General features: G+C 42.4%; 3 protein-coding genes, 1 long non-coding RNA gene, 1 other non-coding gene and 1 pseudogene across 11 annotated transcripts; 5 read left to right on the top strand and 1 right to left on the bottom strand.

The window, feature by feature from the left end:
• Positions 1 to 973: 973 nt before the first annotated feature.
• Positions 974 to 4,102, bottom strand: LOC118659686 (annotated as a pseudogene).
• A 3,299-nt stretch (positions 4,103 to 7,401) lies between these two features.
• On the top strand, positions 7,402 to 24,142 carry ZNF286A (zinc finger protein 286A). Of its 2 annotated transcripts, XM_036315942.1 has the most exons (6): positions 7,402 to 7,558; positions 7,852 to 8,138; positions 9,057 to 9,145; positions 13,374 to 13,488; positions 15,597 to 15,689; positions 22,033 to 24,142. In XM_036315942.1, exons 2-6 carry the CDS (start codon positions 8,102 to 8,104, stop codon positions 23,259 to 23,261), a joined length of 1,563 nt encoding a protein of 520 aa, XP_036171835.1. In that variant the 5' UTR covers positions 7,402 to 7,558; positions 7,852 to 8,101; the 3' UTR covers positions 23,262 to 24,142. The 2 variants fall into 2 exon arrangements, with proteins under 2 accessions (XP_036171835.1, XP_036171837.1); XM_036315944.1 differs by lacking the exons at positions 7,402 to 7,558; positions 7,852 to 8,138; positions 9,057 to 9,145; positions 13,374 to 13,488; positions 15,597 to 15,689 and adding an exon at positions 19,428 to 19,731.
• On the top strand, positions 8,097 to 65,502 carry ZNF624 (zinc finger protein 624). 4 transcript variants are annotated; one of them, XM_036315940.1, is made up of 9 exons: positions 8,097 to 8,138; positions 9,057 to 9,145; positions 41,824 to 41,967; positions 42,329 to 42,415; positions 44,290 to 44,352; positions 54,759 to 54,885; positions 55,767 to 55,862; positions 61,056 to 63,806; positions 64,671 to 65,502. In XM_036315940.1, exons 4-8 carry the CDS (start codon positions 42,383 to 42,385, stop codon positions 63,269 to 63,271), a joined length of 2,535 nt encoding a protein of 844 aa, XP_036171833.1. In that variant the 5' UTR covers positions 8,097 to 8,138; positions 9,057 to 9,145; positions 41,824 to 41,967; positions 42,329 to 42,382; the 3' UTR covers positions 63,272 to 63,806; positions 64,671 to 65,502. The 4 variants fall into 4 exon arrangements, with proteins under 4 accessions (XP_036171833.1, XP_036171834.1, XP_036171831.1 ...); XM_036315941.1 differs by lacking the exons at positions 8,097 to 8,138; positions 9,057 to 9,145 and adding exons at positions 13,457 to 13,488; positions 15,597 to 15,689; XM_036315938.1 differs by lacking the exons at positions 8,097 to 8,138; positions 9,057 to 9,145 and adding exons at positions 14,313 to 14,322; positions 15,597 to 15,689.
• LOC118659690 lies at positions 47,659 to 47,866 on the top strand. The gene has a single exon (XR_004968659.1). It is a non-coding gene; the product is annotated as a small nucleolar RNA U3 (small nucleolar RNA).
• A 10,506-nt stretch (positions 65,503 to 76,008) lies between the features above and the next one.
• LOC118659689 lies at positions 76,009 to 87,135 on the top strand. The gene is made up of 2 exons (XR_004968658.1): positions 76,009 to 76,070; positions 86,935 to 87,135. It is a non-coding gene; the product is annotated as an uncharacterized LOC118659689 (long non-coding RNA).
• Positions 87,136 to 109,347: 22,212 nt separating this feature from the next.
• Positions 109,348 to 129,162, top strand: ZNF287 (zinc finger protein 287). 3 transcript variants are annotated; one of them, XM_036315945.1, is made up of 6 exons: positions 109,348 to 109,563; positions 110,451 to 111,045; positions 111,734 to 111,834; positions 113,546 to 113,672; positions 114,142 to 114,228; positions 126,618 to 129,162. In XM_036315945.1, exons 2-6 carry the CDS (start codon positions 110,643 to 110,645, stop codon positions 128,186 to 128,188), a joined length of 2,289 nt encoding a protein of 762 aa, XP_036171838.1. In that variant the 5' UTR covers positions 109,348 to 109,563; positions 110,451 to 110,642; the 3' UTR covers positions 128,189 to 129,162. The 3 variants fall into 3 exon arrangements, with proteins under 3 accessions (XP_036171838.1, XP_036171840.1, XP_036171839.1); XM_036315947.1 differs by lacking the exon at positions 126,618 to 129,162 and adding an exon at positions 122,414 to 122,622; XM_036315946.1 differs by lacking the exon at positions 126,618 to 129,162 and adding an exon at positions 117,184 to 117,314.
• Positions 129,163 to 144,179: the final 15,017 nt, after the last annotated feature.

Below are 144,179 nucleotides of genomic sequence, written 5' to 3' on the forward strand. Positions count from 1 at the left end.
GGATCTGGGGCCACAGGCCTCCCGGAAGCTGAGGCTAGTGTCTCAGAAGCTGCAAGTGGGTCCACATCTGGAAGTTCGGTGACAGCTGTGCCTGGAGCCTGCTCTGGCTCAGTAGAGGGCACCAGAGTTGGCATTTTCTCTTTAAGTGTTTCTTCATCTTGCTCTGGAGCTGCTTCTGTAGATCCAGGAAGAGACTATGTTACCACCATGACCGCCTTTTGTGTGCCTTCCAAGGAAGGGAACCTCCCATCTCAGTCACTGAAGTCCCAGTTCAAGCCCCCACCCCAGGAAGCCCTCCAGACTGCAGGCCATGGGGCACTGACCTGAGCAGCTCTGTGCTCCTGCCTAAGCCCAGGCTCTCGGAGTTCTTCTCTGAGTGGCGCAGCCACGTGCCCTCCCCCTCACACACACCACCCACTCCTCCTCCTGCTGTGTCTCCGCCTCAGTGGGCTCAGGTGCTCCAGCTGTGAGTGGAGATACTGGGCCTGGTTTGGCAGGTCTGGGACTGGAACAGGAGCTCTATGGAGGCCAAAAGCATGACCAGGCTGGGAAATTCTGGCGGCCAATAAAAATCCTCAGTTTATTGGTCCAGCCATATGCCCAAGATGCAGGAGATGACCCTGGGGAGAGAGATAGACTGACAGCAGCGTCGGAGGCCTGGCTTTTCTTTCCACATGGCCCTCCCAGAGCACCACTCAGAGAGCCTAGGGTCCTGTGCCTGCTGCTCCTGCCCATCCAGGAGCCAGACCTATCCCTTGCCCACATTCAACCTGGCAGTCCTGGCAGAGATGTGCCTGGTCACCCAGGAGCGGCTGGCAGAAAGACCTCCTAACTGACAGCTCTGCATCAATGAGGGAACTGCCTGTCCTCTTCTTCAGGGGAACCAGACATGCTCTCTCAGTGTCCCTGTACCCTCCCACTGCCCTCCCACCCGAATGTCAACTCCATGAGGACAGGGCGGGCTGGTGTCTATTAAGTTCCTGTCACTCATTGGCACACAGTAGGTGCTCCAGTTATAACTGACCAATGAGTGAATGAAGAAAATCCGTCTGCACCTCTGGTGTCCAGAGACCTCCTAACACCTCAGACTTTGGCTCCTGCTCCTACGTGCTGCCTAATTCACTAGCTGCCCTGTGGGGTTCTTCTTCTCTAACTGACAGTTAACTCCCATGGGGAGAGAGCTACCACCAAGCTACCACTGAGAAGGTTCTACCAGATTAGTGAACAAGGTCCCTGGATAAGGGTGTAGAGTCAGCTAGGATTAGAAGCAGAGGGGTGTGAATTTTCTGAGGGGCTCACTCTGTCCACTGACCTCCCCAATCACCCACACCACCCATGTGCACATGAACAGCTCTCTGACTCCTGCCTTTTTTCCTAGGAGAAACCCTCAGACCTCTGCCCTCCAGCAGAAATCCCACCATGAGTGGGATCCAGGGTTCTGCCAGCACCTTGAATTCAGGTCCCATACTCCCCTCATGACTCTGATCCAAAGACAAATCACGTTTTCTACTGGAACAGAGGTTCAGTGTCCTCTTCACAATACAGGAAGGTGCAGCCATAGGTAGAGAAGGCCAGGAGGACGTCACATCGGCTGTCCTGTGGACACTCTGAGCCTGTGCGCCCTAGTGTGACTGAATCGCTCCCGACTAGAAGGAAGCTCTGTAGTGCAGGCTTGGGGTCTGCTCTGTGCACTGGATTATGGTCAGTGCCTAGAGACGTGTCTGTACCTGGCAGGGCTTCTCATATATTTGCTGATTGAATGAGCCCAAACCAGCCCCATCTTAGACAGCTGGGTGAGTTTGCACCCCACCGCTCAACCCTGGGATTTCTGATCTGGCTTCACCCAGGACTGGGACCCATAATGGAATCTCCAATCTCTTTATCTAATGACAAAAGTGCTTAGCCCTGTGCCCTGGAGAGACCGGAAGGTGCACTGGAGTGTGTTTTTGGTGGCAGGCAGGTCTTCCTTCTCCCCGTTTATCTTCCTGTTTGTGGGCTGGGCTGCCTTCCAGGAATCCACCTGCAACCCCATCAGCTGAGCACCAACACCCTGGCTGGGGGAGAACTCATCCCCACTCACTGACGGGGAGGAGAGAAGGATGTGTGATGCCTCCTTGTTGGCCGCAGACCCGTATGGAGGGTGGACGACAGCACTCTAGAGCCCAAGCGGGCCGCATAATCCGAGTGTCCTGAGGCGACCCAGAATGGTCTCACAATACCAAGCTCCACAACCCCCACGAAGGGAATGATGTTCAAGGACTCCTCATTGGGGCTCTTCTGTTTGTAGGTGAGTGTGGCCTCCACGATGGGCAGTTGGTGGACACAATTGGCTCCTGTGACGCACTGTGTGATTCTCAACACCATGGGCAGCGTGTCCTGCACAGCCCTCTGGGCCTCCTTGTAGAACAGGTCCCGCCTGGGCAGGTTCCGGATGAAGCTGTTGTAGCGGTAATGCACGGAGCCCAGGTACCTGGCCACGAGGTGGTAACCCAGCAGGATGACCAGGAAGTGCATGTAGCCCAGCCAGGGGGAGAGAGGAATAGGTTGTAGGACAGCAGCTTCAGGAAGACCCACAACACGGTGCTTAAGTAATGCTGTGCCCCTGACACCACGATCTTCACAGGCTGGGGGGCTGGGAATTGTAGTGACGGTATCTCTACATCCATGAAATGATGGTGCTGAAGGCTGCCTGGACCTCAGCCTTGGAGCAGGTGCACACCCCGGGCAGCATGTGTTGCTGCTGGACTCAGACGGGAACTGCCCCTGCCAGTCAGGGGCGTTGAGGAGGAGGATGTTCTAGGGCAGCTGGCTGTCAGAGATGAGGAAGTGGTTCAGCTGGTCATATACCGTCTCCCTGGGGATCTGCAGCTGGCTCAGGGCGTCTGGGCAGTGCTTGTTGTCCAGGCTGTTGGCCCGCTTGTTTCTGGCTCTGCCACCTGCCGCTCCTTCAGGGATGTGCTCCAGGCCAAGCGGCCCACCTGCTCCCCCTGGGATCTGGTGGAGGCGATGAGGAGAGACTTGGTCTTGGTGATGCGCCCACTGGTGGCTTTGGGCTCATCTTCTCTGTCACATGGGTTGGACCTGGAGGCTCCTCCTGGCGCTGACACTGTGAGTGCTCTAGCATTCCATCTGAGAGCTGGGCTGGGACAGGTCTTCCAAGTATGGCCTGAGCCAGGGCTTCGGGGTCCTGAGGACACTCTCATGGGCCACTGTCACGGTTCTCTAGTGAGTCACACAGCAAATCTAGGTCCTCCTCCACCTCAGGCACATGCTATGAAGACTCCTGCTCTGAATCCAGGACCTCCTCCCACTCTTGCACCCTGTACAGCCACGCCCCAACTTTCTTGTTGGCATCTTGTTGCCTGGTCATGAGTGGCGATCTTACTACACTTTGGTGCTGCTTTTTGGGATCCTCTAAGTCGAAGTCCTCCTCCTCTTGGTCCTGCCCATGCCCGGGATGATAGCTGCCCTGCTGATCCGAGAATATTTCATACTCTATCTCTGAGTAATGAACCAGGGACTTGGACTTGGGGCCAGCCTTTTGGGTGCTGTCCTTGGGGTCTATGGGCTGGCTGGACAGGGAGGAGATGCTGACCTCAGCCATGTGGGCAGATTCCTCCATGTTGGTGCTATGGAGTCTCAGCATCTGGCCACCCTCAAGGGGTCGCTGCATCACCTCAGCCATGTCGATGGTGCCCATGGCGAGTGTCCGGTAACCCAGGATGGTCTGTTTGTTAAAGCGCTGCTTCTGCTGAAGCAAGATCTGCAGCTGCTTGCCTTCTCTCTTGAGGTAGTGAGGATACAGCAGGATGGTCAGCACCAGGTCGGTCTTCACTTGACCACTAGGGGGCAGCAGAAGCTCATCAGACCTCAAGATGTTTGTGGAGGCCTGCATTTTAGTAGTGACCACCACAGCGCTGAGCTTCTTCTCCAGCTTCTTGTAGATGAGCAGCTTGGTTAAGGTGAGGCTACATAGCCTGGGCACGCAGGTGGGGCTGGAGCATTCCACCTCCCATGTGGAAAACAAATTCATGGGCATCTGTGTGTTGAATGCAGCGGGCATGCTGTCCAAGCCCGCAGCTGTGGAGGTGGTGGTCTGATTTCTATCCTGTGTTGGGAGAGAGACTCATGCCATCAGAAGCAGCTCATAAACTGCCAGGTAGGCTGGGGGCTCCAGCTCAGACTGAGTCCCAAGCACTCAGTGATTGGTGGCAAGAGATGGGACAGGATTGATCCCAGGGACCAGATGCTAAACTGGCGGTCTTGCCAACTCAGAGAACTAAAGTAACCACAAAGAATGGTCTGAAATTAAAGTGTGGTGTTTGTTTTGTTTTGTTTTTTAGCTAAAAGCAGCTTATGGTGGGTACTGGTGTCCTAGGCCAGTGGTCGGCAAACTGCGGCTCGCGAGCCACACGTAGCTCTTTGGCACCTTGAGTGTGGCTCTCCCTAAGTCTTAGGAGTACCCTAATTAAGTTAATAACAATTTACCTACCTATATAGTTTAAGTTTATAAAATTTGGCTCTCAAAAGAAATTTAAATCGTTGAACTGTTGATATTTGGCTCTGTTTACTAATGAGTTTGCCGACAACAGTCCTAGGCTGTCATCTTCCCTGAAATAAAGTCAATCTTTATCTTAACTGAGCCTGTCTATTGTCTTGTTGCATCTATGACAACATATTTTTGGAATGTCAAAGAAATTTTCCTTTTTATTTAGACACTCGGAGCACAGGCACTGCTCTGCTCTCTGCAGAGACCACACATCCCCTCATTGTTATTGAGTTCATTGTTGACTGTTTACTGACCTATACACACCTAAGTGAAAGAAGTGCATGTCTATCATTTTACCTTATTTCCAGGCCCAGAGATTTCCCTGCTGTGCTTTCTCCTGCTTCCCTCATCTATCAACAATGAATTTCATGAAACCACACAAGTCTCCACTTTTGATTGTAATGTATAGAATGAAGTGCAAAGCTGCCATTCTCCGGGGCATTGCTACCTCATTCGGTTGAGATTTTGCTTCACCGCAATTGTCTACACTTTGGCTCAAATAAATTCACAAAAATTCTGCACAGGTTTCCACGTTTTCTACATGGACAAGAGAAAAGGTTCTCGAAAGGCAACATAGACTTGGAGGTGAGTTATGATGAGAGACACTGGTATCTTAGTCATTTCTTAGCAGAGGATGGACAGCACCTCCCTGTGTTAACAAGGTCACCCTGGGATTTCTGACAGAACATCCCATTCTAAGATGGGAACACAGAGGGTTCCTGGGGTGGAAGGGTCTGAATATTAGGACAAGTGGGGTGTTCAGGCAGCACCGTTGACAAGACAACAGGAGGGGGTCACGTGCAGGTCCCATAGAAATGAACAGCTGCATAGCCAGCCATAATAACAGTTCCCCCCTTTGGTATGATGTACATCCCAGAGAAGCCCCAGCTCCTGACCTGGAGGGGCCACAGGGATGTGGTCCTCAGGGCAGCAAAGGGCAAAGCAACAGACTTGGTACCTTGAGCCCCATGTCCTTTCGGGAAAAGCATCCCCAGTAATCACAATGATGTGTAAGAGTGGGAGAAGGTGTGTAAGGCTTGTCAGGCCGACGTGGACACTTGGAGATGGGCATTAAAAAGGGAAAATCTGTAGAAAAATGCAAAAAACACTCTTGACTGAACATGATGGGAAATGGTACAAAGTCTCTCTTCGGATATTCCTAAATCTTTGTGGGCAGTGACTTTGCATCTCATCTGAAAGGGGCTGGACAGTAAGAGTGGGTTGTGGGGAGGATACGGGCCCCAGATTCCTTTGGAAATTGGACTCTAGGAGGTACCGAGGGGAGTAGAAGGGCAGCTTCTGGAACCTCGGGCTCCCGTTGACTACATGGGACCCTGGAGTCTGGGTCACCTCAGCACCTGCACTCACCCTGCGGCCATGCTGCACACTGGAAGATGTATGGGCACCTGTGCCTCCTCCAGGGGCATGGAGTAGAGGACCCCATCAGTCAGCTCCTCTCTGTTCTCCTGTGTGGAGCTCAGGACTGGGAACAATAAAGAGAGTTCCCAGTCACCAGGAGGAAGCCCTCAGAGCCCCGTTTTGCTGGTTCTCTACCCCTGTAATCCTCCACTCCAGACACACACACACACACAGTGTGATCTGCTGAGACCTCCACTGCAGAGGAAAAGGTATGACAGCCTGAGGGCTAGGATTCCCATTGGCATAGATAAGGGACCCCTCTGGAACCCCATTTCCACCTGCTGGCCCTGTCCTGGGGTCTGATCACAGCAAGACCTCTAGGGGATCCACTGCCCAGAAAGCTGTTCCTGCCCCAGGGTTCTCCCTACAGGTCCCTCTTTGCAACACATGAAGGGGAGGGGATGCGGGCTGCACAGGGAGCAGGGTGGGGGGGATGTGGGGAGGGGGGTAAATAAGGGTGTGAATACCAGGAGGCACAGACAATGGGAGCTGGACAAAGGGTGCCATCCTGTGGGAACTAAAAACCATCGTTCCCCAAGGTGTGCAAAAGCCACTGACAAGTTTTAAGCAGTAAAGTGCCGTTATGTTCTTGCTTTAGGATGGTCACTGGCCGCAAAGGGTGGAGAACAGATTGGTGTAAAGCAACGCTGAGTGAGTCAGAGAAATCAGTTGGGAGGCTGACCTTAACCCTAGTGAAAGGGCGGTGGCCAAAACGAAGGGAAAGCCAGTGGCAAGAGAGAGATGGACACGTGGGAGAGTTCTTTACGAAATAAGAAACAGGACTGGGCGGTAACCGCAGTGGGAGAAGAGCTGAGGATATTCTCACTCCTGCTTCTGCAAATGGGCGTGTGAAGAGGAGGCAGCTGAAACACTGAGTCGGGGTGGGTAGGTGAGGAGAGACTACCCATGCTTTGAGGGAACCGCCTCTTCTGACAAAGTTGATGTTACGCTTGCTTACAAGGACATGTTGCTCAGATTTACTGGGACTGTCTGAACACTTCCCACTTCTCTCCCTCACTGGTGCATTTTCAGTGTTACGAGTCGTCTATGGAGGCACGAACATCGGTGTCCCTGTACACCCCACTGTTCCTAAAAGTACACCTTTCGTGTTATTTGAAGGCCAAGGAGTGTGTTGAGGTAAAATATACGGAAAAGGCATAGGCTGCTCGCATACATCTTACGTTAGGTTAACGCAGATGGAACTCCTCGGCGGCCCTGAGCACCGGACCCTGGTCCCTCCAGCGCCGCGCCGCACAGCCTAGGCTCCGAGTCCCTGACGTCAGCGCTCGCCAGGCGATGCTCCTCACGTGGGTGATGCAGCCCGTCCTCTCGCGAGAAGGAGCGAGAAGGAGCGAGTCGGCTTCTTCACATCCCGACCCCAATTCCCACCCCCACCCCCCACCCGCCCCCGACAGCGCCACGAGTGCTCCCACCTGCTGAGAAACGGAGGTTGGCCGTGCCCGGGGCCTTCTGGGAATCGTAGTTCTGGGCTGGATGAGGCTCGCCAGCCTCGCCCCATCCCCTTCTTACGCATGCGCGGCTCCGGGCTGGCCCCAGAGGTTGGGAGCCTTTGTCAAGCCCGGATGGGAGGTGAGTGGGGTTCGGAGGCCGCTTTTCAGCGCTCGGCTCCGGTGGCGGCCCCCTGGGGAGCAGTCTGTGCCGAGCCGGGGCTGGAGCGCGCATTTGTGGAAGGGGCCTCGAGGGCGGACCATGAGCCCATCCCCTCCCGCTCCGGCCGGACTCCCTCCGGCGGCTGCCGCCTCCCGGGGACGCGGGTGCGAGCGCGGTGCTGGCGGGCGCGACGGGCGGGGCGCGGGCCGGCGCGGGCTTCAGAGAGAGCCCGAACCCGGCGCCATCTCCTCCAAGCTGCTCGGTCCCCGCAGGTACAGTGCCGAGCGGCCGGAACAGGCATCCGAGGATCGGTCTGGGGGACCTGGCCCCCCGCGGGATCCAGGTGCCGACATCCCGGGACCGAGGAAGAAGCGGGGCCTGACCTGACCCGGCCTTTCCGCAGCGCCCCGAGGGCCGGCCGGCGGGAGGACGGGGCTTCTCGCTGTGACGTGCTGAGAGGTCCAGATTGAGGAGCGGGGAGACGGGAGCTCCGAATCTTCGGAACCGTGAGGATTGGGGATCATGGAGGCAGATTGGGCCGAGATGCCCGAGAAGAGAGGTGAGAGTTGCGGGGATGTTGGACTGTGTGTGGAAGGGGCCCTTCCTCCCCGAAAGGAAATGGGCTGCCCCCGGGGAGGTGGCCCTTGGCGGGCGGCTCTGCCAGTCTCCTTTGTCTGGGGCATGGCTGGGCTCCTTGCATGAGAATGCAGGGCTTGGTGTGGGGGACCCCCTCTCCCCCTGAGCTGATGCACAGTGGGTCCTGGAAAGCCACCCCAAAATGTTAGCAGCTCAGGCCAGAGCACAGCCTCAGTCACTTTTTCTCCCACGTTCTTTTCACCCAACTGTCAGTGAGTCTGAGAACGTAGCTTATTTGGCTGGCAGAAAATATCTCCCCACATCTGTTACTCCCGTGGCACAACAATCCTATTATGTCAGTCGCGCAAATACTGCTGTTTTGCATCGTAGAGAACAGGCGCAGAGGTCGGTGATTGACTAGCCCGGTCTTTCTTGAAGTTTGCTCTGTGACCTCATGTCAGCCTTTTCTAATGGACTCAGTAGAAAATGTTTTCTCCTGACCCATGGCCTGCTCATTAGATTTCTGGAGTGCACCTCAGACCCAACTACTAGTAGCAATTATTAGGAAGTGGAATCTAGTGATCTACATTTAAATAAGCTTGCAGGGTGATTTTTGAGAACTGAGCCTATTTTTCTTATATTAATTTAAAGTACATTAAGCTTGGAAATAAACTGGCTTATCCTCATTTCTAGATTAGAGAGTGCCACCTGCCAGTAGGTGTTATGTCCAAGTGGCAACGTTCCTGGACTTTCTCCATGACCCCAGGGTCAAGGGTTGTCTGGGCTGCCTTCAGGTGCAGTATTTGCGGGAGCATCATTCCTAGAGGGAGGAATTTTTGTCTTGTAAATCTGAAGCACAACATAGATTTAGATCCCACAATTACCGCTTTCTTGCCCGTAGCTACGTCTTTCCAGGAGTCTTTCTATTCCCAAGAGAAGAGCACAGAAAAGGGAGAAGTGGCAGCTCTCCGCCTCACAGCCAGATCCCAGGTGAGTCTGTACTGATTATTGAAATTCCACCTTATTTCTCAGAGTACAGGCGCACCCTTCTTTTTGATGTCAAGTTCCTTTGTCTACTAGAGCCCACCTGGAGAGCTGAGTTCTAATCTAAGACTACTCGGGTGGCTAATGGACTCAGTAGAAAATGTTTTCTGCTAACCCGTGGCATCTTCTCCATCTAGTTATACTTATTGTCAGTCACCAGGCAGGTAAGGAGCATAATTACCCTTCTTTGCCTGTTGTGCTAGTTGCTGAGCTTGGTAACGTAGGAAACTATTTTAATAGAAAATATGGGGCATATCTTAATCTTTAGTTGATTATTCAGGATTCTTTTGTATTTTAGTTGTAATTCCAATTTGGTCCTGGGAGCGTGTCTGTGTAGCATCCACTTACTCTGCCGCCATTTTTAATCTTCGGGGTATATCTTAAAATTTATGTTTCTGCAAGGGAATCAACATACACATGACTGTTATGTAAGAAATTAAGAAAGCACCTTTCTTTAGAGCTGAAATGAGTTATGAAAATAGTAAGTGCTCAAAAGTTCAGAAGAGCACTTGAATAGGAAAGCCTATGGAAGGCTTAACTTAAAGAGTTAAAATCCAGCCCTCCAAGATGATGAATGCACAAGTTTAGAAAGTGAAACAATTTTCCAATCTGTCTTAACAAAGTCAAATATTAAGAATTAATTTAAGTGGTGGTTGACCTAGCTGGTTTGGCTTAATGGGTAGAGTGTTGGCCTGGGGACTGAAAGGTCCCGGGTTCAATTTCGGTCAAGGGCACATGCCAGGTTGTGGGCTCGATCCCAGTAAGGGGTGTGCAAGAGGCAGCTGATTAGTGATTCTCTCTCATCATTGATGTTTCTATCTCTATCTATCCCTCTCCCTTCCTCTCTGAAATAAAGAAAAAGAAAAGAAAAAATTTAAATGGTGGTCGTACTATATGGGTGATTCATGTATTGGTCTTTCAACGTTTTGGATGTTTGAAATTTTTATTAAAAGAAGTTAGGTAAGAGAAAAGAGCTCTTCATGATGTGTGTGGCATGCCACAACCCACGATTCCTGAATTAGCCTTTTTCTTTGCTACTGTGATTCCATGTGTAAAAAGTCCATATTGTGCATTGCTACTGTTTGTAAAAGTGACTTCTTGGGGTCCTTATATACTTGCCTGTCTTCATTGGTTTCTCAACTGCCTTACATTAGTATTGAAGACTATGAGTCAAGAAGCTTTAAGTTGCAGATGATAAAAGCTCAACTCAAACTGATGTAAGGGAAAGGTATTTATTGGCTATCATGAATGAAAAATCCAGGTCTAACTAGAAATAGAGCTCAAGTAATAACATTAGAACCCATTTCCTCCATTTCACTGACTTCTTCTTTTCTCTCTGTGGGTTTTCCTCTCAAGCAAGTTTTCTTCCTAGTGCTGGCCCCTACCACATCTAGGCTTACAGCTTCCCAGGCTGAGGATCCCAGACAAAGGGCAGCTTCCCTCCTGGTCATTCCAGCAGAAGTCCAGGGGTTAACTCTTTGACGGCTATTAGGCCCATTCTTGGACCAATTTGGACAGGCCTATGGAATATACCTGCTCACACACACGGAAGCACACATACCACCATGAGTCAGAGACACAGTGAATCCTACCTGAACTCCCTGGCCAGCATAGTAGCCAAGGAAAGTCCAAGTACAAGTGCCAGAGGAACACTTTGCTGTTAGATTCAAGACTGTTAGAGCCTCGGATAGATTAAACCTTTGATGGAAATTTTTAAAACTTTTGTCCTTTTTGCATTGCATTAGGTGTGGTGTGATGCTTTGCCTGGACTGTGTTTTGTATTTCGTGTATTCAATTTTTTAAAAGTATTAAAGTTTTAATTCTGGTCTGGTTGTAACCAGGTGAACAGCACAAACATATGTAAATGTAAAAGTAATATTACTTCCTCCTCAAATTCAGTCCCCTTCTTCTCCCTACTGAGGGTAACAGTTTGATTTCCCAGTATATCTCTCCATATGCTCTTGGTGAACTTGCGCTACTATATTCAGACATGTAATGTTTCCTTTGATTTCTCCCACTGCCAGTCCCCAACTTTTGGTGTTTTTAGGAGTGTTATTGTATAAACAGGTTTTGGCTTTTTTTAAGGGAAATTAATTCACCCGGCCAGTGTGGCTCAGTTAGCTGAGTGTTGTCCCATGCACCAGGAGGTCACTGGTTTGATTCCTGGTCAGGACACATGCCTGAGTTGGGGGCTCAATCCCCAGTAGAAAATGAACAGGAGGCAGCCAATCCATGTTTCTCTCTCTCTCTCCCTCTCCCTTCTCTCTGAAATCAATAAAAAAAAAAAAATTTACTTTTTTTTTAAAGGGAAATTAACTCATTCGCATTAATATGATTGTATGTTTCAAATTTTTTTTGCCATGTGATTTTTATAGTTCTATTTACTATGCTTTTCTTGTTTCTTTTGTGTGTGTTTCTGTCTTTCGTGCATTGGTTTGCAGTTGTGTCCCGATTTTTTTCTTCTAATCGTCTGGAAGTTAATTTTCATTGAGTGTCAATTTAGCTGTGGATATGCAGGCTGTAAGATCTCAGTCATTTTTCCTCAAAATGCCTTGTCTACTTAGAGATTTACATTTTATTTTATTTTCCAAGGATGATTGTTGTATGTTTTTAAGTCTCAGATTATTTCCGTTTTTGAAAACTATTTTGAAATAATTTAAGGCTTAAAGAAAATGTAAATGGTAGAAAGATTTCTTACATACTAAGGTTAGGGTTAGGATTTACCCTCCATTCATATTCTCCAAAAGTTAACACTTTACCTCACTTTATTCTTATTTTCCAAAATCAGGACACTAGCATTGATACAGTACTACAACCTACTGACCTTATTTAGACCTCCCAGCTAACCTATTGTTCTTGTCTCCCCCCCCTTTAATTTCTGCTTTTATCCTGTAATTCTTTGTTTCTCTTAGTTTGTTGTTCTTTCTCTAACTTGACCTGTATGCTTTGCTAATTTATTTGCATTATTTTTTAATGAAACGGAAGTGTTTAAAGCTATGAAATCACCTCTGAGTACAGTTTTAGTGATTTGGCATTGGTTTTGCATTTATTATTTTGACATTCGGATGTTTTTTTCAATTATCAGTTTTTGCTCTGTTCTATTTATGCTTGGAATCTATTTAAATTTACTTTGTTACTTTTGCAAATGCTTCATGAATGTTTAAATAGGTGTTTTCTATCCAGTTAAGGCATTTGAAATATATTTATTTCAATAACCTTGGAATATTATTCACATTCTGTATGGTTTTATTTTAAAAGGCATGTAATGCCTTGGCTGGTATGGCTCAGTTGGTTGGAGTGTCGTCCCATGCACCGGAGGTCACGGGTTCATTTCATGGTCAGGGCACGTATAGGAGGCAAGGGATCGATGTGTCAGTAGCACATCAATGCCTCTCTCTCTCTCTCTCTCTCTCTCTCTCTCTCTCTCTCTCTCATGCTCTCGCTCTCTCGCTCTTGCTCTTTCTCTCCCTTCCTCTCTAAAAAGTAAAAATAAACTTCATATTCTTTAAATAAATAAACAAAAAGGCATATAATAATACTTATATGTGTTCACCTCCTTACAGTTTTGTATTTTTTTTGTCTTATAGAAACTTAATTCTATGGTATTTACACATAAACCTCAGTTCTTTCTGTTCCCTTACTCAATCTGTTGCCATCATTTTTCAGTTACTGCTTTTGCTTTAAATTATTTCCGTGCTTAATTGGATTTGGTGCTCACTGCCTGTCATTTCATTCCATGAGTTATCCACTCACAGGGTCTGTATTTCAACTCATCTTCTGATTGGCTAGATTGATTCTTCAAGTTTTTATTGAGGACGCGCAAGGAGAGTTATGCAGACAGGCTTTTTTCCCTCCTCTATTTTGTTTACTTTGCCAAACTGCAGCGTCAACTCATTAGTTCATGTTTTATTTTTAACTCTTTATTCCCCAGAAAAGTGACGTCTCTCAATGGAGAAACTCTCATATTGAACCTAGCAGAGCGCGCCTGGCACATAACTGATGCCAGTGGCTTTACATAGAATATTCAGACTCTGACCACTAGTAGAACACTTGTCATTTATCGCTGTCACTTTAGATGTACTCGGTCGCTCTGCTCCAGGGCCACCAGAACTGCGGGGGGGAAGGGATGCTGTCAAGTGAAAGATGGTGAACAGAAGTATGTTTTGTGTCTTAGGCGTCTGTGACATTCAAGGATGTGGCCATGGACCTTACCCCCGAGGAGTGGGGGAAGCTGGATCCTGCACAGAGGGACGTGATGCTGGAGAACTATAGGAACCTGGTCTCGCTCTGTAAGGACGGCTTCTCATTGTGACTCTGCAGTCTGCTCAGGGACAGCATTCTTTATTGACAGTGAAATGGCTTCACAAAGCCTTCGCTTTTCCATTCAGGAGTCATAAAGTCTGAATCCTGTTGGACCCAGAGACAATCTATTCCTGTTCTAGGTTCTTGGTGAACTGCCTATGCTTGTTTTGTATTAGGATTTTTTGGATTCAAGTGACAGAAACCTAATTCACACTAGCTTAGGGGGCAGGGAGTCTTCTTTTTTTTCCATGGATTAAAAAAAACACCATATTTATTGTAAGTTAAGTAAATTAATCTGTTTTTTTAAAGAGATAACATTTTCCTGGGTATCTTCTGGAATTGAGTAACCGTTGATCCTGCCTAATTTTTTTTTTTCAGATGGTTCTGTTTTCGTTTTCCCCTTACCCCTAAGTGCAGTGCTTACCCCTAGAGAGGGCAAATTACTTTTTAAGGTATTTCTCTTCTTTGAAGTTTGTGGCCTTACGAATTTTCAACTAAAAGCCCACATTAACAGCTTGTCGATACTGATATGGGATAAGTACAACCTCACTTCCTAGAAATCTGTCATTTCTAAAGTCTGTCCTCAGCATGTTACCCCCCAGCGGTTGTGGTCTACTTAAAGTTGTGCTTTTCATATGCGCAGCTCAGGACTCGAAAAGATTGGATGGTATTTGTATATAGATTTTGGTGCTCCTCCATAGTTACTTTCTGTATTGGTAGTCCTTTGATAGAACTAAATTGCACTTTCTCAGCAGCAGTAAGACTTTTGCTTTTTACTTGTACTTGATTGCCCCACACCGTGATCTGGAAGTATCCTCAAGGTGAATATGAATACTACAACGTATGTTTGCTTCTGTACTGTAGCCCAAATGTTATTGCTCATCTCTGCCTTCAAAATGTGGCTTTTGAAGTTAAATTGGGTTATTTACCTGTCTTTCTACAAAACAGTTAAATCCATTGGCATATTGATGGGAGGTGGGAAAGATGAGGTGTTTTTTATCTGATTAAGCTTGCTCTTACCTAGGCATTGTGAACCTGGATTAAGTGTGGACTTATAAATATTTCTGTCTTCCTTCAGTCATAATGCTGGGCCTCATCTGTATCCCTACCTTTCCTCCAGGGGTAGATACTTCTCCCAGCTGCACTGGGTTTCCACCACTTTCCTCAGGTAACAGTGCTGGAGCCCATCCCCTGGCGATGAGGCTTCTGTTAATGAGGAGAGGTGGGTTTAGGTAGAGTTTAGGTATTGGATTCCATTCCCCACGTGGGAAAAATCTTGATTCAGGGAATCAAATATATAACCAGGAATTTCTTTCTTTTTTCTTTTTTAAATCCTGTGGCTTGGCTTTGCCCTACTGGCTTTATTCCTAGGGTCTCCCCATGTGGCAAAGATGGCCTTTAGTAGCTCTAGGGTTATATTCTTCTTCCAATTAGAGAACTAAGGGAAAAAGGTAGTGCTTCTATCCTAGGAGTTTCAGCAAAGAGGGTCACATGTTGATTAATGAAACAACGACTAGAGCCAGAGAAATAGGTTACTCTGGGCAGTTTGGAGCCTGTGTGTACCTGTGTGCATGTGTGTGCACACACGTGCACAAGTGCATATATGTGTTTGTATGGATGTGGTAAGAACTATGTTAGCCCCTCCCTACCTCATGTAATAAATTCCCTACGAAAGTGGGTTCTAGTAGCTAAAGAAGGAAGAAAGGAAAAGCAGAAGGCAAAAATTCTAGTTACCACAGTCACAACGTGTGGTGCTGCCACTGGGGTCCTGTTTTCTCCAGTTCCTTCCCTAAGCTGAGGATTGGTCTGCAGCGTCTCTCTGGAACTTCCTCAGTGAAGAAAGATAAGTTCTCCTCTTTTGACAGGCACGAACACTTGTGTTTTCAAGTGCATAGAAACTCCTTACCAGGCCCAGATTCCTGCAGATATTTTAAGCTTCATGCGGAAGTCCATCTTCCCTCACTCCAGATCTTCCTGTAATTCCCGTCCTCTTTGTAGATCAGGGATTTGGCACTATGCTCTAGGGTAGATGTTTGCCATCACAAATAGCTATTAGTAAGTCCCATTTCTTCCTTCCTTTCTTTCCTTTGAGCAGGGCTTCCAGTTTCCAAGCCTGAGAACTACAATTTGGAGAATGGAAAGGAAACATTGATGCTTGAGAGAAAAGTCCCCAGAAGCAGCTATTCAGGTGAGTCAAATAGATGGGAGTCCTCAGAAATAATAGCCCCTCAGGACAGTGAAGAATAGGCACTTTTCGGTGCTTAGGAAAGACTATATTAGCAGTGTCTACATGCTTTATCGTATAATATAGGACCTATATAATAAAAGCATAATATGCAAATCGACCGAACAAGGGAACCACCAGTTGGCAGGGGGGCGGGGCCGGCGAGCAGGTGGCACCAGGCCAGCCACGGTGCATGCCAGTGGGCAGAGGGAGGGAATGGCGATGGGGCAGGGGGGGGGGGGAGCCCATCAGTGACCGGCGGCGGTGTGATGGGGTGCCCGTGCCTGCCAGCGCTGATCAGCGGCCCTGTCGCCTCCTGCAGAGTGGTCTGGCAGCAGCAGCAGTGGTGGGGTGATGGGGGTGGCGCCTTCCCCTGTTGTCCCAGTTGCCTCCCACAGAGGGAGGCCTGTGGCGGGGTGAGGGTGGGGCGGGGGGAGCACCATCCCCTGATCTGCCCGCCCCGTCACCTCCCACAGAGGGGTGCACAGGAGCGGGGGGACAGTCTCACAATCCAGGACCCCTCGGGGGATGTCAGGCCTAAACCAGCAGTCAGACATCCCTCTCGCAATCCAGGCTGCTGCATGCACCAATGACCATACTTTTCCTACAGGTGAAAGGCATCTTACTGTGGTATGGGCAGCTACATTTTTTTGCCCTAATTATAAAAAATAGTACATAACATGATCCCTTTGAGGCAGTAGTACCATTTTCCCCATCTTATGGGTGGAAAACTTAAGCAGAGAGAAGTTAAGTAATTAATTGGCTCTGTCACACAGTTATTAAAAGTGTCAGAATCAGGGTTGACCACAAAATGTGCAAGCTAGAGTCCATGCATGTCATCACTGCATCATCCTGTTTTTCAGTGTTAGAGTAGCCTTGCCAGGTTTTAATTTTTAAATCTAAGAACCTGTTCCCAGTATATAGGGTAGGGTCCCTAGGCCTGACCGGCGATCAGGTCCATCTGCAGGGCGACCGGCAGGCAGGGCGATGGGGTTGGGGGGCAGGGGGGCCCCCAGCTGGTGGTCTGGCACCATCCGCTGGCCCACCCCCCCCCAATCACCTCCCTCTCGGGGGGCAGTGTGTGTTATAGCCACCAGCCGTTCTGCCTTTCAGTCGATTTGCATATTAGGGTTTTATTATATAGGATATGTATATTTTTTTAATTAATTTCAGAGAGGAAGGGAGAGAGATAGAAACAGCGATGATGAGAGTTATTGATCAGCTGCCTCCTGCACGCCCTTTACTGGGGATCGAGCCCGCAACCTGGGCATGTGCCCTGACCAGGAATCAAACCTTGACCTCCTGGTTCATAGGTTGAAGCTCAACCAGTGAGACACACCAGCCGGGCTATTTTTAAAATATTTTAAATGAATATAGCAATTTAAATATATATAAAAGTTGAGAAAAAATCAAACACGCTAATATTTTGCTTCATTTTGCCTCTTTTTCTTCTTTTTTTCAATATAAATAAAAATATAACTACAGGTCTATGAATTTTCACAAGTTGAACACAGCTCCCAAGTCAAGAAACAACCTTTCCAGCACCCCTAGAAACACCCGTGTGCCCTCGTTAAGTCACTGCCCTCCTTCCTAGAGTAACCTTATCCTAACTTCTAATACCCAGATCAGTTTTGATTTAGTTTTATATAAACAGAATCATATTGTATATACTCTTGTGCCTGACTTCCTTCACTAAAGATTACTGTGAGATACATTCATTTTGTAACATTTAGTTATAGTTCATTCTCGTTGTTGTACAGTCTTTCATTATGTCAGTATACTAGGTTTTTGAGTAGTTCCAGTTTTTAGCTATATGAGTCATGCTGCTTATGTATATTCTCTCTTTTGATGAGCACATGTGTGCATTTCTGTCGGATATATACATTAAGTAGAATTGTTGGGTTGGAGGGTAGACCATGTTCACTTGTGGTAGATATTGTCACAGATCCCCAAAGCACACTGCCAGTGTGGCTCGGGCAGTTAGAGCGTTGTCCCGAGCACCAAACGGTCGCAGGTTCAATTCCAGTCAGGGCACATACCCAGGTTGCAGGTTCAATCAATGCTTCTCTCTCACATCAATGTTTCTCTCTCTCTCTCTCCCTCTCTCTGTCCCTCTCCCTCTCCTCCTCCTTCTCTCTCTCCCTCCCACTCCCTCCCTCCCTCCCTCACTCACTCCCTTCCTCTCTCTCCAAATCAATAAAAACATATGCTCGGTGAGGATTTAAAAAATAATAAAGAATTTTTTAAAAAGGAAAGAAAGAAAATCCAGCCTCACCCCCAGTATATAGTAGGAAAAGGGAGGAGGATTTTATGGTCTCTCCCGATACTTGTGGCTGTTCTGATACTACACCAAAACTGAGCAAGTGGCAGTTTCTTAAAGATTAGTTAACAGTGTGGCATCTGAAACTATATCCATGGCTTTCACACTCTTACATTAAAACCTATTGATATTTTCACCCTCGCTGGGTTGGCTCAGTGGCTAGAGCGTCAGCCTGCAGACTGAAGGGTCCCAGGTTCAATTCTAGTCAAGGGCACTTACCCAGGTTGCAGGCTCGATCCCCAGTAGAGGTATACAGGATGCAGCTAATCAATGATTCTCCCTCATCATTAATGTTTCTATCTCTCCCTTCCTCTCATATCAATAAAAATTAAAAAAACCTATTGATATTTTGGAAAATACTGGTCCGCTGAGTTATGGAGATCTTCCAAATATTGGCACATTACATTATACAATATTTAAAAAATAACAGTCCTGGCCAGGTAGCTCAGTCGGTTATAGCATCATTGGATACACCAAGATTGTGGGCTTGATCCCCAGTCAGGGCACATACAAGGACTAGCCTATAAGTAAGTGGAACAACAAACTGATGTTTCTCTCTTGCTCTCCCTCTCTCAAATTAATAAAGGTATTTTAGACAGTTTTCGATGTCACCACTGACATTGTCAGAAAAGTCTTCGGAAGACCAGCTGTCGGCCCCTGACTAGCTATCAGGCTATCAATGGTAGTTAAATGTTTTTCAAAATTGTAATTTATTCCTGGAAGCTCAAATTTTATCAAACACTGTCAGTTGTTTTTCTTGACGTGACAGGCTCACTTAGTTCATCTTTAGAAAATATATGCCAAATATCCAACATGGTAACATAACTTGTCTGTCAGTTGTTCTTTCCAGAAATAAGTGGTCCATGAAAAAAATGGCTAGTTCAGCTCACAACTCAAACTGTTTCATGAGTGGTTATCTTCAAGACAACCATGATACTGTGACATGACCAGAATTGCTTTATGAATATGTCCTATTTCATCAATCCAGAACATTAAAAAGGCATGTTCTCAAGGTTTGAAGTTTTTAAAAGTTAATAATGTTTACTGTTGTCCAGCTGGAGTGACTCAGTTGGTTGAGAATCATCCTGTACACCAAAAGGTTGCAGGTTTGATTCCTGCTGCAGGTACCTACCTTGGGGATTGTGGGTTTGATCCCCAGTAAGTTAACTGATTGATGTTTCTCTCTCTCTGTCTCTGTCTCGCTCTCTCTCTCTCTCTCTCTCTCTCTCACAGCATGTCCTCAGATGAGGATTAAAAAATAATAACAATAATACTGTTTACTCAGGCTTTTTTTAATATATTTTTTTTTATTTCAGAAAGGAAGGGGGAGAGAGAGAGAAACATCAGTGATGAGAGAGAATCATTCAGCCAGCTTCCCCCTGCATGCCCCCTACTGGGGATCAAGCCCACAACCCGGGCATGTGTCCTGACCGGAATCAAACCCGGGACCCTTAAGTCCACAGGTCGATGCTCTATCCACTGAGCCAAACCAGCTAGGGCTACTCAGACATTTTTAAGTGAAACTGGTTTGTCTGTTTTTTAACCAAGAGTACATAATAGGAAGAATACAATAACTACTAGTAAGTTTGGAGTCATTGTCCTGATTCATGCTAAGTCATGAGCAGTTTTACCACCATTTCTTTTGCAACATCAATGCAAATGTCATGGCACTGGAAAAGGTAGCATGTAAGTATTATTTTGAAAATAGTTTTGAACTTACATACTTTCAGGGGTCCATGGACCGCACTTTGAGACCTCTACCTATACTAACCTTATATCAATTTATATTTTATATGTAGTACTTATGCTGTGTCAGAGTTTTAAGTGCTTTATAAATATTTTCATTTAATGCTTATTAAGAAAGATGTTTTTATTTCTCATGAAGTAGGTATTATTATTGCCCCATATTACAGATAACTGAGTAAAGAGGTTAAATAACTTGCCCCAGGTCACACTGCTAATAAGGGCAGAGCTGGGGTTAAATTCGTGCATTCTGACTCCAGAGTCCATGCTCTCATCCACTGTGCTTTTCTTGAATGTCCCTCTCACCTCAGGGCTTTTGTACATAGTGCTTCCCTCTACCTGAAGCACTCAACTCAGTGCTTTTATATCTATTACCTGAAATACTCACCTGAATCCCAACCCCACTTTCATTTCAGTTGTGTTTTACTTCCTCGGGGAATTCTCCCCTTATCTCCCTAGGTTCCCTTTCTTATATTTCATAACATCACTTGCCTGTTATTACTTAGTACTTACCACAGGTACAATTTTATATGTATTTGTGAAATGTTAGACTAAATTTTCTCTCTCTCTCTCTCTCTCTCTCTCTCTCTCTCTCATATGGGGACTTTGTGTGTGTTTTTGCCCAGTGCCTAGAACAGAGCCTAGTGTATGTGGGTAAGAGAATAGAGAAATGAATGAATAGAATTCATTTGGCTGTATGGAATGAGGGACAGATCTAACTTAATTTTTTTCTAAATGTTTAATCGGTCACAGCACCATTTTTTGGAAAAACAAATTATCTTTAGTTCACTGACTACAATATCACCTTTATACTGTTATATTCTCTATATACTTGACTTAATTTCTGAATTTGCTGTTCTGTTTTATTGATCTATTTATTCCTTTAAATCACACCCTTAAGTTGTTTTAGCTTTATGGTTTTATATTGGATATAAAAATTCTACTATATTTATATTAGATATATGTAGAGAAGTCTAGCTTCCATCCCTGTCCTCTGCTCTGTTACTTTCCACATAGGTAACCATTTTTATTGATCTGTCTTTGGTTTTGGAAAATATAACCAAATATTATATATATAAAAGGTTAAGTGACCGGCCAACCGGCCAGTAGGTATGACACGCACTGACCACCAGGGTGCTCAACACAGGAGCTGCCAAGCAACAGCAACTTTGTAGAGTGCCCTCTTGCACTCCAGGACCCCTCAGGGGATGTCAGACTACTGGTTTCAGCCTGATCCCCGCAGGCCAGGCCAAGGGACCCCACCTGCCGGAGGGACCCCGCTCACTCCGCAGAGGCCCTTCGAGCACTGGTGCCGCCTCAGGTGCGGCCGGCCGGGGTGGGACCATGACAGGTTGGCTCCAGGGCATGTCCAGCCTCTCTCACCCAGTCCCGCCCCGCCGGCCACCTTCTAATTAATTTCCTTTCAATGTGCACGAATCTGTGCAGCAGGCCTCTAGTGTCTAAATATTTGTATCTCCCCTTCTTTCCCTACACAAAAAGTAGCAGACTATGCACACTAATTTGCAGTTTGCTACTTTTGTGTAGAGAAAGAAGGGGAGGTACAGATATATAGACATAATTGTATCCTGAAGATCACTATGGCAATAAAGATCTTTCTTATTTTTTAAAACTTGCATAGTACTCCATCGTTTATTTAATCAGTTCTCTGTAGTAGGATATATGATAGGATACCAAGTTTTTGCTACCTATATTAGTGTGGTAATGAATATTCTTGTTTCATGTATAATTTTATATATTTGCTATTATATCTTTAGGAGCTCATAGGAGATTTTTTATCAGGTGTGTGTTATAAAAGCATTGTTAGGGAAGATTAAACTAGAAATAGAATGCATATTTGGATATGAGTAGGATTGGTTAACTAAAAATTTAGAAGTAACTGTCCTCAACACTAAGGTGATAACTGCCTGGATTTTTATTACTGCAGTAGTATTTTGTATGCACATTTCCTGCTGACCCAGGGATAGATTGCTTCATCTGCTTCCCTCCTTCTTTATTTCTAGTCATCTTTCCCCCATTGACTCTCCTGGATGTGGTCTCTTCATTTTCTCTGCATATACTCTTCATCTCCCTCCATTTGCCTCTCTTTGCCAATCATCTCATGAGTCAATTCCACTTATTCATTGAAGCCATGCTTTTTGCCTTCATTAACTCTTACCTGTTACAGAACTGCCTTTTCATTGAGCACAGAAAATGAAAGCAATTTGCATTTTCAATTTTTTTCAGACTCAGAGTGTAGACCTAAGAGCAAGGATTCAACTTCAGTGCAAGATTTTTCCAAAGAAGCATCATGCCAGGTTGCAATAATAGACAGACTGACAGGAAATAGTGTCTGTGATACCAACTTGAAAGCAACTCTTGAATGTGAAAATTTGTTAGAGAATCAGCAAGGAAATCAGGGGAGACACTTAAGAGAAATGTTCACCTACATTAATTCACTCCCTGAAGAAAGAGCTCATGATCATGATGTATATTGGAAAAACTTTAGTCAGAAGTCTGTCCTTCTCACTCAAGACAGAGTTCCAAAAAGATCCTATGCCTTTCATACACTTGAAAAGAGATTGAAACAGAAATCAAGTTTAAGGAAAAAGAGAACCTATAAAGAGAAAAAACCTCATAAATGTAATGATTGTGGTGAACTGTTCACTTACCATTCAGTGCTTATTCGACACCAGAGAGTCCATACTGGAGAGAAACCCTATAGCTGCAATGAATGTGGGAAATCTTTTAGCCACAGAGCTAATTTAACTAAACATCAGAGAACTCATACTAGAATTCTCTTTGAGTGCAGTGAATGCAAGAAAGCCTTTACAGAAAGCTCGTCCCTTGCAATACATCAGAGAATTCACATTGGAGAGAGACCTTATGAATGTAGTGAATGTGGGAAAGGATTTAATCGAAGTACACATCTTGTACAGCATCAGTTGATCCATACTGGAGTGAAGCCTTACGAATGTAATGAATGTGATAAAGCTTTCATTCATTCCTCAGCACTCATCAAACATCAAAGAACTCATACTGGAGAGAAACCCTATAAATGTCAGGAATGTGGGAAAGCTTTTAGCCATTGCTCATCCCTGACTAAACATCAGAGAGTTCATACTGGAGAAAAGCCATATGAATGTAGTGAATGTGGAAAAACCTTTAGTCAGAGCACACATCTTGTTCAACATCAAAGAATTCACACTGGAGAGAAACCCTATGAGTGTAACGAATGTGGGAAAACCTTCAGCCGGAGTTCAAATTTTGCTAAACATCAAAGAATTCATATTGGAAAAAAACCATACAAATGTAATGAATGTGGTAAAGCCTTTATTCATTCATCAGCTCTTATTCAACACCAGAGAACTCATACTGGAGAGAAACCCTATAGATGTAATGAATGTGGGAAAAGCTTTAAGTGCAGTTCATCCCTCATCAGACATCAAAGAATCCATACACAAGAGCAACCATGAAAAATTATTAAATGTGAAGAAATGTAAGTTGGTTTTATCACTGTGTTCAAGAGTGTTTAGGTGGAAGAGCCTTAAAATGCTGCTTACAGACCAATTTGTATACATCTGATTTTACTTGCATAGTACATACATATTTTTGAGCCATAAACAAAATGTCCCTTATATCCATTGATTTAATAATTATGAAAGCTACTAGCCAGAGACTTCATATTTTGAGCCCTAATCCTTCCCTAATACCTTTTTTATGGATATTCAAGAAATCCTTAGGAATGGGTAGCAATATAATCGTTGTAGAATCCATTTTCTCCCTCTTTGTAAGGAAGTTCTTATTTGTTAGGTTAGGCAGAGGGTTCATATCCTTATCAGGAAGATACAGTTGTTCCTCTTTGAATCCAAAAATAGAGATCCAGATTTATCAATAGTTGTCATTTTTCCAGTGTCATTTCCTTTATATTAGCTATAAAAAGCTAAAGGTTAAGAGTTGAAATATGCTTTGTATTCCTTCCCTACCCCAAAGGCCACTCTCAAATTTGATGAACATAAAAAGAATTTATTTACAGCAGGTTCTAAGTTAGATTCACATGGATTCTGCTTGTAGACTTACTGGTAGATAATTGTGGTCATTCTGCTGTGTAGAACTTCATTTTTTACTTCCTTGGAAGTTGCCCTGAAGTAGAATGGGTCAAAATCTTAACTCTAGTTTTTGATCAAATCCTTCTTATCTTTGGCATTCACTGAATGAGTCACTGGTTTTCTATAATTACAGTATTAGGGATATTTTGTTCTTTACATTCTGCTTTCTGTAAACTATGCTTTGTCACTTTGAGAAAAAGCCACAAGGATGTTGAGGGTCTGAAAAGTTGATGGGTTCAATGTGTTATGTTTAGGATCCCAGTCAAGAAACATAACTGAAGCACCTGTGAGACGCAAGGACATATCTTTCTGTCAGATATGGAAAATCGCTCACAAGACAATGACTCACTTGAGGATAAACAGCTTTCCTCTATGAAGAAGTTGGCCATTTCTCTGACCTTCATGTTTACCCACATGGTTTGTTCCTATTCTGTCTACATGATGTATCCCAGAATCCTAAAGAAAATTGAAATTGCATAAAATCACATGATATATTGACATACTTACATGGGTGACCAAAGACCACTAATGGGATAAGGAACACAAAAGCACTCAAATATCTAGCAAAACACTATACAAATGTCAGGTTTTTTTTGTTACTCTGTTACATATTGTGTGAAAAGAAGTTTTAAAGTAGAGGAAAAAGTAGTTACAGATTTCTTCTTCCCTTCTAAATTCTTTTATGAACATTCAGCACCACCAGTCCATGTTTTGCCCCCTCCAAATTATCCCTGTGACATGTAATTGCCTCTCTGTAGACTTCTATTATTGAAGAAGAATAGGAGAATAAAATTTTTAAAAGTGGTGGTAGTAGAGAGCAAGATCACTAAGGATAGATTGAGCATAAATCCAGCAATGATGGATATCAAACAATGTGAAAGAAATGGGGCTGAAAAATTCTTGTAAAGAATTTTAAAAAACACATTGAAAGGGGTTGAGAAGATTGGGAAGGCTCAAGGTCTCAGAGGTCAGGGTAGGAGAATGGCTGATGAGCAAAATAAAAGAAAGGGAGCTCAACCCTTTTCATCACTTTAATATTCAGTATTGATCTAAAGCAGGAATTGACAAACTGGCCTGCACCCACAGACCAAGTTCATCTGCTATTTCTGTGAATGTTTAATTGGAATACAGCCACACACATTCACTTACATGTTTTGTTTGGCTATTTTATACTATAATGGCAGAGTTGAGTAGTTGCAGCAGAGAGCATATAGCCTGAAAAATCCTAAAATACTTAATATTTTTCAATATGTCAAATGCTTGAGTGAAAAATAAATGCATCATTTGGGGGCCAAAATTTGACTAACAAAATAACATCAACATGGGCTTTTCGAAGCTGGGTTTTAATTCTGCCATCTCTGTTTAGAATTATGTGGCCTTGAAAAGGACCTGGAACAATAAATTATATAGAGTCCTCTCTCCCTCTACCACATCCTCTCTCGATATGTGTACACACACACACACACATTTTAATGAAGTGACGTCTTAGTTCATTTGGGCTGCTATACAACATTCAATTATCACAGTTCTGGAAACTAGGAAGTCCAAGCTCAAGGCCCTGGCAGATTCGGTGTCTGGTGTGAAAGGGCATTTTTTGAGGGGACACAGACATTCAGTCTATAGCAAGTAACTAAGCATCCATCAGAAATTAAGAATGAGCATCTCCCACCCCTTCCATTTGCTGATTAAGAACTGTATGCATCCTGCTATCAGAGCATGATAGAGAAGGGGCTTCACTTTCTACTCTTGTTTCTATCTGGTACTGGACCTACACACTCTCCTTTAGACCTGGAGGAATCTGCTTTTTTGCCTTCTGAGTACCACTTAGCCAGGAGCTATCTGGTAGTTCCAAAGACTCAAGTTTGTAATCTAAAGGCAGTTTAAGTGCTGTTAAAGGATTTGCTCTGTTTTACTGAGAACTCTGGCCCTTTGCATTTTAGTATTTGTTCTTTTTATACCTGGTGTTCAATCTGACTGTTTGTACCTTAACATGAATCTCGGAAGTTTTAGCAGTCTGCTTTTCAAATATTTTTTGTTACCTATAAGCTAAATTTGACTGCTCTTATTGGCCCACTGTCAATAAAGATGTTTATATATTTATTGTCAGAAACTTTTGTAAATTGCTTTTAAATTCTCCTAATTTAATCTTATTTTAAGAGATAAAGAAAGGCCAACCATAAAATATACCCATATTATTCAGGAAACCAATTACATTTCTAATTGTTCATCTGGGCTTCACAACTTCTGCAGACATAGATTCAGGAATACCCACCACAGCCCACGTATTTGCTAGAAGGTTAAAGAGTAAAGGAAGGATGTTTTTGTCAGAGTCTTCGGGCCAAGTACAGGCACCACACAGCAGGGGTAATAGGAGGAAAAGAGAGAGAAAAGTTAATTTCATATAAAAAAATACAGTTAAAACTAGGCAAGATAGGGTAAAAAACTGATTTAGTGTAAATTTTAAATTACATCTGGCTTTTAAGAAGATAATGTAATGTCACCCAAACGAATAAAAATGGTAGTATAAGAATACCAAACATTCAAATTGTTGGCAATTAACTAATTCAATTATCTATTAAAATTGTTTTATTTTCTCAGATGAGTTTTCACTTTTTAAAGAAATATTACAATAGGACTTGGGTTGGAAGCTCTTTGTCCCTGCTGTCTCCCTTTCCTTACCTAATTCTTTTTTAGGCCCCAACTGGGCAGTCTTGGGATCCAGAGCCAAATGAGCTACCCCTCACCCTTTGCCTTATATTAATTGTCAAGGCAAAGGGTGTTCTGTGATATGTAATGTGACATCTATGTGATTACCTTGTAGTTCCAATTAATGTCCTCAAAAAATTAAATTTTTTCATTGAATTGTTCTTTACATTTTCCAAAGTGTGTAATCACTTATTTTTTAACCTTTCACTTAGAAGGGGTTAATAGCAGGTTCATCCATAAACCAGACAATCTGCCCTTAGATTGAGTTGACTGTACATAAAATGTTCATACCTCACCCCCAGCAGTTCATCCATAGTACATTATCATCACGTCAGAAAAGGAACCAGGCTTCCTCAGAGAAATGGCTGATCCTAAGTCTGAGTGAAGGCAGTTGCAATAAGAGCCTGAAACATCATGTTCCAGAAAATAAGGTGGTACTAAAAGAATGATGACAGTAGGTCACAGAGGCAAAGGAGCTAATTTGAACTAGCCTTCACTAACCAAGTCTGGTATAATTTGAGCACCAAAACAGTTAAGGCAGTAATGAATTATTAAACCTGTGTGTGTGTGTGTGTGTGTGTGTGTGTGTGTGTGTGTGTGTGTGTGGCACGGGGGGAAGCAGTGCATAAGTTTACATTGATAATTAGAAGTAAATAAACAAGGGAAAATAGAGGGCCCTTGCTTACTTACAACAGAATGCCAGATGCAAACTGGTAAAAACGATGCTGAAAAATCACTATTTTGCAGCCATCACAATAAGATTCTGACAAAAATCAATCAATATGAATCTAAGGGGAAATTTTGATGAGGAACAGGATATTTGCATAGTATTGAGGTATCTTCGCCATAGATTACTTGTTACAATTGGCGATTGCAAGGAAAAAATAATTATGTAGTAATGATTTTTAAATTATTATATAATAGCCCTGGCTAGTGTGGCTCAGTTGGTTGGAGTGTTCTGTTCCCATAAAGCGGTGGGTTTAATTCCCGATCAGGGCACATACTGGGGTTGGAGGTTCAATACCCGGTCTGGTCACATATGGGAGGCAATCAATCTCTCTCTTGTCTTTCTCTCTTTCTTCCTCTCTCAAATCAATAAAAATATATCCTCAGATGAAGATTAAAAATAATTAAATGCATAATAATATAAAAGAAACACCTTGATTTGCATGATCAAATTAATATGAACAAAAGGTAGATAGCCATTGTGCGCCTCAGATTTGATCCTATGAGGACACAACATGAGTTATGTGATATTAGGGAATGCATAACTGGAATTTGATCATGAGAAAACATTCAACAAACCTCAAAATGAGGATTATTAAAAACAAAAGGACTGTATTCAAAAATGTTAATGTCATAAAAGACAAAGACTGAATACCTAGTCCACATTAAAAGAGACATGAGAACTAAGAGGGAGAATACTGTAAAGGTCACTATTGGTTCAGTTTTTCAAAACTTCAGTATAAGCAGTAGAGTGGGTAAATGTATTGCATTAATGTTAAATTTACTGAAGTTCATAACTGTGCCATGGTTATGTAAAATAATATTGAGAAGTGCACACTGAAGTATTTAGGGGTAAAAAAGTATAATGTGTGCAATTTTCTCTCAAATTATTGAGAAAAAAATATGCATAGAGAGAAGAAATGCTAAAACAATAAAATGTTAACAGTAAGTAAATCTTGCTAAAGGGAACGTGGATAGCTACTTCTAATACATCTTTTCTGTACGTTTCAGGTTATTTTCAAATAACAAAAAAAAAAGTAAATAAACATATATTAAGATCCAAAATTAGACCTCTTCGATAACATAAAAATAAGAGGTAAAAAGTATGCACAATACGAATATGTTAAGTGACTCTTTTTTTCTTAAAACTTATCTAAGTATCCAAAGATTACCCATTAAGAAACTTTGTTTTCGTCCTAGCTGGGTGTTCAGTTGGTTGGAGAGTTGTCCGGATACACCGAGGTTACAGATTTGATCCCCATCAGGGCGCTTACTAGAGTCAACCAATGAAGGCGCAGATAAGTGAATCAATCAAATCAAGCTCTCTCCCCCTAAAATAAACAAATAACATTTTTAGTGAGAGAATATATTTTCACATTTAACTGAAAAAAGTCACAAGAATTTATATCAAGAATTTATTTTGTTACGTTCGCCAGGCCTCACAGGGTAAGTGGCGGAGGCTCGTACCCCGCCCTGCTGGTTCCTGTCTTTATCGCCTTTCCGGACGGTTCCCCTCCATTCCCTCGAGTCTCAGCCTCTCCACCCCACGTGCAGCACGCAGTGCCACTGTGCCCAGGTGCCTCCGCTGTTCTCAGTGTTGGCACTTGGTGGGGTCAGGTAGTGGCAGATCGCTTCCCGTCAGCCCGGTGGGTTTGGCCTTGTAGTATTTTGCTCCGCAGGGCTTTTGGTTGCTCATAATGGGGAACAAGGGACTTGGGGGAGGGGAGGGGGGGGTAAGGAACTTGGGGGCATAAAGAGTGTCACTGTCCTACAGAAGGTGACTCACCGGGTGTCACATGGGAGACGCCTCTTCTACCAACCTTCCCTCTGCTGTCCCTCCAGGTTTGCTCGGGTATCCTGGCCTCTGGGCAATCAATACAGCCCTTGTCTATGGAGTCCTGGCCCACCCTCTCTATCACTGGAAAGTGCCCTGGCCTGGGAGTGGGTGGGGAAGCTGCTGGTGCCTTCGCTCCTCCTGGGCCCCATGAGCCCCTCTAGCTGGGAGTCTGGGGTCATTTTTGATAATACGGGACATTTAGAAGCCAAAGGAAACATGAGATGTGTACTCACTAGAGCAGAGAACATCTATGGCTCCAGCTCTCAGTTGCTCTTACCCCAGGACATTTGCACACACTGGTCTTTGAGTCTGACAGACCTGCCGGGAGCCGGTCCATCCTTGCTGTTTCAAGGGACCTGGCATATATGGCATACTGTTCTTAATACGTTTGCTCCCCTCAGCGCTATGTGTTTTAACCAAGGTCACCTCTCTGAGAAAGGTTGTTTCCCCAGGTAGGGATTTTTCCCTGAAGTTAGGGAGGGAATAAAACCCCTTAACTAAGTGCCAGGTGGGTAATTAATCACTTTAACTACGAACAATCATGCTTAAGCTACATAATTTTTACTCCCTGGAATGGAGATAAATGCCCTAACCTTTGGAATAGAGATTGATAGGATTGGAATCAACTGGTATAAATACAGATGTAACAAGACAACAACACACAGAACCTAGACACAGAACCTAGACACAAAAGAACTTTGCTGGAGAGAACATGGCAAAAGATCCTGGACAGAAACTGGAGACAGAACCTAGAGACAGAACCTAGCGAGAGAACATGGCAAAAGATCCTGGACAGAAACTGGCCACAGAACCTAGCGAGAGAACATGTCAAAAGATCCTGGACAGAAACTGGCCACAGAACCTAGCGAGAGAACCTGGCTGAAGAACCTAGAGACAGAACCTGGCTACAGAACCTGGAGAGAACCTGACTAGAACCTGGTGACTGAACCTGGCTGGAGAACCTAGCCAGAACCTGGCTGAAGAACCTGGCTACAGAATCTGGTGACCGAACCTGGCTGGGGAACCTGGAGAACCTGGCTGGAGATCCTGACCAGAACTTGGCTAGAGATCCTGGCTAGGCTGCTGATCAACTGAACACTGTCTCCATGTCATTCCTTCTTCGCCGACTCCGTCCACACCTTTGGGGACCCCTGGACCTACTGGGGTGGTACCCCAGCACAGACCCTCACTAAGCCCTGGTCTTCTGTCAACTCCCCCAGCATAGCTAACTTTTCTCTCTTTTTTAATATATTTTATTGAGTTTTTTACAGAGAGGAAGGGAGAGAGATAGATGAGAGAGAAACATCAATCAGCTGCCTCCTGCACACCTCCTACTGGGGATATGCCAGCAACCAAGGTACATGCCCTTGACCGGAATCGAACCTGGGACCTTTCAGTCCGCAGGCCAACGCTCTATCCACTGAGCCAAACCAGTCAGGGCTAGCTAACTTTTCTTAAGTCTGACTTCCTCTCAGTCTCTTGCTTCAGTTTCTTTCTACCCCACTACCCCAAAGCAACCCTCCTCCTGACTCCTCAGCCCTGGACCGCTGGCGCTGCACTGTCACAGAGCATGTTGTCTTTTCACGCTATCCGAATGTAAGTTCACTGAGAGACGGGCCAGGCCCCAAAATACAGCAAGTTCAAAGCAAACAACTGAACAAGAATGTTTTCCGATACAAAGTAAAAAATGCAGAGCGTGTAAGGGTGTCGGGAAAACTCCATGTCATTCCTACCCCTGACCTCCAGGCCTGGTTCCCCCGCCCCTGGGGCAGAGATAAGCCAGAAAAAAAAAAAAAAAAAGATTTCTTTACATTTCTCAAAATCATTTAGAAAGATTAACAGCATAGTAGAAAAATGCAAAACAAAATGTACCAACCCTTAAACACAGTATATAAAAATTTTTAATAAACACATATAACAATGTGTTCAGGTCTTTTAATAATTAAAATATCAAAATAAATAAAGATAAAATACCACCACCAACTAACCAGAATGGCTGAAATGAGAAAGGAATCTCACTTTACTTTTAAATAAGTCCCAGTATTTCATAGAGGGAATAGCTATGACTACCATGGTTTCTACTGTGGCCATCAGGACAAGAAGAGATGTAATAATTAGAACTCTCAAACCGGTGGATGAATTGCATACTGATCAAATATCTTTGGAAAACTTCTCAGTGACATGTATTATATTTGAACATTTGCAGTCACTATGAGCAAGCTATTTTATTTGTAGGTCCCTACTTAACTAAAATATCCATGCATGGGAACCAAAAGAAACTAGGTCGAACTCCCTGGCCAGGGGCGATGCCAAGCGGGGCTGCCCCTTGGGGACACGGCCCCGCTGCGGCTCAAGGTCCGCACGGGCTGTAAGGAGCTCGCAGGAGATGCATGAGAAGACCAGACAGCTCCTACCTGGACCACGCATGGGAGGAAGGCTGCGCTGTGTTTGACCTGCCAGAGTCCCCGAAGCCAGGCCCCATGGAGGCCCCTGGGCCACACGTGGGCAGATGCTGCTCGGACTGGACGGCCGACTGACCAGGAGTGGAGCCCAGGCCTTCCAAGGCCACATGGCTGGGGCCACGCACAGGGCCTGCTCCGTGTGCGTGGGAGCTGTGGACAGGATGGTGGCCTGTGGCCAGTATGAGCGGGCCCTGCGGGCACACCTGCAGCAGCTGCGGGGTTGTGGCCTGTGCCCTGTGCGCCCTTGTGGACTGCAGTAATGTCCATGAGGGAGTGAGTGTTCTGCGACAGCTATGCCCTGTTTGAAGCCTGAGGGCCGACCTCACTGACGTTGACACAGAGGGACCATGGTGGGAGGGGCAGCTTTCTGTTTGATATTGTACTCCTGATGCCACTCAATAAATCCTATATATTGGGGGGGAGAGGGGCGGGGATAGGAGAAACTAACAAGAGTGGTCACAATTGCATTATTGCTAATAGCCCCAAACTGGAAATAAACCAAATGTCCATAAACAGCAGAATTGATAAATGTGGTATATTCATTCAAAGAATACCACAGAGCAGCAAAACTGAATGAATTGTTCCGTGATGAAGCAATTAGCACATGGATGAATGTCACAGATATAATGCCAAGGGGAAAAAAAACAGAATTATTCCTACTGTATGGCCCTAAATACACAAATTTATACAATAGGCAATACTAATCTGTATTCTTAAACACTAGGTGATTGTTAAATTTGGTAAGATGGAATGGGTGGTGATTGGGGACTATGGAGAGCAGCGCTTCTGGGTTGCTACTTTTATTTTCTTGAACTGTGTTGTAGTACAAGGGTGTATTCACTTTGTGATAAATCACTGAGTAGTAGAGTTGTGATCTCTAGTTTTTTGGTGTGTATGTTATACTTCAATAAATGCATTTGAATACCGCTTTGCTATTAAGACAAATAGTATAGGTTATAAGATTTTGAAATCTTAATACTATTTCCATTTCATGAAAAATAGTCACCCAAAAGATTGCAAACTTAAGTGCTTCAATTATAGAGCTTATATTTACAAGTATATATTTTTGTAGATTCACAACTGTTATTTAATGTCATTTGGGTGTAGAAAAGCACAATATGTTTACAGTTAACTGAGTCCATAACCTATTAGATGAAAGTTGAGCAAGTTATCCACACCCATCGATGAAACTACTTTCACAGAGGAGTCTAATTCCTGACAATTGATAGAGATGTTTCTTCATTATCTATGTAAAATTATATTTCTTAGGAGCACAGGCCATCAAACACTCATTTCTGGTTTTGCTTTCATTACTTTATATGATCTTATCCAGAAAGAATTTTATGTTCCAGTATTGCAAAGAGGGAATAACTACTGTGGCCATCAAAACAAGGCATATGATTCCCATGATCCCAGCAATAAGCCTTCCTGGATGTAATCGGAGGGAAATTTGCCTTCAGCCAAAAAGTCATGGCTCCTCTCCAGGGGAGGTCCAGTCACTGTCTGTAAAGAGACCTGCTCTGGGAATTGTGGGGGCTGAGTAACAGTCTCTGCAAAGCTGTCTCTGTGTCTGATGCTTGAAGTCCACAGGCAGTAAACAAAGGGAGATCACAAATAGGCCGGGGTCCCTTGAGTAGGGGCTGGACCTCATAAAGGCGGACTGAAAACTGTGTCCATTCTTGATGCCTCTGACCTTGATGGCTGAGGTGTCCTGCAGAAACCAGGACACTTTGCCATAGAGCTAAACACACACTTGTAAGCCAGGAATCAGAGACACTAAATGAAAAATTCAGGGGAAGGCCAAGCAATTGCAGGTCCAGCTTCTGTTTTTTGCTGGTGGGGTCAGTCAGCAGATCAGCCACAATTTCATGTGTATATGTGCACAGGCTACAAAATACAATTACCTCATTTTATTATCAGTTCTAGGTCTTAAAGTTAACTAAGGTCCTTTAGAAATTATATACTATGTATAAGCTAACTACAGAGCAACACAATTGTTGATATCAAAAAGTTTGTCACGAGTACAATTCAATGCAATTAAATCCATAATGTTAAATTTTTCATAATCTTAAAGATATGGAAGTAATATGATTTACTGATAAGTAAGACCAGAAGTTTAGATTAACTAAGCCCCCACTGAAGAATAGGAGCTGGTTGCCAGGAGAGCCAACCATGTGCTAAGAGGATCAGAACTTTCACTCCAACACCCTGCCCTTTTGAGAGAGGAGAAGGGCTCAAGGTTGAATCAATAATAACTGATGACCAATGATTTAATCAACCATGCCTGTGGAAGGAAGACTCTATAAAACTCAAAAGGACAGATGGGGTTCACAGAGCTTCCAGGTTGGCAAACATGTGGAAATTTGGGGAAAGTAATGTGCTTGGAGTGAACATGGAAGCTCCATGCCCTTTCCCCACACCTTGCCGTAAGCATTTCTTCCATCTGGCTATTCCTGAGTTATATCCTTTTATAATAAAACTAGAGGCCTGATGCACGAAATTCATGCAAGAGTAGGTCTTCCTTCCCCTGGCTGCTGGCACTGGCTTCCCTCTGGCACCCAGAGGGAGGCCTGGGCCTCCCTCTGTGGGGCGATCATGGGGCAATGGCCAGGCCCCCGACCAATCGCATCGCACCCACCTTGGCTGGACTGGCGCCAGTAGGTGTCATAGCTTGGTCATCCAGAAGGTCATTCGATCTAATTAGCATATTACACTTTTATTATTATAGACTAGAGGCCCAATGCATGAAAATTCATGCAAGAGTAGGCCTTTCTTCCCTCAGCTGCCGGCACTGGCTTCCCTCTGGCACCCGGGACCCGGGCTTCCCTCCAGCTGCTGCCAGGCACCCGGGACCCATGCTTCCCTCGCAGCCCCAGCTTCATCCAGAAGGTCGTCCAGAAAGACGTCTGGTCTAATTAGCATATTATGCTTATCATTATAGATGGTGACCTAGTAAGTTAAATGCCTTTCTGAGTTCTGTGAGCCTTTCTAGCAAATTAACTGAACCTTTCCTTTCCTTTTGCTTTTCCCTTGGATAACACCCCATTCTAGCATTCCAACCCACTTTCACTGCAATAGAATCTCAACCACTCATCTGTCACCCCTTCATAGTAGCGCAATAGTGACTACCCTCTCAGTTTGGAATGCAGAACTGAGAAAAGGAAACTCATACCCTTTAGTTCACCTCTTCTCCCTACACCTTCCAGCTTGTCTCCATGATCAGGGATTTTTTCTTCCTCTGTGGGGAAAAACACATATATCTGCCCCACCAACTGGACAGGAACCTATACTCTCATCTCTGACCCAATGTAGATGTAGCCCCCGATAACCAGTCTTTACCTATTCCTGTAACCCTTCATGTATGACACAAAAGAGCAGTCCAGATAATCCTAATAACTCTTGGCATCCCAGCAGGGCTTGGGAAGGGCACAGGGGACCTAACTACTACTCTATCATATTTTGAAATCCTGTCTCAGGACCTACAAGAAAGCCTAGATGACATTGCCAAAAGTTTAGTTCAAATTCAGGATCAGATAGACATACTAATAGCTGTCAACCTCCAAAATCAGAGAGAACTAGACCTCCTAGCAGCAGAGAAAGGGGGCCTATGCCTCTTTCTAGAGGAAGAATATTGTTTTTATGTCCATCAGTTTGGCCTAGTCAGGGATGACACCCAAAAACCAACAGAGAGGGCTGCAAAGATCAGAGAATGTCAGTCAAATTCATGGGCCTACTGACTAAAGAATATAAATTGGCATACCTGGCTACTTCCCTTCTTAGGATCATTAACATTCCTATTCCTCATCTTTGTTTTTGGCCCATCTATTCTGTGCCATTTTTCATCTTTCCTTCAAGACCACTTGGAGCCTTCACCAACCAGTCTCGGGGAAATCATGCTTCTGCAACCCCTCGCTCCAACCAGGAGGAATCTACACAGTGTTCCAGCCGACTGCAATCAGAGCCCATCCCTTTAGGATCTCGATCCCCTCCCCCCCATCAGCAGGAAATAACTACAGAAGATTTACCTTTGTCCCTATTCCATAAAAAAGGGGGGGGGACAGAATGTTAGGTTTGATCAAATAATTGAATTGATACCCCTCCCCTAGGAATTGACCTTTAGGCCACTTCACAACAGACATTCCCTTTTGCTTAGACCACATCCCACTTGCTAAGACTATTATCTCTCCCCTCTGGACCTTCCCAGGATCCAGAAATGCACAGAGAATTCTCCACCCAGAAAAAGCCTGCCTAGAGTCCTTTGAAAACCTCCGACTCCCCATCTTTGGGTGCTGGAACCATTTGGGGGCTCAGCCCATCTAGTACCCAGATAACCTAATAAATGTATAATCCCTTACCACTTTGGCCACATGTGTTCCTTCTTCGGCAACCCTAACACTCAGTAATCTGATTATTATCTTTCTTAGACTGGATTTCTTTGTGTTTATTCTGCTTGGCATTTTCTCCACTTCTTGAATTTTCAGATTTGTGTCTTGCCAAATTTGGGGGCACTTTGAGTATTATGTATGGTACTGAGGATTTTTTTTTAAGGTAAAAAGTTATTTATTTTTTTAAATTAAATCTTTATTGTTCAGATTATTACAGTTGTTCCTCTTTTTTCCCCCATAGCACCCCTCCACCCAGTTCCCACCCCTCCCTCTGCCCTTACCCCTGCACTGTCCTCATCTATAGGTGTACGATTTTTGTCCAGTCTCTTCCTGCACCCCCCACACCCCTTTCCCCCAGAGAATTGTCAGTCCACTCCCTTTCTATGCCCCTGATTCTATTATATTCACCAGTTTATTCTGTTCATCAGATTTTTTATTCACTTGATTTTTAGATTCACTTGTTGATAGATATGTACTTGTTCATAATTTTTATCTTTACCTTTTTCTTCTTCCTCTTCTTAAAGAATACCTTTCAGCATTTCATATAATACTGATTTGGTGGTGATGAGCTCCTTTAGCATTTTTCTTTTCTGTGAAGCTCTTTATCTGTCCTTCAATTCTGAATGATAGCTTTGCTGGGTAAAGTAATCATGGTTGTAGGTTCTTGCTATTCATCACTGTGAATATTTCTTGCCACTCCCTTCTGGCCTGCATAGTTTCTGTTGAGACATCAGCTGACAATCTTATGGGTACTCCCTTGTAGGTAACTGTTTTTCTCTTGCTGCTTTTAAGATCCTCTCTTTGTCTTTTGCTCTTGGCATTTTAATTATGATGTGTCTTGGTGTGGGTACTGAGGATTTTTATTTAAATCTTATGTTTTAGCAGGCCTTCTCTAACACCACTCTGGTGAGAGAAGGAAGGTCACCACCTCCTGGTTATTTATTGTTTGGTGGGGTTGGAATTCAAGTTACTCAGCCTCTGTGGATAGCTCTACAGAGGGGGATTTCTTGTTCCTGCTGGGCAGAAGCTGAATTTCAGGCTCCCCACTAGGCCACCACCACTGACAACACTTTGTCTGGAGTGGAGAGGCATTTTATTACTTCCACGTGGCTGCCACTGACATTGCGTGGGGGAAGGCTTAATAACACAAGGTGTAAATGACAGTCCCAGCTCCTCACAAAGCCTCTCCTGACAGCACCCCTGCAGGGACAGAGGGACACTTCATTAGGGAAGGGTGGAAATCTAAGTTCCTCACGAAGCCTTTGCTGATGGGGATGAGGTGGGACTAGTTTTTTCTGCAGTGTTTGACAGGAGTGGAGTGGTGTGTGTTTTTGTTTTCTGTCATGCTAGGCTGCTTTTTTATTGGTCCTTTGGCTGGAGAGAGCAGGCTTTTCTTGGGGCTTTTAAAAAATCTACACCAATTGACATGTCGGTTGCCAACTTCTCCAGAACCCAGGCCAGGGTAAATGAGGGAAAAGAAAACCTAGGCAACTCACCACTGTATCTTTCCTCAGGTCTTAAGGTCGCTACCTGGACTGCCTTCTGTCCAACTTTCAGAGTCTTCTTATACTTTCTTTATATATAATATTGAGGGGTTTTAGCTGTACTTGGCAGGTATAGGGAGAAGTGTTGTTTACTCCATCTTATCCCACTACCAGTTCACCTTCATTAATAAAAATACTTTTGATGGGTATACATTTCTGGGCTGATGGGTTTCTTTCTTTGAGTACTTTAAAGATGTTGTTCCATAGTCTCCTAGTTTACATTTTTTTTAATGAGAATTATCTTTGTTTCCTAATACTACAGGGTGGACAAAGGTAGGTCTACAGTTGTGAGTACATGAAAGTTTATTCTTGTATTATTATTTATTATTATATTACTAGAGGTCCGGTGCACAAAAGTTTGTGCACTGGCGGGGGGACGGGGTGTCCCTCAGCCCCACTTGTGCCCTCTCACAGTCTGGGATCCCTCGGGAGATAACCACCTGCTGGCTTAGGCCCGCTCCCCGGGTGGCAGATGGCAGACCCGATCCTGTGGTGCCTGCCCTGCTTCCCCGGGTCGCAGATGGCAGGCCGGGATCCCGTGCTGGGTCGCAGATGGTAGGCCAGGATGGCGGCTGGTGGTGGGGTGGGCAGCGGATTGCACTGTCCTGCAGTATGCAAATTTAATAGCCATCTTTGTTGGGTTAATTTGCATACTTTTCTGATTGGCTGATGGGCGTAGCAAAGGTATGGTCAATTAGCATCTTTGTCTTTTATTAGTGTAGATTTGTTTGTATTTCAACTGTAAACCTACTTTTGCCCACCCCTGTACATTATCTTTGTTCGTAAATTTTTACATTATTACTGATTGTAGCAGTGTGATTATAAGGTGCCTTGATGTGGTTTTCTTCATGTCTTTTATTTGAATTTCATTGAGCTTCTTGAATCTGTGGACTTATAATTTTCTTCAAATTTTGAAAATACTTAGCCATTATTAAAGTATTTTTCTACTCCCTCCCTCTCTCCCCTTTCCTTCTAGAATTCTAATTACACATATTTAGACTGCTTTATATTTTTCCATAACTCACTGCTGCCCTGCTTATTCTCCATCTTTTTCTCCCCATTTAATTTTGGGCAGTTTCTATTTGTATGACTTTGACTTCACTAATCTTTTCTTTTGCAGTGTCTAACCCAGCCATGGGCAAACTACGGCCCATGGGCCACATCTGGCCTGTTTGAAATGAATAAAACTAAAAAAAAAAAGACCATACCCTTTTATGTAATGATGTTTACTTTGAATTTATATTAATTCACACAAACACTCCATCCATGCTTTTGTTCCGGCCCTCCGGTCCAGTTTAAGAACCCATTGTGGCCCTCGAGTCAAAAAGTTTGCCCACCCCTGGAACCTGTTCTTAATCCAATCCAGTATATTTTTCATTTTGGATATCGTATTTGTTATCTCCAGGAGTTTCATTTTCCCCTTGTATTTCTTTCCCCTGATAATTCAAAGGCCATTGGGTTATGTCATACTTTCCCCAAAGTTATCCATTGGCTGGTTGAGACCTCAAAAGCCATTTTATACTGTGTTCAGCTTCACTGAGCTTTATTTTTCCCTGCAAATCCCCATCTGGAGGGGGCTGACCTTGAGTGGGCCTCATACAGAAAGCAGAACAGAATCCACGGCTCACAGAGTAGGAATGGATTAGAGAGGAAACAACTCATGGTTGAAGGAAGCTGCCCTGGAGCCCTTGAGGATTGTTTGTGGAGAATATGGCCTTTGGGCATTAAAGCCATGGAACTGAGGCAAAGGAAAGCGCGCCTTTAAAAATAATCATAGAGCCCTGGCAGGTGTGGCTCCGTTGTTTGGGCGCTGTCCTGGGCACTGAAAGGTTGCCTGATTCCTGGTCAGGACACATGCCAAGGTTGCCAGCTTTATCTCCTGTGTGTGTGTTTGGGGGGGGGGGGGGGGGGGGGGGGGAAGAGGGAGGAAGGGGAAGGGCGCCATGCAGGAGGCAGTTGATGGATGTGTTGATCTCACATTGGTGTTTCTCTCTCCCTGAAAATCAATGAAAAATATTTAAGAAAATTATTATTATTATTCTATAACACATATATAATATATCATCATTAATAACACTGCATATTAATAATACTATTAATTATATGGTATAATATATTAATCACATTTTATATTAAAATTATTTGAATAAGCCAAGAGAGAAGCTCCACTATACTAAAGGCATTACCGGTGTTTTCCGTCAAGAATTTGAAGGAAAGACCGGCGAAGGCGTGGCCACGCACCTGCGGGCGGGCGCCTGGGGCTGTAACTCAGTCCTGGGAGGCTCCCTGTCCTAGTGGCTCTGTCCTTAGTCACAGAGAAACTTCTCAGGCAAAGGTTGTGTCCTTCCTCTTTGTGACGCTAGTCTAGTGTCTTGTGTAGGGCTTGACACACAGTTGTGGCCTCTCAATACAAAAACTGACTCAACTTGATTGAATTTCCAGGTCACCCAAATTCACGATAAACACAGCCTACTCCCTCAGAAACAAGAACAAGGTGAGGCGCTGAGGACTCTGGGCGCTGTAGTTCCCACGCCGCCGCGCAGGCGCACTGTCGAGCTGGCGGCCGCGTCGACCCCGGCGTCCCGGCCGGGACGCTCCCGCCCTGCTCCGCGGCGGGGCCCTCGCGCGTGCGCAGTAGGGTCGCCAGGTACTCCCGCCCCAGACGCCAGGTCCGGTGCTGCCGCACCTCCCGGCTCTGTCACCTGGCGCGCGGGCGTGGCCGCTCCTGCAGAGCCCTGAACCCGTAGACCCGCCCCTGGGGCGACTCGGGCTGGGCCTCCTGCCCGCCTGGTCGGACTCAGCGTCCGCTCGGCCTCCCTGCCCGAGGCGACCGGGCCCTCGGCGCGCTGGGGTGGGATCGCTCCGCGCGGGGCGGGGCGGGGCTGGGGGCCCTCAGCCGCACCTCCCCTCTCTGCGTCCCCGCCGTGGGCCGAGAAGGGCCGCCCGGGAAAGAGGGTGCGGCTGCGGGGGGCAGTCTCTGACCTGGCTTCTGATCCCGCAGGATGGGCGACCTGTCAGGTGGGCAAACCAGCCACCTTTTCCTTGTCTGCTCATTTCACGGCATTTCACATAACCGCCTTTAAGTCGCCCATCTCTCCCCGACCTGGCGGTGACATTGCTTTAGTTGGGAAATGCTTCTCGGGTCCATGCGCTGAAGTTCTCCGTATTTTTAAATAACTGCCCTGGCTTAGGAGCCACAGCAGGTGAAGTCGCTCCCAAGTCTGATACTCTGCCGTGCTTGGGGAGACGGCGTGGGCGAGTCACAACGCCCAGAAACAATTAGCTAGGAAATTACGACTCAGAATATGGGCCTGATTTCTTCTGCACAAAGTCAAAGGCAAAAGTAGAAACATTCTTTGGTTAGTCTCATTTGGTGATGTCTGATTCATTGTGCTTAAGTGACCTGCTTATAATCACATTATCACCGTAGCCAAACCAATATTAGAAGCTGGGGGTGTGCAAGCTACTCTGGAATTTTACTCCTGTACTAAACTCCTATGTATTGTCTACTTGGAAAATATGGAAAAATAGAGTAAACATAAGAGGCCCAGGTCTCAAAGATCTCAGTGGGTTTGGCTTACTCACTTGCAGTCTTTTTCTATATTATTAATTTACACAATTGAGATTAAACTGAATATATTAAATTTTAAATACCATTGTTTATTCTGATTGTAAAATTAAAAACACGTTTGTTGTAGTTTGGTTGTTAAACCTATTAAACTAGCATTATCTACTGGTATATTGCCAAGGAGAAATTAATCTTTACAAATTTAAAAAGAAATGATGACTCAGATCATTCTTAATAAGTTTTTTTTTTTTTTAAACAACTGCCAAAATGGAAAGTGGTTATTCCATTTTGCAATGGGTAAGATTTCCAGACACTCCCCTCACTAGCACTTGGTATTTTAGTGGATGTGGAATGGAGATCATTCTTAATAAGTTTTAAAGATGCAGAAAACCATTACTGTAGTTCCTTGGAGTTGAAAATATCTTAAGTCACATAAGCAGTGTTTTGGAAAAAATAGTTTTCACTTGTTATTTTTTAGCCTTTTTTCCCCTTTCCAATCTTATCAAACTGGACTTCTTAACTTGGGGGTCAGTGGGGCTTCAAACTGCCTGAAATAATATGCGCATTATTCTGTGGACAAGGTCAGATTCTCAGATGGATCCCCCAAAAGTTAAGATCTACTGTTGTTGACATGTAGTCATTATTAATATTTGTAGAACACCTTCAGTTGTTGTTTTAAATTGTGTTTAAACTTGGCACAGGTACTGCTGCTGCACTGTGAGATGGAAAGTGGTTCAAGAAACTCCAAGCACGAAGCAGAAACTCAGCTGAGGGAGCTGAGCCCATTTTCAAAGGGCTCCACGTATCAACTTTTCACATCACAACAAGCTGATTTAGTGGAAAAGGTGTGGACATTGGAATTAGACTGATTTGGAGTCCGGGGTGGCTTAGGAGAAATAAATTAATTTTTCTAATCCTCAGTTTTCTCATCTATATGTATAATCCCCATTGGGTTGATGTGAAGATCAAATGAGAAGTATTTTAAAAGCTTCTTGTACAATGTTTGACCTCCTATGTGTGACTACATTTAATAATATTAAAAATTTCAAGATGTTCAGGAGAAAAAATATTTTTTTCTCTCTGATCTTGGGGGTTAATCTTGTGTTCTTCAGGGAAGTCATGCTTACTTGCGTGTCAGGATTTCAACATGGTAGGTCTGAGATTGCCAAGGCAGACTGGTTTTCATGGCTTATTTCTCTTTCTCAGACATGTCTATAGGACTCCACTCCTTCTAGGGAGGGGAACAAAGAGGCAGAGATCATGGCTGCTGTGATTTCTTCAGCTGGATCTCTGGTAAGTTTGGGTTTCCTTTGTTTCTGATCTGCTGTCTGGGTTTGAGGGTGTCTTTTCCTGAAGTCTTGTGACTTCTCTACCTTGTCCACATTCCTCCTGATAACTGAATCAAATTGTTTGATTTATGAGTAAAGGCTGTAGTCTATAGGAAGATTCAATACACATACTGAAGCAAATTTCAAGATCTTTCAAAAATATCAGGCTATTGTTAGATATGATAGGCAGTCTGGGAATTTACTTATGATGTTAAATGTGTTTTGTTTCCAGGAAATTTCAGGGATTTAAGGGGTAGTAAAATGGGATATTTTCCTATTGAAAATTTCATTTAGAAAATTTTGGGAAAAAATAAATGTACACACACACACACTCAATCTTTTAATTCATAGGGAGCATTCCCCTTGTGCCCACTCTCAGTGATTTCCTCTTTTTTACCCATTAAGAAGTGATCAAGCTTAATAGATGACATGGAGAGAAGAAGAAGTTAAAGACACAGTGCTTGGCTATAGGGAGCTTACAGTCTCATTGAGATAAGGCACAAAAGAAATAGTTACATAATTTATTTAGGTAAGTGTAGTTGTTTAGCAATATGATAAAGACGATGAGTACTATGTAAGGAAAGAAATGGGACTTTAGTATGGGCTAAATTGGTCATAGAAAGCTCATGAGGATAGATTTAAACTGGTATTCAATTGCAAGTAGGAGTTTAAATTGTCAAAGTATTTGTGAAGGTACTTCAGGTGAGAAAGAAGTTTAGGGCAAGACTCTGAGGCGGAGAAACAGTGGGTGAGCTAGTGATTCAAGATGGAAAATTGAAAGATAGGAGTGGAAATAAAATATTTAAGCTGAATCTTTTAATGTTTCTCTGAAGATATTGAAGTGTGTATGTGTGTGGGAGCGCACGCACGCACCTGTGTGCATGGGTGTGTTTGAGATGGGTATTTATGTGATGAAAGTTGTGTTTTAGCAGTGACTTTTGAAATACGCAGATTCAGAAGAAAGGTACTGCCTACAAATAGAATTTGTTATAGTATGATCCATAATAACCTGCAGTAGTGATCTTTTATTCTTTGTAGTCATATATAACATATAACTAGTCCTTAAAACATACCCTTGAAAAGATTAATAAAAACAAAAACGTTAGACTTAATTAGTAGACCCAAAGTATCTGTCTGGTATTGGCCTGATCAAACCCATCCCTAATTATCAGAGGTTGAAGTTCACATCATTGTACCAACTTGGGAGGGGAGAGCTAAGGTAACATTTTTCTGAATGAAATTTAAGTAAATAACTTTACCCATATATTTTTTAAATGACACAAAATCTAAAATTGGTAAGCTCTACTATAAGGTATAGTAAAATTTCATTTCATCTATAAAATCAGGCTCTTGTAGAGAGAGAGTTTCTAAGGTTTGGAAGAAAACAATATTATGAGAGGTCCCTGAAAATATTTCCTGAGGTTCGAGACATGCTGCCCTCCCTAACACTACAATGATCCAACTGTAGAAAACAGATGGTGTTGGTAGATTTTGAATATTATTCTTGAGTAAGATAGATACTTTCTGAGGAATAGATTTCATCCCTTATGAAAAAGGAGAATTATGTAGTATCTAAAGGCCTCTTTTAAACACTGCAGTTATATCTTTCTCAATCTAGTGTGTGTGTGTGTGTATGTGTGTGTGTATTTGTTATAGTTTCAACTAAGGTGAAAGGAGATTATGATTGGATGCTACTCTGGGACCTTGATATCAGCCATCCCTAAATAAAACAGTAGAGGAGGTCATCCCCTATATACTATATCCTGCAGGTGTTTTTTGAGACTATGCGGGAGGTCCGAGGCAGCCTGTCATTGAGTGTTCTTACCCTGTATCCCTCAGACTCTTGAAGTTTCCCAGCCAGGTGAAGATCATCTTCAGGCAGAAGAACCAGCATTGGTAAAGGTAATACTTACCATTGTATGTAAGGGAAATAAAGAAAATGCTTTTTTACTCCCCCCAACTTGTAATGTTCGCAGTCCATTGCGTATTCACAATGAATACCATCTTAAGTGATAGCTGTGGCAGTCCCAGGGCTGGTAGCGTTAATTTGACAAATCTCATTTCTCTCAGTAGTGGTAGCCGTAATTGGTAATGAAGTGTCCTATATCACCTGGTCTGATTCTTGCTTCACATTGCAAGACCCAATACCATTAAAAATATCAAGAATACATCAACGTCACTTCCTATTTTTTAAGAATATTCCCATCCTTAAGATGAGTTTAATTTGTTTAGATACTCTTATTTCATTATATTTGTTGTTTATTTGTGAACATAGAATCTACCTGCTTTTTCCAGAAAAAAATATCAAAATCAGAAATGAATAAATTGTATTAAGATAAATTATCCAAAACCTAGAAATAAGGCAAAAGATAAGCCCTTTCAGTGTCATATTAGACCAGCCTACCTAAGGGTCATCTGACATAGCAGGGAAGGTTTTGTTGTTTGACTCAGTGTTTATTTTTGATTAATATTCAGACCCTTAAAGTTAGATATTAACTTGTAGAAAATTTAAAAGTTTCAAATTATTTCTACCTAAGAGAAAACATAATCCCAAAAGTTACAGCTTTATTGTCCTTTGGACATTTACCAGGTTTCTATCTAATTTTGCAATCTTCAGCATTCTTTTCCCACTGTCTATACATCTGTTTCTTATACCTGCTGTAAGCCAGTTTGTCAAGCTTGCTTACGTCTCATTAATGACTTAGTACATCTTTGACATACATGTGTTGATTATACTTTTAGGAGAATTATGGTGTGTTTTTTATTTTATGTAGGAGAAGTTCTGCCCCTCTCTTTTTTTTTTAGAATTATGTTTTTAGTAGTGGTGTGGTGTACGGATTCATGCACATTAAAAGGAAATTAATTAGAAGAAAGATTCATGCAGTAATTATGTTACTCTAAAAAATTACATGTCAAAATAGTACATATAATATCTATATAAATATAAAAGCCTAAGCGAGGGAGCAGATGCTCAACCAGGCCTGTGCCCTGTCTTAATTGATTTAAGTAGTAGTATAAAATTAAAACACACGTGTGATTTTCACCAGCAAGAGCTTTATATGTATCATGCATGCATGAGTCAATGTTTATTTTTAAATTGCCAGTTCATGTCATATGTACCGGCCAGTTGGTCGGACGGTCAATGAATGAATCACAATGTAGTTCACGTTGAATGTCAACAAAAACAACCAAATTCACAATCGACAATGACAGATCGAACATACATGTGCGATTGGCACCAGTGAGAGCTTTATATTTATCGTGCATGCGTGAGTCAATGTTTATTTTTAATTGCCAGTGCAGGTCATATGTACCAGCTGGCCAGTTGGGACGGTCGGTCACTTGGCCTTTTATATATATAGATGTTTTTGAAAATTATACTTTGAAAGTTGATTTTATTCCAAACATGTTTTGTGTAAAAATGAGTTTTCCTTTTTGTTTTTATGAGAAAATAAATCCTGAGGTTCAGTCTTTTTTTAATTTTTTTTTATATATTGTTTTTGTGATTAATCACTATGCTTTAATTATGTTCAAATTTGTAACAATGAAATTGGGGGTCACCACAACATGAAGAACTGTATTAAAGGGTCGCGGCATTAGGAAGGTTGAGAACCACTGAACTATTGTAACAAAACCACCTGGGACATTAAACAAAAGGACATAAGTGACATTCTAAGTTCCATCTAGTTATTTAAGTTTCCTCAGATCTTCCACTTAAAAAAATTTATTTACTGATTTTAGAGAAACATTGGCTTGTTGTTCCACTTATTCATGCATTCATTGGATCATTCTTGTATGTGCCTTGAGTGGGGGTCGAATCCACAACTTTGGGTATGGGGACGACGCTCTAATCAACTGCGCTGCCTGGCCTGGGCTCAGACTGATTCCGTTATAATAATGTAGTTATTACTTAACAGGAAAGAATCAAAGGGAAGACTAGATACAGGCCTGCCATTTAGGCAGCTTGGCCAAAAGCGACATTTAACACTGTCCACGTCTGTTCCCTGCTCATCAGTGGGGAAAGGGACTGGGCAAAGGCAATTTCAACACACGTCCAGGTCTGAGTGAGGCGGGAAAATGCCTGCCCATCAATCACACCTGAAAACATAATTGGCCGGGACGGGCGTGGCCACCGCGAGCCAAGATCTAACTATACAAACTTCTACAGAGGAGCCACTCACTCCAGGCTCTGGGCACAGGGCCCTCCTGGGACTCCTGCTGCGGCCGAGGCGCCAGGCCCTGTTGGGCGCCAGCGTGGAGTGACGGCCGTGGACTGATGGACACTGATCTGGCCCGAACGCTGAACCTCACGGGCTGCAACATGGGCCGGGAACCGGGCACTGGCCCTGCTCTGACTGGCTCACCGCCCAGCTGCCCCGTTCAGGACGGGCTTGTGGGACATAGGACGTTGCGACCTAAGAAACTACTGCAGCCGGTGAAATCCACGCCTCTCCCCCTCCCACGGCGACTTCCAAAAAGGCTTATTTCAGCGGCGTCCCTCTGGCATCAGAATCTCCCACTTTTTAAAACAAAAATAGGAATGGAATTAGTGACAAACTTACTCCATGTGAACCAATTGGAACATAGTTTATTCATCTCATTAGGAAATGCATCTCCAATGAATGTTTACTTTTTCTTCTTTTTATGCTAAAGCACCAACGACCTTTAAGAACTCAGAAAGTGTGAACAGATAGTGCAAACATGACACACAAACCAAAAGACTGTCTCCCAGCGCTGGGTCCCAGCTGCAGTTCCCCTCCCCGCCCCAGCCACAGCCACGGCAACCAGCGACCGGTCTCAAATCCACCCGCGATTGAAAGTCAAACTCAGGACGGCCATCGCGGCACGTTTCACCAATCACAGGAAGCAGCTCGATTCTAAGAAAGAAAAAGCCCGCCCTTTCCGGTAGCTCTCAGGGGCGGGGCCGCCTCACTGGAACTGAGTGATGCCTCCTGGGCTTACACCGCACAGGTTGTGATTGGCTGTCGTTCAGTATTATGTTAATGAGGTGGCCGTTTTTTAAAAACTTTGGACATTTAATGTCCACCTAAGTGTTAAAAATCATTGTTGAGTGATAGTATCTGAAGGATTATACAGACTGGAAAGCTTTTTTCTTTGCCAGTGGGATGAGAACTAGGGAAACTATGTCACCATGACTGCAAAGTGTGCGGCGGCGGTAGACCTGGCGGAGGCGGGGGTGTGTATGTTAAGAGTATACTTTCAGGGATCATTTCTACAGTTCATTACTAGACGAGTTTCTCTGAACGCGTAGAGCACTAGAAGCCACGAGGGAGAGAAGCAGTATTCCCACCAGAGCATGAAGCCACTCGGAATTACTTCGGCAACTGCCGCTTGCCATTGATGGTTGTTTCTCTCTCTCTCTTTGGAGAGAAGAGGGAGAGGATGCATTCTGAGTTTCTTTTGGGTTTTTCGCTTGGTTGAAAAGGGAGAATGAGTTGGGAAACACCATTTACACTTGTTTTCCTAGTAGTAGAAACTGCTGTGGATACTTTTTTTTTTTTTTTTTAGTAAATCATTGTTCAGATTATTACATTTGTTCCTCTTTTTTTTCCCCTCATAGCTCCCCTCCACCCAGTTCCCACCCCACCCTCTGCCCTTACCCCTCCCCCCCACTGTCCTCATCCCTAGGTGCACAATTTTTGTCCAGTCTCTTCCTGCATCTCCCACACCCTTTTCCCCACCAAGAATAGTGAGTCTATTCCCTTTCTATGTCCCTGATTCTATTATAATCACCAGTTCATTCTGTTCATCAGATTATTGATTCACTTGATTCTTAGATTCACTTGTTGATAGATGCATGTTTGTTGTTCATAATTTGTATCTTTACCTTTTTCTTCTTCTTCCTCTTCTTAAAGGATACCTTTCAGCATTTCATATAATCCTGGTTTGGTGGTGATGAACTCCTTTAGCTTTTCCTTATCTGTGAAGCTCTTTATCTGACCTTCAATTCTGAATGATAGCTTTGCTGGATAAAGTAATCTTGGTTGTAGGTTCTTGCTATTCATCACTTTGAATATTTCTTGCCACTCCCTTCTGGCCTGCAAAGTTTCTGTTAAGAAATCAGCTGACAGTCTTATGGGTATTCCCTTGTAGGTAACTGAGTTTCTTTCTCTTGCTGCTTTTAAGATTCTCTCTTTGTCTTTTGCTCTTGGCATTTTAATTATGATGTGTCTTGGTATGGTCCTCTTTGGATTCCTTTTGTTTGGGGTTCTCTGCGCTTCCTGGAGTTCTTTCACCAGGTAGGGGAAGTTTTCTGTCATTATTTCTTCAAATAGGTTTTCAATATCTTGCTCTCTCTCATCTTCTGGCACCCCTATAATTCTGATGTTGGTACGCTTGAAGCTGTCCCAGAGGCTCCTTACACTATCTTCGTATTTTCGGATTCTTTTTTTCATTTTGCTTTTCTGGTTGGGTGTTTTTTGCTTCTTCGCATTTCAGATCTTTGACTTGATTCTTGCGCTCCTCTGGTCTGCTGTTGGGAGTCTGTATAATATTTGTTATTTCAGTCCGTGTATGCTTAATTTCTAGTTGGTTCTTTATCACAACATCGAGGGTCTCATTAGATTTCTTGAGGATCTCAATAACTTTATTGGCGGCTTCTAGACAGTTCTTGAGAGACCTTAAAAGTGTGGTTCTGAACTCTATATCCTCCATTGACAGTTTTGTCCTGTTTCTTTGTCTCCGCATTTTTTATGCTTTCTTGGTGCACCCCCTAGTGGTCTTTGTGTGCAGTCTTGTTGTAGTTAAGCCTTGATTGGTGTAGTTAATACTAGGGGGATTTGACCTCCACGCCAACTGGCTGAGAATCAGCTGTGTCTGCAGTGGGAAAACTTCTGTCCTCTAGGGAGGTGCGAATCTAGCCTTTGCCTGAGGCTATCTGGCAAATGGCTCTGTGCAGGGCTTGGGCGGGGCGGGTCGCACGGGATCAACAGAGCGGGTGGAGGGGGCAGTTATGGCTGCTCTCAGTCCCGTCCCCAGAGGCTCTGCCTCTCAGAGTCCCAGCAACTGCTGCAAACCTCGGAGAGAAAGCTGCCCTCGAGCTCCGACCGATGCCAGACAGTCCCGCTTCTCCCGTTTGAGTCTGGGTCCCTAGAGACTCACCCAGAACTGCAGCTCAGGGCCTGAGCCTCCTTCCCGATTGAAAACAACAACCGCGCCCTCAGCTACCAGCCCGCTCCGCGCGTACCTCCGCACCTTTGTATTTTCCGCACTGCGCTTCCTCTGAATCTCGTATGCTGTTCTCTTTCCTTCTAGTTGAAGAATTTCCCCTCAGCCAGTCTTCCTGTGATTCTGGGCGATGTCCGTTCTGTCTTTTAGTTGTATTTGTGAAGTGGTTGTTCGAGGCAGCTAACTCCGGTGTTTACCTATGCCGCCATCTTGGTTTTTCTCTGCTGTGGATACTTTAAGAAATGCCGAGCTTCAGTCTTTACATTAATTTTTTGAAACATCACTGGACCAATGATTCTTAAAGTATTCTTTAACATATGACAATTTAGACTTTAATATAAATTATGTGTTATTTCAGACTTTGAATTATGAACCTTAGGAAAATACCATAATTTTTGACATGGTGAATAAATCATAAGGTTTCTTTTTGTTCTTCTGACAGAGTGAGTCCCTGGCAGAAGATTAATTTTCTCTGGCTCTTCCTTAAATTCTGCACTCTGCTTATAAGCACTGAACTTAGCTTTAATTATAATTTGAGTAGAACTAATTATTTAATAATTTTTAATATTTATTTCTGAAAAAAAGCATATAGAATTTTCATAGGGCTTGTGTTGAATCTGTTGATCAGTCTTGGGAATATTGCTATCTTAACAATATAAAGTTTTCCAATAGTATATGGGATGTCTTCTTATTTTGTGTGTGGGGAGGGGGGTTCTTTTATTGATGTTTTGTATTTTTCAGTGTACAAGTCTTACACATATTTTGTTAATTTATTCCTGGGGTTTTTTTGGTGGGGGTTGGGTGCTAGTTGCTACTTTAAATAAATTTTTTTCTTCATTTCTTTATTGAATATTCATTGCTAGTGTGTAGAAATAATTAACTTAAGTATATTGATCTTGTATCCTGAACCTTGCTGAACTAGTTTTAGTTCTTACAGGTTTTTGTGTATGTGTATGTGTGGGGATTCTTCAGGGTTTTCCATATGCAAGAAAATGTCATCTGTAAATAGAGATGATGTCATTTGCAAATAGAAATTTGTTCCTCTCCAATCTGGATACCTTTTATTTATTTTTATTGTCTAATTTCCCTTGCTAAAACTTACAATACAATGTTGAAGTGAGGAAAGAGGACATCTTTGTTTTTGTGGTCTCAGGAGTAATGTATATGGCTGTTCACCATAAAGTATGATGATAAACTTGGGTTTTTATAGATGGTCTAAATCAGGGGTGGGCAAACTTTTTGACTCGAGGGCCACAATGGGTTCTTAAACTGGACCGGAGGGCCGGAACAAAAGCATGGATGGAGTGTTTGTGTGAACTAATATAAATTCAAAGTAAACATCATTACATAAAAGGGTACGGTCTTTTTTTTTTTTAGTTTTATTCATTTCAAATGGGCCGGATTTGGCCCGCAGGCTGTAGTTTGCCCACGGCTGAGTTAGAAACATCGTTGAGAGAGAAAAATAGATCAGCTGCCTCCTGCACACCCCCTACTGGGGATGTGCCGGCAACCAAGGTACATGCCCTTGACCGAAATCAAAACTGGAACCCTTCAGTCCTCAAGCCGATGCTCTATCCACTGAGCCAAACCGGTTAGGGCAAGTTTGATGAATCTTGATGAACCTATTGCCATCTTCAACAGCTATCAATTCGTGGAAAATCTTATTTTGCCTGTAACTCTAATTATTTTGAAGCACATATAAGATATTATATAATCTATAACAGATTATTTTTTAATGTTAGGTTATACAATTGACTCTTTAACAGTGCAGGGTTTAGGGGCATCAACATACGTGCTGTCAAAAATCTTCATATAACTTTTGACTCCCAAAAAATTTAACTACTAATAGTCTACTGTTGACCAGAAGTCTTACTGATAACACAATCAATTAACACATGTTATATGTTAGACATATTATATATTGTATTGTTACAATAAAGTAAGCTAGATAAAAGAAAATGTTAAGAAAATTATAAGGAAGAGAAAATAAAGTGCTGTATGTATTTATTGAAAAAATCCATGTATGAGTGAACCTGTGTCGTTCAAACCCCTGTTGTTCAAGAGTCAACAGCTAAAAAACTAACAGCCTTAATATTATCAAATATTGAGTTGATTATTATGTTATAATTAGTTAACTTTGTCTCTTAGTTCACTTTTAATCTAGAGATTTCCCCCTCCCTCTTTGTCCTCCCTTTGTTATCATTTATTGAAGAAACTGTCATTGTACTTTAGAGCTGCGTTGTTCAGTACTGTAGATACTACCTACATGTACATGTGGCTGTTGAGCACCTGAAATGTGACTGGTCTATTTACAGATATTTGTAAATTTAAAATACTCATGTTTCAATGACTTGGTATAAAAAATGAAATATCTCATTAATTTTACAGCAGTTACTTATGATCCTTTAATTTATTAAAGATTGCAAAATGGTGATCAAATTCTTTTCTTCCTCTTCATGTACTAGCTAGAGTACTTACATAAAGAGAAACCTCCCCAATCAACTATTTGACCACACTTGATTACTACTCAAAGTATATATATTTTGCATTGAAAAAGGACAAAAGGTTGATTCTTTCTTCTTAATTACCAGTTTCCAATCATCTCTCAAAAATCATCAATGAGTATTTTTATAATTTTATTATGAAATTATGAATTTAAACATATATTTTTGAAATCCACTACAGTTATTATCCTTATTAATACTCAGATTGTTCCATCATTAGCCAATGGGAGCCTCTTCAAATTGCCTCCTGTCCTAGACATGATCCTAGAAGCCTTTGATAGCTTCCTTGCTTTTTAGTATGACAGAAAGTTCCAGGCCTTGATTCCTTTTAGTGGGAAGCAATATTACAAACCACAGTCTGGCTTGCATAATGCTATCTTATTGGTTATTGTTTCTAGGACTTTTCAGTGGTCAAAGCTAGGAAATACGTTTTTTTCCTTAAAAATAAAATCTCATAAATTTAGACTATATTTCCAATTCAGTTTTGGATCTATAGAGTTTTTATATAATTTCATCAATATTACATTTACATATTACTTTTCCCATGCCAAATGTATTAGTTCTCAATGACATCAGTATACTAATTTGCTTTCTCTAACACTATACAAACAACAGTTATAAAATAGCATTTCTGGCCGTAACCGGTTTGGCTCAGTGGATAGAGCATCAGCCTGCGGACTGAGGGGTCCCGGGTTCGATTCTGGTCAATGGCATGTTCCTTGGTTGCGGGCACATCCCCAATTGGGGATGTGCAGGAGGCAGCTGATCGATGTTTCTCTCTCATTGATGTTTCTAACACTCTATCCCTCTCCCTTCCTCTCTATAAAAAAATCAATAAAATAGCCCTGACCTGTTTGGGTCAGCAGATAGAGCGTCGGCCTGTGGACTCAGGAGTCCCGGGTTCGATTCCGGTCAAGGGCATGTACCTTGGTAGCGGGCACATTCCCAGTGGGGAGTGTGCAGGAGGCAGGTGATCGATGTTCCTCTCTTATCGATGTTTCTAACTCTCTATCCCTCTCCCTTCCTCTCTGTAAAAAATCAATAAAATATATTTTTAAAAAATCGATAAAATATATTTTTAAAAAATAGCATTTCTGTCACTACCACCACCAATATGATTACTTACGGAAGCATGTTTTTTGTTATTTGTAGTTCTTTTTCTCCTTTGGAGTGTACCTCAGAAGGGAAATCCAGAAAAATTACTGTGTTTTAAAGCCACTCAAAATAGTGTCTTTCTGATAAATGTGTATTCTAACAACTAGTTTCATTTCACTTTTAATTTTTATGGATTGCTTTTGTTGTTGGAAACATCTAAAAATAATATATCTATTTTTCAAAAAAAAAAACAGTGTGGCAAATGTTTAAATAGTACATCCATATTGCTTGGATTTTAAGACTATTTGGACAATGTGATAGGGAGAATTACAAATATATTTGGGGATCATATGCTGAGGGAATTAGCAAGATATAACTTTAATTTTTTCTGCTATGATTTTATCATGTGGCATAGAAAATCACCTGGAAAATTACTTGTCTTATACAATAGTAGTTTTTTCAAGTGGTTTAGATGCCACAGCAGAAATGTACCATATTCCCACACTATTATAAATTTTGTTTACTTTTAGAGCAAATAGGTTTATTTTAAGTATTTCTTTTATAATACTACTAGAGGCCTAGTGCATGGATTTGTGCCCTGGTTGGGTCCCTCGGCCTGGCCTGCGGGGATTGGGCTGAAACCAGCAGTCTGACATCCCCCAAGAGGTCCTGAAGTGCGAGAGGGCGCTCTGCAAAGTTGCTGTCACTTGGCAGCTCCTGTGTTGAGCATCTGCCCCCTGGTGATCAGTGCACATCATAGGTACTGGCTGGTCGGCTGGTCGCTTAGGCTTTTATATATATATTCAGATGGTTCAAAAGTCAGATCTATAAAACAAGAAATATTCAGTGGAGTCTGCCTTTTATTCCAGTTTCCTGCTCTCTATTGTCTCCTTCCAGTAGGTAAGATTAAAATTTTTTATGGTTGGTTCTTCTATTTTTTATACAGTTGCATATATATTTCATATCCTGACCAAAGAAGTTCCACAAAATTCTGTGGATTTTTTTTTTTTATTTTTCAAAGAGAGATCTTATAATCTTTTTCTGTCATCTGAATGACAAAATGTATCTTTTGATAAGCCATATTTTATAGATTGAAACTGAAAAAGAGTTGATATTATACATAAGCCAGGCTTTTTAAGAAGAAAGGATGCTTTGGGTGGAAACTAGTAGCTGTTATCAAATATCTTAAAGACTTCTTAGGGAAGGAGGAAAGCATGCTGTGTGAATCCAGATAATATAGTAGGACCAATTTTTTTTGAAGTTATAGAAATCCAGATTGAATTAGTCTGAAAAAAAAAATCCTGCTAGTAGATAAAACTAAAAATAGAATGGGTTTCCTCTTGTGACTTTAAGTTCTTGTCATTGGGGAGATTCATACATCCTTTAAAGGTTGAACTGATTAACTTCCATAATCATTTGGTGATTCTGATTTCTGAAATTTTTCCTCACTTCTGTATGAATTATTCTACCTAACAGGTCTTACTGTATAGTCCCTGGGTGATCACAATGTATTTACTTTAGGAATCAGTGACATTTAAAGATGTGGCAATAGACTTCACATTGGAAGAGTGGAGGTTGATGGACCCTACACAAAGGGGCCTGCACAGGGATGTGATGCTAGAGAATTATAGGAATCTTGTCTCCCTGGGTAAGTATATGCATCTGCCCATTTGACCAGGTTTGCTGAATTTTGGCATTAAAATCTCATCATCTTAGGAGCATATTGTTGGGAGTTAGCTATTCCTCACTCTTAACTAAATGGCCTACCCATTGCAGAGTAAGAAATACATATTTCATTGGAATCTTGGAGATTGTTGACAATTCCTGATTTAGAACTAAAATTTTTTCTAGTCACTCTTTTAAGTATCTGTTTGTTCCTTTTCTTTCTAAACAGATTATTCTCATGATCTGTTATCCCAACAAACTTGGGGTCATAGTGTTGAACTTTGAAATACCTTTGTAATTCTCTGACACCCATTATATAGTACAGTGATGGCGAACCTATGACACGCGTGCCAGAGGTGACACACGAACTCATTTTTTTTTGGTTGATTTTTCTTTGTTAAATGGCATTTAAATATATAAAATAAATATCAAAAATATAAATCTTTGTTTTACTATGGTTGCAAAGATCAAAAAATTTCTATATGTGACATGGCACCAGAGTTAAGTTAGGGTTTTTCAAAATGCTGACACGCCGAGCTCAAAAGGTTCGCCATCACTGATATAGTAGAATGTTCTACTGGTGGGAATGACCCACATCAGTCCTAGCCATATGCCAAGCACTAGCCACTTGAGCACTTGAAATGTGACTAGTCCAATTGAAGAACTAAATTTTAAATTTTATGTAATTATAACTAATTCAAATTTAAATAGCTACATGAAACTATTGGCAATTGTTACTGGACAGCACATCTCTAGAACTTTCTACAATAGCCACTCTGCACAGGAGATTAAGAGCTGAGACTGAATTTGGCGATAGTTCTTCTCATAGGCACAATCAAATCCTATTCCTTTTTTTCTGAACAGGGCTTACAGTTTCCAAACCCGATATGATATCTCGTTTGGAGGATAAAAAAGGACCATGGGTGGTAATGAGAGAAATTTCAAGAGCCCCCTATCCAGGTGAGTTCATAAGAACCAGGAAGATGAGATTTATTCCATGGATGAGTCAGAATATCTGAAATATTTTGGAGAGTATCTTTTCTCAAAGCTATCTCAGAGGAAAAGATTCTTTCTCTTCCTCTGTCCCTATACCTTTCTCCCTCTCTTTCTCCCCCCTCCCTTCATTTCCTTCTCTTTTCCCCCTCTTCCCTCTCTTAGTCCTCTACTTTTGGTTCCTGTCCCATCCTACTTTGCTTTCTTGGATTAATGATTTTTTAATGAAATTTTTATTGTTGAAAGTATTACATATGTCCCCTTTCCCCTCCCCCCTCCCATTGACCCCTTCTAGCCCACCCTCTGCCCCAGGCTTTCACCACCCTATTGTCTGGGTCTATGGGTTATGCATATATGCATACAAGTTCTTTGGTTGATCTTTTCCCACCCAGCCACCCACCCCTACCTTCCCTCTGAGATACCATAGTCTGTTCCATGCTTCTGTGTCTCTGGATCTATTTTGTTCATTAGATGCCACATATGAGTGAGATCATGTGATACTTGTCTTTCTCTGACTGACTTATTTCACTTAGCATAATACTCTCCAGGTCCCTCCATGCTTTCTCAAAGGGTAAGAGATCCTTCTTTTTTACTGCTGCATAGTATTCTATAGTGTAAATGTACCACATCTTTTTTTATCCACTCATCTGCTAATGGGCAGTTGCACTATTTCCAGATCTTAGCTATTGTAAATTGTGCTGCTATGAACATAGGGATGCATACAACATTCTTGGATTCATGATTTTTAATTACTGTTCTTTTATTTATTCTTCATTCAAACATACATAAAATATTCCTTTCAGTTCTATTGTCTCCAATTAAATTTATATTTTTTTCTTTGTTTAATCATTATCTGATATGGTTTTCATTTATTAATTTTTCTGAAAATGCTTTCTTGGAGAATCAACACTGATTTATTTTAAGCTAAACATACTTGGTCATTATTTGACTTTCTTCATCTATAAGCCTGTTGAAACTTTAGGGGTTCTTAATTGAGAATACAAACAAGCTTGGATATTGTGGACAATCTCTCAGATTTGGATTTTCAACTAATTAAGAATACAAACAAAAAATCAGTTGGGAGTCAAAATAAAGTATTTATATAATCAGTGTTTATTAAACATTTGTATACTGTGAACTGGGTTAGTGTTTCGTGAAAAGACTGTGTATGCAAATCAGCCCCCAAATTCCAAAGGATTTGAGAGGCCAAAGAACAAAGCAGACAAGTCTAGCTTGTCAGTTTAAAGAGTTTTAATAGAGAGCTTACAGAAACACAGTCCTAGGCCCCATTCACCCCCAGACCACCTGTTCTACACCTTCCGAAGAAATGGACCTAGTACTCCAAAAGGAATGCAAGGTGATATAGGAGAACAAAAGGACCAGATAATGGGGGCTCTGGCCCCAGGGCAAGATAACATTGAGGGTACCTTTCCTAGGAGGAAGGACTAATGGTGGAGGAAGGAATAATGGTAATTCACAATTAACCTGGAGTCTCTGTACACATTCATAGTGTTCCCAAGGGGAAAGAGAATGGGGTTAAGGGTTCAGAAGGATCAGTTTTTAAATGGAGTCAGCTATATATGCACAGTTAGGTACTGGTCTACCGCAGTAAGATGGACCAGGTCCCTGCCCTCATGAAGATTACTTTTTGAGAAATAGATAATAAACATGTAAATGAACAAAAACAAGCTAAATAGTGATAGTAATAACATTTAGCTGTGAGATAAACTGGGGGGTATGAAAGAGTAACTAGGATAGGGAATGAGGCTGCCACCTTATAGTGTGGTCAAGGAAGGCTTCTGAGGAGGTGACATTTAAGCGGAAACTTGAAGGACCAGAAGAAGCCAGACGGAAAGAGGAAAAGAGGAACATTCCAGGCAAATAACCTGATAGAGAAAATAATGTAATGCATTCTAGAAACCAAAGGAAGCTGCTGTGATGAAGCATAAATGAGCTGGAGACTGGTGTAGAATAAGATTAGAGACACAGGAGACTGCCTATTCAAGGGTTTGTAGATGATGGTAAGGAGTATGGTTTTTAATCAAAGTGAGTGTGAAGGCATTGAAAGATTTTAATCAAGGATAACCCTGTTTATGGAAATCGAATTTAAGGGCATAAAGTAATCAGTTAAAAGATTGTTAAAAATACTCTAGGCAAGAGACCATAGTAAATTTGATTAAGGACGATAGTAGTGGAGATGATAAGTGGGTTCTATTTCATTTGAGCATTTTATTATGATGCCATCCATACTCGCATATGTGTTCTTATGTTGTTTTATATATTAAACTAGAGGCCCGGTGCACAAAAATTTGTGCCCTCAGGGGGGGTCCCTCAGCCCTGCCTGTGCCCTCTCGCAGTCTGGGATCCCTTGGGGGATGACCACCTGCTGGCTTAGGCCCAACCCCCGGGGGATTGGGCCTAAGCTGGCAGTCAGACATCCCTCTGGCAGCCTGAGAGCCCTCGGGATATGTCCACTTCCCAATGGGGAGCAGGCCTAAGCTGCAGTCGGACATCCTTAGCGCTGCTGAGGAGGGAGGAGAGGCTCCCACCACCACCGCTGTACTAGCAGCCGTCAGCCTGGCTTGTGGCTGAGCAGAGCTCCCCCTGTGAGAGCCCACTGACCACCAGGGGGCAGCTCCTACATTAAGCGTCCCCCCTGGTGGTCAGTGTGTGTCATAGTGACCAGTCATTCCCAGTCATTCTGCTGTTTGGATCAATTTGCATGTTACCCTTTTATTATATAGGATAGAGGCCTGGTGCATGGGCGGGGGCCGGCTGGTTTGCCCTGAAGGGTGTCCCGGATCAGAGTGAGGGTCTCGCTGGGGTGCCTGGCCAGCCTGGGTGAGGGGCCTAGGGCCGTTTTCAGGCTGGCCACACCCCCTTCAGGGTGGGGGTCCCTGCTGGTGTGCCTGACCAGCCTGGGTGAGGGGCTGATGGCTGTTTGCAGGTTGACCACAGCCCCTTCAGGGTGGGGGTCCCCACTGGGGTGCCTGGTCAGCCTGGGTGAGGGGCTGATGGCTGTTTGCAGGCTGGCCACAGCCCCTTCAGTGTGGGGGTCCCCACTGGGGTGCCTGGCCAGCCTGGGTGAGGGGCTGAGGGCCATTTTCAGGCTGGTCACACCCCCTTCAGGGTGGGGGGGTCCTGCTGGGGTGCCTGCCCAGTCTGGTTGAGGGGCTGATGGCTGTTTTCAGGCTGGCCAAGCCCCCCAGCGAGGACCCTCACCCCATGAGGGTTTGGCCATCCTGGGTGAGGGGCTGATGGCTCTTTGCAGGCTGTCCACAGCCCCCAGCCACCCAAGCTCCCAGTGGAGGCTGGCTGGAAGCAGATATCTGGGACTTATTTATCTTCTATAATTGAAACTTTGTTGCCTTGAGTGGAGGCCACAGCCAGCCAGGGCAGGCAGAAAGCTTGGCTTCCTCCATCGCCGGGGCAACCAAGCCTCCTGCTTGCTCCAGCTCTGTGGCTGCTGGCTGCCATCTTGGTTGGTTTAATTTGCATATAGCCTCTCTGATTGGCTGGTGGGCATGGCTGGGGGCGTAGCAGAGGTGCAGTCAATTTGCATGTTTCTCTTTTATTAGATTAGATCAGTGATGGCGAACCTATGACACGCGAACTCATTTTTTTGGTTGATTTTTCTTTGTTAAATGGCATTTAAATATATTAAATAAATATAAAAAATATAAGTCTTTGTTTTACTATGGTTGCAAATATCAAAAAATTTCTATATGTGACATGGCACCAGAGTTAAGTTAGGGTTTTTCAAAATGCTGACACGCTGAGCTCGATAGGTTCACCATCACTGGATTAGATAGTATATATTTTTAAAAAGATTGAATGAAAAGTAGACATTGGAGATACCCCATGTGAGCTAAAGCTACTAAAGTGTCTAAAAAGGTAAAAGGGAATGAAAATCTAGAATGGAAAAGGAGGGAATTTAGAATGGAATAGACAGAGAGGCCACCTCCCCTGTTGTATCACTAGGAAAGATGGAGAAGACATAGGTCAACTGGTAGTGGGAAGATGGAGGCATTTTATTTTAATAGCACCTATATTCTCAATAAAATATAAAGCAAGACCATAAATTTATTGTGACAATAAAGAGTTGAGAGAGAGGGAAAGTTAAATATTTTATGGTACATAGAATTCACCAGGAAAGCCATGTTGACCTGAAGTTTTATTGTGCAAAGCCTTTAATTACAGCTTCTATTCCTTTTGTAATTTTAGAACTATTTCCTATTTCTTTTTGTTTCAACAAATTAGGCTTATTGATCTATCTAATCTAACATTTAAATTTTATGGCACACTGCCCTCTGCTGATTTTTTAAAAGTCTATGTAGATCTGAAGTGATCTCTCTTTTTATGTCTGAGATTAATTTTTTTGTCTGTCTTTTAATCAGTCTTGCAAGAGTTTATCAATCTTACTTGGCTTTTAAAGAATAATTTTTATCATTTCTATTGTGTGTTCAATTTGTTTCATTATGTCTCATTTCATTATTTTTACCTTCTTAGGGTTTAATTTACTGACTTTTTCTTATATCATTGATTTTCAGCCATTTTTAATATATTTAAGGTTACCAAGACTGTATCACACCTTTTTTTATATAGCACCTTCATAATTATTGAGTTCAAAGTATTTGATCATTTCTACTGTTATGTCTTTGGCCCTCAGGTTATTGTGCAATATTTTTCTTTTATTTTGAACTATATGGGATTTTCTAGTAAGCTTCTTACCTTAAATGCAATTGTGTCTCTCTCCGGTTGATGTTTCTCTCTCTCTCTCCCTCACCTCCCTCCCTTCAACTCTCTAGAAATCAATGGAAAGAATATCCTTGGGTGAGGATTTTTAAAAAGAGAAATTGAAGTTGACTCTAAAGGAAATGAAAGAGAAATATTTGAGAGACTTATTCTCAAATATTCTAGGACCATTACCATAAATAACTTTTTTGAATAGAGGAAAACTCCTTGAATTTACTAATTTGGCTCATTGCTCAACCAGTCTCCCTTAACTTTAGCTCCTTCTTCCTAGAAAACAAGGCCAATTTACAAGCAGTTAAAAACAACATATTCAGTGTCAGCCCATGTTTTCCTCTTATTCAGTTCAGTGAGAACTCCCTAATGTAGAAAATGGACTCATTTGATTTTTCTTTTTCCCCTCCCCAGAGTTGGAGACCAAACCAGCAACCAAATATGCTATACTAACAGAGGATATCTTTGAAGATTTGTCACAGGAAACCAGAGTAGAGAAACTTGCAGAGAATGGTCTATGGCACTCCAGAATGGGAGGATTGTGGAAATGGAATGACAGGATATTGAGACTGCAAAATAGTCAGGAGAGTCAGAGCCAAATAGTTACACAGAAAAAAATTCACACTGGCCAAAGAGGCATTAAATTTGGGTCTATATTTTGTCCAGAGCCAGGAGTTACCACAGAAGAGTTCCACAGCAAATGCCAAAATCATGAGGAAAATTTCACAGAGAATTTAGATTTGAATACAGATACCCATTTGGGGAAGAAAAATTGCAAGGATACGGAAGGCAGCAATACTATAAAGCCTGCTTCAGAACTTACTTTAAGGGGAAAAAATAATAACAAAGAAAAACCCTATAAATGCAGTACATGTGAAAAGGCCTTTTGTTATAGGTCATTACTCATTCAGCATCAAAGAACTCACACTAAAGAAAAACCTTATGAATGTAATGAATGTGGGAAAATGTTTAGTCAGCCTTCATATCTTAGTCAACATAAAAAAATTCACACTGGAGAAAAACCCTATAAGTGTAACGAATGTGGAAAGGCCTTTATTGCTTCTTCATCACTGATGGTACATCAGAGAATTCATACTAAGGAGAAACCTTATCAGTGTAATGTCTGTGGAAAATCTTTTAGCCAGTGTGCACGCCTTAATCAGCACCAGAGAATTCAAACTGCAGAGAAGTCCTATAAATGTAGTGAATGTGGGAAGGCTTTTAGTGATAAGTCAAAACTTGCACGACATCAAGAAACTCACAATGGAGAGAAACCCTTCAAATGTAATGATTGTGGGAAAGCCTTCAGGAATAAGTCATATCTTAGTGTACATCTGAAGACCCATACTGAAGAGAAACCATATAAATGCAATGAGTGTGGGAAATCCTTCAAGAATACCACAATTTTTAATGTTCATCAGAGAGTTCATACTGGAGAGAAGCCCTTTAGATGTAATGAATGTGGAAAAGCCTATAGAAGTAATTCAAGCCTTATTGTACATATAAGAACTCATACTGGGGAAAAACCCTATGAATGTAATGAATGTGGAAAAGCATTCAATCGTATAGCAAATTTCACAGAACATCAGAGAATTCACACGGGAGAAAAACCTTATAAATGTAATGAATGTGAGAAAGCATTCATTAATTATTCATGCCTTACAGTACACCACAGAATGCATACAGGAGAGAAACCTTATAAATGTAGTGAATGTGGAAAGGCCTTCATGCGTTCCTCATCTCTAATTATACATCAACGAATTCATACTGAAGAGAAACCTTATCTATGTAATGAATGTGGGGAATCGTTCAGAATAAAATCACACTTAACTGTACATCAGAGAATTCATACAGGAGAGAAACCGTATAAATGTACTGACTGTGAAAGGGCATTCACAAAAATGGTAAATCTTAAGGAGCATCAGAAAATTCATACTGGAGTGAAACCCTATAAATGCTGTGATTGTGGAAAATCCTTCAGGACTAAGTCATACCTTATTATACATCAAAGGACCCATACTGGAGAAAAACCATATAAATGTAATGAATGTGAGAAAGCTTTTACTAATACATCACAGCTTACTGTGCACCAAAGAAGGCATACTGGAGAAAAACCCTATAAATGTAATGAATGTGGGAAGGTTTTCACAAGTAACTCAGGATTTAATACCCATCAGAGAACACATACTGGAGAGAAACCTTTTAAATGTAATGACTGTGGGAAAGCATTTAGCCAGATGATACATGTCACAGAACATCAGAAAATCCATAGTGGAGAGAAACCCTATAAATGTGATGTGTGTGGAAAAGCCTTCAGGAGGGGTTCATACCTTATAGTGCATTGGCGAACACATACTGGAGAAAAGCCCTATACATGTAAAGAATGTGGAAAAGGTTGTATTACTCTCTCACAGCTAACTCTGCATCAGCGAATTCATACTGGGGAGAAGCCCTATAAATGTGAAGAATGTGGAAAAGCCTTCAGAACAAACTCAGACTTTACTGTACACCTAAGGATGCATACTGGAGAAAAACCCTATAAATGTAATGAATGTGGAAAAACCTTTAGGAGTAGCTCCAGCCTTACTGTACATCAAAGAGTACATCAGAGAAAAACTCAGTTAATATAAAGAATAATAAGTCATCCAGTTGTCTATAAGAAAAATCATAATCTGTATATATAATGAAAGTGGGAAGACTTTCAGGAATCAATTTACCAGAAGATACACACAGAAAAAAATAGTCTATAAACATATGAATGAGGAAAAACATTTAATCATATTAAATCTTATAAGGAAATTCACAATGGAGTGCAATAATGGACAAATGAAAGCCTTTATCCAGGTTTGATACTTTATTCATGTAACAGGTTATCTCTAATGAATTGCCTATATACTTTTGCCTTTTTTTTTCTATTGGTTTGTTTAATAAATCTGGAAGTGCTCTTTTATATATTTTAGATATTCATCTTTTGTAATCTGTGTTGCAGATGTTAATCTGTATATATAATGAAAGTGGGAAGACTTTCAGGAATCAATTTACCAGAAGATACAGAAAAAAATAGTCTATAAACATATGAATGAGGAAAAACATTTAATCATATTAAATATTATAAGGAAATTCACAATGGAGTGCAATAATGGACAAATGAAAGCCTTTATCCAGGTTTGATGCTTTATTCATGTAACAGGTTATCTTTAATGAATTGCCTATATACTTTTGCCTTTTTTTTCTATTGGTTTAATAAATCTGGAAGTGCTCTTTTATATATTTTAGATATTCATCTTTTGTCATCTGTGTTGCAGATGTTTTTCTTAATCTAGCATTTGTCTTTATATTTTTATATAATAGAAGTCACCATATTTTTATTTTTATAGTTAGATATATTTTTTTTCATTTTTCCTTTTTTTCTTGATATACTATTTTAGTTAAATGGTCTCCTTAATTCTTAGGTTATACATAGTCTCCTAAATTTGTTTCTAAGATTCTGATAATTTTATTTTTACATTGAAGTCTTTAACCCTTCTGGACTGGAGGGCTACTGATAGAAGATCAACTCCAAATGTCCATTAACCTATGAAAATATTATGAACCTAAATAGTACTCAGGGAAATACAACATTCTCTGAGATACTACTTTCACTTCATGGAGTTGGCAAAATTAAAAGATCTTTTGTGAGTGGGGTTTGGGAAACCATGTACTCTTACCAAAAGGTTAAAAATAAAAAGCTTTGACCCAGAAGTCTGTCCCACAGAAATAACAGCATTAATGCATAAGAATACACATAAAGACAAAATGAATGGCTATTAATAGGAGAATGGTTGGATGAATTGTGATATATCCTGATGTGTGAAATAGCATAGCATAAGAGTAATTTTTTAAAATGAGTTATATCTACAATAATTGATTCCAAGGCATTTGCATAATTTTTGGTAAGTAACTGCTTTCTTACAGATATGTATATGTGTAATATTTCATTTTTGTTAAATAATTACACCCATTTCTGTATTCCTGTGTGTATGTGATTAGATGAACATGGAAACAGGTATGGAAGAATCTACACCAGACAGTTAACATTGGTTAACTTGAAGGGAGGCGGAGAAGAGGAGAAGTAGATTATGAGTAAGGAAAAAGACTGGGGAAAAAGAGAAATGAAAGTGCAACATGTATGGTACAAAATTCTATGTAAAATTATGTATTTGTGTGAACTTTTGAGATCCATGAATGAAGGGATGGTCTCCAAAACTTGATGGCTGTTTCAGAGTTGGTGGAGTATTAGGTGTTTTTTGTTTAACTTTTCTGCATTTTTCTATATTTTTTTGTTTTTCTTTCCAATGAGCATGTAATATTTATATAAACAGGAAAAACCTATTTTTCTTGTGAAGCTAATTCATCAGACACCTGATATCAGCTAGGAATCACCCTGGATGCTGGATGTACATTGGTGTGGGGAGGTCTGGTCATGGATCTAAGAATGTGGGAATTGGTTTTGATGTTGCCTAGATTCCAAAGTTACACAGCACTTCACTCCCCAACCCTCTGTGTTTCATTTGGAGGAGGTAATAGAAATTTTATATAGATGGAAAACATATTCAAGAATATCTAGACTTGTGTCTATGCTGTAGAGAAGAAGACCACAAGCCTCAGAAAGAAGTTCCACTTTTAACATGGTGCCAAAATAAAGGTCATAATAGTAATAAGTTCTGTGTATAGCCTCACAGAACATTGGAGTATAGAGAGAGGAAATAGACCAGGACTCCCAAGTCCACATTGAAGGCTAGGAATACTAAGAGAGTCCTGGGAAACCAGAAGCTGTGGACCTGATACCAAAAGGCTCTAACACAGCGGTTCTCAACCTGTGGGTCGTGACCCCTTTAGGGGTCGAACGACCCTTTCACAGGGGTCGCCTAAGACCATCGGAAAACAGATATATAATTACATACTGTTTTTGTGATTAATCACTATGCTTTCATTATGTTCAATTTGTAAGAATGAAATTGGGGGTCACCACAACAGGAGGAACTGTATTAAAGGGTTGTGGCATTAGGAAGGTTGAGAACCACTGCTCTAACAGATCATGGGCCTGATACCCAGAGAGAACAAGGCATGATGAGCTATGCTTCAGTGAAGACTGAAGGAAAGAAAGTCAGATGTCCCTCTTACAATGTGTACAATGGACAAGTACATCTATACTAATCTATACTAATAAAAGGGTAATATGCTAATTAGACCGGGTCAACCAGACATCTTCCGGTCATCTGGTCCTCCTTCTGGACAAAGCCACAGTGGCAGGGGCCAAGGCAGAGGCAGTGAGAGGCAATCAGGCCGGCAGGGGAAAGCGGTTGGGGCGATCAGGCCAGCAGGGGAGGGCAGTTAGGGATGATCAGGCCAGCAAGTAGAGGCAGTTAGGGGCGGTCAAGCAGGCATGCAGAGTGGTTAGGGGTGACAAGCCAGGCAGGCAGGTGAGTGGTTAGGAGCCAGTGGTCCCGGATTGCAAGAGGGATGTCTGACTGTTGGTTTAGGCCCAATCCCATAGTCGGACATCCCCCAAGGGGTCCAGGATTGGAGAGGGTGCAGGCCGGGCTGAGGGCCCCCCCCCCCCCATGCATGAATTTCATGTACTGGGCCTCTAGTATTTAATATTGGGAAGGGAATAGTGGATAAATTATATGAGCTATCTCCCATTATAAATAATTTGACATTGCAGTTAAAATGACCATTTCCAGTTAAATTTTAATAGTGAAATCTATTAACTATTACCAGGAGACTTAATTTCTTTGGATATAACATACTGCTCTCTGACAGGAAAGTCTGAGGATTAGATCTTGAAATACTACCCTTAAAACCTCTGCTGTCATTATAAAATAGTCATGGAATGTATAGTACAGACAGGAAATATGGTCTATATTAAATTGTAATAACTATGGGTGGTGTCAGTTGGATAACTAGACTTATTGATGGGACCACTCACAAGTTATATAAAAGTATAACCACTGTGCTGTATACATGAAACTAATATAATATTGAATGTCAATTGTAATTGAAAAGTTAAAAACCTAGATGCATACCAGGACCCTGCAGCCACTGGGGACAGAGACCTGTGACCACAGCTACAGACCTGCGGACACCAAAAGTTCAGAAATCCCCGTGGCAGATCCGTGAGTAACAGAGCCCATCCCCCCTTCCCGCAGGCTTGAGGGCAGCGCCAGAGTAACTAACTGATAGACCCACCCCTTGCCAGGGCCTCAGCGCTCCAGAAACTTTGGCCTGGAAGTGCTCCAGCACCTTGGAACTAATCCCGTGTAGGGCCGGGTTCAGGAGTCCTGGGCTGGGAGCAATTGCGCGAACCCCAGGAACTGATCCTACGTGCACTGCTGCCTTCTGAGCCCTGTGCTGGGAGCAAACGCGCGAACCCTAGGAACTGAGCCTACACGCACTGCGGGCTTCTGAGCCCTGGGCTGGGAGCAATTGTGCGAACACCGGGAATTTGTCCCGCATATCACAGGCCCAGGGACCCCGATTCTCTGGGCAGGAGGCAGCACCAAGCACCAGTGAATTGACTGTTTCTTATCACCTGCGCCTGAGATCCTGATTTCCTGTGCATTCATACTAAGAGCCAGTGACTCTAATTCCTGGTGCAAGGGCACACAGGGACCCTGATTCTCACAGCAAGGTCGCACGAAGCAACAGAGACTCTGATACTGGATTCTTGGGGAACTCTGACTCCTGGCGCACGCTAGGGGGCTCTGGTTTTCAACACGCTCCAGGGGGTTCTCTGTTTCAGTACGGTGCAGGCAGGGTCCCTGATCCTAAGGGCACGCACGAGGCCACATTGAGCGCTGACAACATTGACTCTGAGCGAGCCTGGTTCCCACCAACCCACAACAACCACATATCTTAGTGTCAGAGCTCTTCAGTGACACTAGGGTGGTGGGAGGCTCCCACTGCACACGGCCCAGGCCCACGCAACTCGACATTTGAACCATCAGGAGATAATCAGAATGAAGAGACGAAACAACACCCAGAGGAAAGACAATGAGGAGTCTCCAAGAAAGGAAATTAATGAAGTTGAAGCATGCAGCATGACAGAAAAAGAATTCAGAATAATGGTTGTACAATTCATTCACCGGATGGATGAGAAAATCAACAACCTATGCAAGAATCAGGAAGAAATGAAAAGTGATATAGCTACAATCAAAAACACCATGGAAAGTTTCAACAGCAGACTAGAAGAAGCAGAGGGCCGAATTAGTGAATTAGAAGATAAGGAAGAGAAACAAGCTCAATCTGAACAGCAACTGGAGAAAAAAATTAAAAAGCAGGAGGAGAGCCTAAGGGAGCTTTGGGACAACATGAAACGAAGTAACATACGCATAATAGGGCTGCAAGAAGGACAAGAAAAGCAGCAAGGATCAGAAAATCTATTTGAAGAAATAATGTCAGAAAACTTCCCAGATATGGGGGAAAAAAAAGTTACACAAGTACAGAGAGTCCCAGGCAAGATGAACCCCAAAAGACCCACACCAAGACACATCATAATAACGATGGCAAATGTACAAGACAAAGAGAGAATCTTAAAGGCTGCAAGAGAGAAACAGAGAGTTACCTACAAAGGATCCCCCATCAGATTATCAAATGATTTCTCAACAGAAACACATCAGACCAGAAAAGAATGGACAGAAATTTAAAAAGTGATGCAAAGCAAAGGACTGAATCCAAGAATACTCTATCCAGCAAGGCTATCATTCAAAATTGAAGGGGAAATAAGAAGCTTCACAGACAAAAAAAAAGGCTAAGGGAGTTTATCACCACCAAGCCAGCAATGCAAGAAATGCTAAAGGGACTGGTGTAAAAAGGAGAACTAAAAAGCCCAGAAAGAAAACAGCCACACAAAAAAAAATAGAAATGGCTACAAACAAGTACCTTTCAATAATAACTTTAAACGTAAATGGACTAAATGGTCCAATCAAAAGACATTGAGTGGCTGAATGGATAAAAAAAAACATGACCCATATATTTGCTGTCTACAAGAGATGCACCTTATTAGAAGGGACTCACACAGACTGAAAGTGAAGGGATGGAAAAATATCTTTCAGGCAAATGGAAATGAAAAAAAAGCTGAGGTAGCAATACTTCTATCAGATAAAATAGACCTCAAAGTGAAGACCATAACAAGAGATAAGGAAGGCCACTTCATAATACTAAAGGGATCAATACAACAAGAGGATATAACCCTGATAAACATATATGCACCCAATGCAGGAGCACCCACATACATAAGAAAACTCCTGGAAAATATCAGGGGAGAGATCGATAACAATACAATCATAGTAGGGGACTTTAATACACCACTGGCATCACTGGATAAATCTGCTAGACAAAAACTCAGCAAAGAAACAGCAATCCTAAATGACTCACTAGATCAGATGGACTTAATTGACATCTTCAGAACACTTCACCCCAAAGCCACAAAATATACGTTCTTCTCAAGTGCTCATGGGACATCTTCAAAAATAGACCACATATTGGGTCACAAACAAAGTCTCCCCAAATTCAAGAAGATTGAAATCATACCAAGCATCTTCTCAGATCACAAGGCCATAATATTAGAAATAAACTACAATAAAAACAACTCAAAATACTCAAACACTTGGAAGCTGAATAGCACGTTATTAAATATTGATTGGGTTACCAATGAGATCAAAGAAGAAATTAAAAACATCCTGGAAACTAATGACAATGAAAACACAACAATCCAAAACCTTTGGGACACAATGAAAGCATTCCTGAGAGGGAAGTTTATAGCTCTACAGGCCTATCTCAACAAACAAGAAAAAATGGTAGTAAATCATCTAAATCTACAGCTCAAAGAATTAGAAAGAGAGCAACAAGAAAAGCCCAGAGTGAGCAGAAGGAAGGAGATAATAAAGATTAGAGCAGAAATAAATGACATAGAGACCAAAAAAACAATACAGAAAATCAATGAAACCAAGAGCTGGTTCTTTGAAAGGATAAACAAGATTGACAAACCTCTAGCCAGGCTCACCAAGAAGCAAAGAGAAAGGACTCAAATCAACAAAATCAGAAATGATAGAGATGAAATAACAACAGATCCCACAGAAATACAAATGATTGTTAAAAAATACTATGGACAACTCTACTCCAACAAACTAGACAACCTGGAGGAAATGGACAAATTCCTAGAAAAATACAACATTCCAAAACTTAATCAGGAAGAATCTAAAAATCTCAATAGGCCAATAACTATGGAAGAAATTGAAGCAGTCATCAAAAAGCTTCCAGCAAACAAAAGCCCAGGACCAGACAGCTTCACAGGGGAGTTTTACCAAACATTCAAGGAAGAACTAAAACCTATCCTCCTCAGACTACTACAAAAAATCCAAGAGGAAGGAACACTTCCAAGCTCATTCTATGAAGCCAGCATCACCCTAATACCAAAACCAGGTAAAGACAACACAATGAAAGAATATTACAGGCCAATATCCCTCATGAACATAAATGCCAAAATGCTCAACAAAATCTTAGCAGATCGGATCCAGCAGTACATCAGAAAGATCATACACCACGACCAAGTAGGATTTATCCCAGGGATGCAAGGATGATGGTACAATATCTGCAAATCAATAAACGTGATACATCACATAAATTAAAAGAAAAAAAACACATAGTCATATCAATTTATGCAGAAAAAGCTTTCGACAAAATTCAACACCCATTTTTGATAAAAACTCTCAGCAAGGTGGGAATTGAAGGATCATACCTCAACATAATAAAAGCCATATATGACAGACCCACAGCCAACATCATACTCAATGGACAAAAACTAGCACCATTTACCCTAAGAACAGGAACAAGACAGGGATGCCCACTCTCACCACTCCTGTTCGACATAGTACTGGAAGTATTAGCCATTGCAATTAGACAAGAAGAAATAAAAGGCATCCAAATTGGAAAAGAAGAAGTAAAACTGTCCTTATTTGCAGATGACATGATATTATACTTAAAAAACCCTAAAAGACTCCATCAATAAACTATTAGACTTAATAAAAATTTGGCAAAGTAGCAGGATACAAAATTAACGCCAAGAAATCTATGGCATTTCTATACACCAATAGAGAATGTGCAGAAAGAGAGACTAAAAAAGCAATCCCATTTACCATCGCACCAAAAAAATTAAGGTACCTAGGAATAAACTTAACTAAAGAGGTAAAAGACCTCTACTCAGAAAACTACAGGATGTTGAAAAAAGAGATAGAGGAAGACATAAAGAGATGGAAGAACATACCATGTTCTTGGATTGGTAGAATCAACATCATTAAAATGTCCATACTGCCCAAAGCAATCTATAAATTCAACGCACTTCCCATTAAAATACCCATGGCATATTTCACAGACCTAGAACGTACTCTCCAAAAATTCATCTGGAATAAAAAACGACCCCGAATAGCTGCAGCGATCCTGAGAAAAAACAAAGTAGGTGGGATCTCAATACCAGATATCAAGCTGTATTACAAAGCCACTGTTCTCAAAACTGCCTGGTACTGGCACAAGAACAGACATATAGATCAATGGAATAAAATAGAGAGCCCAGAAATCAGCCCCAACCAGTATGCTCAATTAATATTTGACAAAGGAGGCAAGAACATACAATGGAGTCAAGATAGTCTCTTCAATAAATGGTGTTGGGAAAATTGGACAGATACATGCAAGAAAATGAAACTAGACCACCAACTTACACCATATACAAAAATAAACTCAAAATGGATAAAGGACTTAAATATACGACGGGAAACCATACAAATACTAGAAGAATCCAAAGGCAACAAAATCTCAGACATATGCCGAAGCAATTTCTTCACCGATACAACTCCTAGGGCAACGGAAACTAAAGAGAAAATAAACAAATGGGACTACAACAAAATAAAAAGCTTCTGCACAGCAAAAAAACCATCAACAAAACAACAAGAAAACCCACTGGGTGGGAAAACATATTTGCCAATGTCATATCTGATAAGGGCCTAATCTCCAAAATTTATAGGGAACTCATACAACTTAACAAAAGGAAGATAAACAATCCAATCAAAAAATGGGCAAAGGATCTAAATAGACACCTCTCAAAAGAGGACATTCAGAAAGCCAAGAGACATATGAAAACATGCTCAAAGTCACTAATCATCCCAGAGATGCAAATCAAAACAACAATGAGGTACCATCTCACACCTGTCAGACTGGCTATCATCAACAAATCAACAAACGACAAGTGCTGGAGAGGATGTGGAGAAAAAGGAACACTCATGCACTGCTGGTGGGAATGCAGACTGGTGCAGCCACTATGGAAGACAGTATGGAGTTTCCTCAAAAAACTACAAATGGAACTCCCATTTGACCCTGTGATCCCACTTCTAGGAATATATCCCAAGAAGCCAGAAACACCAGTCAGAAAGGATATATGCACCCCTATGTTCATAGGAGCACAATTCACCATAGCTAAGATCTGGAAACGGCCTAAGTGCCCATCAGTAGATGAATGGATTAGAAAACCGTGGTACATCTACACAATGGAATACTATGCTGCTGTAAAAAAGAAGGAACTCTTACCATTTGCAACAGCATGGATGGAACTGGAGAGCATTATGGTAAGTGAAATAAGCCAGTCAATGAAGGAAAAATACCACATGATCTCACTCATTTCTAGATAATAAAGACCATTATAAACTTATGAACAAAAATAGATACAGAGGCAGAGCTGCCTCGAACAGACTGTCAAACTATAGCAGGAAGGCTGGGGAGGGTGGGAGGGTAGGAGGGGGGTGGGTAAGAGATCAACCAAAGGACTTGTATGCATGCATATAAGCATAACCAATGGACATAAGACACTGGGGGGTAGGGGAGGCCAGGGGATTGTCAAGGGTGGGGGGGAAAAAAGGAGACATATGTAATATTCTGTAATACTTTAAGCAATAAAAAGAAAAAAAAAGTTAAAAACCTAATAAAGAGCCAGGGTCGTAATGACCCAAGGCTTGACCAGACCAGAAGTCAGTGCTGGCTGCCAGGGCCACCCAGCACTGACTGCCTAGGGGGCTGCAGATCAGGCCTGGAGAGAGGCCTGCAGAGAGAGAGAGGGGCAGCATCTGATCCGTAGCCTCTGTGACAGCCGTTGATCAGAACTTGCCTCTCTTCCTTTCCTAGCCTAGCCAACAGCCGCACCTCCATTTCTCTCCAGGCCTCCACTGGAGCTGCTGATCAGCCCCGCCTTTTTGATCAGGCCCCATTGATAGGCCCAGAGTCACTGACTGGCATAGAAACTGACCAATCAGAACCAAATCTGGGTCAACTGTGAGGAGTCAATGGCTGCCTAGGTGGCGGAGATTTTGACACTGATTGGCATAGAATGTGACCAGAACCAAATTGTCTGGCAGAAGAGGGCAGTTGGGGGCGAGATCACGACAGCAGGGGAGGGCAGTTAGGAGTGATCAGCCAGGCAGAAGCAGTTAGGGGTGATCAGGCCAGCAGGGAAGGGCATTTGGGGGCGAGATCAGATCAGCAAGGGAGGGCAGTTAGGGGTGATCAGGCAGGCAGAGGTTGTTAGGGCACAATCAGGCCAGTAGGTAAGGACAGTTGGGGGCAACCAGGCTGGCAGGAGAGGGCAGTTGGGGGCGAGATCAGGACAGCAGGGGAGGGTAGTTAGGGGTGATCAGGCAGGCAGGCAGAGGCAGTTAGGGGCGATCAGGCAGGCAGGCAGAGGCAGTTAGGGGCAATCAGGCAGGCAGAAAGGTTAGGGACGATCAGGCAGGCAGGCAGAAAGGTTAGGGAAGATCAGGCAGGCAGGCAGAGGGGTTAAGGGCATCAGGCAGGCAGGTGAGTGGTTAGGAGCCAGCGGTCCCAGATTGTGAGAGGGGTGTCTGACCGCTGGTTTAGGCCCGATCCCAATTGGGCCTAAACCGACGGACATCCCCCAAGGAGTTCCCGATTGGAGTGGGTATAGGCTGGGCTGAGGGAACCCCCCCCTCCATGCATGAATTTCGTGCACTGGGCCTCTAATCTATACTAATAAAAGAAACATGCAAATTGGTGTCACTCCGCTATGCCCACCAGCCAATCAGGATGAGTATGCAAATTAACCCAAAAAAAGATGGTGGTTAATTTGCATATGCAGGTGTGGAGTGAAGACTGAAGGCTCCACCCAAGCGAAGATTGAAGACGACTGAAGACTGAAGAGGCTTACCTTCTCTGCTGCAGCCAGAGCAGAGAAGCCTCCAGGCTTGGCTTCTCCACTGCAGTTGGAGCAAAGGCCTGGGTCCTGGGTGCCAGAGGAAAACCAGTGCCGGTAGCCAGGGGAAGGAAGGCCTATTGCACAAATCTCTTCGTGCAGCAGGCCTTTAGTATATATATGAAAGCCTAAGCCACCATTCAACCATTCGGTAGCTATGATGCACACTGACCACCAGGGGGAAGACGCTCAATGCACAGGCATGGAAACATGGAACAGACTCATGAATCTCAGAGGGAAGGGGGGAGGGGGAGAGTGGGAAGAGATTAACCAAAGATCTTATATGCATACTAGATGCCTGGTGCATGGGTTCGTGTACCAGTGGGGGTCCCTTGGCCTGGCCTGCAGGGATCTGGCTGAAACTGGCTCTCTGACATCCTCTGAGGGGTCCTGGATTGTGAGAGGGTGCAGGCCAGGCCGAAGGACCCCACTGGTGCACAAATCCATGCACTGAGCCTCTAGTCCTATCTAATAATAGACAAACATGGTAATTGACCGTACCTTTGCTATGTCTCCCATTGGCTAAGCAACACGATATGCAAATTAACCCAACCAAGATGGCGGCCAGCAGCTATGCAGCTGAAGCGAGCAGGAGGCTTGCTTGCTCCAGTGATGGAGGAAGCCAAGGTTCCCTGCCTGCCGCGGCCCAGCTCTGAGCTCCGAAAGGAACAAAGTTTCAATTATAGAAGCTAAACAAACCCTAGATACCTACTTTCAGCAGGCCGTGGCCACAGAACTGGAGCAACCAGGAGCCAGCTCTTAGCTCCAGTGATGGCAACAAAGTTTCAATTGTAGAAGCTAAACAAACCTCAGACACCTGCTTTCAGCAGGTCATGGCCTTGGAGCTAGAGTGAGCAGGAGCCGGCTCTCAGGTCCAGTGATGGCAACAAAGTGTCAATTATAAAAGGTAAATAAATCCCAGAATAAAAAAGAAAAAAAGAGGCTAGGAGCTTCAGTCACCAGCCAGCCTAAAAACAGCCCTCAGCCCCTCACCCAGACTGGCCAGGCACCCCAGTGGGGACCCCCACCCTGAAGGGGGTGTGACCAGCTGCAAAGAGCCATCAGCCCCCTCACCCAGGCTGGCCAGGCACCCAAGCGGGACCCCCACCCTGATCCGGGACACCCTTCAGGGCAAACCAGCCGGCCCCAGCCCATGCACCAGGCCTCTATCCTATATAATAAAAGGGTAATATGCAAACTGACCCTAACAGCAGAATGACTGGGAATGAGTGGTCACTATGACACACACTGACCACCAGGGGGCAGACGCTCAATGCAGGAGCTGCCCTCTGGTGGTCAGTGAGCTCCCACATGGGGGAGCTCTGCTCAGCCACAGGCCAGGCTGATGTCTGCCAGTACAGCGGTGATGGTGGGAGCCTCTCCTCCCTCCTCAGCAGCGCTAAGGATGTCCGACTGCAGTTTAGGTCTGCTCCCCGCTGGCAAGTGGACATCCCCCGAGGGCTCTCAGGCTGCCAGAGGGATGTCTGACTGCCAGCTTAGGCCCAATTCCCCGGGGAGCAGGCCTAAGCCAGTAGGTGGTCATCCCCTGAGGGGTCCCAGACTGCAAAAGGGCACAGGCCGGGCTGAGGGGACCCCCTCCCCAATGAGTGCACAAATTTTTGTGCAACGGGTCTCTAGTATATTTATAAAACCACCTGTTGTCAAACAATTGATGTTATGATGCCAACTCTATTGGCTGCTTCTTTCTACCTCCTAAAACCACACCGAGACCCTGTCTCCTATCCCTGTTTTAGAGCCAAGCATTTCAGGAAGAGGAGCAATGCCCTGGCCAGGTGGCTCAGTTGGTTTAAGCATCCCATAGACAAAAGTGTGCAGGTTTGATTCCCAGTCAGGGCACATACCTAGGTTGCAGGTTTAGTCCCCAGTCAGAGTGCATACAAGAAGCAACTGATTGATGTTTCTCTCTCACATCCATGTTTCTCTCTCTCTCTCTAGAAATCAATAAAAACATATCCTGGGGGGGGAAGATGGCGGCGGTATAGGCAGACGCGTCCCAGGTCGTGTCCCTGAGCAAATGGAGTGAGCAGCTGAAACTAGTAACATCCACCCCGAATTGGCGAAATTCCTCAGCTGGCGAGACGGTTTGCAGCCGGGAAGAGCAGAACTCCCCTGGAAAGGTAAAAAAACCAGGGATTTGGGCAGGAAAGTTTGCCAGACCTCTGAGCCCAGAGAGTTGGAGGGAGACCGCGTGGCAGACAGCCGCGTCCCTTGGGACAGGCACAGCCCCTAACGGGGGAAAGGAGAACCGCGGGATTCCTGGCGCTGCCGGGGGAATTGAGAGCTGGGTTCTGTGATCACGGAGGACTGAGCCTAAAGGGGGCAGCCTGAAGAGCTGACCAGACCATGCAGTCCCGGTAAGAGAAGAAGCTTACAGAAACCAAGCCTTCCCCGTTTCCTCGGCCGGCGTTTGTTTGTTTGTTTTCACTGAATCCTGTTCATGGGACATTTCGGATACAGACACTCACCTGTGCTGAAGAGAGGGAGAGTGTGCGGAGGAGTGGAATCTGGGGAGAGACTGAGGAGAGAAGGGAGGCCGGGAGAGGTGGCAGCAAATTGAGTGCTGAGTCACCCCTGAGCCCAGGACTGAGGCAGCCATTCTCTCCGGAGAGTGAGACTCCTCCCCCCAGCCCCCAGGCAAGGAGCACAGCCACACCCAGATTCCACCCTGTAGGAGATCAAGGATTAAAATAACCTGATCAGTCCCTGGGAGTTAACAGGGTCTGGCCTATAGAGGGATTTTCAATCCCAGCAACAACACAGCACTGGTAACTCTTACGCAGCCAGCTCTGGGCAGTGAACTTCCACTGGACAGAGAGGCCCTATAGCCTCAGAGGCCAACCCCAGAACACTGCCACCCAGAGGCTGACCCACAAACTGACTCTTTGCTAAACACAAAATAAGGCAGTCTGGGAAACAAATGCGGCTTGCTTTAAAATAAGGACTGTGGTTTACAACACAGAGGAACAGGGTATCGCAGGGAAACTCAACACTCTCCTGAATACCTGGCAGGTCTAAGGCGAGCCACACTGAAGAATAGAAGAACCGAAGGACCTTCACTACTGCAATATTTTTTTTTTCTTTTTTCACCTTTTAACTAAGAAACCAATTTTTTTTTCTTTTTTTTTTCTTCTTCTTCTTTTTTTTTTCTTTTTCCTCTTCTTTTTTCCATCACCTGATTTTACCCTTTTAATTACTACCTTCTTATTTTTAACCAGCATTATTACTGCTACCATTTTACCATTTTTTTTTTAAAGTGCCATTTTATTTTCTCTTTATTTTATTTTGGGATTAGTGTTCTCCATTCTATTTTCATCGTTATATTATTGGTTGTTTCTAGTTTGCATTCATCTCCAGGGAGCTGTTGCTGGAATTTGTTGGGATTAATGGCTGTTCTATAGGAGTATTCTCCTCATATAAAAAAGTCTCTTCCCCTCTTCCACTTCATTCTCTCTTTTCGCTCTTTTTTTTTTCTTTTCTTTTCTTTTCTCGCTTTTATTTTCCCCCCTCCTTTTTCCCAATTTCATTTTTGCACTCCTTTTTTTGGTCCCTAATTTTCTTTTCTTTTTTCTCTTTTCTCTTTTTCTCTTCCTTCTTCCTTATCCCCTAATTCTCTTAATTCAGGTGGTCACCCTTATTTGGGGTTATTAATATCGTGAATATATTTGTGTATAGTGCCTGGTACGTGGTGCCTTGTTGTGTTGTATTTTGTGCCTTTAAAACAACGCAGCAGATCCAAGCAACAGCACCCTCCTGAGCACCACACCCTCTGCTGAGGAACAGCAGCTGTACGTGAAACCTTGCCCCACCAGCCAGAAGAGCCACCACAGCTGTGAACAGCACCCACCAGAGGAGCTGCTGCCAACTGAAGAGCAGCTGCTACCGCAACCGCCCGAAGAGCAACCACAGACCAAGGAGTCACTGCCACCAAGGGAGCAGCCACTGAACGACTCAACATCTAGATATGTCAGCGAGATCAAACATGGGTAGACAGAGAAACCCCCAAAGGAAAGAGAAGTAGGACTCTCCAGAAAAGCAGCTAAGTAATACAGAGGAATGCAACATGACAGAAAAAGAATTCAGAATAAGGGTCCTAGAGTGCATAAACCGGATGGAGGAAAAAATCGACAACCTCTCCAAGAAGCAAGAAGAAACAGATGAAAAAATCGATAACATATGGAAGAAGCTAGAAGAAACAGATGAAAAAATCAACAACTTAAGTAAGACCCAAGAAGAAATGAAGAGTGATATAGCTGCAATGAAAAACTCCATTGAAAGTATCAACAGTAGACTAGGAGAAGCGGAGGACCGAATTAGTGATTTAGAAGACAAGGAAGCAAAACACACCCAAAACGTACTGCAATTGGAGAAAAAAATGAAAAGACAGGAGGAGAGCCTAAGGGAGCTTTGGGACAACATGAAACGAAACAACATACGAATAATAGGGGTACCAGAACAACAGAAGGATGAACAAGGATTAGAAAACCTATTAGAAGAAATAATATCAGAAAACTTCACTGAGGTGGGGAAGAAAAAAGTCACACAAGCCCAGAGAGTCCCAAACAAGGTGAACCCAAAAAGACCCACACCAAGACACATCATAATTACCATGGCAAATGTTCAGGACAAAGAGAGAATCTTACAGGCTGCAAGAGAGAGACGGAAAGTTACATACAAGGGATCTCCCATTAGATTGTCAAATGATTTCTCAACAGAAACACATCAGGCCAGAAAAGAATGGACGGAAATTTACAAAGTGATGCAAAGCAAAGGACTGAATCCAAGAATACTCTATCCAGCAAGGCTATCATTCAAACTTGAAGGGGAAATAAGAAGCTTCACAGACAAAAAAAGGCTAAGGGAGTTTATCACCACCAAGCCAGCAATGCAAGGAATGCTAAAGGGACTGGTATAAAAATAAGAAATAAAAAGCTCAGAAAGAAAACAGCCACACAAAAACAGAAATGCCTACAAACAAGTACCTTTCAATAATAACTTTAAATGTAAACGGACTAAATGCTCCAAACAAAAGACATCGAGTGGCTGAATGGATAAAAAAACATGACCCATACATCTGCTGTCTACAAGAAACCCACCTCATTAGAAGGGACTCACACAGACTGAAAGTGAAAGGATGGAAAAATATCTTTCAGGCAAATGGAAAGGAAAAGAAAGCTGGGGTAGCAATACTTATATTGGACAAAATAGACCTCAAAGTGAAGGCCATAACAAGAGATAAGGAAGGCCACTTCATAATACTAAAGGGATCAATACAACAAGAAGATATAACCCTGGTAAACATATATGCACCCAATGCAGGAGCACCCAAATTCATAAAAAAACTCCTGGAAGATATCAAAGGAGAGATCGACAACAATACAATCATAGTAGGGGACTTTAATACACCACTGACAGCACTGGATAAGTCCTCTAGACAAATAATCAGCAAAGATACAGCAATCCTAAATGACTCACTAGATCAGATGGACTTAATAGACATCTTCAGAACACTTCACCCGAAAGCCAGGGAATATACATTCTACTCAAATGCTCATAGGACATATTCAAAAATAGACCATATATTGGGTCACAAGCAAAGTATCCCCAAATTCAAGAAAATTGAAATCATAAAAAGCATCTTCGCAGACCACGATGGCATAATATTAGAAATAAACTACAATAAAAACAACCCAAAATACTCAAACACCTGGAAGCTGAATAGCATGCTATTAAATATTGATTGGGTTACCAATGAAATCAAAGAAGAAATTCGAAACATCCTGGGAACTAATGACAATGAAAACACAACAATCCAAAACCTATGGGACACAATGAAAGCAGTCCTGAGAGGGAAGTTTATAGCTCTACAGGCCTATCTCAAAAAACAAGAAAAAATGGTAGTAAATCATCTAACTCTACAACTCAAAGAATTAGAAAGAGAGCAACAAGAAAACCCCAGAGTGAGCAGAAGGAAGGAGATAATAAAGATTAGAGCAGAAATAAATGACATAGAGACCAAAAAAACAATACAGAAAATCAATGAAACCAAGAGCTGGTTCTTTGAAAGGATAAACAAGATTGACAAACCTCTAGCCAGACTCACCAAGAAGCAAAGAGAGAGGACCCAAATAAACAAAATCAGAAACGATAGAGGCGAAATAACAACAGACCCCACAGAAATACAAATGATTGTTAAAAAATACTATGGACAGCTCTACTCCAACAAACTAGACAACCTGGAGGAAATGGACAAATTCCTAGAAAAATACAACTTTCCAAAACTCAATCAGGAAGAATCTAAAAATCTCAACAGGCCAATAACTATGGAAGAAATTGAAGCAGTCATCAAAAAGCTTCCAGCAAACAAAAGCCCAGGACCAGACAGCTTCACAGGGGAGTTTTACCAAACATTCAAGGAAGAACTAAAACCTATCCTCCTCAGACTACTACAAAAAATCCAAGAGGAAGGAACACTTCCAAGCTCATTCTATGAAGCCAGCATCACCCTAATACCAAAACCAGGTAAAGACAACACAATGAAAGAATATTACAGGCCAATATCCCTCATGAACATAGATGCCAAAATCCTCAACAAAATCTTAGCAAATCGGATCCAGCAGTACATCAGAAAGATCATACACCATGACCAAGTAGGATTTATCCCAGGGATGCAAGGATGGTACAATATCCGCAAATCAATAAACGTGATACATCACATAAACAAATTGAAAGAAAAAAACCACATGGTCATATCAATTGATGCAGAAAAAGCATTTGACAAAATTCAACACCCATTTTTGATAAAAGCTCTCAGCAAGGTGGGAGTAGAAGGATCATACCTCAACATAATAAAAGCCATATATGACAGGCCCACAGCCAACATCATACTCAATGGACAAAAACTAACACCATTTCCCCTAAGAACAGGAACAAGACAGGGATGCCCCCTCTCACCACTCATGTTCAACATAGTACTGGAAGTGTTAGCCATTGCAATTCGGCAAGAAGAAGAAATAAAAGGCATCCAAATTGGAAAAGAGGAAGTAAAACTGTCCTTATTTGCAGACGACATGATATTATACATACAAAACCCTAGAGACTCCATCAAAAAGCTACTGGACTTAATACATGAATTTGGCAATGTAGCAGGATACAAAATTAACCTCAAGAAATCCGAGGCATTTCTATACACCAATAGTGAACTTTCAGAAAGAGAGATTATAAAAACAATCCCGTTTACCATCGCACCAAAAAAATTAAGCTACCTAGGAATAAACTTAACTAAAGAGGTAAAAGACCTCTACTCAGAAAACTACAGGACGTTGAAAAAAGATATAGAGGAAGACATAAACAGATGGAAGAACATACCGTGTTCATGGATTGGTAGAATCAACATCATTAAAATGTCCATACTACCCAAAGCAATCTATAAATTCAACGCACTTCCCATTAAAATACCAACGGCATACTTCAGAGATCTAGAACGAACTCTCCAAAAATTCATCTGGAATAAAAAAAGACCCCGAATAGCTGCAGCAATCCTGAAAAAGACCAAAGTAGGTGGGATCTCAATACCAGATATCAAGATGTATTACAAAGCCACTGTTCTAAAACTGCCTGGTACTGGCACAAGAATAGGCATATAGATCAATGGAATAGAATAGAGAACCCAGAAATCGGCCCGAACCAATATGCTCAATTAATATTTGACAAAGGAGGCAAGAACATACAATGGAGCCAAGATAGTCTCTTCAATAAATGGTGTTGGGAAAATTGGACAGATATATGCAATAAAATGAAACTAGACCACCAACTTACACCATACACAAAAATAAACTCAAAATGGATAAAGGACTTAAATGTACGACAGGAAACCATAAAAATTCTAGAAGAATCCAAAGGCAACAAAATCTCAGACATATGCCGAAGCAATTTCTTCATTGATACAGCTCCTAGGGCACTTGAATCGAAAGAGAAAATGAACAAATGGGACTACATCAAAATAAAAAGCTTCTGCACAGCAAAAGAAACCATCAACAAAACAACAAGAAAACCCACTGTGTGGGAAAACATATTTGCCAATGTCATATCTGATAAGGGCCTAATCTCCAAAATTTATAGGGAACTCATACAACTTAACAAAAGGAAGATAAACAATCCAATCAAAAAATGGGCAAAGGACCTAAATAGACACCTTTCAAAAGAGGACATTCAGAAAGCCAAGAGACATATGAAAACATGCTCAAAGTCACTAATCATCCGAGAGATGCAAATCAAAACAACAATGAGGTACCATCTCACACCTGTCAGACTGGCTATCATCAACAAATCCACAAACGACAAGTGCTGGAGAGGATGTGGAGAAAAAGGAACACTTGTGCACTGCTGGTGGGAATGCAGACTGGTGCAGCCACTATGGAAGACAGTATGGAGTTTCCTTAAAAAACTGAAAATGGAACTCCCATTTGACCCTGTGATCCCACTTCTAGGAATATATCCCAAGAAACCAGAAACACCAATCAGAAAGGATATATGCACCCCTATGTTCATAGCAGCACAATTCACCATAGCTAAGATCTGGAAACAGCCTAAGTGCCCATCAGTAGATGAATGGATTAGAAAACTGTGGTACATCTACACGATGGAATACTATGCTGCTGTAAAAAGGAAGGAACTCATACCATTTGCAACGTCATGGATGGAACTGGAGAGCATTATGCTAAGTGAAATAAGCCAGTCAATGAAGGAAAAATGCCACATGATCTCACTCATTCATGGATAATAGAGACCATTATAAACTTTTGAACAATAATAGATACAGAGGCAGAGCTGCCTCAAACAGATTGTCAAACTGCAGCAGGAAGGCCGGGGAGGGTTGCGGGGCAGGAGGTAGGGGGTAAGAGATCAACTAAAGGACTTGTATGCATGCATATAAGCATAACCAGTGGACATAAGACATTGGGGGATAGGGGAGGCTAGGGGACTGTCTAGGGCGGGGGGATAAAATGGACACATATGTAATACCCTTTGTAATACTTTAAGCAATAAAAAAAAATCATCTATTTATCACAAAAAAAAAAGTAACCAAGAAGCAAAAAAAAAAAAAAAAAACAAAAAAAACAAAAAAAAACATATCCTTGGGTGAAGATTGTTAAAAAAGAGGAGCATGGTCAGCAGGTTCAAATGACATAAGAACTGAAAAGTGTCCATTGGGTTAGGGATGGAGATGATATCGGCCACCTTTACTAGAGCAGTTTCACTGGAGTGGTAAAGCTCCAACGCCTGATTCTAGTGTGTAATGGTATCTCATTATAGATATAATTTCCATTTCCTTGGTGGCTAATAATGTTGAATCCCCTTTTAGGTGTTTATTGGCTTTTTAATATCCTCTTTTGAGAAATGCATGTTCAAAACTTTTGTCCACATTTTTATTAGGAATTCTTTTATTTATAGTTTTCTTTAAAATTCTATATATATAAGGTATTATTGGATATTTGTATTGCAAATATCTCCCATCTGCTTCTTGCCTTTTATCTCTCTAAATGATGTCCTTTGATAAAAAGAGGTCTTTAATATTAATGAAGAGTAATTCATCAATTATTTATGATTGGTGCTTTTATGCCCAGTTTAAGAAATATTTGTCTAACCCAAAATCATGAAGATATTTTGCTACATTTCTGCATATTTATTGTTTTTACTTTTAGGTCTACAATCTATTCTAAAATTAATTTTTATGTGTGGTGTGGAATAGAGGTTAAAACTAATATTTTCCATTCGAATATACAATTTAATCAACATTACTTAATGAAAAAACCATCTTCTCCTCTCCCCCTTTATAATAAGTCAGGTGATCATAATATGCGAGGGTCTGTTTCTGGATTACCTGTTCTGTTTTATTGTTCTATTCAGCGCCAAAGGTTCTTAGTGGAAACAGATGTAAGTTTTGGCATCTGGTGGTACATCTTCTAATTTTGTTCTTGTTCAAAATTGTCACTGCAATTCTAAGTCCTTGGCATTTTTATGCACATTGTTTAGTGTTGGGTTTTTTTTTTTCCAATTTCTCTACACAAAGAAGTTGGAATATTCATGGGCATTACATTAAATATATAGCAACATTGAGACACCTAGACTATGAACATGCTATACCTTTCATTTATATACATCTTAGAACTTTAGCAGTTTTTGTATTTTTCCAGTGTAGAAGTCTTGAACATTGTTGTTAAGTGAGTTCTATGTATTTAATATTTAGATGTTATAAATAATATTATCTTAATTTCATTTTCTGATTTTCATAATATGCAGCGGTGGGCAAAAGTAAAGCTATGGTTCATATAGGAAATGTTGCCATAGTTAATAAATAATAATACAAAAATAATTTAAGGTTTTTTGTTTGTTTTGTTAATCCTCACCCAAGGATATTTTTCCCATTAATTTTTAGAGAGAGGGAGAGGGAGAGAGAAAAAGAGAAACATCAATATGAGAGAAATAAATCAAGTAGTTGCCTCCCGCACACACCCCAAGTAGTGTTGGGGGTCAAATCTGCAATCGAGGTACGTGTCCTTGACTAGGAATCAAACCTGCAACCCTTTAGTGCGTGAGCCACTGAGCACACCAACCAGGGGAATAAACTGTTTTGTATACTCCCAACTGTAAGCCTACTTTTGCCCTATATATTAAATATATATATAAATAATACATTATTATAGTACAGTATATGTAATATAATAACATTAAATTTATAATATGCATAGTATATACTATACATATATATTACATATATACATACATATATACTACATACATATGTATATATATATTTCATATAATAGATTTAAACTGACCTTATATCCAGTGACTTTTCTCAACTCGTTAATTATAATAATTTATTTTAAACTTTGTATGTATAAAATATGTCATCTGTGATCAAATATTTTTACTCCATTCCTTCTAATCTTTATACCATTTACTTTTTTTTTTTTTTACTTTATTGTACTGAGTAGGACCTCTATAAGTAGGGATTATGGACATCCTTGCCTTTTTACCAGAATCTAAGGAAAAACCCTAAACATTTTACCATTAGGTATGTCATGAGGTGTAAGTGATTTTTAAGTAGATAATCTCTATAAGTTCAATGAAATTCCTCTCAAAGTGTTGTTTGCTGTCATGAACAGGTGTTGCATTTCATTAAACACATACTTTTGCAGCTATTGAGATGACCATATGGTTTTTCTTATCCTCTTAATGTGCTTGATTATATGGGTTGATTTTTTTGTTTTAAAAATTGCACATAAGATAAAATGCACATATCATCAAATGTACCATCTTAATCATTTTAAGTGTACAGTTCAGTGTTAAGTACATTCATGTTGTTGTACAACCATAACCTCCACCCACAACCAAAATTCTTTTCAACTTTCTAAGTTGAAATGAATCCCCATTAAACAAAAACTCCCCGTTCCTCCCTCTCCTTGTCCCCTGGAAATTGCAATTCTACATATGTCTCTACGAATTTGACTATCTTAGTATCTCATAGAAATATAGGGTTTCTCCCAAAATATACACACTTTAACAACTAGTTCTGTTACATTTTGAAAATATAGGTCAATGGAATAGAACAGAGAGCCCAGAAATTGACCCAAGCCATTACGCTCAGTGTTTGACAAAGGAGCCTGGCCGGTGTGGCTCAGTTTGTCCCGAGCATCAGTTTGCCGGTTTGATTCCCAGTCAGGGCACATGCCCAGATGCAGGCTCAATCCCCAGTAGGGGGCATGCGGGAGGCAGTGAATTGATGACTCTCTCTCTCTCTTTGATGTTTCTCCCTCTCCCTTCCTCTCTCAGAAATCAATAAAAACATTGTGTGTGTGTGTGTGTGTGTGTGTGTGTGTGTGTGTGTGTGTGTGTGTGTGTTTGACAAAGGAGGCAAGAGCATACAATGGAGTCAAGACAGTCTCTTCAAATGGTATTGGGGAAATTGGACAGGTACATGCAAAAAAAATGAAAGTAGACTACCTACTTACACCATACACAAGAATAAACTCAAAATGGAAAAAAAAGACTTAATTTTAAGTCGTGAAACCATAAAAAATCTTAGAGGAAAACATAGGCAGCAAAATCTTAGCCATTTCATGCATCAGAATTTTCACTGATACAATGCTAGGCCCCAGGGCAAGAGAAACAAAGGAAAAAGTAAGCAAATGGGACCACATCAAAATTGAAAGCTTCTGCACAGCAAACGAAACCATCTTCAAAATGGAAAGGGAACCAACTGTATGGGAGAATATATTTTCCAATGATACATCAGATAAGGGGCTAATTTCCAAAATATACAGGATGTCCCCCCAAAATGCATGCACACTTTCAATTATTATCAAGTCAGTGTTTATTAACATACATTTTTTTTTCAAAATTTAAAAGAATCTATAGAAATGAATATTTTTTTTGTCAATGCCTGTTTTCAAACTAAACTAATGATCGTTCTGGTACAGGCACTGCTGATAATTCGAAGCAATGGAATCTCAAATATTAAAAATCATTTTGTTCTGTATTTGTGTGTCCTTGATTCATCAATTGTTGCCAGTTTTGTACCATAAACTTTATCTTTTTTTTAATAAAAATCATTTTAATTGGTGAAGAAGGGGTGGCGGCGGCGGGTGGGTCGTCCATGCCATCCCAGCGCTTGCAAGCAAGCGGGAGGGTCACGCAGGACCGTGTCAGCAGGTGGCCTCGGCTGGGACCGCTGCTTCCCCGGCGGCTGAGGGGAAGGATCTCGAGTCAATGGGATCCCCTCGCGAGGATGCCTCCTCCCGCCGACCTGGACCCGCAGGGCCGGGCGCAATGCCGCAATGTCCGCCCGGCGGGAGGGGAGGACGCAGGAGCCTCCGGTGGCATTCGGACCTCGAATGGGCCCGGAGACCCGCGGACGCCCGGACGACCGCCAGCCGCCGCCCGCCCCTAAACTTTATCTTTTATGTATCCCCATATCAGCCTGTGGTTTAAGCCTGAAGAATTGGTCAACTACAAGTCTTGTGCTTTTGACTGGATCTATGAATAAGAGGTGGACAAAGCATCAGTCCCCTTGGCTCCACTTGATGTGTCCCGGGACACAACTCTTCATTCCATTGACCTGGAAGCGAAAGGATCCATCTTTTCTAAAGCATATTTACCAATAAAGCCTTTGGGAACGGGTGCAGCCTGCTGTGCTTCCTCGGCCCTAAGTTGGAAAAAAAAAAAAAAAAGCTTAATAGCACTTTAGGACAAATTTTCTTTGTTCAAAGATTTGTCTGGCTTCACCCATTATTTCAAATCAGTTAAACCTGAAAAGAGTGAAAGTTAAGTGAGTTATCAGCTGTTAAAGTGTGTATACATTGGGGGGGGGGGGGACAGCCTATAAAAAGAACTCATACAACCCCACAAAAGGAAGACAAACAATCCAATTTAAAAGTGGGTAAAGGACTTAGACACTTCTCCAAAGAGGACATACAAATGGCCAAGACACATATGAAAATGTGTTCAAAGTCACTGGTCATCAGAGAGATGCAAACTGAAACAACAATGAGGTATCTCACAAACTACCAGAATGGCTACCATCAATAAATCAACAAGCAACAAGTGCTGGTGAGGATGTGGAGAATAGGGAACTAGTGCACTGCTGGTGGGAATGCAAATTGGTGTAGCCATTGTGGGAAATAGTATGGGAATTTCCTCAAAAAATTAAAAATGGAACTGCCATTTGACCCAGTCATCCCATTTCTAGGAATATATCCTAAGAATCCCAAAACACCAATCAGAAAAAAATATATGCACCCCTATGCTCATAGCAGCACAATTTACAATAGCTAAGATTTGAAAACAGCCCAAATGCCCATGAGTAGCTGAGTGGATAAAAAAGTTGTGGCACATTTACAGCATGGAATACTATGCAGCAGTAAAAAGGAATGATATTTTTACCCTTTGAGACAGCATGGAGGGACCTGGAGAGTATTATGCTAAGTGAAATAAGCCAGTCAGAGAAAAACAAGTATCACATGATCTCATTTATATGTGGAATCTAATGAACAAAATAAACCAATGAACAAAATAGATCTAAAAGAGGTTTGGAAGCACGGCACAGACGGATGAATTTCAGAGGGAAGTGGGGAAGGGGGAGGCAGAGAATAACCAAAAAACGTATATGCGTAATCCATGGACACAGGTGATAGGGTGGTGAAGGCCTGTGGTGAGGTGGGAGCTGGTGGAAGAGGGTAATGGGAGGAAATGGGGGGCATCTGTAATACTCTCAACAATAAAGATAAAAATAAATTAATGATTTTTAAAAAGGAAAAAATTATTTTGTAGATATTATAGCCTAAAAATTAGTTCTATGCAAGCTTTATTAATTTTAAAGTTTTAATGATTTCCTTCAAATTTCCTAAGCAATTTGGTAAAATTCTCTTTTCATATATTCATAAGTCAAATTTTATATGGTCTATACTAATCAGATAATTTACCCTTAAAATTTCCTTTTAGTATAAAAGCAGATTTCAGTCATAGTTTTAACTCTCACCTCATTTATTTCAGATAAATAAGCACTTATGCTCCCAACAATGAGAAAACAAAATCAACATGCATTTTTAGAAAAACTGTAGCTAGAGTATTTCTTGTGGGCAAAGTATCACTTATTAGAAACAAAAAGTAGGGATGAGGAGAAATTTAAAAATGGGGAAATTGCCTTACACTTAATGCCAAAGGTTTATTCCACCTGCAGCAATACATCAGATATACTTCAAACATTTTTAAATTCCTACAGATTATCCTGTTCTGTTAATCTTTTGTGCTTTCCTGCTCCAAACTGGTTGTATTGCTTTATCTTAAGGAAGGCAGAATTTAATGCTAGCAGAGCCTCGCCACAGACACTGTATTTACTGTATTTTGTTGGCCCATTGTCCTCCCATTGAGGGTGCTTTCCTAGGTCCATCCAGGTGGGCCCTGGGACATGACCTGATTCTCTGGCCAGAGAGATGCTCTCCTGACAGATGCCAAACCAACTGCATTTCATCTTCAAGGAATCTGAACTGGAAGCAAGTGGGGACCAGTGTTTGTTTCAGATGGCATTCTAAACATGCACAAGGATCATAAAGTGACCTTGTTTCCTATCTTCCCTTAAAATACATTCAGATTGCTAACTTGCCTTCTCATGGATGAGGCGGTAGGGGAGGTGAAGAGTGTAAGGGACAATTCCATGACTTTTCTGGTCACTTTGTGATAAGAACTGCTCCCAAGGCTGTGGTTACAACATGTATCCTGTGTAATAGTCAAGTCTCTGGAAGTAAAGTTGGGGCTCCTTTTCCTCTGGTCTTGCACTCCTCCCTCTCCCCCACAGCTTGCTGTGTCTCTGATCCCTTCAGAGTCAGAGCAGGAGAGATGACACACAAAGGCACAGGAAAGTCTATGTGGTCAGGGGTGTCATCACCAGGGACCCTGCTCTCTGGGACTTTTCTGGAATTTTGGAAGACTCGGTGCTGAGCGTCCTCTCCTAAATTTCACTTAGCCCTGGTATATATTTTTATTTCAGCTGGTTGTTCTTATTTAATCAACATCTAGTATTATCTTCTAGTAGATCTGATTAGCCCTTCAGGCAGCCCTGTGGATAGCTCCTAAGAGGACCCCGTGCACACAGATCATGTCTAAACCATGGAAAGAATTCATGCATCATCTACCCCCAAATTTGCACCCCAAAGGTATGCATACACCTTCTCTCAACTTACCCATGAACAGCTAGTCAGGCTATCTCGTGACCCTTGGGTTTGTTTATTCAGTAAAAATATACATCAGGCCACTGATCCCCAAACTCCAGGGGACACATATCAAGCTCCCCAGGTGGCCTGTTGGAGCCTCTCTTACTAGGTTTGAACTATGGGGCAAGCAACCTCCTTTCCTCTGTGGTGCTCTTTCCAAAAGTTTAGAAATCCTCTTCATTCTCTTTGATGCTCTCAATATGAGGGAAAGGGTTTAACAATCACTAAGAGTTTCTCAGCCACTTCTTTTTTGCCAATTCTGTATGGTGGTCTGCCTCAAAACTCACTTTAGATGTTTGATATTTATTGTCTTAAATCCTTAGAAGAAACTTCCCTCTTAACACCATATTGCACTTAAGCAGTGGGGGGAAGGCCTGGCGCCTAGGAGGGGTCCAGCTGGCATGCTACTCCAGGATGGCTCTGCCAGGGTCATCATTTGCCCACCATCTTCCATCGTCTCCCCTCTGTCTCAGTCGGTCAGCACACCAGGGCCGAGCTGCGAGCTCCGACAGAGGACGGGCCCCAGCGACCCTCCCATCTTGCCTCACAGACCCCGCTCTGGTGGAGCGGAGGGCACTAGCTTTTCGGGCGCCTCCAGCCCGCACGGAGGGCGCTGTCCAGACCTCGGTGCTGAAGCATCGCGTCTCTCCCCTTTGCGGGAAGTACCAGTAGCCTCCCCTGCTGCAGCCTCCATTTCACCCGGCTGGCCCTCCCCCCCTCCCCCCTCCCCCCCACGGCCACACGGACCCAACAATCCGCAGCGATCCTTGGCAGCTGCCCCAGCTCCTCCGACCAGACCATCGGGCCTTTGAACCAGAATCTTCTCGGAGGCCGACCTTTCCCGAGGAGCCCGAGGCCAATGGCTCGGCCAGAGGCTCGCAGGGTGAGGAAGGGAGGGAATCCCAGTCCACTTTTCCTGGAAGAGGTGGAATTCACGCACTGGGGACATCCTCACTGACGGCTCAGACCTGTCTGGTGCATGGTGAGATGGGGAATGGCCCGGGGGAGCCCCGCCCACTTTCTGGGGACCCAATCCTTCCCTATGGCCTCAAATAACCCCTAAACTCCTCACATGCACATCCACGGAAAGGTAACCCCTCTCTAGTCTGGGCGACTCCCAGCTGCATAGACGGTCCACTCTCTGCCCCCAATTCCTGTCCGGAAGAAGCAGCCAGGCGTCCCACTCAAGAACAGAGCACCTTGGATCAGGAATCTGGCCCTTAGGGTGGAGATGGCAGTGTTGCCTGGGAGTTTTTGCAGAATCTGGATGGCAGTGATGCTGGGGAGCACGAAGAAGCTGGGTACATCCTGATGGGACAGCGGCCAGTTCTGAAAAGAGGGGCCAGAAGGGAGCCAGAAGGGACAGCCAGATGGGCGCTGGTGGCCACAACCAAACCTTCATGGGGCTACCCAGCTTCCCTCAACCCGCTGCTCCCCGGCCGCCATTGCAGCAGCCAAGGGGGCTCACACCCGCTTAAGCAATGAAAGGGAGACAAGGTCGTGGTGGAGGAAACAGGCCTTGAGAGGGCATCCCCACGGAGGAACCTGCACCCGCCCTCGGGTGGCTGAGGTGAGGATCCTGTCCTAACGGTGCGGGGAGGGTCCCCGCCAGGTGCTCTGCAGGCCCCATTCCAGGGAGTATCGCTCTGCCTACTGAAGCAGTTTCTGGACCCTGGCAGCCTGCACCCCTCCTTGCCCAGGAGACCAGCTAGTATGGGAAGAGGGGCTGATACCAGCCATAGAGGTCAGTGAAGTCTTTACCTTCATCTATGTGGATCATAGTGTGTTCAGGACACATGGGGGTAGCCAAGTTCCTTGTGGAAAAATACCTTGATATTCGTCTATTGACAGATGGTTAGTTTGAAATACATTGTTTTGTTACATCTTAACACAGACCACATTAAATTTTACTTATTTTTATTTTTGTTTGTTCCCCACCCCCGGCTTCATTGTGTAGCCGAGCCCCTTGTGATTTTAATGCCCCTAGTATTTTTGGCAGCTGGAATGAAATAATTTAATTCTCAAGTAAGATATAGGTATAGGTTCTAATTAAATGTTTTTATTGCTTTGTTTGTCGTGTAGCTTATAGTCAAAGATTAAGAAAGTATGTGAGTCATGTTCTAAAGACCTGACTGTAAACCAAGTTCCAGGAGAAACGCTTGAGGGTACACCTTGCCTGAGAGAATAGAAAAATATGGCTAGTCAAGTGCAAAACAATGATAGCTTCAACAACAACAAGGTCGCAAGATGTCTCATTTCTGCCTTTTGCTTTAAAGATAATGTCACTGACGCGCAATTATAAGATATTTTGCAGAATCTTGGTTCTTCAACCTAGCACCCTTGTTCTGACAATAGGATTTTGTGTTGTTAATGTACTGTTTCTTTGTCAGGTAGGAAAAGATAACTCCAGGGCCACAAGGACAATTTAAGAATTATTTTGCAAAAAAATTAAAAAGTCTTTAAAGTTCTTGCAAGCAGCTGCTGATGCCCAGGAGTCTGGATGTGATTTAGCAACAATTGTGGTACAATTGAAAAATCACTTAGCACAGTGGTCGGCAAACTGAGGCTCACGAGCCACATGTGGCTCTTTGGCCCCTTGAGTGTGGCTCTTCCACAAAATACCACGTGCGGGCGTGCACGTACAGTGCGATTGAAACTTCATGGCCCATGCACAGAAGTTGGTTTTTGGAAAAGAGATAGACGAAACAAGTATACAAGATGAGTGTGGATGGGAGAGTTGGAAGGGGTCGACCTCAGTGAACATACCTCAATCAGATTGAGGACGTTTTTAGCAAAGGCCAGCTTAGGAGTACCCTAATTAAGTTAATAACAATGTACCTACCTATATAGTTTAAATTTTAAAAATTTGGCTCTCAAAAGAAATTTCAATCGTTGTACTGTTGATATTTGGCTCTGTTGACTAATGAGTTTGCTGACCACTGATTTAGCAAAGTTTTTAACAGCAATTTTAGTTGAATACTCGGCTGTTGCTGTTCAGTGCCATAATAGGAAGCAGGGTTAACTCAACCCTTTGAATCTGAGTCACCAAAGAGGAGGAAAACACACAAAAATTGTATTCATCAGACTATGTTCATTGAGATTGTATATGAATATTTTAAAATATATTTTTATTGATTTCAAAGAGGAAGGGAGAGGGAGAGATAGAAACATCAATGATGAGAGAGAATCAGTGATCAGCTGCTTCCTGCATGCCCCACACTGGGGATCGAGCCCACAACCTGGGCATGTGCCCTTGACCAGAATCGAACCTGGGGCCCGTTAGTCTGCAGGCCGACGCTCTATCCACTGAGCCAAACCAGCTAGGGCTGTATATGAATTTGTTCATCTAATCCTCAAAGTAAACTTACTCTTAGGGATTAGCTACCTACTTAGAAATGAGAACTACAGTTCAGAGAGGATAGCAATATAATAGAATTACATGGCAAAACTATAACATGGCTAGAATTGGAGTCTCACTCTTTCCTTTTTCGAAGTTCAAATTCCTAAACACGTTTGAAGTTCAAATTCCTAAACAGAATGCATCAGGCTAGGACCTGGATTTTCTCCTCTCAACTCAGTTATCTGGGATCCCTCTCTCTAATTATAAGCTCCTTCCATCTTATTCACACAATCACACTCCATGCCCGGTTCTCTTGGCACATGGGTACTCAGTGCACTGAATCCACTTCTCACATATGAGACCCCAGTTGAATTCAGTTACTAATTTTAACATATACAGCGTCTTCCTTATCTGTGGGGGATACATTCCAAGACCCCAGTGGATGCCTGAAACCAAGGGTAGTATCAAACCCTATATACACTATTTTTTCCCATACATCATACCTATGATAAAGTTTAATTTATAAATTAGGTACAACAATCCTATATAATAAAAGCCTAATATGCAAATAGACTCAACAGTGGGGGGGGGGGCGGGGACAACCGGTGGAACAACCAGTCACTATGCCGCACACTGATCACCAAGGGGCAGGCGTTCAACAAGGAGCTGCCACCAGGCCAGCCAAGGCAGGCGCCAGTGGAGGGTCCCACCCTCCCCTGATCACACCACCGTTCGCCCTGCAGAGGGAGGCAACTGACAGCGGCGGCAAGGGGGCAGGGCTGGCGAGTGGGCAATGCCAGGCCGGCCAAGGTGGGTGTGAGTGGGAGCCCCCGATCGCCCCACCAGTTGCCCCACAGATTGGCCCTGATCACCTGCCAGGCCTAGGGACCCTACCTGTGCATGAATTTCGTCCACCAGGCCTCTAGTAACTACTAATAAAATAATTAATTATAAAAATAAACTGTGATTAAACTTATGTGAATGTGGTTTCTCTCTCAAAATACCTTACTGTACTGTACTCACCTTTTCACTAAAGGAAGCACTTTACAGCTTCTCTTTGGCAGATCCAAATGGCCAGCATTACGAACTACTGTTGCACTTTGGGGCCAGTATTAAGTAGAATAAGGGTTTCCTGAACACAAGCACTGCGGTACCAAGACAGTCTACCTGATAACCAAGAAGGTTACTAAGTGACTAATGGGCAGGGAGGGTAAACAGCATGAATCCACTGGACAAAGGGATGATTCACATCCCAGGTGGGACAGAGTGGGATGGCAAGAGATTTCATCATGCCACTCAGAGCAGCGCACAATTTAAAATTCATGAATTGTTCATTTCTGGAATTTTACATTCGTTTCAGACTGTGGCTGATTGTGGATAACTGAAACTGTGGAAAGTGAAACCGTGGATGGGGATCTACTGTACACACCAAGACCAACAATCCTCATGTCCCTCCCACCTTTCACATCATCTGCTAATCAACCCCAATCCCAGGTACTCCAATCACCGCCTATTTCATGGCTGCCTCGGACCCAGCACAGGACTGGCTAATCACCCTGGTCTACACATAGAGTCACAAACCTCTACATGCTTTTCCAATACATCAGGCAATCCCAACATCGAGCTCAGAAATCAATAGTACAAATCAAATCCATGCATTTTGAGTGTTATGTATCTCATCTTCCCCCTGACTTTTTCGCTACACAGAATAGATAATTTAACAAAATATCTCAGCTCATTGTCATAAAATCTACAAATATCCCTGCTTTGTTTACTCCTCTCCTCATTAAAACTGAAGAGTGATGCCTGCCCCTAGCTACGTTCAATTTTTCTAATTTACACCTATAGTCCTACGAACTTCGTGTTATTGATTTGATCGTGTTATTGATCAAATCCGTTATCAGCAACCTCTCCATCACTTCACCATCTGCTTTCTTCTCTTAAACTCACTAAGTAGTTTTGATCTTGAAAATTCCTCAGCACTTCTTTCTACAGCTCCAGCCCTATCCCTTTCTTCCTCTAATGAAACTAAGTGTTCAGTTGCATTTCCTCAAATCTCCAACCTTTAACTTCCAGTATCACTGATCTTCTCCTCGTACATAAATCTTGCTGTGATGACCACGATCATTCCATAAATCCACAGTCATAATGCTCAGGTTAGTTTAAACATCAAGTCCTTAGATAGTGCAATCATTGGTACTGAAATTTAAAAAATAATGCTTCAATCTCCAAACGCTGATTAACAAATTTTGCTGAGCTCTTTTCCACATAAGGAAGTAGACTTGTGGAAATGTTAGCACCACTAGTTACTGTAGGGGTCCTGCAAGAGAGAAGGCTGAATTAATGGGCAATTATTTAACATTGTCATTGGGTCATGAGAAATTGTATAATATGTCAATTGTCTTAAGTGAAAATAAGATAAAGTAAGAATATATTTTTTCTTTCTTTATTTATTTTTTTATTGTTTGATTGCTTAAAGTATTACAAAGTGTATTACATATGTGTCCTTTCCCCCCCCCCCCCGCCCTTGACAGTCCCCTAGCCTCTCCTACCCCCCAGTGTCTTATGTCCATTGGTTATGCTTATATGCATGCATACAAGTCCTTCGGTTGATCTCTTACCCCTCTCCCTCCTGCCCCCCAACCCTCCCCGACCTTCCCGCTGCAGTTTGACAATCAGTTTGAGGCAGCTCTGCCTCTGTATCTATTGTTGTTCATAAGTTTATAATGGTCTTTATTATCCATGAATGAGTGAGATCATGTGGCATTTTTCCTTCATTGACTGGCTTATTTCACTTAGCATAATGCTCTCCAGTTCCATCCATGCCGTTGCAAATGGTAAGAGTTCCTTCTTTTTTACAGCAGCATAGTATTCCATCGTGTAGATGTACCACAGTTTTCTAATCCATTCATCTACTGATGGGCACTTAAGCTGTTTCCAGATCTTGGCTATGGTGAATTGTGCTGCTATGAAAATATGGGTGCACATATCCTTTCTGATTGGTGTTTCTGGTTTCTTGGGATATATTCCTAGAAGTGGGATCACAGGGTCAAATGGGAGTTCCATTTGTAGTTTTTTGAGGAAACTCCATACTGTCTTCCATAGTGGCTGCACCAGTCTGCATTCCCACCAGCAGTGCATGAGTGTTCCTTTTTCTCCACATCCTCTCCAGCACTTGTCGTTTGTTGATTTGTTGATGATAGCCAGTCTGACAGGTGTGAGATGGTACCTCATTGTTGTTTTGATTTGCATCTCTGGGATGATTAGTGACTTTGAGCATGTTTTCATATGTCTCTTGGCTTTCTGAATGTCCTCTTTTGAGAGGTGTCTATTTAGATCCTTTGCCCATCTTTTGATTGGATTGTTTATCTTCCTTTTGTTAAGTTGTATGAGTTCCCTATAAATTTTGGAGATTAGGCCCTTATCAGATATGACGTTGGCAAATGTTTTCCAACGCTCTTCCCATTAAAATACCAATGGCATACTTCACAGATCTAGAATGAACTCTCCAAAAATTCATCTGGAATAAAAAAAGACCCCAAATAGCTGCAGGGATCCTGAGAAAGAACAAAGTAGGTGGGATCTCAATACCAGATATCAAGCTGTATTTACAAAGCCACTGTTCTCAAAACTGCCTGGTACTGGCACAAGAACAGACATATAGATCAATGGAATAGAATAGAGAGCCCAGAAATCAGCCCCAACCAATATGCTCAATTAATATTTGACAAAGGAGGCAAGAACATACAATGGAGCCAAGATAGTCTCTTCAATAAATGGCGTTGGGAAAATTGGACAGATATATGCAAGAAAATGAAACTAGACCACCAACTTACACCATACACAAGAATAAACTCAAAATGGATAAAGGACTTAAATGTACGACAGGAAACCATAAAAATTCTAGAAGAATCCAAAGGCAACAAAATCTCAGACATATGCCGAAGCAATTTCTTCACTGATACAGCTCCTAGGGCACTTGAAACTAAAGAGAAAATGAACAAATGGGACTACATCAAAATAAAAAGCTTCTGCACAGCAAAAGAAACCATCAACAAAACAACAAGAAAGCCCACTGCATAAGAATATATTTTTTAAATATTATTGATGAGTTTGCTACTATTAAAGCCAGAGAAGTAAATGTATGATCAGTTTTCTTGTGGTTTAAATTAAACTTTTAAAAATTATTTTGACGCTCCTATATTGCAATTTTCAGTCTTTTTTCCAAGTACTTTAAAGTTACAAGGAAAGGAAACCTTAATTTTCTTATGAAAGCATGCCAGGGAAGCGCTCGTTTCCCGTCCCCTTCGGGCTCATGGGCTCATATGGGACTGGAAGGAAACCACACTGTCCATGCCTCTCCCCACTGCCTGAGGTTCTTCTTTCTCTAACTTGTACAAAATACTTCCTCACATTGTGAACACCACGTTCAAACGCCCTGATGAATGGCTTTTGTAAAATGTCTGATAAAATATTACATGAGAAAGTAAGAAGTAAAACAGGAACATTTCAGAAAATGAAAGCTGCTGCATTCGCTTTTTAAGAAAAACCTCCCTAAAGAAGCCCGGGCCAAAGCTCCCTCCTCAGCCCACGGGCGAGGACACCAAGGGCTTCCTCCGTCCCCACCCCCGCCCCCCAGACCCCGCCGAAAATCTGCAGGCGAATCATTAAGGGTGGGCTCGCGCGTCCTCTTGTGGCTCTGGAGGCGCAGCGCAGGGAGTTTTGCGTTCACTCTGGTGGCCGTGTGCCCCCTGCTGACCGCCCTGCTGAATAACTGGAATCGAATCGTCTATTTCACTTAAATTACCTGATTTATGAGCTTACATTATTCACAGTATTCTCTTGTAATATATTTTTTTTGTATTTGGCTTCTTTGCGTACTTTTTAAATTTTTAACTTTTTAGTAGATAATACATTTACATGGTTCAAAATTTAAAGGTACAAAGGTTATGCATTGAAGAGTTTCTTCTCACTGCTCTCCCACCAAGGGCAACAGATGTTAGCAGGGTGTCTTTGTGTCCTTCCAGAGATTTTATCTAGGTACAAGCAAATATGTTTTTTCTTACCCCCATCTTTTTCATAAATAGTAGTATAGCATGCACATTGTTGTGCACTTTTTTAAAACTTAAAAATATAATAATTAGGTATCGGTACCTTAAAAACTTCCTTAGTCATGAATGGCTTACTCAGTGTTCATAGTACTGCGATTTATTTAATCAGTCCTATGTTATTGGACATTTAGCTTGTTGCCCATTGTTTGCTACTCCAAACAATGCATCTGTTAAAACCCTAATGCATCATATCAAGAGGCAAATATTGTTGTTTCTTGTGTGTGTGTGTGTGTGTGTGTGTGTGAGTGTGTGTGTGATAAATTTGATCAGTGGATTCGACAGTGGTCAGCCTGATCCATTGTCTACATAACTCTCCTTTAGAGGGATCTTTTCGTATTTTCTCCAGCCTTTTGCCTAAGTTTTAGCAGCCGTTGGTGATCTTACTTAGATCCATTATTTTACCAACATTTGCATTATGGGGGTGCCAGAAGAAGACAGAGAGCAAGATATTGAAAACCTATTTAAAGAAATAATGGCGGAAAACTTCCCCTACCTAGTGAAAGAAATAGACTTACAAGTCCAGGAAGCACAGAGTCCCAGACAAGAGGAACCCAAAGAGGCCCACACCAAGACACATCATCCTTAAAATGCCAAAGGTTAAAGACAGAGAATCTTAAAAGCAAGAGAAAAGCAGTTATTTCCTACAAGGGAATGGCCATATGACTGTCAGCTGATTTCTCAACAGAAACTTTTCAGGCCAGAAAGGAGTGGCAAAAAATACTCAAAGTGATAAAAACCAAGGATCCTACAACCAAGATTACTCTACCCAGCAAAGCTATCATTTAGAATTGAGGGTCAGATAAAGGGCTTCACAAATGAGAAAAAGTTAAAGGAGTTCATCACCACCAAACCAGTATTACATGAAATGGTAAAGGGTCTTCCAGGAGAAGAAGGAGGAGGAGGAGGAGGAGGAGGAGGAGGAGGAGGAGGAAGAAGAAGAAGAAGAAGAAGAAGAAGAAGAAGAAGAAGAAGAAGAAGAAGAAGAATCAAGAATAAAATGACAATAAATATATATCTATCAATAATTGTATTTATTTTGAATCTAAAAATCAAAATTACTGAACAAGCAGAACAGAAACAGACTCATAGATACAGAGAACATTTTGATGGTTTCCAGATGAAAGGGGGTTGGGAGGAGAGGTGAAAAAGGTGAAGAGATTTAGAAGTACAAATTAGTCATAGCCCATGGACACACACAATAGACAAGTCAAGGCCTGGGATGGGGTGGGAGATGGGTGAAGAGGGGCAAAAGGGGGATATCTATAACACTCTCAACAATAAAATAATTAAAAATAAGTAAATAAATGAAATGGGCGAAGGAGCTGAATAGACACTTCTCCAAAGAGGACATACAGATGGCCAATAGATATATGAAAAGTTTCTCAAAGTCACTAACCATCAGAGAAATTAAAATTAAACCACAGTGAGATATCACCTCATGCCTGTCACAATGGCTATCATCCTATACAATAAAAGGCTAATATGCGAATTGTCCCCTCGACCCGGAGTTCAACCAGAGGGTGGGGGTGGCCGGCCAACTGCCCACGGCCTCTCCCCCAGCCTGGCCTGGCTCAATCAGCTCTGGTCAGGGTGGGCCGGCCAGACCCCACTTGTGCATGAATTCATGCACTGGGCCTCTACTCAACAAGTAAGTGTTGGTGAGAATGTAGATTGGTGCAACCACTGTGAAAAACAGTATGGAGGTTCCTCAAAAAATTAAAAATGGAACTGCCTTGTGACCCAGCAATTCCACTTCCGGGTATATATATCCAAAAAAACACAAAACACTAATTAAAAGGATATATGCACCCCTATGTTCACTGCAGCATTATTTACAATAGCCAAGATATGGAAGTAATCCAAGTGCCCATCAATAGACAAGTGGATAAAAGAGTAGTGGTATAATGGAATATTACTCAGCCATTAAAAATGAAATCTTCTCATTTGTGACAGCACCAGTGGACCTAGAGGGTATTATGCTAAATGAAATCAGACAGTCAGAGAAAGACAAATACCATATGATTTCATGGATAAACAAAATAGAAACAAACTCATAGATACAAAGAACAGACTGATAGGGACCAGAGAAAAGGGGTTGGGGGTACTGGTGAAAAAGGTAAAGAGATTAAGGAGTACAAATGGGTGGTTACAGAATAGTCATGGCAATGTAAAGTACAGGAAAGGGAATATAGTCAATAACATTGTAATAACTATGTATGGTACCAGGAAGGTACTTAAAATATTAGAGGGACCACTTTGTAAAGTATATGATTGTCTAACCACTATGCTGTACACCTGAAACTAATGTAAAATAATATTGAATGTAAACTGTAATTGAAAAATAATAATAAAGAATCACCACATCTGCCCTAACCAGTTTGGCTCAGTGGATAAAGCGTCGGCCTGCGGACTCAAGGGTCCCAGGTTCGATTCCGGTCAAGAGCATGTACCTTGGTTGTGGGCACATCCCCAGTGGGGGATGTGCAGGAGGCAGCTGATCAATGTTTCTCTCTCATCGATGTTTCTAACTCTCTATCCCTCTCCCTTCCTCTCTGTAAAAAATCAATAAAATATATATATTTTTAAAAGAATCACCACATCTAATAAAGTCTGGTTAAATATCAAGTCAAATAAAAATATCACCAGATTGTTAATTATTTATTATTGAAAGTTGTCCCCCCATTGACCCCTTCTAGCCTACCCCCGACATCCCCCCTAAGCCTTCCCCATGGGTTATGCATAAATGCATACAAGGTGTTTGGAAGATCACTTCCCAGCCACCCACCCTCCCCCACCTTCCCTCTGAGATTCTACAGTCTGTTCTATGCTTCTATGTCTGAACCTATTTTGTTCATCAGTTTATTTTCTTCATTAGATGCCACATATGAATGAGATCATGTATCCCATGGTATAAATGTACCACAGCTTTTTTATCCACTCATCTACTGATGGACACTTGGGCAGTTTCCAGATCTTAGCTATGGTAGATTGTGCTGCTATGCACATGGGAGTGCATACATTCTTTCTGATTGGTTTTTCGGGTTTCTTAGTATATATTCCTAAAAGTGGGATCACTGGGTCAAATGGCAGTTCCATATTTAATTTTTTGAGGAAACTCCATACTGTTTTCCTTAATGGCTGCACCAGTCTGCATTCCCACCAGCAGTGCACTAGGGTTCCCTTTTCTCCACACCCTCGCCAGCACTTGTCATTTGTTGATTTGTTGATGGCAGCCATTCTGACAGATGTGAAGTGATACCTAATTGTCATTTTAATTTGCATCTCTCTGATGATCAGTGACTTTAAGCATTTTTTCATATGTCTCTTGGCCATCTGTATGTCCTCTATGGAGCAGTGTCTATTTAGGTCTTTTGCCCATTTTTTAATTGGATTGTTAGTCTTCCTTTTGTTAAGTTGTATGAATTCCTTATATATTTTGGAAATTAATCCTTTATCAGATGTATCGCTGCCAAATAAAGTCAGCAAGAGAAAAGAAAACTGCTACCTACAAAGGCTGACACCCGATTTCTCATCAGAAACTCTACGGGTCAGCCCTTGACAGTTTGGCTCAGTGGATAGAGCATTGGCATGCAGACTGAAGGATCCCGGGTTAAATTTCGGTCAAGGACATTGCCTGGGTTGCAGGCTCAATCCCCAGTAGGGGGCATACAAGAGGCAACCGATCAATGATTCTCTCTCATCATTGATATTTCTATCTCTCTCTCCTTCTCTCTTTCTCTCTGAAATAAAAATATATTTAAAATATTTTTTAAAAACCTCTACAGGCCAGAAGGGAATGGCATGAAGTACTCAAAGTAATGGAAAGCAAGACCTGAAACCAAGATTACTATATCCAGCAAGACTATCATTCAAAATAGATGGTCAAATAAAGAGCTCCCCAGACTAAAAAGGCTAAAGGAGCATATCACCACCAAGCCAGCATTACAAGAAATGCTAAAGGGTCTGCTGTAAAGAGAAGAAGAAATAGAGAAACCTAGGCATACAGAATTAAAATGGCAATAAGTAAGTATCTATCAATAATAACCCTAAATGTAAATGGATTAAATGCTCCAATCAAAAGGCATAGGGTAGCTGAATGGATACAAAAACATGACCCAACTATATGCTGTCTACAAGAGACCGACCTCAGAACAAAACACACACACAGGATGAGTATGAAGGGAAAATTATTTTCCATGCAAATGGAAAAGAAAAAAAAAAAGCTGGAGTAGCAATACTCATATCTGACAAAATAGACTTTAAAATGAAGGGCATCACAAGAGACAGCAAAGATCACTACATAATGCTAAAGGGATTGATTCAACAAGAGGATATAACTATGGTAAACATATATGCACCCAAGATAGGAGCATCTAAATAAATGAAAACACTTCTAGAGGACTTTAAAGGAGAAATCGACAACAATACACTCATAGATCTTCCAGACAAAAACTTGACAAGGAACCAGTGACCCTAAAGGACACACTGGATCAGATGGATTTAACTGACATTTATAGAACATTTCACCCCAAAACTGCAGAATATACATTCTTCTCAACTGCACATGCATCATTCACAAAGATAGACCACATGTTAGGGCACAAAACAAGTCTCTACAAGTTCAAGAAAATTAAAATCATATCAAGCATCTTCTCAGATCACGGTGGAATGAAATAAGAAACAACTACAGTAAAAACTCCCCAAAATATTCAAACACGTGGAGGCTAAATAGCATGTTATTAAACAATGAATGGGTTACCAACAAGATCAAGAAAGAAAGAAAATACTTCCTAGAAACAAATGAAAATGAACACACAACAACCCAAAATTTCTGGGACACACAGAAAAAGCAGTCCTGAGGGGGCAGTTCATAGCACTACAGTTCTACCTAAAAAAAATAAAAATTAAAAAAAATCAACAATAAACTATTTAACTCTACGACTTAAAGAACTAGAAAGAGAATAACAAGAAAAGCCCAGAGTAAGTAAAAGGAAGGAAATAACAAAGATTAGATCAGAAATAAATGACATACACACTAAAAAAAAGTACAAAAAATTAATGAAACCAAGAGCTGGTTCTTTGAAAGGATAAACAAGATTGATGAACCATTAACCAGATTCATCAAGAAACAAAGAGAGAAGAGCCAAATAAATAAAATCAGAAACAAAAGCAGAGAAGTAACATTTGACACCACAGAAATACAAAGGATTGTAAGAAAATACTATGAACAACTATGTGCCAATAAGCTGGACCATGAGGATGAAATGGACAAATTCCTAGAAAAATACAATCTCCCAAAAGTGAATCAGGAAGAATCAGAAAACCTGTATAGGCCAATAATAACTGATGAAATAGAAGCAGTAATCAAAAAACTTCCATCCAACAAAATCCAGGGTCTGGATGGCTTCACAGGGGAGTTTTACCAAGCCTTCAAATAACAACCAACACCTATACTCCTCAAACTATTCCAAAATATCCAAGAGGAAGGAACTTTTCCAAGCTCTTTTTATGAGGCCAGCATTATCCTCATTCCAAAACCAAATAAAGACACTATAAAGAAAGAGAATTACAAGCCAATATCCCTGATGAACATAGATGCTAAAATCCTCAACAAAATATTAGAAAATCAGATCCAGAAATATATTTAAAAGATCATACACCATGACCAAGTAGGATTCATTCCAGGGATGCAAAGCTGGTACAATATTCGTGAATCAATTAATGTGATACATCACATAAACATTTTGAAAGACAAAAATCACATGATCATATCAATAGACACAGAAAAAGCATTTGACAAAATGGATGAAAGACTTAAATGTAGGTCGGGAAATCATAAAATTCCTAGAAGAAACCATAGGCAGCAAAATCTCAGACATTTCTCATAGCAATATGTTTACAGATACAACTAGGACAAAGGAAACTAGGGATAAAATAAACAATTGCACTACATCAAAATTAAAAAGTTTCTGCACAGCAAAAGAAACCATCAACAAAACAAAAAGAGAGCCCACTATATGGGAGAAAATATTTGGCAATGATACATCTGATAAAGGATTAATATCCAAAATATATAAGGAATCCATACAACTTAACAAAAGGAAGACAAACAATCTAATTAAAAAATGGGCAAAGCACCTAAATAAACACTGCTCCATAGAGGACATACAGATGGCCAAGAGACATATGAAAAAATGCTTAAAGTCACTGATCATCAGAGAGATGCAAATTAAAATGACAATGAGGGAATCACCTCACATCTGTCAGAAAGGCTACCATCAACAAATCAGCAAATGACAAGTGCTGGTGAGGATATGGAGAAAAGGGAGCCCTAGTGCACTGCTGGTGGGAATGCAGACTGGTGCAGCCATTAAGGAAAACAGTATGGAGTTTCCTCAAAAAACTAAAAATGGAACTCCCATTTGACCCAGTGATCCCACTTCTAGGAATATATCCTAAGAAATCCAAAACACCAATCAGAAAGAATGTATGCACCCCCGTGTACATAGCAGCACAATTTATAATAGCTAAGATCTGGAAACTGCCCAAGTGCCCATCAGTAGATGTGTGGATAAAAGCTGTGGTACATTTACACCATGGAATACTATGCAGCAGTAAAAAAGAAGAATCTCTTACTTTTTGAGACAGCATGGAGGGACCTGGAGAGTATCATGCTAAGTGAAATAAGTCAGTCAGGGAAAGACAAGTATCACAGATCTCACTCATATGTGGAATCTAAGTAACAAAATAAACCGCTGAACAGAGTGGATCCAGAGACATGGAAGCATGGAACAGAGTGTGGAATCTCAGAGGGAAGGTGAGGGGGAGTGGGTGGATGGGAGGTAGTCAATGAAAAACCTTGTATGCACATATGCATAACCCATGGACAGAGACAATAGTGTGCTGAAGGCCTGGGGTAGGAGGGCTGGGACAGACTGGAGGGGGTCAATGGGGGATAAAGAGGGGCTTATGTAATATTTTGACAATAAAAAATTATTTTAAAAATAAAAATAGCCCTAGCTAGTTTGACTCAGTGGATAGAGCGTCAGCCTGCAGACTGGAGGGTCCTGGGTTCGATTCCGGTCAAGGGCACATGCCTGGGTTGTGGGCTTGATCCCCAGTGGGGGGTGTGCAGGAGGCAGTCAATCAATGATTCTCTCATCATTGATGTTTCTGTCTCACTCTCCCTCTCCCTTCCTCTCTGAAATTAATAAAAATATTTTTCAATAGATCCAGAGACATGGAAGCATGCAATAGACTTATGAATCTCAGAGGGAAGGAAGTGTGGTAAGAAATTGACCAAAGAAATTATATGTATATATGTATAACCCATGAACACAAACAATTGTGTGGTGAAGGCCTGGGGAGGGGTTGGGAGCAGAATGGAGGGGGTCAATGGGGGGGGGAGAGGGACAGCTGTAATACTTTCAACAATAAAGATAAATAAATAATAAATGAGCTGTGGGACATGTGCACATTGGAATACTATGTGGCTGTAAAAAGAAGGATCACTTACCCTTCGTGATAGCATGGATGGACCTGGAGAGTTATATGCTAAGTGAAATAGCCAGTCAGAGAAAGACAAGTATCACATGATCTGACTTATATGTGGAATCTAATGAAAGACAAGTATCACATGATCTGACTTATATGTGGAATCTAATGAACAAAATAAGCTGAGGCATGATGAAACAGACTGACAGATCTCAGAGGGGAGGGGGAATGGCGGTGATGGGAAGAGATTAACCAAAGAACTTTTATACATACATAGCCCATGGACACAGAAATAGTGGGGTGAAGGTCTGGGGTGGGACAAGGGCTGGGTGGAGGGAAGCAAGGGGGAACATTGGGGGACATCTGTAATACTCTTAGTAATATAAATACATGTATTTCTAAAAAGAGAGAGACATGAATCTCTATCATTCCCTCTGGGGTGTGATGCTCTTTTTTAATTTACATCTTGACCAGGGATGAAGTAGGGAGGCAGTTTCACAGCATTCCACTTGACCTTACCCATTTTGTAGTTTTTAACCCTACAGGCTAAGAAACCAATTTGACTTGCCAACTACAACTACATTTATTCTGGTCGTACATTCAAGGTCTTGGGAAACTACCACTAGATGGGACAATGAACCCTGTTGACCTACCATTAGACAGGACTCTACTTATTACCTGGCTCCCATATTCCCCCATTCTAACACAGAGGTCAGCATGATGCCTCAAGTCCTTAAACAGAGCCTTGAAACTTGTGGGTACTCCTCTTTTCCCCATGTAAGTTCAGGTTCCTTTGGGGGAGGACTGGAAAAATCATCTCAGATGTTTGATGTGGTGTTGCAGGTCCTTCCTTCTGATAATTTGGCTTCTTTAGTCAATGGGTTATGGGTCTGAAAACTGCCTGAGGTCTGTAAATGGGGCAAAAGACTGGCATTTTATTCACCTCAACCTCTTAATCATCCACCCTTGGTTCCATTTGATTGTATAGATTGCGCACCACCCATGTTGTCTGCCCATATGTTGTGCCTGTAGAGACACCTTGTTCTTTGCCTCCATAGCTCTCTGAAGATAAAATATTTCCTCTACTTTCCCAGGCCCCCTTCCACCTTGATCTTACTGCTCATTATGCTCACTGAGCTCACCTTGTTTCTGAAGGGTAAGTGCCACCCTCAGGGAGCCCAGTTCTGTAACAAACCCCCTACTGTCAGCCTCAGCCTACGGAGGACAGCCACCACTGAACTTTTCACTGATGCCAGTGCCCCCTCCCACTAGCACATTCTGCACCTAACAGGTCTTCCAAGCCTTCCAGCTTTATATACTGATTCATTATCCAGCCTTACATACTCTGCCTGTTCTTGGTACTTACTTCTCTGAGCCTTGCACTCCCTTCTTTCATCATTTGCCAAGCAATTCTGGCATTTCTGCTTCCATCTATTTCTCCAAGCCTCCACAAGTCCTAGTAATACATTAGCACCATCTCCTGGCATCCTTGCCAGAATGTTTACACCCTTATCACAGGACTACATTCCTTTTCAATATACTCGCCAGAAAATAAATAAATAAACAAATAAACTCACCAGTACTCAACTATAGGTTCTGCCCTCCTTGATCCAGCCTCCTCAGCATCCAGACCCATATACTCTTCTGGTTCCTACAGACACAGATTGGCGAGGGTCTGCAGTAACTTTAGGGGATAGTGCTTTTTCTAAATTGATTTTAGAGCAAGAGAGAGAGAAACATCGATTTGTTTTTTCCCTTATGTATGCATTCATTGGTTGTTTCTTGTATGTGCTCTGACCAGGGATGGAACCTGCAGCCTTGGTGTATCAGGACGACGCTCTATCCAACTGAACTGTCCAGCCAGGGCCCAGTGGATAGTTCTTTTCCTCCCTTATTAGGCCCAACATTTCCCCTGTTGGGTTCTGTGGTGACTGGACCCTAGTTATTGGTAGTGACCAGGAGGGGAGGAAAGAGGAGATTGTGAGAGGGGAACAGGTTTTATTGCAAAGTAGAGGCCTCTGTCTGTACCATTTTCAAGTGGGCCACTTTTGCAGGCCCTGGGAATTTAGAGGGATTGGTGTTTTGAGATGTTAGCCTACATTAATCCAAACGTCCCCATCCTGCGTCTCAGGGTTCTACTCCTTTCCAAGCAGGTCCTGACCTTGGCAACGCAAACTTCCCGGGGTTGAGAATTCAACCTTATCTGAAGTTATGCTGCTCTTACATTTTACCATCCGGCTTCAAGGAACCTCTGATCTCCATGCTTTTCCTTAAATTGGTGATTAACCACCCTCTCAGCCTTTCCTTGTCAATAGATCTCAGTAACAGCCATTCAATTCCATAGTCCTTAAAACTGCTACCTGCCCAATCTCATAAAGATTTGAGATAGAGCATCCACAGTGCATTCCCTTCCATCAGTATCCCATCCCGGGTCTACACCAGTGACAGATTTAATAATTATGCTACTACAGCCTAACATGCACGGTCAGTACTGCACCAATCTCAGGTGATAGTCCCTCATCGCCAGCAAGATGACTGTCCGATTAGTATTTGGTTGAATAGTGGGAGGTTGTAGCCTAGCCGAGTGGACACATTTGCCTGGTGTGGTAACTTGAGGACTCTCGGACACTCCTCCCATCGAGAGTTGGGGTCTACATCTACCTCTGCTTGATTCTGCACAGACTTGTAACTGGCTTGGCTGAGAGGATGATGGAAGTGATGCTATGAGGCTTCCAAGGGAGCCTCTCTCTTGTTCACTAGATGACTGCTCCTGAAGCCCGGGGCCACCTTGTAAAAAGCGCAACCACCCTCGCACTTCGTGCTGGGAAGGCCACAGTAGGCACTCGGCCAAATCCAGGCTGAGGTCATCCTTAGGCCGCCTCAGCCCAGCACAAGGCAAGCGAGTCAAGAAGCCTTCTTGGAAGTGGACCCTCACCGCCGTCCAACCACCGCCACTCGGGCTCCAGACAGTGCAGCGAGGGGGAGCCACGCGCGGGGTTCCCCGCCCAATTCCCGAGCCACAGAGTCCGTCCGCGCGGTAATGCTTGCCCTTTAAAGCCACCCAGTGGGCAGTGGTTTGCGGGCACAGCATTAGATAACAGGAACACCCGGACTATGCTTTTCGATCCGTTTCTTTTCCAGCATTTGGCGTACGTTTTGAGTCTCTTGTAAACAGCATGCTTTCGGATGTTGCTCTTTTTTTCCAACCTGAGAGTCTCGGAATCGGATTCCTGAGGAGGGATTCGGGACCTTTAACAGAGAATGCCTGCTTACAGCAAAGCCCCAGCCAGCACTTGGGCTTTCACCTTTAGACCCATCTCCGCTCCCCATCCTTCTGGGAACTGTGGCACCAGGTTTACTCCGGTTAATCAGCGGGGCTCCAACCCTCCCTCCCGCGCGCTTCTCCCCCTTCCCCCCCCCGCCCCCCGCCACCCCCTCCGCCACCCCCGCTACATGCTGGGCGCTCCCGCACCTCCAAGTCGCCGCAGTCCTGCCTCCGACCAGGACAACTCGGAGGAAGGGCCCCTTCACCACGTTGACCGCCAACCAGCGAGCCGCGGGGCTGGGCCGGAGGAGGTTGCCATGGCGACCAGTCCGCCGAGAGGCTAGCCGGGCGCGGCTTCCGATTGGCTCCGCGGACACGCAGCGTCGGCCTCGCGCACATGCGCAGTGGCGCCCAGGCGACGTCTTTGCGGACGGGGGGCGCCGCGGCTTCCCGGCCGGGCCTCTCAGGACTGGGGTGGGACGCGCGTTCCAGGCCGAGACGCCCGTGCTCCCCGGCGAGGGCAGTGGCGGAGCCAGAGGCCCCTCTGCGGCGCGGGACCGAGCCCGCCGCCAGGGCCCGCACCGGCCGCCATTGTTGCGGGGGCCTCCGGCCTCTCCGTCCCGGCCGCAGGTAATGATGTCCCGGACGCCCGTGCTGGCGGCCTGCGGGGAGGTGAACACGCGATAAATGCTCTATGGGGGGCGGGGGGAGGGCGGTCCTCGGGCCGAGAGGAGCTCGGAGACCTGCTGGGAAGGGGCGGCGGGGGGGCAAGGCCAGCACCTCTGCGGTGCAGGACCTACTAGACAGTCGGCCTTGGTGACCGTTGCGGTTGCGGAGGGCTCGCAGCTGGAGCCTGTGGACCGACAGGTGTTAGGGTTCTTCTCCGGGCCAGGCCTGCGGGGGTTTCTTCGGCATCCTGGCTCCAGGTGTGTTGGGAAGGAATTGTCTCCTTTAGAAGCACATAAGGGCTTCAGACCACACCAGCTTCTTTTTCCCAGTCCAAGCAGCTGGTCTCCCCTGCCGTCCATGAAAAACTAGAATAGGCCGAAATTAATATGCAAAGCAGGTAAATAGATTTGTTTACAAATCTAAAGATAGAAAGGAAGGAGACCAAGGTAAAGTCTGTATGGTTTAGGGGAGGTGGGGGTTGTGGTGTGGTTTTTGTGTGTTTTTGTTGCTATTAGTCCTCACCGGAGGATAATTGTTTCATTGATCCTTAGAGAATGGAAGGGAGGGTGGGGAGAGAGAGAGAAACATCGACGTGAGGGAGGCACATTGATTGGTTGCCTCCCACACGTGCCAGACAGGCATGGGATAAAACCTGTAACCCAGGTACATGCCTTTGAGCGGAATCGAACCCCTGACCCTTCGGTGCGCTCCAACCACTGAGCGCACTGGCAAGGGTGGAGTCTATATGTTACTTTCTGTGCACACTGAAAAGTCTATTTCTGTTTGTGTGTGTCTATAGGGGAGAGCACCCGGAATACTTGATCTTGTGGTCTGTTCTTGTGTTTTAGGGTCTCTTAACCATCCCTGCAAAGTAGTAGGCTCAGAATTTGTAACTAAGGCTGATAACTCTACCTTGACTCTGTTGTGCCCCTGGCTGCAGCAGCCCTACACATAATGTCCTTGCGGCTCTAGCATGAGACTTCAAGCAGTTGGCTCACCACTAGAGAAATAAAGGATATTGCCAGATTGACTGTCCTGCAATGGCAGCCCCAAGCAAGAGGATGACCAGTTCTTCACGCTCCCAAGTCTTTCTAACGTGGAAGCCAGACAAGGCTCAGAGTGGACCCAACAAAGCAGAAAAGGAAACCCTTGCTTCAAGACTTCTGCATGACACTGAGACCTGTCGACAGAATTTTAGGAATTTTCCATACCCAGACTTGGCTGGTCCTCGAAAAGCATTGAATCAACTCCGAGAGCTCTGCCTGAAGTGGCTGAGACCTGAGATTCACTCAAAGGAACAAATCCTGGACCTGCTGGTGCTGGAGCAATTCCTGACCATCCTGCCTGGGGAGGTTAGAACTTGGGTAAAGTCCCAGTACCCGGAGAGCAGCGAGGAAGTAGTGACTCTGGTGGAGGATTTGACTCAGATTCTAGAAGATGAAGGTGAGAATTATAGAGCATAGAGGGGAGGAGTCCTGGGTGGTTAGAGAAGACAACAAGCATATCATAGAGCAGCCTGTGAAAGAAATGGGGAGAAGGAAGGTCAGTGAGGGAGTGAGAACAGGCTTTAACATGATCCTCATCCTATTCCCCTTCAGATTTCTTAGAACCACAGACACATTCTCTAAACCCAGAGGAGATGTGTCATAAAACAGTGATCAGATACAACCAGATTTCCCCCTTGTGAGCCCTCAGGAAGTTAACCTGCAGAGGTTTGAACCATTCTGCCAATAAATCATTTGCTTTGTGAACTGGGTTTTACAGTAACACTTCCAAATAGATAGAAAAGGGTTCGGATAACATGTGCTTATTAAGTTAAGATACAACTCACAAAATTGACATCACATGAGGATTTAGTAGAAAATGGTGAATTTGGTATATATACTTAAGAGTGCCAGAGCAGACTTGTTCTTAAAGCCTGCACTGATGTCTTAGGACAAGTCCTTGCTTCTTCCTGCTGATTTTTTTAAGTAGGGGGTGCTGTGTTTGGTTTCCTTCTGACTTCTCACTTTAAGGAAATATAGGCATCTATAAAAAAAAAAATAGAGAGAGAAAAAGAAAAAAAATACAGGCATCTATTTGGCAATTCAAATAGGACTGATCCCCAGCATGGTCTCTTTCTCTTCCCTAGCTGCTCCTCCGAACTCTGTCTTTTCCCAAGAGATCCCAGAGGAAGATCCCAAAGGAAGACATGCCTTCCAGGCTGGGTGGCTAAATGACTTGGTGACCAAAGTGAGTTTTAGTGTCTTCTGTAATTTTAAAAAGTCTTCATAGTGTGTGATGACATTTTCTTTCCTGTCCTTCTAACTTCTGTGACCCCAAAAATCCTATCAAGAACTAAGCCTCAGTTTTTCTCTTTCAGTCACGTTGGCCTATTAAGGTGGATGAATGCCCTGTGTAGGAAATGGGGATGCCTTGGCTCACTTATGTACTTTAAGGCAATGATATGGCATTGAGGTTAAGGGATTGACCTGCACAGCCAAATGGATCTAGGTTTGGTTCCTGGTTCTACCATTGAACCTGTAATTTGGTGAAAGATACTTAACCACCCAGCTTGAGTTATTCGACTCTAATACTGAGTTATTCGACTCTAATAGAATATGCCTCTATAATGATTAAATATTATGAGACTCGTTACCCTGTATTGTAGTAAGTAATCAATAAGATCACAGTAGGGTAAACAATAGTTACTAATATTATTTTTCCTCATGAACAAGTGATTAAAGGCAGTGTATTATATGGAGTTACTTTTGATCATTAGTCTATTTTATTTTAAGGAAGAGCAACTCAGGCCATTTTAAGAGAAAGATTTACTGTAAAAACAGATGGTCTGGAATTGGTAACCATTATAAAATTATTTATAGATAATATGAATGTTTACTTGAAAAATCTAAGAAAATCAAGGGAAAAACTGGTAGAAACAATAATAAAATTTGAGTAAAGTGACTAATCATTTTATACATAAAAATCAGATAGATGATAAAATGAAATAAAATATTTCATTCACAATATTCCCCCCCCTTCAAATTTAAAAAAGGTAGAACTCAGCAGAGTATACATTTTGCAATACCTTCATGTTCTGTATCATTCTATAGGATGTGAAAGAAGCCATGAATATTGTAAAAAAAAAAAAAAAAAAGTCAGTTCTCCCTAACTTATAAACTTAATATGATTTCAAAATCCCAATATAAGTTTTAAAGAAACTTAGTTTATTTGAAAACCATGTAAGCGTACTCAAGAATTTTTTTTGCCCTAACCGGTTTGGCTCAGTGGATAGAGCGTCAGCCTGTGAACTCAAGGTCCCAGGTTCGATTCCGGTCAAGGGCATGTACCTTGGTTGTGGGCACATCCCCAGTAGGGAGTGTGCAGGAGGCAGCTGATCGATGTTTCTAACTCTCTATCCCTCTCCCTTCCTCTCTGTAAAAAAAATCAATAAAAAATATATAAAAATATATATATATATATTTTAAAAAAAGAATTTTTTTTAATAAAGGAAGAAAACCAAAGAGAGATGTGAAATGTATCTAAAAGTACAGCAGTTAAACAGTGCGGTGAAGAAAGGAAGGGCTCTGCCTCATTATGGAGCACACAGAATATCAAAGTTTCAAATTAACACATTGAACTTACTCTTACGGCAGAGTTTGAAGAGCAAAACCATTCAATTCTGTGTCATCGATGTTTAAAAGTCTTCTTTAAGGTGGAGCCACCAATGTATGCACTAGTGGCAACTGAAAACAATAATTCCACTCTATTTTCAAACTCCCCTTAAAGCCATTCAGGTATGCTCATCCATATATTGGGTGAAAGTTTTGGCTAGAAAACTTCTATGGCCCTACTAAAACTCAAGATTCTATGATTCTCTCCACCACACACCTACCTGGTATTATCACTATCACTTTCCTACTAGTTCCTGAACCAAGTTAAATTGTATTTGATGTTTTAGGAATCAATGACATTCAGAGATGTGGCTGTGGATATCACCCAGGAGGACTGGGAGCTAATGCGTCCTGTACAGAAGGAATTGTACAAGACTGTCACATTACAGAACTATTGGAACATGGTTTCTCTAGGTAAGCATCATCTACACCCACCCCTCCCCTGCATAGCCACCAGAGTATCTTTTCCCTCCATTATTAAAAACGGGTTGGACCTGTAAAGTACTTTGCTAAGAATGGAAGCCTAGAGATCAGTTGTGCTCATCCCATTTGGGCACAGAAGAGGCTATGTTAGTCCCTTATCCCAAGGGAAAGGTTTCTGAGAGAAGATCATTGAAAACTGATGGGCAGTGTCATGGGGCTGCCACCCAATGCTGTGCCTTGCTCACTCCCTACTTCCCCCATAATCTCCTTCCCCCATGATCTCTAAGCACATATCCTTCAGGGGCCAGCTCTGAAAAGGACAAGGACCTAATTTATTAGGTCACATCCATGAACTGTTGTTTTCCTATAGGGTTCTATCCACTTGGAGAAGAAATCAGGTAATAAAATTTGAACAAATGTTTATACCCAGTATAAAACTCATTATATTCCCCTTGAACAGGACTTACAGTGTACAGACCAACTGTAATTCCTATACTGGAAGAACCATGGATGGTGATGAAGGAAATCTTAGAAGGCCCTACTCCAGGTGAGAGAATCAGTGGTGGATGGGAATCTCTGCACTTAGTCTATAGTACCTGAGTGTGGTGAGAGAGATTTTTAAATATGGGCACGTCACTTTCCACAAAGACATCCAGTCTCAAGAACACTTTCTTGCAGAGACCATCTTCAGGAAAAGATTTTCCTGACATCATGTATCCCCTTATGTCTCATGCATCCTTCCCCATGATCCCGAGTCCCGTCCGCTAGCCTTTGTCTGAGGCTTTCATTGTGCCATCATTCCCTCCCTCTCACTTAAGCATGCATGAATGTCTTCTGAAATCTTAAATTTCAAACCTTCTATTTGAGTTTCTTTTATTTTATTTACTGACAAAACTTTGTAGCCCCCTGCCTCTACTTTCCTAACTCATTCCTTTATTTTTTATTTTCTAAGTTTTTAAGAAGACAGTTTATTCACAAGATCATGTTTTTAATATATAAAATATATTTTTTAATTTAAAGTATTTTATTGATTTTTAGAGAGAGAGGAAGAGAGAGAAACATTGATTTGTTGTTCCACTTATTCATGCATTCATCGGTTGATTCTTGTATGTGCCCTGAACAAGGATCGAACCCACAACCTTGGCATGTTGGGATGATGCTCTAACCAACTGAACTACCCAGCCAGGGCCATTTTAAAATTTTATACAAAGCCAAACAAAAGTCTCGCACTTGTACCACATTCACCCAGTTCACCTAGCTCCTACATCTCCCTAACACACAACCACTGTTACTAGTTTTTAGTTTATTCTTTAAGGCATTTATTTTGTTTTGTTTGCATATAAAGTCAGTGTGAAAATATTTTCTCCATTTTCTAATATAAATGGTAACATACTGTACACATAGTAATGTACTTTGCTTTTATTACTTAAAAGCATAGCTTGATAAGTGTTCCAAATGGGTATGTAAAGAACTTAAATACCTGCATCCAATTTTATTGTGTCTTTCATATTTTATTGAACCTGTTCCCTGTTGATGGACTTTTTGGTGGTTCCCATTCCTTTCTTCCTTCCTTTATTTTGAAAGATTTCAAACCAGTGAAGTTGTAGGAATAGTACATTGAACACCTATATATTTTTTATCTGGAATCACCATTTATCATCATTCAGCCACTTTTGCCTTTTTTATTGATTTCAGAGACCTGAAGGGAGAGAGTTAGAAACTTCAATGATGTGAGAGAATAATCAATTGGCTGCCTCTGGCATCCTCCCCCGCCTCCCCAGGGATTGAACCTGCAACGTGGACATGTGTTCTGACCGGGAATCGAAACCGTGACCTCCTGGTTCATGGGTCGACACTTAACCAGTGAGCAACACCAGCCAGGCTGCCTTATAGTTTTTCCATTGACTTTTAGAGAGAGTAGAAGGGAGGGGAGTGGAGAGAGAGAGAACATCGATGTGAGAGAGACACATTGATTGTTTGCCTCCCGCACACTCCCTGACTGGGCTGGGGATGAACCTGCTACCCATATACATGCCCTTGACTGGGAATGGAACCTGCGACCTTTTCATGTGTGAGCTGATGCTCTAACCATGGAGCACACTGGCCAGGGCTGCCTTATCTCTTTACATGTACACACACATACTTTGCTTTTACACTGAACCATTTGAAAGTTAGTTGCAAGTATCATATCATCTCACCCCTAAATGTTTCAATATATATCTTCTAAGAACATGGACATTCTACAAAAGTACAACACCATTGTCTCCAAATGTTTAATATTTAAATAATAATGTTATCTAATTGATAGTCAAATACTTAGATTTCTCTAGCTGTCCCAAAATATCATTTATAGATGATTTTTCTCCCCAGTTCAGGATCTAGTCAGGAATCACATGTTCCACTTGGTTATCATTGTTTTAGTCCCTTTTATTTTATCTTATTTCTTTTTTAAAAAATATGTTTTTTATTGATGTCAGAGAGAGGGAGAGGGAGAGAAAAGCATCAATGATGAGAGAATCATCGAGATTGGCTGCCTCTTGCACGCCCTCTACTGGGGATCAAGCCCACAGCCTAGGCCCTAGGCACATGCCCTGATCAGGAATTGAACTGTCACCTCCTAGTTCAAGCCACACTGCCTGGGCTCTTAGTCCCTTTTAATCTAGAACTATTCCCCAGTCTTTTCTTCCTTTCCTTCCCTCCCTTCCTCCCTCCCTTCCTCCCTCCCTCCCTCCCTCCCTCCCTCCCTCCCTCCCTCCCTTCCTTCCTTCCTTTCTTCCTTTCTTCTTTTTCCTTTAATCTTTCATGATGCTGACTTTTTTTGAAGGATCCAGGCCAGATTTGTTTGTTTTTTAATAACCCACATTTGCTTGATTATTCCTCATGATTAGATTCTGATTAGATAATTTTGCCAAGAATACTTTATAGGTATGGACTTCCCATTGCATTTCCTTAACAGGTATATAATGTAATTTTATCTCATTATTGATGATAGTTTGGTTAAGGTGAGTTCAGGATCTTCCAACATCACCATCTTGGACCACCTCAATGGCAGCCTTTCAAACTAGTGTCCTTTTGAGATATCACTATTAATTTTTGAGCCTTTCCTTGTTTTTTGGCACAAGATATTCTTTATGCTCACCTTGGGCCTACCTTAGACCTGTAATTTCTCTAAGGAACTGAAAATAGTGCTTAGAAACTAGGATTTGGGCAGTATGTGGACCTCACTACTATGGGGTATTGTTGCTTCTCAATCTGTTCAGTAGATATGTGTATGTATTATGTATGTAGTTTCAGGGGTTTGTTTGATTTTTTTTACTCATGAATTTATACTGATAACTCTAATTCCATTTTATATTTTCCCATATTCCATTGTGTATTTCCTTTCCCATACAATGAATAACCTGGTTCCCAACAATGTCTGTATATTTACCCATTTGCTGTATCATAATAAACACAAAAATGGTTTGGGAATATCAATATCATACAATAACAAACTATCTAGGTTCAGAGTTTCTTCAAAGTCCTTCTTGCCCTTATATATATTCCAGTGAGGCTATACAGAATACTTGGCTCAAAAGTTACTTGAATTCTTCCTCCTAGCCCAGCCATGGGCAAACTACGGCCCGCGGGCCGGATCCGGCCTGTTTAAAATGAATAAAACTAAAAAAAAAAAAAGACCGTACCCTTTTATGTAATGATGTTTACTTTGAATTTATATTAGTTCACACAAACACTCCATCCATGCTTTTGTTCCGGCCCTCCGGTCCAGTTTAAGAACCCATTGTGGCCCTCGAGTCAAAAAGTTTACCCACCCCTGTCCTAGCCATATATATATATATATGGCTAATATGTCCACCTGGGTAATGACATCACATAGCAACGCCCGGCTTCCTCTTCGTAGTGATTAGCCTCCTTGTAGTTTCTTCAGCCCAGGAACACGACTAGCTTTATACCCAGGTGCAAACATTTCACACTGTAACCAAATGTCTGTGAAGTGTTTTCCCATGCCTCATCTCATTTGATCCCCACAGAAGTCCTGGAGTAGGTAGATAGGAGACTTGAGGGAATCCTATTTTCATTAGCTGGAAAATGGAGATTGAGAAAGCTTAGAAACTGACCGGACTGAAAAAAAAAGTAAGAAATGGTGGACCTTAAAAATGACTTCAGGTTTTTTCACTGCACAGAATATAGCCAAACACTGCTGCAGTTATATTATTTACCCTTTGTTCTCCCTGCATGATCTACGATAATAATCTGCTTCATGTTGATATTTACTGCTGTGTTGCTGACAATTACCTGAAAGAGAAGTTGGGGGTGCTTCACTGGGCTGGAAAAAGTTTAGCTAAATCAGAAAGCAGGTCTAATTAAGCAAGTTTATTCTATATCTATAAAAGGCTAAGTTGACTCACGCATGCACGATACATATAAAGCTCTCACTGGTGCCAATCGCACACATGTGCTTCCATCTGTCATTGTCGATCGTGAATTTGGTTGACACTTCTACTAGTATTATAGAGAAAGGGCGAATAGCAATATTAAAATATTTCTTCTAATTAATTTGCTTTCAGTGTGCACAAATTCATGCACCTGGCCACTAGTCATAACATACTAGTATACAGCTAAGTTTGTTTGATTCTGTTTGTGCTCAGTTTTAGTATTTTCTTGTTTTTTAATTTTTTTCTTAACCTGTACATTTTTTAGTATATAAAAACGTTAACATGGTTCAGAACTCAAAACTATGTGGAAAGGTATACACTCTCCAGTGTCACCCCAATAAAGTCAATAAAAGGGGAAAAAATTAAAAATTTAAAAAAAGAAAGATATACACTCTTATATCTTCTGCCTTGTTCCCATTCATTCCCTGTAGTTAAACATGTTCAGTTGTTTCTGATTTGTCCTTTTGATGTTTCTCTTTGCAGAAATCATAAATATAGTCATATCTCCTTTTGTACACTACAGGAGTACTCTATATTCTGTTTGCATTTTGCTTTTCTAATTTTTTAAGTCACTGACTTCTAGTGTGTCTACCAATATTGACGCTGTACTACAGCATTACAGTAAATTAAACAATAGTGACACTACCTTAGAGTGACTTGATTCACTTTTTTAAACTTTATCTGATTTGATTTTTTTTTTACTTTATCTGGTCATTAGGTATTTTAAGGGTCACACTAATTGAAAAGCTTGTTCTTCTTATAATTTATGGCTTTATTTGCCTTGGCAGAGTGACATAAAATATGCCAGTAGCACACTAAGTTCTTTGGGGAATGATTTCAGCACACTCTAAACCAGGGGTGGGCAAACTTTTTGACTCAAGGGCCACAATGGGTTCTTAAACTGGACCGGAGGGCCGGAACAAAAGCATGGATGGAGTGTTTGTGTGAACTAATATAAATTCAAAGTAAACATCATTACATAAAAGGGTACGGTCTTTTTTTCAATAGTTTTATTCATTTCAAATGGGCCAGATCTGGCCCTCGGGCCGTAGTTTGCCCACGGCTGCTCTAAACAATGAGAAAACACACATGGCATAATGGAAATAAGCCTGAACTAGAGTCAGGATAGACTTCTGAGTGGTACTGTCCCTCTGGAAGCACTTTAAGTTGACTTCTCAGCATGGTCTTTTAGATGATTCAGGTAGCATAAATTAGGGTTTAAAGCCACCAAAGGGAGCAGTTTATGGTCATGTATTTTGAGAGTAGTTTTTTCGTGCCCAAAAACACCAATACTGAAAAAGGCAAATTCCTTTTTGTATTTTGTAGAGGTGAGGTGTTTTTTTTTATTTTCCTTGTTTTCTATCCTGTCCTTATATAGAGTGTAATACAGGGTATAGACCAGCCGTGGGCAAACTACAGCCCGCGGGCCAGATCCGACCCGTTTGAAATGAATAAAACTAAAAAAAAAAAAAAAGACCGTACCCTTTTATGTAATGATGTTTACTTTGAATTTATATTAGTTCACACAAACACTCCATCCATGCTTTTGTTCCGGCCCTCTGGTCCAGTTTAAGAACCCATTGTGGCCCTCGAGTCAAAAAGTTTGCCCACCCCTGGTATAGACTCTGTCAGCCTTCCCTCCTAAAGCTTAGGGTTGGGCCCTAGGCTTTTTCTTCTGGTCCCTGAGCCCCTTGCACCCTCAAAGTGGAATCTTAAGGGTCATCAACAGGATTGAGGATCTCTCACAAGCAGCCAACTTGAGATCTTGCTGATTTCCTCTCTTCTTGTCTTTACTAGATTTTTGGCATCTGAAGATTTTGTTTTCTTACCATCTCAGTGATATATAATAAGTTGAACCTTTGATAGGATATCTAATCAATCGTCATACCTAATAATAGACAAACATGTAAATTGACTGTACCTTTTGCTGTGCTAACCAGCTAATCAGGAGAGTATGCAAATTAACCCAACAAAGATGGTGGTTAATTTGCATACGTAGGCTCCAAACGGCGGAGTGAAGCCTGACGGCCCCGGGCTGGCTCCGGCTGGAGCCCGGCCAGAGTGAAGGCCTGGGTTCCGGGTGCCAGAGGCAAACCGGTGCCAGCAGCCAAGGGAAGGGAAGACCTATTGCATGAATCTCTTTGTGCAACAGGCCTCTAGTATTTTAGGAAAGGGAAACTTTGATAATTCACAAATTGAGTAATAGTATTTATTGGTCTTCAAAGCCAGTCTTGTCTCAGAACTTGTATAATTTTTTTTTTTAAATTTACACAGGACCTAGCCATTCTTTAAGGTTCAACTCAAATCATGCCTCCTTCCATTCCCAAAGCTTTCCTTGATTGATTACCTGAGTCAACACTGATCTCTTCTATTAGAGCTGTACCATTGTTTGGCCCTATTGACCAATAGATATTTATTACTTCAAATCAATTCATTCTGCTTAGTTATATACACATCTTTAAGCTCTGCTTAATTATCTCAAGTTCTGAACTTGCAATAAATTGATTGGTTTAAAAATGTGTGCTTTAGCAGTGGTTCTAAACCTTCTGGCCCTTTAAATACAGTTCCTCATGTTGTGACCCAACCATAAAATTATTTTTGTTGCTACTTCATAACTAATGTTGCTACTGTTATGAATTGTAATGTAAATATCTGATATGTAGGATGGTCTTAGGCGACCCCTGTGAAAGGGTCATTTGACCGCCAAAGGGGTCGCAACCCACAGGTTGAGAACCGCTACTTTAGAGTAGCAATTCCTTCATGGTCATCATTCAGACTTGTTACTTTAAGCTTATTAATTATAACCTTTATTATTTCCTTCTCAGGTATATGAAATAGTCATCATAGATGCATTCTGATTACATAGAAGTAAAACTCAGTTTCTGGTATTATCTCATTGTATATTGTGTGTGAGTGCACAAATGCACACTCACATATTTACCTACACAGTCCATTAACATTCTCATTTTGTTTCTTTTGGGGGTGGGGGGAAAGTAACAAATCTGTTTTGAGGAAGTTGTTTTAAATTTTTTTTCTATAAAAGTAATAGAACTACATTTCTAGTGCTAAACAGCAATAAAAAGCATAGCTAATTAAATATTAGAAAATATTTTTGAAAACCTATAATTTCATTATTAGCATTTTGTTATTATTTGTCTATGAGTTTTCATGCTAGTTATGATACTGCTTTTTTTATTTAACCTTAGTCCTAACCATTTTCTAGTATCAACTCTGATTTTTTAATTGAAATCAAAGTAATAAAAATAGTGTGTAAATTCAAGCAGCACAAGAAAGCCAAATGAGGTATGTCTCCCTCCTCTCACCCATTACTAAGACCTTTTCCCCTTAGATTATCACTATAGTGTATAATGTGTATAAATGTATTTGTATATTTATTTATAAGATATGTAACATATCTTTACACAGGTAGGTTCTTGCTCTACATACTGTTATATACCTACCTCTTTTTTTTGCTTAATAATATGCCCTTTACACCTTTTTATATAATGTACATAGACCTACCTAATTACTTTTATCAGTTATCAATACTCCATATCCCCTATGCTAGCTACTCTTTTATTGATGGTTGATTCCATTCAATGAATATATTGTGGTTATTACACTTTGATCTGCATCTTAGAAAGTTTCTGAACTATTCAGTATTATTTTTGCTACATTATAAATTCCATATTTAATTATTTCATTAAATAATTCTTAATGTTTGTAAGTTATGTTTCCCACCTGATCTCAAAGGAGAAAGGTACTGTAACTTAAATCTGTTTTAAACTATCATAATGGAAACATAATAGACATCAACAAATACAGGCATACCTCACTTTTGTGCTTCACTTTATGCACTTCACAGATACTAAATATTTTACAAATTGAAGGTAAGACCCTCCACCAGCAAAAAGATTACAACTTTCTGAAGGCTCAGATTATGCTTAGCATTTTCTAACAATAAACTGTTTTTTAACTAAGGTAGGTACATTTTTTAGACATCAGATATTGCACACTTAATAGGCTACAATATAATATAAACATAACTTTGATATGCCAGAGAAACCAAAAAATTCATGTGACTCACTTTATTGTGATATTTGCTTTATTGCGGTGGTGTGGAACCAAACCCACAATATCTCCAAGCTATACCTAGACATATTTGATTGCTTTGCAGGCAGGTTTAGGGTCAGAGTTTTTTGTTTGGTGTGTGGGTGTGTGGGTATGTATGCGCGCATGCACACTTTCATTTGGGTCCACCTTTTTACAAGTTACTATCTTATTTTATCAATTCAGGTGAGTGGCCACCATGTCCAGTCTTCGGCCATTTTTTGAAGGAAATGTAAAAGAAGCATAAGTTAGTTCCAGAGTTAACAACTAGGTTGGAAATATAAGTAACACACAAAATTATGAAATAAAAATGTAAGGCCAAGTTTTGTCATGGCCCCACATTATATTAGGTTGAGCCATATGAAACTGCTAATATTCAGCCATATTGACCTACAAAAAAAGACAATTTTATATGTGGGTCTTGTTAATCCTCACCCGAGGATGTTTTTATTGGTTTTTTAGAGAGAGGCAGGGAAAGAGAGAAACAAACATTGATTGGTTGCCTCCCATGTGCACCGTGATCTGAGATCAAACCTGCAGCCTAGGTATGTGCCCTGATCAGAATCAAACCCACAAACTTTTGGTGTACAGGATGATGCTCCAACCAATTGAGCCACCTGGCCAGGGGAAGACAATTTTATGAGTCAGCCTAATCTGTACTTGGGACTCTAAGAAGGAGAGAAAAATATGCTTTTTTATTTTTTTTAATATTTTTTTTTTATTAAATCTTTATTGTTCATATTATTACAGTTGTTCCTCTTTTTTCCCCCCATAGCTCCCCTCCACCCGGTTCCCACCCCACTGCCCTCATCCATAGGTGCACGATTTTTGTGCAGTCTCTTCCCCCATCCCCCACACCCCTTTCCCCCGCAAGAATAGTCAGTCCACTCCCTTTCTATGCCCTGATTCTATTATAATCACCAGTTTATTCTGTTCATCAGATTATTTATTCACTTGATTTTTAGATTCGCTTGTTGATAGATGTGTATTTGTTGTTCATAATTTGTATCTTTACCTTCTTCTTCTTCTCCCTCTTCTTAAAGGATACCTTTCAGCATTTCATATAATACTGGTTTGGTGGTGATGAACTCCTTTAGCTTTTCCTTATCTGTGAAGCTCTTTATCTGGCCTTCAATTCTGAATGATAGTTTTGCTAGATAAAGTAATCTTGGTTGTAGGTTCTTGGCATTCATCACTTTGAATATTTCTTGCCACTCCCTTCTGGCCTGCAAAGTTTCTGTTGAGAAATCAGCTGACAGTTGTATGGGTACTCCCTTGTAGGTAACTGACTGTCTTCTCTTGCTGCTTTTAAGATTCTCTCTTTGTCTTTTGCTCTTGGCATTTTAATTATGATGTGTCTTGGTGTGGTCCTCTTTGGATTCCTTTTGTTTGGGGTTCTCTGCACTTCCTGGACTTGTAAGTCTATTTCTTTCACCAGGTAGGGGAAGTTTTCTGTCATTATATCCTCAAATACGTTTTCAGTATGTTGCTCTCTCTCTTCTTCTGGCACCCCTATAATTTGGATGTTGCTACGCTTGAAGTTGTCTCAGTGGCTCCTTACACTATCTTCATATTTTTGGATTCTTTTTTCATCTTGCTCTTCCGGTTGGGTGTTTTTTTGCTTCTTCATATTTCAAATCTTTGACTTGATTCTTGCGATCCTCTAGTCTGCTGTTGGAACTCTGCATAATATCCTTTATTTCAGTCAGTGTATGCTTAATTTCTAGTTGGTCCTTTTTCATAACCTCGAGGGTCTCACTAGATTTCTTGAGGATCTCACTACGTTTATCGACGGTCTCACCAGACTTTTTGAGGGTCTTACTAAATTTATCGGTGGTTTCTAGAAAGTTCTTGAAAAACCTTAAAAGTGTGGTTTTGAACTCTATATCCAGTCGTTTGCTTTCCTCCATTTCTGTCATTTGTGACCTGTTTCTTTGTCTCTGCATTTTTATGCTTCCCTGGTAGAGTGGCTTTGTGTGCTAGGTATCCAGTGGCTCAGCCTCCCCAATTACCTGAGGTGGACACTCTTGGTGCACCCCTTTATGTGCTTTGTGCACAGTCTTGTTGTAGTTAAGCCTTGATTATTGTAGGTATCACTGGGAGGAATTGACCTCCAGGCCAATTGGCTGTGAGAATCAGCTGTGTCTATGGTGAGAGAACTGTGCTGAAGACACCCTTATGGGGCAAGACTTGCTTCAGTGGGGCTTTGGTGCTCACTGAGTCTGCCCCCTGAGTGTGTCCCTTATGGATCTGAGGAGTTGTAATTGGATGGTCCCACTCTGACCACTGGGTACACTGGCTCTTGGATCTCTAAGGAGGTGGTAATTTAGCCTCTGCCTGAGGCTACCCAGCAGGAGCTATGAAGAGATCTTCCTTGTTTGGGGTTTGGAGGTGCCCAAATGAGGTCCAGCTGTGAAGCAATGCAAGCTGCTGTGGGGCCTTGGGCCTTCTCTTGGAAGTTCTGGGTCTGTCTGGCCCAGCTGCAGTTTGTTAGGTAATTTTTAGATTGCAAAGGGCCAGGGCATTCATATGCAAAAGCCTCTGCCGCAGCTTGGGTGGGGTGGGGCCTCAGGGAATCAACAGGGCAGAGCAAGCAGCTATGGTTGATCCTCAGCCCTGCCCTAAGCGGCCCCGCATCTCAGTGTCCCGGTAATCACTGCAAGCACCTTTGAGAAAAAGCCGCCCTCGAGTTCCGAGTTCTGCCCGTTGCCAGACAGTCCAGTTTCTCCCTGTATGAGTCCGGTTCCCCAAAGACTCACACAGAACTGGAGTTCAGAGCAGTCGGGGGCTCGTGACTCCCTCCCAATTCAAAAAGACAGCCGCATCCTCAGTTGCCAACCCTTGCTGCGTGCACCTCTGCACTTCACTCCGCACCTCCTCTGAGTCTCAGTGTGCTTTTCTCTTTCCTTCTAGTTGTAGAATTTCCACTCAGCAGCCTTCCTGTGGTTCTGGATGATGTCCGTTTTGTCTTTTAGTTGTATTTTTGAATTTGTTGTGGGAGGCAGCAATTTCCGGTGTTTACCTATGCTGCCATCTTGGTTTTTTTTTAAATGAGCTTTTTTAATAGGTAGAGTAGGTATCACAAGAGAAGGCTTAGAGTCTGTAATTAGCATAGCATCTATAGAAGATTATGAGGAAGTATTTTAAGTTATGTGAATAACTTTGAACTTTAAGTTAAACTGAATATGAAGTGTGGTAGAATAGAAAAGGTTTGAGTATTTTGGGAATACATGCCAAGTTGGGGGTATTTTGAACTTTTTTCTCTCTCTTCAACTTCTATCCTTTATGCCACTGATCCTCAAACTTTATGTGCATCAAAACAACCTGGTGGGCTGCTAAAAAAACAGATGGTTCAGCCTCACTTCCAAAGTCTCTCATTCAGTATGTCTGGGTGGGGTTTAATAATTTAACATATTCCCAGGTGATAGTGATGCTTAGCCTCCAGCCTAGGAGCTGTACTTTTTTTTTTTTTTTAAGTTTTTTGTTGTTGTTATTACTTACTGATTTTAGAGAGAGACAGACATCAGTTTGCTTTGGGATCCATTCATGCATTCATTGATTAACTCTTGTATGTACCCTGATCAGGGATCAAACCCACAACCCCGGAGTATTGGGACAATGCTCCAGCCAACTGAGCTACCCGGCCAGGGCTGGGAACTGTACTTTTGAGAGCTGTTGTTTAAGGCTATAGGAGAGTTAATAGACATATTTAAGTATGAAAAGCACCATGAAATTGCTTTGATAATATGTAGGATTATGCAGAGTGGATTGGAAGGAGTTATGATAGCATGTTTACTTTATGAACCCATTATATAAATTAGATAATCCTATAAAATAAAACCATAATATGCAAATTGACCGAACGGCAGAATGACTGGTCACTATGACACGCACTGACCACCAGGGGGTAGACGCTCAACGCAGGAGCTGCCCCCAGGCCAGCCAAGGCAGGCGCAGCGGGAACAGCTGCTCAGAGGGCAGGTCCAGTGGGTCCACATCTGTTCGGCTGACCAGGATGAGGGTCACTCCCACAGCGGGCAGATCCCCACGGGCCACAACCCCACAAATCCTGTGCACTGGGCCTCTAGTTATAAATAATTACACAATTAAAGCCATCCCAAGTTATCCTACACAGTATTATCCACTATATTCACTTCTCTTAGCTGTCACCTGACCTAACCTATTTTATTTACTCTGTGCCCATGTTAAATAGTGAGGAGCCTCTCCATTTGCAGTTTAGTCTTCTGTTTTCCTGCCCTTTTATTCTCCTTTCCCAAGCGTTAAGAACCAGGTTATGAGGTTGTCCGAGCCATAGTTTTTTAAGAATTTTATTCACATTCATTATTGCTTCTATTTTGGCAGTTTCCTTTTTATATTCTTTTTATTTCAGGATGGGAAACAGAAGCCCAAGATTGTAATCCAGTTAAAAATATTCCTGGGTACACAACAGATGGAACCCAGACCATCAAATTGGAAGAACCTTATGACTATGGTGACAGATTAGAGAGGCAAACACCAGATACCTTCATGAAAATTCCCACTAATGAAAGGAATTTCTATTTGAAGTCAGTTTTTTCACAAGAAGATGATCCTACAGGAGAGTACCTTAGTAAATATGATATATATGGAAATCATTTTGAAAAACATTCAAACCTAATTATACAGTTTGATACCCATTCAGATAATAAGACATATACATATGACGAAAGCATGGCAACCTTCAATCATATCTCATATGGTATTGTACACAGGAAATTTTATCCTGGAGAAAAGCCTTATAAATGTAATGTGTGTGGGAAAAAGTTTAGGAAATACCCATCCTATGTGAAACACCAAAGCACCCATACCAAAGAGAAATCTTATGAATGTGAAGAATGTGGGAAAGAGTTTAGGCACCTCTCATCCCTTATTGCACATCAGAGAATGCATACTGGAGAAAAACCATATGAATGCCACCAGTGTGGTAAAGCCTTCAGCCAGCGAGCACACCTTACTATACATCAGAGAATTCATACTGGAGAGAAACCATATAAGTGTGATGACTGTGGGAAAGACTTTAGTCAGCGTGCACACCTTACTATACATCAAAGGACACATACTGGAGAGAAACCATATAAATGCTTGGAGTGCGGTAAAACCTTCAGCCACAGTTCATCACTGATTAATCATCAGAGAGTTCATACTGGAGAAAAACCTTATATATGCAACGAATGTGGGAAAACTTTCAGTCAGAGTACACACCTTCTTCAACATCAAAAAATACATACTGGAAAGAAACCGTATAAATGCAATGAGTGTTGGAAAGTATTTAGTCAGAGTACTTACCTTATTCGACATCAAAGAATTCATTCTGGAGAGAAGTGTTATAAATGTAATGAATGTGGAAAAGCCTTTGCTCATTCCTCAACTCTTATTCAACATCAAACTACTCACACTGGAGAGAAAGCCTATATATGTAAAATATGTGGGAAAGCCTTCAGCCAGAGTGCAAACCTTACTCAACATCACAGAACACATACTGGAGAGAAACCATATAAATGCACTGTGTGTGGGAAAGCATTCAGCCAGAGTGTACACCTTACTCAACACCATAGGATTCATAATGGAGAGAAACCCTTTAAATGCAACATATGTGGGAAAGCATATAGACAGGGTGCAAACCTTACTCAACATCAAAGAATTCATACTGGAGAGAAACCCTATAAATGTAATGTATGTGGGAAAGCTTTTATTTATTCCTCATCACTTAATCAACATCATAGAACTCATACTGGAGAAAGACCTTATAAATGTAATGAATGTGATAAAGATTTTAGCCAGAGAACATGCCTTATTCAACACCAGAGAATTCACACAGGAGAGAAGCCCTATGCATGCCGTATATGTGGTAAAACCTTCACTCAGAGTACAAACCTTATTCAGCATCAGCGTGTTCATACAGGTGCCAAACATCGTAATTAATGGATATGAAGACTTTAGGTGTTACAACTTAATTATTTAAATTTCACTTTGTACGCTCTCTCTGTGTTAACACATTCAAAAGCAGTGCAATATATGTTAGATACCACTGAGCAGAAGTATCAATTGGTAATGTGGATATAATCTATTTAAATTTAATGTGAAATTTGAGAATAAAACTTCACTTCTTTTTTAGTTAATTTTTTAGAGAGAGAAGGAGGGAGAGGGATAGAGATAGAAACATCAATGAGAGAGAAACTTCATCGATCAGCTGCCTCTTGCACGCCCCCTTACTGGGGATCCAGCCCAAAACCCAAGCATGTTCCCTCATCAGGAATCCAACAGTGACCTGGTTCATAGGTTGATGCTCAACCACTGAGCCATACCAGACAGGCATTCCTTTACTTCTTAACCTTTACTTGATTTATTCCAGAAAGAAACCCTGTGAAAGTAAGAGTATTCAAAAATCTGTAACTCACCAACTCTTACTGTATTTCAAGTACTTTTTAATGAGGCCTTGTGAATGTAAGTTGTGAAAGCTTCCATCAAGCAGAGATTTCACAGAAGAGAGTAGTCCTGGGATAATAGAAAGGCTGTTTTAGTAGGCTTTTAGTTCTTCCCAGCTTTGAAGCCTTAAATATGTAAAAGGTCCCTCTCCCCCTTTTTACTTCCCTTTTCCTATTATGCCATAACTGCCATGTTTGGGGGAGAAATTTGAAAGTATCGTAAAGATTTCTATGTGACCACTGTTTATACTTTCCTTAAATACTTAAATATTAAAGGAAGAGAACCTTAGTGAAAGATGATAGGGTAGAGAAACTAATGTGTATATAACCCTTAGACATGTACAAATTCAATTTCGTTAAACAGACAAAAATTAAAAACCCAAGCTTAAAATAATCTTTAAAACAGCCGTAGTTTCACTAAGTTTTGACATCTGTCATCCTGTAGAAAAAAAATAAAAATGCTGTTCCATTTTTTTTTTTTACCTGCCTCTTAGTTTTATAACTTAAGGGTACTCCGTGATGTTTTACTGTAGAAAGTCCATTTCTTTCCTTGAAATACATGTTTTTTGAGTGCCTACTGTGCTCAGGGCCCAAACTTCTTAAATTGGATCCTTTCAGGGCTTCCTGCAGTACTTTGCTGCAATTCACTGCTAAATGAAGCAACCAAAAGCTTTCTAAACTGATGAAAGATTAAAGTAAACATGAGCTTAACTAGTACTTCATAGGATGAGCATAAGAAAGCTAAAATGCGTTGCCAAAGTTGACCACATATCCTAAAGCAAGGAAGTAATAAAATGTAATGTGAGGAAAAACCAGTAATGGAAAATGGATATGAGTTCAGTGCTGAAAGGAAAAAAATCAAGATGGAAGACAACAGTGAGGAAAGTGAACATATAGGTAACTTAACACAAACTGTTACTTAACTTGGTTTACCTTAGGAAAAAACTGATTAATAAAAAACAAAATTCATCCTGTTGTTTGTAAGAAGAAAGTAAAAATGAAATTATTGACTTTAAAGGAATAATTAGAATTCATTTTCCTTCATATAGATAAGTATACTCTTCAAATTCAGGGGGAATGTTCATTGAAAAAAAAAAGCATTGATGCAGAAGCTATCATTGATGCAGTAATCATTAAACAATAATAACTGAGTCAGAGCCCTAAACAATATAAAAAAAAAGCTGGCAGAAATGCCAATAGCAATAGGTAAAAATATTATTGCATTTAATATCCACAGCATTCCACTGTCAGAATATAAGACCATATTGTGAAAGCTGAGATTTCATTTTGCTCTTGTTTCTTCAGTGCCTTGCATATAGCAGGTGGTCAGTATCTGTTAGTTGAATGAATAAGTAGATGAGTAATAAGGTAGACTTAACTGATGGAGTGAAATTGGTAGAATTTTTTGTGCATACATGAAAGACAACAAATACTGGTCATTGATTGGTTAATTAAGAACTACTTAAAAATGAAGAAACAGAATCCCAAGATATTAACGGGGATTGTTAATATGTCCTAAGAGAGTATGAGACATTTCCACAGGAAGTTTTTCTGAGCTAGATGAGGAAAAACATATAAATTCTGGCACCATAAATATCAATTTAAATGTGTGTTGACCCACGTGACTTCATTTGGACATGACTATATATACATCCTACAAACAAGTGCAGAAGGAAAGACATCTTCAAGGCTTTCTTGTTGAGTGTTTTCTTCAAGAAGTTGTTGCTTTTTCCTGCCTGTCATTCATTAACCTGATGTTATGGAATTGCCTTTCACAATTATAGATTATCTCCAGGTTGTATAATACTCAAATTATGCTTATGCCAGTGATTAGATTAAAAATAACCATTGTACTTCATATGCAATTTTATACTGCCACTTTATACCTTACACACCATTTTTATCCTGGAACGAACGTGTGGAGTATTATAGTCCATAGCATCTTTCTTTGCATTAATTTGTATTTCCTACTTTTATGTGTCTTGCATAAATAATGCATTTATAAAGGTCTTCCATTGATACACTGAAACAATTGATGCCCTTATAAAATAATAGAATAATAATAGTGGAGAATCCTAAATCTTTGTGAATTTTCCCCACTTTTACAATTGTCTGGCCTAAATATAATACCATTTTTTTATTTTCCACAACTTTTTGTTATGAAAATGTTCAAATATACTGAAAGTTAAAGAATAAATTACATCTGCCACTTAAATTTAAAAATTCACATTTTGCTATATTTTTCTGAACAATTTGAAAATAACTTTGAGGTGAAATTTGAAGATATGACATTTCACCTCTATGAATGCATCTCAAAAATAAGGACAGTCTTTTTCTTTTTACATAATCACAATAGTATTGCATATCTCAAGAAATGAATAGTAATTTCCTAATACCTAATGCTTAATCCATCTTTAAATTTTTCTTGTTCAGTCAAATTTCACACACTATATTTTATTGTAATGTTTGCTTCATCTATCTAAAACAGTCTCCCAACTTTGATTTTTTTCCAGGACTTTTTCTTAATGGAGCAGGTCAGTTGTAGAATCTCACATTCAGGATTTAACTGTTATTTACAACCAGATTGTTTATCAAATCAACAGATCTGTGGTTTGCTTATCTTGTTGCTGTAGTTTCTGTAAGTTAGCAATTAGGGCCAAGGCTTGATGTATTTAGACTAAACATTTTTAACATTAACACTTCACAGATGTATGTCATATGATATCAGAAGTCTTATTAATATCTGGTTGCCTCACTATCAGTGATGCAAAATTTGATCACTCAATTGTAATCACCTTATCTTCCCAATGTAAAGGTATCTTTTTCTGTTGCAGTTCATCTGTGGACTGAGACCCTGTCAGATTATGGATAGCCTGTGTAGCCACAAACTTTCACCTGGTGGTTTTGGTATCCAATAATGATGATTCTTGCCTGAATTAATTATTTCATCAAGATTTGCAAAATGGTGATTTTCTCTTATTTCTACATTTATTGACTGACATTCTGTAAGAGTGACCTTTCATCAGCTGGACTATACTTGAGGCAGGGTCATGCTCAATTCTTTTCCTTTAATTACAAATTGTCATATTAAGGAGTTGACAGTGATGACAAATGATTCAATGTATTATGATAAATTGTGATCATTTTTTCTGATGCTTAAATTATCCCAAATTTGGCCAATTTGAATCCTTCAGGTAGCTCTTATGTTGGTCCTTTGACATTCCCTCTCCCATCTTTGGGTACTTAATTGCCTTCTGACAGAAGATATCTCAGGTTCACCTTGCACTTTCAATGCCCCAGATATGACCATTTCTCCAGGAATTCCTGGCTCTTTTTAATAGACATCTGTTTAGAAATCAAGATCTGGGTGATAGGCATGCTCATTGCTACTGGGGTTTGACTTAGTTTTCATAAGTACAACTCTACTTGTCTAATACCTAATTATGTAATGAGATAATTAGGTATCTGGGACAAACTAGGAGCAAACAACTAAGCATTGTACAACTAAATTGTAGAGAATAGAAGTGTTATGTACTTCTATTCTTATCAAAGTACTAGAAAACAGAAAACTTGACTACAAGAGATCTGTGCAGAGGCCATTAGAAAAGTTTATAGAGGAAGGAGGGTTGTCATTTAATCTGGCAAGCAGGTTAAACAAAGAGCAATTAAGAGCAACTAAATATATGACACCTGTTGTGTTTTAACTGTTAACATATTTTGATAATTTACTGTTAAAAGCTAATTACACTTTTTTCCCATCATTCCTTAAGGCATGTTTCTGATCTAAATGTGAATTCTGAGGATATGTTTTATGCAAATCTACATACTAGGGTTTTTTGGCTAAACTTTTTACGTGGTCTTTAAAACTTTAAGGCTATTCAATTTTATTATTTGACTGTATCTTATGATACCAGTGCACTTGCATATGTGCCTACAAATGTACTTAGTCCTCTTTCTGATACTCTCATGGCTCTATCTTTCACTATAAGATAGAGCCCCTTAGACCACTAGAGCCATTAAAAATGCCAAGCATGTGCACTATAGTAATATGTATAAACTAGAGGCTCAGTGCACAAAATTTGTGCAGGGGGGTGGGGGGGTCCCTCAGCCCAGCCTGCACCCTCTCACAGTCCCCCTCGGGGCATGTCTGACTGCCCATTTAGGCCTGATTCCGGGTAGGATCAGGCCTAAACGGGCAGTTGGACATCCCTCTTGCAATCTGGGTCTGCTGGCTCCTAACTGCTGGCCTGCCTGCCTGCCTGATTCCCCCTAACCCCTCTGCCTGCCTGCCTGATCACCCCTAACCACTCACCTGCTTGCCTGATCACTCCTAACCCCTCTGCCTGATCACCCCTAATTGCTCACCTGCCTGCCTGATCATCCCTAACCGCTCGCCTGCCTTCCTGATCGCCCCTAACCACCTCTGCCTTGGCCCCTGCCGCCACAGCTTCATCCGGAATGAAATCCAGAAGGTCATTCAGCTGTCCAGTCTAATTATATTATGCTTTTATTATAGATATGTGTGTAAGCTTATAAGCAGCATTGAGTCCTCTGACCAGCAGGCCCTGAGCAACAGATGAATGAATTACTCCAACACATTTGCTGTGAAAGAGAGGGCTAAGGGAATACCTGGCTAAAGGAACAGGCAGCCTCAATTGCCTGCCTCGTTAGGCTTTTAGTGTAGCAGCAGTTTGAGATAAAGTTTATCTTTTAGAAACAAGTCAGTAGGGTAAGTAATGTTGGGAGGACATGTGTTTGTAGTGTCCTTTAAGCAAGGACTCTCAAAGATTAAGGATTCCAGTAAACACCAGTCTGCATGTGCACAGACTTGTTTGGAAAGGTCAAGGAATAATTAGGGCAGTGATGGCGAACCTTTTGAGCTCGGTGTGTCAGCATTTTGAAAAACCTTAACTCTGGTGCTGTGTCACATATAGAAATTTTTTGATATTTGCAACCATAGTAAAACAAAGATTTATATTTTTGATATTTATTTTATATATTTAAATGCCATTTAACAAAGAAAAATTTAAAAAAATGAGTTCGCGTGTCACCTCTGACACGTGTGTCATAGGTTCGCCATCACTGAATTAGGGGCACCACCTTCAGTACTCCCCTAAGTCAGGATTCCAATAAACAGAGTGGGTGGTCTTCTGCACACTTCCCTTTTCTTGGAATGTCCTCCTTACAAACTTCCAACAAAGTCTCGTGCTTCCCCATACTCTGTGTGGGTGAGGAAAGTGATTCTGAAGTGCCTGAGGACATATACATGTACATGTACATATACATATACATATACATATACATATACATATACATATACATATACATATCCCATAACAGAATAAGGGTTGGAACCCATTGCTCCAGCACTTAGTTGAGTTCTAACTGAAATGTTAAATGAAAATTCAGAGCACAAAAAGTATGCATCTGTAATTTATAAAATACATTTTTATGAAATTAGATCATTTAAAGTTTGCCACCCCTCCCATAGTTTCTTATATTCAAATCTTTAAATGTGAACAGCGCCACAAAGGAAGCACTACCTTCAATTTTGTTCTTCCAACCAGCTCTTCCCCAAGTTTCAGAACCATAGTTAATGATCACCTGGAACTATCTCTTAAGTACCCTAAGTGGTTTAATCTAAAACTGAATTGTTTCACTCCCAAACCTCCTTTTTAAAAAAATATATATTGATTTTTTACAGAGAGGAAGGGAAAGGGATAGAGAGTTAGAAACATCGATCAGCTGCCTCCTACACACTCCCTACTGTTTATGTGCCCGAAACCAAGGTACATGCCCTTGGCCGGAATCGAATCCAGGACCCTTGAGTCCACAGGCCGCACTCTGTCCACTGAGCCAAACCGGTCAGGGCCCAAACCTCTTTTTTAATTTACCATAACTGAGGGAGGCCAGAAGCCACTCTCTCCACCAATAGTTATTTTAGTCCTATTGGTTTCACTTCCCATATGTTCCAGTTCCTTCTCTATCCCCACTGCCACTACTTCACTTCTGGCTTTTAATCCTCACTGGAGGACATGCTTAGAGAGGACTGGGGAGAGAGCACGCAAAAAACATCGATGTGAGAGAGAAACATCAACCAGTTGCCTTCTATACATTCCCCAACTGGGGATGGAATCCACAACCCAGGTACGTGCCCTAAAAAGGAATTGAACTGACAACCTTTCAGTGCACAGGACAACGCCCAGCCAACTAAGCCACTCTGACCAGACTTCTTTTCTAGCTTTTAGTTAGCCCTTGATTAGATTATTTTGTAGCCCGGTAAGTGTTCACCCTGCCCCTGATCTTACCCTTTTCAATGCACATTTTTGCCAAAATAACCTGAGACTATCTAACACCACATACAGCTGTATAGGTTGAGTAGTGCATTGGACCATGTCATGGTTTGCTTAAAACCCTTCGTATCTTCTCATTGTCAGCAGCAGTGGGTCTCACTCTCAGCTGCACATTAGAATGTCCTGGGGAGCTTTTAAAAGTACCAATGCCAGGGCCCTGAATTATTTCATTTGGGATGGGGCCTTGATCTCAGTGCTTCTTCAACTCCCCAGGTGACTCTAATGCTCTAAAGTGGTTCAAGGGCAGAAGCAAGGAAACAAGTTAGGAAGCAATCTCAGTGGTTTAGACTGCAATGGTTCTCAACCTTGGCTGCACATTAGAATCACCTGGGAATCTTTTTAAAATCCTGATTTCTGGGCCTCATCCTCCGGAAATTCTTTCTTTGATATGGGGTGAGGCCACAACATTAGTAACAAAGAAACAGAATTTCCGGAGGATGTGGCCCAGAAATCAGGATTTTAAAAAGATTCCCAGGTGATTCTAATGTGCAGCCAAGGTTGAGAACCACTAGTTTAGAGAAACTGGTGGTTGAGAAGTGACCCAACGCTGGATATATTCTGAAGGCAGAGTCTGTAAGACGTGCTAATGAGTTAGATTGGAATGTGAGACAGAGCAATTAGGCTGACTACAAGGGAGAGACTCATTCATTTCTTTGTCTCATACCAAGCACAGTGCCCTCAATAAGTGTTGATGCATCTCTTCAGGAACATTTGCAAAGTAATCAAGATTGTACTTACTCTGCCCTGGACAGCATTGCTCAGGGGTTACAGCATCACCCCATGTACCAAAGGGTTGCAGGTTGGATTCTGGCCAAGGGCATGTACCTGGGTTGCAGGTTCGATCTCCAGCCCCTGTCAGGGCAAGTGCAGGAGGCAACCAATTGATGTGTGCCTCACATCGATGTTTCTCTCTCTCTCTCTCCATCCCTTTCTTTTTCTCCCCCTTCCACTTTAAGGATCAATGGAAAATATATCTTTGGGTGAGGTTTAACAATATAATAAAAAAAATTTGTGCTCTCAGAAAAAAACTTATTTTACGTATCTGTCCCAAACTGTAAAGGGTTTGGGGTTTTGCCCCACTGAAAAGATAATATGGATGCTGACAGGAGACCTGAGACTCCTGGGTATTAGACAAAAAAAAAAGTCATTACTCATGACAAAAGCCATAGCTGGACTTCACATTTAAGCTGATTGCCCTGGCCTGCCCCACCCCCACCCCAGCTCCCCACAAGACGGTAACAGGTAGGCCTAGCTGGATTCCAGCACAGGACCGCATTACAGGAAGGCGACACTGTGCTGGGGGGACCACTGCTTTGACAGTGCATGGAAAGCAAGCATGCACTTTGTTCAGGAGACACTGCCTGTGTATTTCCTTGCTGTAAACACGCGCCTGAGAAATGGCCCCGGTAAAGAGCAGTTCTTGGCACACCCAGCAGGAGGAACAGGTAGGGATGCTCAGGGCCCATGATAGATTGCCTCTCCCAAAGGAGCCCTTCCTAGTGTAGACTTACCCCTCCGAGAATTCAGGGAACCCTGTAGCTTATGAGCGAGAAGATAGGAGGCACAATGAAGTTACCTGTGTCAAGCATACAGAGGTGTTTTCCTGAAGAAATCTTAGGTCATGCCAAATCAGAGGCATCCTCAGAGGTTGAGAAGTAATCTCCTTACACTGTACATTCACAGCTACAACAGGAATATTCTATATTCATTCTGAGCATCAGATTTTACACTGGAGTATAATACATTAGGTTTATATGATTGAAAAAATTAAAAGAATATTTCCTGACACATGATATTCAAATTTGTTAGTTTTATTGGAACACAGCCACATTCATTCATGTATGTATTGTCTATGGCTGCTTTCCTGCTATAACGGCAAAGTTGTGAACCATACAAAGATGACAAAGCCTAAAATATTTGCTATTAACCCGTTACACAAGTGAGCCTCCTCTGCCTGCCAACAATGGGTGGAGGCTGGCTACGCCGAACAGCAGGCCAGTAAAAGCAACAACACTCCTAAAACATTGCGTACCGCGTAGAAATCTCTACGACATACGCCAGGGACCACACGTTTTTGGGCAAACTGCACGTTTTTTAAATCATAACTACAGATCATAATGCACTTCAGGTGTTGTTTTTCAATAATTATAACATTTTTATTTACAAAACAAAGTTCCTAGTACTTTTTTAATGTATGGTACTGCGTAAAACATTTTCCTCTATGAAGAGGGACCAAACAAAATTTACATAAGTATCTAGATTCGCTTATTTTTCCATGGGGGGCACAAACTCTGCAGGCTCTCGTAGGAAATTTTTTCTTTCCACTCGCTGGAATACACGTAGGTTCATGCTGCTTCATATCACCTGACAACCTTTTGGGTGGATCTTTACGAGGTGCTCTCCTTGCACCCCCAAGGGAAGGGCTGGACAGATTTGTCTCTGGTTCCGGAGAGTCTTCATTATTGTCATCCGTTATCTAGTCTCTCGCCACTGATAGCAGAAACTGTTTATACTTCATTTTTGCTTGTGGATTGAGGACGTTGTACACTCTAAATGAATTGAAAAGTCCACAGTTTATAAGGTACAGCACTACTTTTTTTTTGGTCCATTTCATCGTTTTCCTTAGAATGGAACAACACGAAAGGAATTGATCCACACGGTCAACGCCTTTCATGTGGGCATTGTATTCCTTGATGCAGGTAGGTTTTACAATATTCTCTCCCATTTTTCTTTTTTTTTTTTCCTGTTGTCGAGACAGAAGTGTCATGGGTCATTGATATCATTCGGACAAACCGCTTGTCTTTCCATGCTAGGAGAAGAATATTGCCTTTTCTGGAAAATATTATGTCACCTTTCTTCATTCTTGATGTTTTCATTTCCAGATTTGGCGGTAAACCTCTACTCTCCCTAATAGTCCCACAGATTCTGGTTTTGTTCTGTAGCAGCAATTCAGCAGTAGATGTAGCATTTAATAATTATCCTGGTAAATATGGTGCCATATGCCAAGATAGGGTCCAAGGACTGAAAGAACAGTTTCTTGCAATTTCCTTCAGCAGTGTATATCTCCATATTCCAGATATAGCCGGTGTCACTCTCGCACACCATCCGAACAAGTAAACCGTATTTTGCTATTTTTGCTGGGTTGTACGTGCAAAATTTGAAACGTCCTCTCCATGGAATCATTCCCTCATCCAAAGACAACTGTTGCTTTGGTTTGTATATTGTTCGAAATTTATGCAGAAAATAATCCAGCACAGGTTGGATCTTGAAAAGTCTCCCCGAGCGACTGTCCATTTTGTCGTTATCATTGAAATGCCAGAATGTCCATATTTGCTCAAATCTATGGCGACTCATTGTGGAAATATAGGGGTACATATCAAAGGATCTGTTGACCAATAGTCTTTCAAGCTATCTTTTCTTGTTTGACCTATCAGAATAATTAGGCCAAGGAATTTCTTGATGTCCTTCTGTGTAACCGGAGACCACTTTAGTGTTCTAGATGGTGTTTTGCGTTTCATTGCGGTTTGATCGTGGTAGTTGGACAGCTCTTTGCACAACATCTCAAACAATTCATCACCAAATAAGAGATTGGTCACAGAGGGTACGGAGTCACACTGAGATGGAAATGTAATGACCCCAGCATGACCTTCAAACATTTGTAAGCGTGGTGGTGTGTCAATTTCAGACCAGCAATTATCAGTAGCTTCGTCAGTGTCGGAATCACTTGAAAGCACTGCCACCTTGCGCTTCCCTACAGGTCTAATAATTTCACTGTCAGTAGAACAAGTAGAATCGTCTCCGGAATCGTCAAAACAGTCATCCGCATCTTCGATCTCACTAGGAATATCTGATAAATTATCATTAAACACTTCCGGAAGTGTATCAGTTTCGTTGGTTTCCTTCCTTTTTCTGAGAGAGGGCATTTCTAAAAGCGCCAGGAACTTGAAGACTATTTGACCAAAATACAATGTAACTGCAATGCTTTATGGGTTCGTGCAATTATGTAGTTTTTCATAGATTGACCTGCACGGTTTCCACCAATGAGATCACTTCATTCGATGTGGACTGTGCCGCGCCAGCACGGCCAACTGTGTTTCTGAGTGTGTGTGTGTGTGGGGGGGGATTAAGGAAAGACAGAAAGAATAATAGCTGGGAAAGAATAATAGCTGGGTCTCAGTGGGACACTGCTCCCTGAAGAGGAGACGCCAGCGCCCACAAGCCGTGTATTTTATAGCAGATGCCACAAGGCAAAGTAGGGGCATGATCACATTGTTTACAGCATTCTCGTGAGTCTTAACCCTACTCAACTACATGCACCTAAACTCTATCACAAGGCACGTGGGGCTCCCTGTTCAGACCATAGGTTCAAGCTTACAATCATAGCTGTTGGCTATGATTGTGCTGGGAGGGCCCTGCCCTCCAGCTGGGACTTGCACGTGGCAGTGAGAGGCCCCTGTCCTTTCATTAGTCTGAGGCTTAAACCTGGCCAAGACACTGTAGCCGCGCCCCACAGTGGACAAGACAGTGTGTTGACATCTAAGGTCCATAACAGATGGCGCACGAAACACGAGAAAACTCCTGAGCGGTATGCAATGTACTAGGGGGGAGGTGAGGGGAGTGACAGTGTCCCAAAATAAGTCAATTAGTATATTTTTAAAAAATTTTTATTGATTTCAGAGAGGAAGGGAGAGGGAGAGAGAAATAGAAACATCAATGATGAGAGAGAATCATTGATCAGCTGCCTCCTGCACGCCCCCTACAGGGAATGGAGCCCGAAACCGTGACATGTGCTGTTGACCGGAATCGAACCCGGGACCCTTCAGTCTACAGGCCCACTGAGCCAAACTGGCTAGGGCAGGATCTTTTTTTTTTTTTTTTTAATTTAAGTCCTTATCCGAGGATATGTTTTTATTGATTTTAGAGAGAGAAACATCAAACGGCTGCCTTCCCGGAGGGGACAAGGAACCCGAAACCTGGGTATATGCTCTGGCCGGGAATCACCCACGACCCTTTGGTGAAATGCTCCACCCCGCTGAGCCCCGCGGCCAGGACGGGATCTTTGGTGCATGTACGTGAAGGACACAGAAATCCGGTTAAGACGGGAAGGACGGTGGAGGTTGTGCAGGAAGCCGGCGGCCAACGCTGCGGCAGGAACTCTGCGCGAGCGGTGCGCCCTCTGGGGGCCGAGAGCGGTGGGCCCACCCTCCACCGCCCCTGGGAGCGGAGGCCGGCAGGTGGCCAACGGGTTACACTGGAGGGAGTTACACTGGAGGGGGCGTCCTGAGCGCGGTCCAGGAGAGGTTTCCCCTTCTGGAATCGCCGGTGTTCATGCACTCATTTTCCAGTCTTGAAAGGCAACGTGGATTCAAGCTACACTTTATTCCTAACAGGGTGGTCAAATCGGCACATCTCTCCCGCCCCCTAACTTCGTCGCTTGCAAGCGCGCAGGGAGGGTAGCAGGAGTGAATCCTCTTTTCACTTTTTTTTTTTTTTTTTTTTTTTTTAATGAGAATCATTGATCAGCTGCCTCCTGCTCGCCCTCTACTGGGGATGGAGCCACAGCCAGGAATCGAACCTGGGACCCTGTAGTCCGCAGGCCCACGCTCTATCCACTGAGCCAAACCAGCTAGGGCCTCTTCACTCTTAACTGTGAGACTGTCACCCCCACTCTCAGCGATGCTCCGCTCCTGCCCCGGAGGGGCTGCCAGTCCGCCCACGTGGCGGGGGGAGGCGGGGGGGGGGCGGGGGGGGCCCGCAGTCCGCCGAGGCGGGCGTGGGAAGCAGCAGCAGCAGCGGCGAGGGCCCAGCACCTGGCCTGCAGGGAGGGGGACTTGCAGCTCCTGCCCAAAGCTCTTCGGTGCAGAAGCCACCTCCCTGAGGGGATCCCGAAGCCTTCGGAACCGCAGCTCTGCAGCCCAGAGGCCAGGAGGAGCCCGCGCTCCGGGCAGGGCGCCTGCAGCCCCCGCCCCCACGTCTGGGAGCCGCTGAGCTTTCCGGGGTGAAGGCAACTGTCCCCGGGGTTTCTCAAGGGACCGCGTGGGCCCTTATCGCAGCGTCATCATCGCCCTCCGGGAAGGTTGCGGCGCCTCTGCGTTGGTCAAAGAGGAAGCCTCACGTTCCTGCTGCGCCGCTTCCACAGCCTCGGCTCTGCCACGCCCCGCCCCGCACACTCCCTCCCACACGCGCCCGCCCTGCACACCTCCTCCAGCATACATACCGCCCCACATACCTCCCCCAACACGCACCCGCCCCGCACACCTCCTCCAGCATACATACCGCCCCACATACCTCCCCAACACGCGCCCGCCCCGCACACCTCCTCCAGCATACATACCGCCCCACATACCTCCCCAACACGCGCCCGCCCCGCACACTCCCTCCCACACGCGCCCGCCCTGCACACCTCCTCCAGCATACATACCGCCCCACATACCTCCCCAACACGCGCCCGCCCCGCACACCTCCTCCAGCATACATACCGCCCCCACATACCTCCCCCAACACGCACCCGCCCCGCACACCTCCTCCAGCATACATACCGCCCCACATACCTCCCCAACACGCGCCCGCCCCGCACACTTCCCCCCACACGCGCCCGCCCCGCACACCTCCTCCAGCATACATACCGCCCCACATACCTCCCCAACACGCGCCCGCCCCGCACACTCCCTCCCACACGCGCCCGCCCCGCACACCTCCTCCAGCATACATACCGCCCCACATACCTCCCCCAACACGCGCCCGCCCCGCACACTCCCTCCACACGCGCCCGCCCTGCACACCTCCTCCAGCATACATACCGCCCCACATACCTCCCCCAACACGCACCCGCCCCGCACACCTCCTCCAGCATACATACCGCCCCACATACCTCCCCCAACACGCACCCGCCCCGCACACCTCCTCCAGCGTACATACCGCCCCACATACTTCCCCCAACACGCACCCGCCCCGCACACCTCCTCCAGCATACATACCGCCCCACCTACCTCCCCAACACGCGCCCGCCCCGCACACTCCCTCCACACGCGCCCGCCCTGCACACCTCCTCCAGCATACATACCGCCCCACATACCTCCCCAACACGCCCCCGCCCCGCACACCTCCTCCAGCATACATACCGCCCCACATACCTCCCCCAACACGCACCCGCCCCGCACACCTCCTCCAGCATACATACCGCCCCACATACCTCCCCAACACGCGCCCGCCCCGCACACTTCCCCCCACACGCGCCCGCCCCGCACACCTCCTCCAGCATACATACCGCCCCACATACCTCCCCAAACACGCGCCCGCCCCGCACACTCCCTCCCACACGCGCCCGCCCCGCACACTCCCTCCCACACGCGCCCGCCCTGCACACCTCCTCCAGCATACATACCGCCCCACATACCTCCCCCAACACGCGCCCGCCCCTCACACTCCCTCCCACACGCGCCCGCCCTGCACACCTCCTCCAGCATACATACCGCCCCACATACCTCCCCCAACACGCACCCGCCCCGCACACCTCCTCCAGCGTACATACCGCCCCACATACCTCCCCCAACACGCACCCGCCCCGCACACCTCCTCCAGCGTACATACCGCCCCACATACTTCCCCCAACACGCACCCGCCCCGCACACCTCCTCCAGCATACATACCGCCCCACATACCTCCCCAACACGCGCCCGCCCCGCACACTCCCTCCCACACGCGCCCGCCCTGCACACCTCCTCCAGCATACATACCGCCCCACATACCTCCCCCAACACGCGCCCGCCCTGCACACCTCCTCCAGCATACATACCGCCCCACATACCTCCCCCAACACGCACCCGCCCCGCACACTTCCCCCAACACGCGCCCGCCCCGCACACTCCCTCCCACACGCGCCCGCCCCGCACACCTCCTCCAGCATACATACCGCCCCACATACCTCCCCCAACACGCACCCGCCCCGCACACCTCCTCCAGCATACATACCGCCCCACATACCTCCCCAACACGCGCCCGCCCCGCACACCTCCTCCAGCATACATACCGCCCCACATACCTCCCCCAACACGCACCCGCCCCGCACACTTCCCCCCCCACGCGCCTGCCCCGCACACTCCCTCCAACATAGATACCGCCCCACATACCTCCCCCAACACGCACCCGCCCCGCACACTCCCTCCAACACACCGCCCCGCACACTCCCTCCAACATAGATACCGCCCCGCACACTTCCTCCAACACGCGCCCCGCTGTTTTGAAGCAAATCTCAGGGTCATGTTATTTTACCTGTAAACATTCAGTATACATTTCTAAAGGTGGAGACTCTTTTTAAACATAGTAACATCTTTATTGAATTTTTTAATTGAATGTTTACATTTCCCTGCTTGTTTGATATTTATTTATTTATTTTGCATTTTTTAGAGTTTATTTGAGCCAGGAGCCAGGAAAGTTGCACACTTTGAAGTTAATTGATGTGTCACTTGTCTCTTTTGCAATGTGTGGGTTCCTCTAACGTTGCTCTTTCATTTCTTTCTTTTTTAAAAAATATATTTTATTGATTTTTTTTACAGAGTGGAAGGAAGAGGGATAGAGAATGAGAAACATCAAAGAGAGAGAAACCTCAATCAGCTGCCTCCTGCACCCCCCCTACTGGGGATGTGCCCACAACCAAGGTATATGCCCTTGACCGGAATCGAACCTGGGACCCTTCAGTCCGCAGGCCGATGCTCTATCCACTGAGCCAAACCAGTTAGGGCTCTCTTTCATTTCTTTCAACACATTTCTTGGAGAAACTATGTTTCTTGTGCTGTGACGTTTCTCACAGCCCGCACTTTGCTAGTTAACTGGGTGATATTTCACATGTTCTTCTGCCCCATGTGTTTCCTATAAACTGATCAACAAGAAGCTTGATCCCTTTCAAATTCAATTTTTTGGGAAAAAATACTTCATAGGAGGTTTGTGTCAAAAGGCATATAATGTCTGGATTTCTCTTCCAGTGATTTAAGCAATTATTGATGACCAATACCTAAATCTATTAATTCATTAAGGGTTGCAAACAGTAATATGCTAAATCTGTAATTCCTTGTTTGTTTATAAATAGAATTATTTCTAAACTTCCCCTCAACTATTGGGCTACCCTGGGATACAGTT

Source organism: Myotis myotis, unplaced genomic scaffold (genome assembly GCF_014108235.1).
Source record: "Myotis myotis isolate mMyoMyo1 unplaced genomic scaffold, mMyoMyo1.p scaffold_m19_p_69, whole genome shotgun sequence".
Classification (NCBI taxonomy): Eukaryota; Metazoa; Chordata; class Mammalia; order Chiroptera; family Vespertilionidae; genus Myotis; species Myotis myotis.

Excerpts from the sequence above, each read along its gene's own strand:
- ZNF624 (XM_036315940.1), top strand. The coding sequence starts at position 42,383 with ATGGCTGCTGTGATTTCTTCAGCTGGATCTCTG. Across the intron at positions 42,416-44,289 it reads TTTCTTCAGCTGGATCTCTG|ACTCTTGAAGTTTCCCAGCC; the intron begins GTAAGTTTGGGT and ends TGTATCCCTCAG. Across the intron at positions 55,863-61,055 it reads TTCAAGAGCCCCCTATCCAG|AGTTGGAGACCAAACCAGCA; the intron begins GTGAGTTCATAA and ends TCCCCTCCCCAG.
- ZNF287 (XM_036315945.1), top strand. The coding sequence starts at position 110,643 with ATGGCAGCCCCAAGCAAGAGGATGACCAGTTCTTCACGCTCCCAAGTC. Across the intron at positions 111,835-113,545 it reads TAAATGACTTGGTGACCAAA|GAATCAATGACATTCAGAGA; the intron begins GTGAGTTTTAGT and ends TTGATGTTTTAG. Across the intron at positions 114,229-126,617 it reads CTTAGAAGGCCCTACTCCAG|GATGGGAAACAGAAGCCCAA; the intron begins GTGAGAGAATCA and ends TTTTTATTTCAG.
- ZNF286A (XM_036315942.1), top strand. The coding sequence starts at position 8,102 with ATGGAGGCAGATTGGGCCGAGATGCCCGAGAAGAGAG. Across the intron at positions 9,146-13,373 it reads GCCTCACAGCCAGATCCCAG|GCGTCTGTGACATTCAAGGA; the intron begins GTGAGTCTGTAC and ends TTTGTGTCTTAG. Across the intron at positions 13,489-15,596 it reads TAGGAACCTGGTCTCGCTCT|GGCTTCCAGTTTCCAAGCCT; the intron begins GTAAGGACGGCT and ends TCCTTTGAGCAG.